Source organism: Coenobita brevimanus, chromosome 61, assembly GCF_032717465.1.
Source record: "Coenobita brevimanus isolate Jiangsu-jjx chromosome 61, ASM3271746v2, whole genome shotgun sequence".
NCBI classification, from domain to species: Eukaryota; Metazoa; Arthropoda; class Malacostraca; order Decapoda; family Coenobitidae; genus Coenobita; species Coenobita brevimanus.
In genome coordinates this window covers 35,754,814-35,865,168 of record NC_137014.1, presented here as the reverse complement: position 1 = coordinate 35,865,168, position 110,355 = coordinate 35,754,814, and the positions used below count along the sequence as shown (strand labels likewise).

The window sequence follows — 110,355 nt, the reverse complement described above, 5'->3', positions numbered from 1 at the left end:
GTTATTCCTTTTCTTTCTCCCATTTTCCATGTCATTTTTATTAGCCTTTCCACTTCAGGTAATTTACACTGAGTGACAAATGGTTTCCTAACTCAGGAAACAATTTGTAATGCTGGGTGGTAACCAGATAACAGATGAGCCTTCTCTAGCCCCTGTTAACTGAGTGAAGAGACGCAAATGCAGTTTCCCTCCAGGAACCAAACCACACACTTCTCCACGTTCGTTCGTTCGTAGATTTCCTGCACCTATAGTGCAGGCCGGGCCATACTTGACTTCTCCACGTGTCGCTGTGGTAAGGTGGTGTCTGCAGCAAGGGAGCATTGATACTTTATACATGATAACTATATGGTTGATTGCATGCCTACGGTTGGTGAGTCTGCTCGACTGGGCAGACCACTCTAATTTGACAGGTGGCATCAGCCAACAATGCAAGTGAAGTAACTACCAGCTAGTCAGTCAGCTCTGCAGGCATTTAAATATGAGGTATGAAGCTGAAAGTTCCGATTTTTTTTTTTTTACCTGTCAGTTGACCAATCGCAATAAAAAAAATCCCTAATTCTATTAAGGCATAACATCGTTCTACTGTATGTCGTGCACCTCCAGTATAAGCTGTAGAAAAAAAAAAAAAGTTTATGGCGGGAATGGTGCTACCTTATCCTTCCAGATATGTTGGATTGTTGGTTACGTATGCTGATGAAATGGCTTTGTGTTTAAACCGTCTATTTATGGCGTAAGAATCACTGAAAGATGTACAGCCATGAGCAATAGTTAGCCTACATTCCCCTGTCAATATTGTCCTGCTTTTTCTCATTCTTTCCTCAACGTCAGAGAAGTCATCTTCAACCCTAAGTACTGTATACAGCCATGAGCAAAAGATCACCTAACTTCGTTGCGGCTGTGACGTCTGAGGGTGTTATATGAATCGTTTTGTTATGATAACAACATGAAGCCCCGTGCTTCACATTGTTAACACATAACGATTCATGTTAACACCTTCAGACGTCACAGCCGCAACGAAGTTCGGCGAGCTTTTGCTCAGAGCTGTATCTATATAGCTTCCTCAAAACTTTTTCTTTGGCTTCGGAGTCTGTCCAAAGTGACTAACATGCAGTTACATTCGTACTGGAGGTCCTTCCTACGTTAAGTAAAGGTCTAGTAGTCTATCTATCTATCTGTCTATCTATCTACCTATCTGTCTACGTAATCGTTGCCTAGGGATTCATGAGGCGTGGGTACGTCGTGGACAGTTCAAAAATAACTACTTTTTCCAATGACATTTTAAAACTTTATTCTTGCTGCCGCAACTTTGGACAGTTTTATTCAGTTTTAATATAGGAGTTAATTAGTAATGTATGAATATTTTAATGAATAAGTATTGGCGATCTACTGACTAGAGAGATGAGAAGTTTTGGCGGGAATCGGGACAGTCAGTGGGACAGTCACACACAAGCACTCCTAAGGGGCACGCCTTGTTCGCCCTTTTTATAGCACAGTTATAGACATCAGTATGGACAAGAACATCAGTGGCGACAGAAAAGTGTGTACTTCTAGGTAATTAACATGGCGTATTTTGTATTGCAATCTTGTTTCTATCAGATGTTTTTATTTAGTTTTGGAGATACTTCGAATTGAACGTAGCAAGGATTTTATATAGATAGATATAGATATATAAATGGGATTGGCCAAGCCCATTTACGGGGTGACTAAAGAACTTTTCAAGGGAGGGGTGGTACTTATTCTTCCAGAAATTTGGGGTGGCCTAGTACTTGGATGGGTGACCGCCTGGGAACACCAGATGCTGTTGGCATCCCTACGTCAAGTGGGGTTGGTGGAGGATTAGTGCCCCTCCCTGTAAAACAATTAACTCTAAGCCCTTGGCCACCCTGTCTGGGATACACGGCGTCTGGCAATGAATGAATGAATGAATTTCTGGGATGGCCATGGCACAACCCCTCTGGTTACCCCACTGCTGGTCAGGTTAGATTATAGCCTTCCTTTACCCCTCTACTAATACGAGATTCGCATATCATGACTGGATAAGAAAGGCAGGAAGGTTAATTAAAATAATTAACAGGCGCGCCCAAAGACCTTAACTGGGAGGATAGTGAACTTCCACAAACACCATACTAAAATAAAAATAATAATAATACAATAAAATAAAAGTGGATGTGTGGTGCCAGAGGTATGATAATGTCCCACTTTGACAAAGCAATATATAATACTCGTACTTCACAGTTAAAACTGGAAATAACATCGTTTTTTAATATCACCTGTAGCTGAATATGCGTACTGTACGTCCCTCATGTGTTACCAAACGGTAGCCAGGCACATAAGCTCCATGATAGTTGTTGCTCACCGAGGTTCTGTACTGTCTGCTTTAATTAGGCGTAAAATTACCATGTCTCTGACTTTAATGTTGAACTGTAACAAGAAATTAATATCAGAGTATGGGGCTAGTCATGATGAAGTTCAGCGAAAAGGAAGAGGTGCTTTTCACGGGTTAGCTATTTTGCATTATACATCTCTTCCATGTTATTTATATCGTTTATACCAAGAGCGTATAGGAGGATATTGCTGCGTAGTGTGCAGAATTAATCGCTCTAGGAAGGGTGTAACTAACTCTCCAAAGCCCCATACAAGACGACCCGGAGGTATAATGAATTTGGAGGGGTGGGAGCAAGTTGGACTGGATGCAGAAGGATGAGAGGAAGATGAAATGGTGAAAGGAAGAGGGAAAAGTGAGAGGAAGGTAGAAGGGATGAGGCGGAAGTGGCAGGAACAAGAGCCGGGAGGGAGTAGAAGATGGGAAGGGTGAAAAGGAGGTGCGAGGGATAACAGGGAAGTTGAAATACGCGGAAGGGATGAGGTGGAGATAGAAGGGAGACAAGACGGGTAAGAGGGAAATGGGAAAATGAGATGGAGGTGGGAGAGGTGAAAGGGAGTGTGAGACAAGAGGTAAGAAGGGTATGAAGAAAATGGGAGATGAAATGAAGGATGGGAGGGTGAGGGTGAAGCTTGATTAATTTTATATACTAAATTTATACTAGTTAACCTTCCCCCCCCCTCTCTCTCAGATTTGTAACCCCTGAAGTTCACAGACTGACAATTGAAGAGCCCGATATTACTGCAGATCTGTCGGACATCGATGACCTGGATGAACTGGACGACGAATCACTTGCAGAGAGTCAGGTGCGTTGCTGTCTAATTACTGTGCAAGTGCGTTGCTATTTACTGTGCAGGTGTGTTGCTATTTAATTACTGTGCAGGTGCGTTGCTATTTTCGTAAGTAGCGCTGCACTAGAAACTCTGTCTATCTATCTATCTATTGCCAGACGCCATGACCCCGTAAGGGGTGGCCATTTGTCTTTGAGTTATTTGTTTTCCGGGGAGGGGCACTAACCCTCCACCAACACACTTGTTGACACGTAGGGAGCACTTATGGTTTGGTTATATGGTTACCTCCCAGCGTTGTAAATGGTTTCTTGGCTTACAGGAAACCATTTGGCTTGTCACTCAAGTAAAGCAACCTGTAAAGGAAAGAAAAACAATATGAAGTGACAGGAAAGATAGGAGAAATAGGAAAAGAGAAGGGCAGGCACAGAAAAAGATTGATAAAGGCTAAGGAAGAAGTAGGCAGCACTACCACTACTAGAAACTCACTTTGGCATTATAATTATGTCTGCTGGTGTGGAGGTGGGTATGGGAAATGAATGATTCTAATTGTTCATTAAATTATAAATTAACTTCATTTTACCACATGTTTCTCTCTTAAAATATTTAGTAAATCCCACGTCAACGGCTGTTATTACTGTACTGTTTTCACTCTGACTTGGCTTAAAATTGCCATCTCCATCTTGAATGCCGAGGTATAAGTTTAGATTAACACTAGAATATGATGCTAGCTATGAAGATGTGCTATAGATAGGTTATATGCTGTAGTGTTGTCTTTGTCTACCATTGACCTAAGTGAAATCAACTGCAAAAGGACGAAAATATGGGCCAGTTTAGAGTAGTCTAATGATTTTTAAAACATTGATTGGTGCATCGTTTTTAATCTTGCATTCCATACAAAGGCACACCATTATCATTTCTTTACCTTCTCCCACAGGACAGTACAGACACAAGTGATCACTCATCTGAAAAACGTGAAGGGAGGACAAGAAAAGGTCAGTGGCTGCAATGAATGTCATTGTTATTATTATTATTTTTTTATGATGGTAGTGATGCTGAAGAGGGACGCCTTCATGTAGTGGCACCGATATGACTAGGTGGTGGAACTACCTGGCTCTCCATACGTTTCTCAGATCCCTCTCTAACTCTAACCCCCAGAAGGAGGATGGTGGACTGCAAGAGAGGAGCAACTTCAGCCTGCTGTCCACTGGGTTCACATTCAAATGAACTTGGGACTACAACAACAGCAACAACAATTACCTGTACTACTGCTACAACTACTACGATGATGGTATAAAAAGTGCAAGGGTAGATGGGTATGCAAGTGGTTTAGTTTCAGTGTTTGAGTGTGACAAGGATGTGTTGTGTCCTCACTGGTTGGGGTCATAAGATGTTAAAACTTATAATTCCCCCCCCACCCCCACTTCCGCCCATTTTCCTTGCTCCCTGGGCCCAACCTCACCCCGTCTTTGGGTGGGAAAACGAGGCGGGATGATGACGATGACGATTAAAATTACTGGCACAACAAACTAACTTTGTCCTTGGTTTTTAATTCCATCTACGTCACATTTCAAATCTTATATTACATAATTACTCTCAGGAATGATGCGACTGCTGCGAAAGAAGGTTGGTGAAAGCCACCTTGTCCAGGGAGTTGTGCTACGAAGGGTGGCCCTGCGGAAGACGAAAGGAAAGGCGTACTTCAGTCTGAATGAGTACATCAAGGACATGGAAAAACCTGATCGCAGTTCTTCAGATTAACCACGGAGCATGATCGAGAAATTATATACAGTGTGACTCATTTAGAACACTTCCGTTCCGCCGGGGTATATCTCGTGTGTTGTCGGTCAGTGTTATCAGTACCTACCCTGCATCATTTATTCATGTCCTACTCCCACTGCCACATCAACGCCCATACCATCAGACTGAGCCATCCCCACAACACATACTATCATGTGTTTCTACTGAGGTGCAACGAACGGACCACCCTGCTCGTCCAAAACTTCCCAAGCACAAATCTTGCCAAAGAAAAATTACTAGTATGATTGAGCAATATTATGCATTTCTATAAGCTCCTTCCAACAATAAATCTTGCCTAAGGAAATTATTTTATTATCAGTGTCGCTTATGTACATCTAACCATTAATAGACTTATGGAACAACTAAGCTTTCCCCCCTCAGTATGCTTCTCATTTTATTTCTTCCTCTCTGTCTCTTTTTGCATTCATTTTTTTTTACCCCGTCCTCATTCCATGCTTTTTCACTGTATTCTCTCGATATCTTCTTGTCTCCTCTCCCTCCCCCTCCCTCACACACATACACACACTAGGAACTTTGTGCAATATTTAGTTTTGTAGGAAATAAAAGTTCTAAGAAATTTTCCCGTGTCTCTGCACCCACTCACCAACCTAAACGTTAAGTAAAATTAAAGGAATAACGCCTTCAGGGGAAAGTACTGTGCTTGTCCACAGAAAGGCTCTGCGATCTCCTGTGGAGACCTTCGTACTCGGTGCGTTTTGTAGATTTATATTCATCTGTCAGTCTAACTGTCTGTCTATACCTCCCTGGGGTAGGGGGATCCCTTGGGTAGAGGGGAAGTTGAATACTACCCCCCTATTCCCTGTGTATCGCAAGAGGCGACTTATGGACGATGGGCCTGGGAATCCTACTGCCTAGTGGAACAATAAACATTTCATCTCAATAAAGTTATATAATCCATAGACAGTTGACATTGTTGACGTCCATCAAAAAGCTTCTGAGCATTCATTGATTGATACTGATTTGTAATATGTACGTGGGCTTCTTGTTAATGTTAATTGAAAAACAGTATTCTCATAAAGATTATCAGAAGTAAAAAAATTTCCAGGTCCCTAAATGAAGACTGACTATTTGTAACAGACGAGTTATCATATACAGAGCTCACATAATAGAGATGATGAATATTTTTTTTCTTCTAGAAGGAACATATAGTGCTCAACTATGTCAATAAATAACCATCTGCTAATATCTTCTTATGGATATAGTAATAATTCTTGTGAAAATGATGACTTTAGATATTTTTAAAGGATTATTATAACAGCAGGATATAAGGGCATGGGCGGATATAAATGTTTTCATGTCTGTCCTCTTTGTTTTCGAACGTAATATTTGCTACTGTGGGCATTTAAGATGATAAATCGCCGCAGTGTTTTATATTTGGCATGTAATTGGCACAAGAGTAATGTTTTCGAAGTATAATTCGAGAAAATGAAGCTGATCGTCCACCACGTCATAAGAGAAGGTCGGCTTTTCTCCTGAAAATTTATTTCTATTGGTTTTACTTTAAAATTTATTGCCTTAATATACTCACATGCAGGCCAGCTTATATACTTTAGCATCGTGCTGTAAGTAGATACCAGAGCTATTAATTTTTACATTTTTTTTTCGTAGCATGTAATTCCCTGCAGTTTGCTAGTTATGTTTTTTGTTTGTATCAGATTTATAAGTCAGCGTTTCCCTAACAATTTTTGTTTTTCCCATAACGTGGTGTCCATATAAAGAAGATTAGTCATTGTTTTGTGTGGCTAGTTGTTGTAAGATGGGTCATGTGACAACAACCATTTCAACTGACCTACCTTAATTTCCTGGGAACAATAGAAATCTTTGAAACACTAACCCACTATTATAATATTCACCTGCATTGGACTGCGGTTTTTAGGAGGTATTTCGTGAAGGAAATATGAAATTATGCCCCAGATTGCAGGAGATTGATGCCATTAGGCCTATACTGTATATAAAGTTGCTGTAAAATTGGGTGTCATTGTATAGAAATGGGGTAAATTTATAGAACATTGGATTTGTGGATTTCCCAAATTCTAACAGCTTATGTGTAAGTAACTGTACATTTCTGTTGCAGGTTAATATATAAGCTAGCATAATCTAACCTGTCTGGATATTGAGGCAAAAAGAACATCCCCCATGTAGGATGTGAATGATAATTAGCACAAACATTCTAAGGAAAGTGACGTCAGGTTAAGGGAAGTTTATAGAAAATATATATTTTTTATTTTTGGACAGTTATCATTCTCACTTTTTTGTTTGAGTGTATTTTATGATATTGTCAGATTTCATGGGGGATGTTCTCTATCAAATTTCCTTTGGAAATGCTTCTTTATGGTTGCATTTTAATCATGTGCTGCAAGTTTTTTTCCTTCAGCCTGCAGCCTTTGCCCTATAATGTCTCAAAAGGTATGAGGTCTGATGGTGGTTCCTTTGTCGTGCCTGAAACCTCTCGATCTTTTGCAAAAGTATACCTTAAATGAGCTGATCACAGAACTGCTATTGCCATCATTTAATTTTTTTTTTTTTTAAGCCATCTGCTGTGGTTGCATGATCTGAACCAGCCCGAACCCCATGGCTGACTGAGTGCACTGTTTCAAAATCTCTCTGATGATTGTGCTCACATTCCTCATGAAATGATTCAATTTTTTTTTTGTAACAGCACAACCAAACTGTTTTTTTTTCTCATCGTCACAATGTTTTGCCGAGTAAGGAGGTGGCTTAGGCTGGTGCACTTTGTGCTGACATCAGGAGGAAAGCACCAGTGGTACTGCAGTGTAATCACAACTTCTTGGCCAAGGCAAAAAACCAAAAGTGCAGATTTGTTGCTAGCAGCCATGAAGGAGTTGGTTGATGAAGCCAAACCTTCTCCCTGAGGTAAATGGCTTTTAGGAATTGGTTTAGTAGCAGTCCTAGATGGTTAATATAATTGGGGAGGGGGTCTTAGGGGGAATAGATCCCCCCTCCGGCAATAGTTTTTTTTTTTCCATTGATTTTGACACTCATAAATTTTGCAAGTTCTTCTGTTTGCCATGCTTCCTCCACCAAAATCCCACTTTCCCATGGTTCTTCATTATTGACAGAAGGGGGAGAACTTAAAAACAAGGCATTTGCAACAGAAATTAATCGCATTGTTTATAAAGGCTCCAGTGTGCTTCCATGCATTGACCTTGGTCACCTAATGCCTGCTCTTCACACTGCTCAGTCTCTTGCAGCCTCCCTATTCAGTCCTTTATCCCTGAGGTTGCACTGTGTGACCTCGTCCCAGATCTTTGTCAGTCTGCCTTTCGCAACCCTACTTCCGACGTTCACATTTCTCGCATTCCTCACCCAGTTGTAAGACCATAGGTACCGAAATTGCACTAGCATGAAAGCACCTAGATGTAGCCTGTAGTATAGTGTAGTAATGGGTGACTGGGTAGGACACTAGAGGGTGTACCATGCCCATTTGGCCTTGAACCTTTTATTCAGCTTAGAAGAGGCTTTCTGGCCTCAGAGTCAGAGTGGCCTGGTATTACTGTACTTGTATGTTGTGAAAATTTGTATCTATGCATTTAATGTTAATGTTCTCAGTTCCTATACCCAGGTACTGTACAGTCTTTTTGTTTTCAGCTAAAATGTGAGGCCCTTAATGAAGAATAACCTAATTCCCATAGAATGTCTTCAAACTGTGATAGTGGTGAGTTACACAAAAAAATGTTACCTGATTGGATATAATTAACCTGACATTAGATTTGTATTACTGTTCTAGCATTGTTTAATCATTACTGATCCATATATCTAGAGCCATATTTCTGTGTATGATACCCTTACCTTTCCTTTAGTGTTAGGGTAATTGGAGTTGTTTCATTATATTAGAAGTGTCATGGAGTACAAGATGTTTAAATCAGTTACCACAGTAAGTAAATAGATATTGATTTATTGCTTCAGATTCTCACAGCACTGAAAGAGAGGAGTTGCTGTCAGGCCTTTTAGCAGCTGTACAAGGATGCCAGGTAATCATTTTCCCAATTCTGTATGCTGTTTGTAGATAGATGAAGTTTGTCCTGTACCGTACCATTGGAATATTATTAGTAGATTAGTTGACTCAATATAGACTTTGAACAGTAACCTACTTATTACAGCTGTGGTATTAGAATTACAGCATGCAGAAAAAATACACCATTTAGTTACTGGAAAAAAAAAAAAACATAATCCTTTGAAACCATAGGGCAGTTGTATGCAGGCTTACTCAAAAGGCTAAATGGGAAAGACAGGTGTTCACAATAATATACTCTTGAATACACAATACTACAACCAAGAAGAGATTAAGTCTTGAAGAGAATGGATGATATTTCAGTTCAGTCAGCTGACAACTTGTAGAACAGTACTTATATTGAATTGTCAGCTATGTGACTGAAAAGCCTCCAGTAAATTCTTGGGGGGTCAGACCCATGTAAGAATGTCACTCTGATTGAGGTACTCATACCACTAGTTCACTAGGTACCAGAGTTAATTGTTTCATCTGTATATCGGGTGGAACATCCCCACATATCTGTGTTATGACTGTAGACATGGCTGTTTGAATGAATCAGGTAAGATTTGGTGGGCGGGCTGAACTGGCGACTGAATCTGATGAGCGAGTGGCGGGATTATGCGACCGCCTGGAGGCTACCCTCTCACATGGGCTCAAGCCACGCTCTCCCGGACGGGGGTTAGCGGCTATCAAGTGAGTTGGTCCTTATAGCATATTCCAAGCTTTGCGTGTGTACTTCCAGTAAAACAGCTGCTGAGCTTTTCACTTACTATTATCAAATAAGTATATGCCATAATGAAGTAATATTGGTTATCCATTTTTTTTATGTCTTATGGTTATTGCTCCAGTTTATAGTACAGTATTTAACTTACTGTTGAATTATTGTGAAATATGACTGTTTTGTTTTCAGGCAGATGACTGGCCGTGTAACCTCTGGGCTGAGTCTCAGTCTCAGTCTCCCGGGTGCAGATGCTGAGACTCCTGGTAAGAGTTTTTTGTGTAAAAGCAGCCACCTTTATTTATATATTTTTTTAATGCAGTACATATGGTATTACCCAGTAATCCTTAAGGGATTAGAGAGAAAGTATATTACCCATATATTCCCTGCATATGACTTTGCAGGCTTGCAGTATTGCCAGGCATCTCAAATGATGATCTTTAAATTTATCTCTGTTGTTCAGTTTGCTAAGGAACAAGTTTTGTTGGCTGGAGCTTGAAAAAGTTCATCACAATGAGTTGTAATGTAGGGAAAGAAGTGCCCTTTTGTGATGAATTTTGATGTGGTGACCCATTTTAGAAGGTTTGTTTTCACCTGACAGATGGGACCACTCTCACAGTTTGAATACTAAGTTATTGTTGTTTAAAATTTGATGACTCTTAGTAATGAGGTAAGAATGAATTTCCTTGGTTACTGGATGAATCATCCCTTGTGTATGGCTACTATATATCTTTCTATTGCCAGACGCCACAGTCCTGTAAGGGGCGGCCATTTGACTTCGAGTTATTTGTTTTACGGGGAGGGGCACTAACCTTCCACCAACCCACTTGTTGACACGTAGGGAGCTCGTATGGTTTGGTTATATGGTTACCACCCAGCGTTGTAAATGGTTTCTTGGCTTACAGGAAACCATTTGGCATGTCATTCAGTGTAAAGCCACCTGAAAAAGAAAGAAAAGCAATAGGAAGTGACAGGAAAGATGGGAGAAAGAGGAAGAGAGGAGGACAGGCACAGAAAAAGAATGATAAAGGCTAAAGAAGAAGTAGGCAGCACTACATCAAGTGAGTGGATGATGGTTGCCACCACCTACCACCTACTGACTGAAAAGGATTAGGGATCTTTTTCAGGTTTGTCAGACCTTCAGACCTCTTGTATTTTGGAAGTAGATTTCTGTTTCATGTGTTGCCAATCAAATTGAAGAGTCTTGATTTAGATCTCCTATTTCCATGCAGATGTGGGAAACTTATGATGATGGGTATGGTGTCATATTGCCTTTTTTTTTTCTTTTTTAGCATTTGGAACATGTGAGAAGTAGGGGAGAGATTATAGTGAGAAAAGAAAGAAAATACATATCAAGAAGGTTATAAAAGAGTAGGAAAGCAAGGAGAAAATATGAGAAGATGAGGAAACAACTAGAGACCACATAAAGTTGTAAGAATTTTGGTACAGTAGTTGAAGGCATAGGAAGGTTTAGGATTAGAATGTTTTTGTAACTACTTAAAATGGATGAATTTACTAATGGTAGGATAAAGAACAGATTTTGTATAGTTCTGGCAAAAGCACAACATTTTTTGTGATTGAGGGATTGATTGGTGGTGGTAGCTACCTTTGAAAATCCATGCCTTTGTTATTAACAGCAATAGAGAAAGTTTGATTAAACCAATATGTTTCCCCATGAGTCTGATGCTAAGAAGATCGGATGTATGCTGCCATTTGTACTCAGTGTGTAGGTCTGAGTATTATTATTGTAGCATGACATTATTTTGACTCTTTAACATTGTTACATTATTCTGTTTTATCTGCAACAGTTTTTCCGTCAGCATACCCATTCAGAATTGAAAATTTTGTTCTCATTTTCAGTGTTGTGGTGGTATGTACGAGAGCTGCTAACGAGACATGAGTATGAAAGGTTTCTCGTACTACGTTGTGTCTCTACTGACCTGGGTCGAGGGCGTGCCTGGCTACGTTCCCTCCTCAATGAACATGCACTCGAACGATACATGCATGTTAGTAAAGTACCACCATTCCTTCTTTCATTTTTTTTTTTTTTTTTTTAAGCACTTTGTATATTGACTAGATAGTCCATTCCCAGAAGCACAGCAATATTTCTCTGTGCTGCACACCATCAGGTCACTACTAGCATTAATACTCACTGATTACTGAGTACTGTACATGCTAGGGCTATCTCATTCAGGACTGGTGTAGTGGTAGCAGTTACATCGGGTGTTCGTAGGACATGTCGGTGGGCCATGCAGAAAATTAGTCTGTTATAATAATATTCACTTTATCAAACTACCCTTCCCTAGCCTGGGGTTGGATTCACCCTTTTGAACCTGTACTGTTTTGTTGGTTCATTGTTCATTGACTTAGTTTTATATTGTATTTGTCATTCTTAATTATGCCTGCAGTATCTCCATTTTGTTTTCCTCGTATTCTTTAACCCCTTAACCGCAGGGCGTCACTTTCGTGACGCTTGGGAGCAAGGGATCATACCGCGGGGCGTCGCTTTTGTGATTCTGTGTTATTTTGAATTCACCCGGGCTTCCAAGTGGGGGCTTGTATCATCTATCAGTACTGCCAATGTCCAACACTAGTCAGCACTCCTAATCTCATCTGTACTCCCATCCATTGTTGACAATTTAGCCATTTCTCCCCGTTCTTGACTCCCCTCCCTACCCCCCCTCCATTACCCTATCCTCTCGCCTGCCCGGCCGTGCTGCGCTAAGTAAATCTTCCCTGGAATTTTTCACTGATTTCATCCATTGAAATAAGCCCTATGTCCTATTCTTATACCAAATAATATATACAAGAAAGAAATAAGGTAAGTGAGAGTGCCATTCACCTGGAATTGGCTAATTATCACCTGACAACACCTCACATGCACTCGTTCGCTAATTTTCGCTGTTTTTTCCCCTTGAAATATGCCGTATAATCTATTTTCGTAATAAATATACACATAAGGAGGGAAGGGAGAAGCCTAAGTGATATTTACATTCACCTGGAACTACCTAATTTATAATGTATTGTCTAGATTTCCTGCCAGTCATTTCAGTGCTAGACATAGCTGTTTCAAGAGCTAACATTGGTAGCTCTGAATATCCCCTAAGTAGGCCTCCACCCCGGCCCTCCGTTATCAGTTTACTCTCATCTTCCGAAGTGAGGGTATGTATGTTTCTTCTTGCTGACTTCAAGGATTTTTTCACCCCCATGCAAAGGGCCCTGTGACCTTTACCCCCTACTAAACCTCGTGTGGAAAGAGGTAAAGGGCTGACAATTGATAAAAGAGTGACTACGATCTTTCTATTGAGTAAAACAGTGCAAGTGGAATTGTAAATAATGTGTAAATAATGTGTAAACAGCAAGTGAAAGTAATGAATGTAAATATACGTGAACAATGGAAAATAGTTTTATAAGTTACTTCAAGTGACAGTGCATAACGCAGTGTAAATAAAATAGAAATGTAAATAACGTAAATAAAATAGAGAACGTAAATAGAAATGTAAATGAGTAGTATTATAAGAATACGAGTATATACCCTAGGAGTAATGAAAGTGAAAGTTGCACTCTAGCATGTCTGAATGCTATGAGTTATGAGAGTGAAGATGAAAGTGACATTCACTCTCAGTGCTAGTATACAGGACGAGAAAGTGAATGCTACGTAGTTTACTGAAAGAAATTGAATCCCTACAGTGACAATAAACTAATACTACTGGAGGAAACTTATGGATAAAGACTGTAGATATATATAAGTGTTATATAGTAATAGAAATATAAAGTGTGAGGGGTTTTATGAATAATAAATAACAGAGTACCAAGAGCGAACTAGTGCCAGTGTGACGATCAGACGCGCTCGTAATTTCCATTGCTTTCACAGTGTTTTTTTTTTTTAGTATGGATCCCAAACTACTTGAAAATTGTAGAATAGTGTTTATAGTGTTTGTATCTGGCTGTGGTAATCATATTACGGGTTGTCGGGAAGTGTAAAGTGGAGACTTCATTACCCTACTTCAGAGGTCTCCACAAGTCCTACAGTAACCGACGAAGGCTCAACAATCATTCCAGGAGAAAGCTGAAGGTATGTGCCATAAGCATATGTAATTTTATTATTCTAGGACTAATAACTGATTTTTGGCAAATATTTTTTGAGAGTCTGTCGGAGCCCAAATAACCCCACGGGACACGCAAGTCATTGGTAAACAAGCCCGCGGTGTAGGGGTTAATCCCTGTGAAAGAAAAACTGGAACAAAGGAGAGACATCCAGCTTCTTGGGAGAAGATTGTTGAACAAATTTAGTGCTGGACTGGCAAGGAAAGAAAAAAGTAGTAGTTAGAGAACAAGAGAGATCTGTAAGGACTTAGTAGCTTTAAGGCATCTGTAGGGGAGTTGCTGAAAAAGAGAAATGCATCAGTGAAATTGAACAAACTCAAGAAACAGCTACAGTTTTCTTTTTTTTTTTTTTTTTTTTTTTTTTTTTCAATAAGAAAGTAGACCTCAGTTGTTTCCATCTTTATTTGTGTGTTAATGCAGTGAAGTTTACTTATTTTTTTGCCTGTGTTTACCAGATTTTTTTTCTTTTGTTTAGTCAGACACTAGTACTGTAATTTAGTTTGTATCAGCTATCAGCAGAATGTAGTGTTTAAAAAGTTGAAAATTTTTATATAGTGGTGTTAAGATTTTCCATACTGAAATACATACATAAGTGTGAAATATGATTATATTTGTTGTGTGTTCCATACGATGTATACTGTATTTGTAATATTTGCTTTGTTGTGATACAGATAATAGGATGTGAAGAAGGGCTTCTGCAACAATACTATGAGCCCTGGGCACTTTTGAGAGACCAGGAACGGGCAGCCATGTTACCAAACCTTGCTGCAGGTAAATTATGATTGCCATGTTATTTCTGTGTTGTTGCTGCTTTGATGCCTTTATTTTTGTGCATTTCTCACCATCCACTCACACAATGTAGTGCTGCTCATGGGTGAGTGCTCTTTCCTCTCTTTCTTCCATTGTTCTTCTTCTGTCTGTTTCCTTCATTCTTTCCTCTTCCTTCTGCCTGTGGGTGACTACACTAAGTGACAAGCCAAATGGTTTCCTGTACATCAGGAAACCATTTACTATGCTGGGTGGTAACCATATACCCAGATTATGGTGCCTGGTGGTTTAGTGGGCTGTTACGGCACTCCAATCAGATTGAGCCTGTACAGGTTTCTATCCAACGGGTGGTTGGGGTTTACTGCACATGTAATGCCATTCAGGGATGAGTGAGGCTGGTCACTCTCATCTTAAATGTCAAGACCAACTTGTCTACCCCCGGGCTCCTACGCTCCTCGTGGGGCAACACAGGATTAGATGATGTATGTATGTATGTAATACGTCTTGACAAATATGCTCCGGTGAAACTAACAAATGTATTTGAGGATAATAGTTCACAAACATTACAGGCCCATATTATATAATTAGGGTCACAGTTCACCCTCACTTCCTCCACCAGATCATATACTGTATCTCCCTGCCTTCTCTCTTCTCCCCTCCTGCCAGGTGTAAGTTTTGATTACATTTCTGCTGTACAGTACTGCCCTAGCAGTAATTATAAAATTATCATATACTGTAGTACTATCACCTCATTGCTAATGGCTACAAGTTGATTAATTTAAGACTTTGTAACTGTACAGTCTTTGTAGCACAGGTATACAGTCTTAATTTTGCTTTTGCATATGCTTGCAAGTTGAAGCTGTGTATGAGTCTCTGTTTTGTGCTGTCTTTTGTTTATTCTTAAGCACCACAGTCCTTTCCCAACATGTTCACTATAGAATGAAATATTTTAGCATTGAACTGGCTTATCAACATATAAGTCTTATCACAGTGATAGTATTGTCTGATCTGTACACACTGGATAAGTAACAGCCCACTTCAAGTGGTATCTTCACTTTGTGCATTATAGGACTGGACTCCATACTTTTTGCCATCAACATTGACAACCCTGAGCTGAATGGTCCTTGTGAAGGTGAAGGTTGTAGTACGAGGATCCCTGCTGCCCCGCCCCCTGTGCCAGAGCCAGAAGCACACATTGCCACACCAGCAGCTGATGTCACACCCCCTGGTCAGTAATAGTATCATATGCTAGAGGATACGTGTTTGACATTAAGTAGCTGTTGTGCTTGTGGTTGGGCATTTTCGCTGGTGTTGTTGTTGTGGCTCTACTCTCATTTGAATGTGGACCTAGTGGACTGAAGGCTGAAGTTGCCCTTCTGCAGGCTACCATTCTCCTTTGGGGATATGGGGACATTATTAGCAAGCAGTGGAACTGTCTAGTTGTATTGGTGCCACTGCTTGAAGTCATTCCTCTCCAGCATTCTTGTAGACAGTTAGGCATGTGAGATGGAGTCAGGATTATGAGAGCTTGAATGATTTGTCAGTCAGTGCTTGGCCCATTTCATTGGGTATGCTTTTTATAGTTCTCCTGTATTCCTACTTTCACTTCCCTTGTTTTCTGCATCCTATGCCACCCCATCTTAAGGTGGTAAGAAGTCAGGATGATAATGAAGAGCTGAGAGGAAGAATGGGACTTGAATACATTAGTTAACACTAATTGAGATGGTTTGGCCATGTGGACAGGATGGAGGATAACAGCTGGGTGTGAAGGATGAGAGGTGTGAATGTTGAGGGTAGGGTTGCAAGGAGCAGACTGTAAAAGATCTGGGGTGAGGTCATAGATTGTTACCTCAGGGATAAGGGACTGAAAAGAGAGGCTCCAAAGATTGAGCAGCATGGAGAGCTGCCATTAGGTTACCAAGGTTGGCACATGCAAGCTTGTTGGGGACATTATAAGTGAAATGAAATGAAAATGCGATTATTATGATGGTGATAGGAAAAAGGAGGTAAAAAAAATGATTGTATTGAAGAGATTATGAAGATAAAACATATTTGTGAATCCTGCAGTCTCTAAGGTAAAGCTTTTTTTTTTTTTTTTTTTTTTTTTTTTTTTTAAAGGCTTGCATGAAGGTTTATGAAGGCATGAATGAGGAGTAAGTGGCCAAATGGCCAATTTCACTGGGCAATTTCTTGATAGGTTCTTATTTTTGTGTTTTTCTTGTTTGTTGGTTCCACACACACCATTCACAGAGTAGTGGGAATTTGCATGATGATGATGATAATGGTCATTGCTTGATCCTAATTCTCTTTCATACAGCTGACCAGGCTGGCAGCAGTAAGAAACGTGAAGTTCGGAAGAAGAGGCGTAAAATCCCATCTCAATTGATCTCTTTCGACGACGACTACTCTCGGCCTGAGGAAGGTCAGCCAGACCCCTCCACCAGCTCTCCTCTCTACCACAGTGCCCCAACTACTTGTCTCAGCTCTCCCTCCCCTGCCACCCCAGCAACTGCCACTCCTTATGCCGATCGTCTTGAAAAGCTGGTCCACTTGCGAGAACTACAGCAAGCTAAAGAGGCACTTCGGAACTCCTGTCAAGCAGACAACTTTGAGAATAGTGGCAGTGCTAAGGAAACTCAGGTTACAAAGCCAGGCAGCTTTAGGAAAAACTTTTTTAAAGCTCAGGAGATGGGAAATTCTGGGGAAAAAATGAAGACAGAGGAATATGTAAGTCCCATTGATGATAACAGTGATGATTTAGATGGGAATCATGAATTTGATAAAAAATTTTATGATGATGAATCACTTGATGAACCAAGCTACCAACAGCTTTTTGAGAAAATTCTTCCCAGTGAACATGTAGTTGGAGCAATAGTAACTAAAGCCCACAACAGCCCACTGACCTCACCCACAACAACAGGCTCTCAGTCTATACCCCAGACTAAGCAGCAGAGACCAAACAGCCTGTATGATCAAGAAACTGGTTCATACAAGTCCAATCAGTCAAATCTTTCAGCAGACAGTATCCCATCAAGGTAAGCATTTGAACTTTAAGAAAACCAGTTATCAAGCAAGGTAATGCTGATGAAGGTTGACGTTATACAGTTGGTTTATATGAATAAAAACTGACTTAGGTGAGGCTGAGAATATTTCCACATAGCTGTTCTAGAATTACTCTTTGCATATGAGTTGTAGCAGTTGTGGTAATTTAACTTAGCATTTTAGATACTGTACTGTATAGTGATTGAATTTTTGGATACAAGGATGAACAAGGTGATTTTAGGAGTGGTACCGAAGTAAGTGTACATAGTTTTGGAACTAGTTTGCTGCATGTTGAGTTTTTGAGATGCGAAGCCATTGTAAGTTTTCAGTAAAGAACAGAACTGTTACAGGAGGAGGAGGAGTTGATAGGTAATAGAGGAATAGGTTGATAGCTGCAGAACACATCATTAGGTGAGAAAAGGAGGTTAGGATTATTTTATATAGCAACATGTAGAGCTTTAATCCTTCCTTGGCATCATTCTTTTTCAGTAGTGAAGGTGAAAGTGGTGCAGTGTTCACACCTCTTGGTGGGGGAGGTGGAGTGAGTCTTATTCCTATTAACTCCAGAGGCTTGGCAGGAGCAGGAGCAGTGGAGGCAGGCTCAGGAGTCTCGGATGATGATACATCAGTCAATAGCTACACACAGGTATGATGTACCATGTCAGAACTAGACCTAGTACAGTATTCTGTACAAAAAAAGCCTTTGTTCATTGTTATATTGCTTTCTGTTTTTTTTACTCTGTCTATATGTCTGTCTGTTTGTCTATCCATCTATGTATCTATCTGCTACTTACCTGCTACCTGTCTTTCTATCTGTCTGTCTGCTATCCATCTATATAGTACCTATATCTGTCCATCTATCTATCTCAGTAAAATATGAGTTGAGACCCTCCCAGCCAGAGAGGGACAAGAACCATCCATCAACAAACACATGCTTTTGTCTACAAACATGGCTCTGCTCCCATGCTTGTGAATTGTGGCTTGCCCTGGGTGGACCTGATTCACTCCTTCCAAACTCTGAGCCAGCAAAGGGCAGGAGTCATAATTTAGAAGCGTGGGAGTGGAGCTGTGCTTTGAGACAAAAATCTGCATATCACGATGGATGGTGCATGTCCCTCTCTGGTTGGGAGGGTGTAATGTGCTCGGAGTTGCATAATTTTTGCAGTGTTTGGTATTCATGTTTAATTTAATTTCAGATCAGTAGAGCTGCATATCTGATTTTATTGAATGAATTGGTCCATATACAAATAATGATACTGTTAATCACCTTATTATGTGCTTCACTAATTTTCATTGTTGGTTCTGAGATGAACAGTTGTGCACCTATTCTTTTGATTTTTAGGATGTGGATGAAACAGGCGGTGGACGAGAGGGAGGCAGTACCACCAGCCCCACCTCTCTCACATCTACCATCCCCAGCTCTTCCTCAGGAGAGACTACACTCACCATGGGTAAGAAAGGGATGAAAAGAGGGAGTTTGAGTGTAATGTTAGAAGAGTAAGATTATGTGTATGGAAGACAAAAGTGAACCAGTATAGTAATGGGATGAAGAAAGAGGCAGAGGAATGATGTGAGAGAGCTTGTGGGAACAAAGGAAGCTGGAAGGAACACAAGAGACAAAGGAAAAGCGTTGATACAAGAGTTAGATGGTGGAAGAGGCAGACTATGTAGATAAAAAAAGAGACTGCTGTACAGGAAAGCTGTCAAGTGAACTTGAGGAGTTGCAGTGCATTGGATAACTTTTACATATTGAGACAGATGGGAATGTACTGTATGGCTTTGTAGCAGGGGGCAAGCAAACTGTTGTCTTTTTCATATACTGTGGCTTTATATATAGCCACCAACATCTATACATATCACAAGAGAGATGGTGGGTAAGTAACTGCCTAAGTGGCAGGACACATTAGGGCTGAAGAAAACAAACCATTTATTGGGGTTTTGTAGGTGGTTTGTTTGACGTTGGGAATGGGGTTCCTAGTCTGTGTTTAGAGTTAGATGGATTAAAAATAAAGTCAAGGATAGAATGTGTTTTTTAAGGGAGGTTAATAGTATGCATACAGGTGGTGGGAGGATTCTGGTGGCTTCAGTGGTGTTTGAATGAATGTCTGGTTTAGTACACTGGGAATGCTTTTGATAATTTTCCCACATTTGTGTCCTCTCATTCCTTGTTTTCTGGAACCTACCTCACCCCATCCATTGATTTAAAAAAAAATTGATAATACAGAAGTGAAAAACTTTACTGCTACCTTGCTCGTAACCCTCCTGTTTTCGCATCAGATGAGCTAAGGAGTGCTGTGCTGGAATTAAGCCGAGCACGAGACCAGGCAGAAGCGCGGAAAGCAGAGGTTTCAGCAGCACTGGCACGGGAGATGGAAACCTCATCAAGCCTGCGAGCAGAGACGGCTCATCTTCGCTCCTCACACTCTGAAGCGCTAGAGAAGATGGCACAGCGTAACACCACACTGACCAGGTTGGGGATGGGTTGGAAGTGAGACTATGATAAACTTGTTGTTGGACTGGATAAAAAGGAACGGAAATGTGGTTAGGACCATTGAGGAGTACTGTTAGTCCTCCTCTGATGTGGATTTCTTAACTGTTGTTGCTTTTATACAGGCAGTTTTATGTGTCACTTTCTTTCCCCATTCCCACCTTCCAGCATAGCAAATATGCATATATGGCCTTTATATGACATGCATCTACTGTATCGATCTATCTATCTGTCAGTCATTCTTTCTTCCTGTTACCAGATGCCTTAACCCCTTTGTGGGCTGCAGACCTCATGTGAGGCACAGTGAAGGTATGTATGGACCATGCTGCAAGCCTCATACGAGATACAATTTACATTGTATAAAATGACTTGGGGAGGTAAACTACTTAAAAACAATCAGCCTGGCAGGGGTTATCTTGTAATGGGTGGCCACAAACAAATTTCCTCCATGTCACCCTGTCCTCTGCCACTAGTCTGCCCTCTCTCCACCTTACGTTCCACTCTGTCATATATCTTTCCACTCCATCCCTCCATTTTATCCATGGTCTCCCCCTCCTTTCCCCCATTTTCACAGTCACTCTTTTAGTCAGTCCCATTCTCCATCGTCTCCATTGCCATACCATCCGATAGTATTTCTCTTAACCCCTAAAGGCCGATGCCACACGATCGTAGTTTTGTGTAATTTGACACGCCAGCCTATCCCACACGATCGATAAAGACACACAAAAAACTGGGGGAGGGTAACTCCGCCCCTTTTGTGACGTATATGGGATCAGACCAATGAGAGCTAGAGTGTGTGGGGTGGGTTTTTTTTTTTTTTTTTTTTTTTTTTTTTTTTTTTACGTGTCCGACTCCGGGCAAAGGCTCAGGGCCTATTTCTTGGAGGCAGTCACCTATCCCAAGGCCCAGTAGTCCTCCTACACCTCCACATGTCACCACTTCGGTGCTAACACCCACCGTCCATACTGAATACATGCTAGGGCTGTCTCATACAGGACTGGTGTACTGGTATTAGCGGGGGTACTTTTACGACATGTCGGCGGGTCATCTGGTAGATCAGGAAAGTCTGCTTTTTAGGAAATTCAAATCCTTAAACTGTCCCCTGCCCCAGCCAGGATTCGATCCTGGGTCCATTAGGACTGCAGGCCGCCTCCTAAGGTGGGGGAGAAGGAACCCCCGCCACCACCACTGTCACTTTACCTCCCTCAGCCCCTTTGCATCATCTCCACAATATCCCCTCCCAACCAACTATACCCCAACATACCCCCAAACAACGGTGTGTGCATAACAACCCTTCTCCCCCCTCCTTCCTCCCTCCTTCCTTCTCCTCTATCCCTCCATCATCTTCCCCCCTCCAGCCGCACACACTCCACCTCCACTTTTCGCCTGGCTTGTTTTGTTGCTATGGGCTTAACCAGACTGACAGTTCATGCCTAGGGAACACTTCACATTGACATTAGTTATGTATATATAATTATTTACCGTGAATAATGCATTTTCTGTACATTTTCTATTTTCGGCCATGGAGGATTGGTAACTTTTTTCCATCTTTGACGGGCGATTGTGCGATAACTATTTGGTCAGTCTGGCTGAAACATACATTTTCAGATGTGTAAATTCAGTCTCTTGAAAAGTGGAAGAAAAATTTTTACCTTGGTGAAAGTAAAAAAATCGACCCTGTTTCGCGGCTGGAGGGGCAGACCTGCGGAGCAAATTGTGTACTTTAGGGGTTAACACTTTCAGTCACTTCTGCATCAACACAAAGCTTCTTGAATTCTTCATTTGTCTGTGTCTCTCTCAAATTCTGGCATACATGTATGAAAATTGAAGTCTTCAGTAAATCTCCTAGTCTTATAATACAGAACAAATGTGGTCATTTTGGAAGGAGCAAGGGATGAATGTATTGATATAGGTGACAATATAGAGAAAATTTGTTTCTTATTTTTCATATGTCCAGTTCTTAATTTTAAAAAATAAGTTAGAGTCAGAGGTGAAGGCAGTTGTACTTTTTTTTTTTTTTTTATGAGAGTTTGACCCATTTCAATGGGTATGCAGGCTTCCTTTCATGCTTTGTATTCCTTTATTTTTTAAAATCTATTTATCGTGTGAATTATGTTACTTCCGCCCATAGAGATTTATGGTATATCACTAGAATATAGGATCAAACTGTACTGTAGGGTGAAAAGTAACATATATTTTTTCTCTGCATGTATTTACACATTATTTTTTGTTGTTGTTACCTATTTGTATTTGGATCATTAGTCACGTTTGCTGCCATAATTCACAAAATGTTTTCAGTTTATTATATTGCTTTATGATATTTCAAGAATAATCTAATCTATTTTAAAAATGACACTATGTTTCCTCGTAAGGAATCTCCATATTAGGGTTGGTCATGTACAGCTGATGTTTTCTGTGGACTGGAAGCTAAACCAAGTCCCAAAATCAGCTAATTACTTTCCAACAACTGCTGGAAGCTGTTGAAAAAAAGGAATTTGATCAGCGTAATAAAATTTTAACAGCAGGAGAGTTCCAACTTGGCCTTTTACCCAGTGAACTGACACTTAGAACAGTCACTGAGTGACTACTTGTGGCAGAATGATTCCTACCTAAGAGTGATGATTGTGTGGCTAATTACCAAGCTTGTACCCACATTTCACTCACACAATAATACTGTACTTCCTGGGGTCAGTGGTAGCCATCCAACTACTACCAGAAAGAAGAATAGTTTTGTATTATATATAGTTGAATACTTATTGATCAGTAAGCACAGATTCTCACATAGCTTTCCCAAATTACAGTTAAGCTGATACAAATAACAGTGCCTTGAAGTCAGATTCTTTTCAGGAGCTGGATACATGTGTATCAGATAAAGTAGCTCTTTGCTTTCATCTCCTTTAGATGTCAAATGATGAGAGCTTCTGCTATTTACCAGGTTAGTTAAATGTAATATAATTTTTATGATTCAATTCAGTCTCATCTTAAATGTTCAGTCTCATCTTAAATGTCAGGACCAACTTGCCTTGCCCTGGGCTTCTGTGCCCCTAATGGGGCAGTGTAGGATTGGATGATGGATGGATGGATGGTAATTTTTAACAATTGTATTAACATGTATGTTTTGTTGTCCCAATATTTAGGGGGTATGGTGTGTTGTAAAGAATTTCAACCTTTTGCAGAGAGAATGAGTTATTGCGCCACCAACTGAAGAAGTATGTTGGTGCAGTACAAATGCTGAAGCGGGAAAACAGCCTGGTGGAGGGTGCATCACCTGCCACTGCAGGTGCCACTGGCACCATTCCCACTCTTCCTACCACAAAGCCAGAATACAGAGACTACCATCATGAGGCAGCTGCATACCAATCCAAACTCATACAGGTGCACATCATTGTGTTCATCTTCATTTTGTCTCCTTCACCTGATCCTTCTTGCATCATTACAAGTTTTCATCATCATCATCCATCATTGTCATCATCCAGACCTCTCTAGGTTGGGGTGAGACAGGGTCCCTGAAGCAAGGGAAAAACCTTAAAATGAAAAACTAATCATAAGTTTCCCAATGGAATGAGCCATACTATTCAAGCCCCTGGAATCCTGACTCCTCCTCACAGGCATAAACATCCACACTTGCATGCTTCATACTACTCATCAACTGAAGTCAGTCTGACGAGTGTCACTTCCTTGGGAAATTACCACACTTTTTCTGTTATTCATCAGTTGTAATCAGTCTGATGACTGTTACATCCTTGGGAAATTACCACACGTTTTCTCCAGGTAATCATTCATTCCATTTTTACAGTCTTCCATTCATATTGCCAGACCTAAGGAATGTTAATTTTCCTTTTAGAGCTACAGTAGAAATGGTGAGATCTACTGTAGGCTCTTAGGTACCATGGTTATCTAGATCTTAGTTATCTGGATTGTCCTTTGTCTACATAAGTTTTGGTTGTCAGAACTCTCTTGTATAAGTTTTTGCATTATCATTATTATCATCATCACTGTGAGCCGTATGCATTTTTTTTATACATAAATATAAATGAAGAGATTTCCAGCAGTACTGTATTTATCCATTAGGTTAGTAAAAATTCATAGAATTTCATAATAATTTCCTCAGTATGCATTTGCATCATCCTGACCATTCTCCCACCAAAAGAACTGATGAGGTTGGGATCCAGAAACAGGGGAAGAGAAATAATGAGCATGCCCATTAAAATGGGCCACATAGTCATTCATTCTTCATCCAACCCTGTAGAATCTTGGCTCCACATCACAAATCTAACCATCTCAAAACTTTTTTCCTCTAAAGATATGTAGAAAGATAGATAGATAGAAAGATGAATAGATAGATTGGTAGATAAATACATAGATGCCATTTGGAGAGTGTCACGAATCAATTCGCGACATTTCCCTTTTGTGAGAAGCCGCGAACTATTAGTGGAAAACTCACTATTTTTCGTTCAGTTAACCGCTCATTAGGACGGAAGCTTTGTCAAATCAGTTTTTCATTGTCATACGTGATCGTCTCTGTGTGAGACAGCGCTTCCGATGAGCGATTGTTTTGGGCGCGTTTCGCTCACTCGACCGTTAGAAAATACGGCTTAGTGCTCCGCCTTTCTTTCCCATGTATTTGAATTCAGCCCAGTTGTTGCTGCGACGGAGAGAGGTCCTGTGCGAGCAGTGTGAGGTCAGCTAGTACCCAAACTCCACAGTTCTTCAGTACTTCCATTCTAGTTCAACTTGGGTGATACGCAGCATTCATCGACTATAGTATTTCCTTCTTGTATTTCCCTAGTTATAAGAGTTAATTAAGGTGTTTTCCCTAGGTGTAAGTATTTAGCTTCTGTGTGAGTGAGCGAGTGCGTCTCATTTAATTTGATTTGAATTGTAACGTTAAATTTATTTTTTGTAATTAATAAATTTAACTTCTTTTCCTTGAGCTTAATGTAGAGTAAAAATCTTGTTTCATTTCTCCATTATTAAGCTTATTTTCCATACAGCTCCTAGCTTGCATAAACGTTGCTTTCATAACTGGTACTTAGACCAGTCTTGTGGTATTAACTTAAAATCCGTTGTGCCAGATAGGAGTTAATGCATCAGCAAGAACCTGATGTTATTATTATTAGTATTAGTTATTTATTGTCAGGGGTGATGTAACTTTCTCCAGAGGCTAACAGTACAGTAATTCAGCAATTGGGAGTAATTAGTCTCTGCTGTGTACTGTTGAGAAAGTTTGTAAATTCTCGTTCTGAGAGAATCGTGCGAAGCAGGCCAGCGTAAAGTAATCGTTGTTTGATTTAGTAAGACAATCATTGTCCCTGCTCTTCAGTATTATTGAATATTATTATCAAATTAAATAATATTTAACCATTTATTTCAAAAACACAGTGTTAATATAAAAACCCCGTGACAATTGGCGACCTCATTCCAGGATATTAACTCCTAGCTCTAAAGCTATTCACGAGATAGTGCTCACTCATTCATATTTAGGTATTTATCATTAAAGTTTATAGGCACAAGCTTACTGGTGTTTACCGTTAATTTAGCAAGTGAGTTTTTGCTTTATAAATCAATAGAGTACTTAACTCTAGTTTATTTTTGGTAACGCCAGACGATTTTATTCGCTCCTGGGAAGTCGGCGTACCCATTGTGTTTATTATTGAGTCTTCCCAGTCATTTACATTTTTGATTTATTATTTGCCAGTTAACTAGATAAGACTGGTCACCACTAGCTTGTGTCTGTACTCTTTACTTTTGTTTATTAGTATTCGTCGCTAAGCAGTCAGTACTCAATTTCGGTTTGCTTAATAAATTAGCGAAATGGCTACTACTGTATTTTTACAGGAAGCCAAAGAAATGGGTCTTTCGGACCCAACCGAAATTAAAGAGTATATACTCTCACGGCATAATCAGGAGCAGCAGCGCGAGAATGATGCCCGTGAAGAGCGTAAGATTCAGCGCGAATACGAGCGAGAACAGCGCGAACACGAGCGAGAACAGCGCGAATACGAGCGTGAACAACGAGACAAAGAACGAGAACATGAACTTGAAGTGCTGAAGCTCAAGCGAGATTCCTTGGCTTCAGACACGTCTGGTGCAGTTGGTCCAAGCTCCACGAGCGTTCTTCCTGCACATGTCCTGGCGACCCCACGCATCAAGCTTCCTTCATACAAGGAAAGCGAGCGAATCGAGCCGTACATAGCTCGTTTTGAGGACATGGCAGACATGTATCAACTGGATGAGGCAGCTAAGCGGATCCAATTTCTTAGTTTATTTGAGGGCCCTGCCCTCGATATTCTCCACAGAATTCGTGGAGACAATCTCACATATGAGATGATGAAAGCTGCACTCATTAAGGCGTATGGTCTCACAGTAGACGACGCCAAAGTTCAGTTCATGCGAGCTCGTCTCCAAGACAAGGAGACAGCTGTTCAGTTCCTTGATCGTCTCACAGCTTACTTAAATGAGTGGATGGAGAAAGATGAAACTCCTTCCACGCGTGAGGGGATAATTGACCTTATGCTGCGTACACAGCTAGAGAGGTCGTGGCCTGCTGAGCTCATAGCACAGCTTAAGATCTGCCAGGTGAAAGATGCCAGCCAAATGGCAGAGAAGGCTGATGCATTCTTTACTGCATACGGGTATCAAGCTCGTAAGCAAAACACCTGGAGCAGAAAAGATACTGCCAAGTCTGGGAAGCCGTCTCAGACTGAATCCCAGCACCAAGGCCATTCTCAGAGTAATGGCCAAGGTCCAAAACCGCAGTGGAAGGACCAGGGGCAAAACACTCAGAAACCTGAGTGGAAGAGGTACAACAAGTACCCTAACCAGCAGCAGTATCAGCCACGCAACCGACCGTTGGGACAAACTTTTCCACCACCAGCTCAAAAGAGGCAGGAAGCGAATGCAGCCTTCATTCCTCAGCAGCAACATGGTGGTCACGTCCCTACCAGTGTGGGTACTTCCCCACAGTTCACTAGTCCCACAGTGACAGTGAACCCCCCTCCACAGATGGCCAATGTTCCATCTTCCCAATATAACCCTCAAGGCACAATGTTTGCCACATCAATTCAGCAGCCTCATGAGTGGCTAGCTGCTTCCTCCACAGGCCCTCCCACAGGTGACAGTACCTTCCTTGTTCAGCCAGGGTTTGTGGGAGACATTCCTGTGAAGGTCCTGAGAGACAATGGTTCCTCAGGTTGCTCTGTCAAGCAGAGTTTAGTTCGGCCTGAGCAGTATACAGGTCGACAGATCCATGCAAACCTTATTGATGGATCAGTGAGATTGTTCCCTGAGGCATGTATCCAGGTGGCATCTCCATTTTATACTGGTATGACACTTGCAGTTGTCATGCCAGAGCCTCTATTTGACTTGATAGTAGGCAATATTCAAGGAGCCAAGGATTGTTGCTCCGATGATGGCGCCACTCAGACTTCGGCTGCTGCGGTAACACGAGCCATGGCTGAGGCTCCAGACTGTGTCACCCCAGTGATCATTGAATCGCCGCAAGATCTGATGTGCAGTCAACTTGTTGTACAAGAACAACATTCTGACCCGACACTTGCTGCCGTGCGGAATAAACAAAAGGGTCGAGTGATTAAGTATTCACGGGGAGGTCGAGCCAAGTTCCTTTGCAAACAAGGACGGCTCTACCGTGAGTCACGAACACCCGAGGGCGAGGTTCGACTGCAGTTTGTCGTTCCCGCCAAGTACCGCCCAGCAGTGTTACAATGGGGTCATTGTCCAGCCTCAGGAGGTCACCTGGGCAAAAGGAAGACCCAGGGCCGTATCCGAGCTGACTTTTTCTGGCCAGGGATGGGACGAGACATAGATAGTTTTGTCCGTTCCTGCAGTGTGTGCCAAAGTATCACCACTGATCAGGGACATGTCCTTCCTGTGCCGTTCATAACCACACCTGTAATCTCTGAGTCAGTTGAGAGACAGGGTAGTGGTGAAGTGGGTGCAGACCTGACGTCTCGCCCATTGGCCCCACAGGACACATTATGTCCAGGGCCTGTACATACATATTATGTACCGTAGGTTAAGGGGGAAGTTGAGAGGCGACTTGAGGCTATGGAAGACCCAAGTTTGCATAAGGATTCTCAGCTTCCCGGTACTAATAGAAGTACTGTAGGTTAAGAGGGAAGTCCGAGAGAGAACTCCGCAGAGGCGACTTGAGGCTATGGAAGACCCAAGTTTGCATAAGGATTCTCAGCTTCCCGGTACTAATATAAGTATTGTATTGTAGGTTAAGGGGGAAGTTCGAGAGAGAACTCCGCAATGGCGACTTGAGGCTATGGAAGACCCAAGTTTGCACAAGGATTCTCAGCTTCCCAATACTAATATAAGTATTGTAGGTTAAGGGGGAAGTTCGAGAGAGAACTCCGCAATGGCGACTTGAGGCTATGGAAGACCCAAGTTTGCACAAGGATTCTCAGCTTCCCAATACTAATATAAGTATTGTAGGTTAAGGGGGAAGTTCGAGAGAGAACTCCGCAGAGGCGACTTGAGGCTATGGAAGACCCAAGTTTGCACAAGGATTCTCAGCTTTCCGGTACTAATATAAGTATTGTATTGTAGGTTAAGGGGGAAGTGAGAACTCTGCAGAGGCGACTTGAGGCTATGGAAGACCCAAGTTTGCACAAGGATTCTCAGCTTTCCGGTACTAATATAAGTATTGTATTGTAGGTTAAGGGGGAAGTGAGAACTCTGCAGAGGCGACTTGAGGCTATGGAAGACCCAAGTTTGCACAAGGATTCTCAGCTTTCCGGTACTAATATAAGTATTGTATTGTAGGTTAAGGGGGAAGTGAGAACTCTGCAGAGGCGACTTGAGGCTATGGAAGACCCAAGTTTGCACAAGGATTCTCAGCTTTCCGGTACTAATATAAGTATTGTATTGTAGGTTAAGGGGGAAGTGAGAACTCCGCAGAGGCGACTTGAGGCTATGGAAGACCCAAGTTTGCACAAGGATTCTCAGCTTCCCGGTACTAATATAAGTATTGTATTGTAGGTAAAGGGGGAAGTGAGAACTCTGCAGAGGCGACTTGAGGCTATGGAAGACCCAAGTTTGCACAAGGATTCTCAGCTCTCCGATATTAATATAAGAACTGTAGGTTAAGGCACAGGTTGAGGACCCGTGTGCAGTTCGAGGCTATGGAAGACCCGAGTTTGCACAAGGATTCTCAACTTGCCGACCATAATCGTGTGATATAATTAATGGCGACTTCGAGCGTACTTTTCGTAGCATGTACTGATTGCTAGGCAGAGAGAGTAATTGTAACGTAATAAGAATTTTGTCTGACACTTTTGATGCTCCACCTTAATTGGTTTTGCAGGTTCAGCAATGGGCGTAGCAGTTTTGCTGTGCGGGCCAGCTGATCGTCTGCCGCACGCTGCCGCCTCTTCTCCTCTGCCTTCGTCGTCGCCGTATTATTTACTGTGTCATTTTACACGTAGGTACAGTTACACTACAACTGTCACCCCTACACCGTGTATTACATACACCACGCTACACAACAATTAGTTGTCAGTGTAAATGTAGCGAATTTTCGCTCAGTTTGACCTGAGTACAGGATTTTCACCGTCGTCACGGAGTTTTTCCCTCAAGCTTGCTTCTATTAACGTAAATACGAGGTTTTTTCACTCACTGTCGACTGCGATTTTCTCCTGTAGCAGGATAGCACACACACCACAGTGTGAATCTTGTGTGACTGAGTTAGGATTTATATGTATGTATATTGAAATCTTTCTTCTGAAGGAAGAAAGATTTAATTTTCATGGGGCGTAATGTCACGAATCAATTCGCGACATTTCCCTTTTGTGAGAAGCCGCGAACTATTAGTGGAAAACTCACTATTTTTCGTTCAGTTAACCGCTCATTAGGACGGAAGCTTTGTCAAATCAGTTTTTCATTGTCATACGTGATCGTCTCTGTGTGAGACAGCGCTTCCGATGAGCGATTGTTTTGGGCGCGTTTCGCTCACTCGACCGTTAGAAAATACGGCTTAGTGCTCCGCCTTTCTTTCCCATGTATTTGAATTCAGTCCAGTTGTTGCTGCGACGGAGAGAGGTCCTGTGCGAGCAGTGTGAGGTCAGCTAGTACCCAAACTCCACAGTTCTTCAGTACTTCCATTCTAGTTCAACTTGGGTGATACGCAGCATTCGTCGACTATAGTATTTCCTTCTTGTATTTCCCTAGTTATAAGAGTTAATTAAGGTGTTTTCCCTAGGTGTAAGTATTTAGCTTCTGTGTGAGTGAGCGAGTGCGTCTCATTTAATTTGATTTGAATTGTAACGTTAAATTTATTTTTTGTAATTAATAAATTTAACAGTTCTTTTCCTTGAGCTTAATGTAGAGTAAAAATCTTGTTTCATTTCTCCATTATTAAGCTTATTTTCCATACAGCTCCTAGCTTGCATAAACGTTGCTTTCATAACTGGTACTTAGACCAGTCTTGTGGTATTAACTTAAAATCCGTTGTGCCAGATAGGAGTTAATGCATCAGCAAGAACCTGATGTTATTATTATTAGTATTAGTTATTTATTGTCAGGGGTGATGTAACTTTCTCCAGAGGCTAACAGTACAGTAATTCAGCAATTGGGAGTAATTAGTCTCTGCTGTGTACTGTTGAGAAAGTTTGTAAATTCTCGTTCTGAGAGAATCGTGCGAAGCAGGCCAGCGTAAAGTAATCGTTGTTTGATTTAGTAAGACAATCATTGTCCCTGCTCTTCAATATTATTGAATATTATTATCAAATTAAATAATATTTAACCATTTATTTCAAAAACACAGTGTTAATATAAAAACCCCGTGACAGAGAGATAAGTAGGCATATTGCTGAAAGAACCAGTATTTTTTGTCCTTTTGGTGTGTCTCCATAAGTTGGTCAGGGATGTGGGTAAGGTCCAGTACATTATGCTTAGATTCATGTAACATTGAAACATATCACATATCACATAGGTCAGTGAAGTAGTTAACAGAGCATTTGTGTATATTGATACCTCAGGAAATGAATTTGTGTGAGAAGTAGGTGTGGAATAGAATTTGTTCAGTGTGTCACATCATGAGTACAAAATGTCACAGGAATATGATGTAATAATAAGCAAGTTAGTGTGTTTTGATCAGAAGATACACAATTGATAAAATTTTTTATTTCAGGTTGCTGAGATGCATGGGGAACTAATGGAATTCAATGAAAGACTGCATCGTCTTCTTCGTTTGAGAGAGGCACAGGTCAGAAACAAGCATGGTACAATTCTAAGTTATAAATATACTGCATGTGATTGTGTCTGTATACTGCCCCCAGAATAACTAGATTTCATATGTATGCAGCTGTAACATTCTGTAATCTACCAGTTGGATGATTTATACCTACATATGGAAAAGTTTATTCAGAAGATGACAATGGTTTTGGCCAGACTTTGGCCCTCTTCAGTTACTTGTTTTCTCTTGTAATCCAGGTGAAGCAACTACGAGAACAGTTGGTAGAGCTGAGAGGTCCCTTGCCAGAGGGTGAGGAAGGGGAGGGAGAGGGTGAGGAGGGCCTTGTGGAGGGAGGTGGAGGTGAAGGGAGAGTCAGTCCTTCCTCACCCTCCCCTTCCCCACCCTCCCCTCGAACGCTCATCAACATATGGATTCCAACTGCCTTTCTCACAGGCTCCTCCTCTGACACCCATCATGTTTATCAGGTGAGTTAAGGACTTTAAGAAATCTGGAAGTTTTTTGCTCATCACATCATTGACATATAAGTTGTGCTTGTATAAATTGTCCTTACCAAAGTCTCAGTATATTACATTGGTATTTACCAGTGCTTAAGGTTGTTTTTTTGTTATTGACTGGTGCTACCCTGCTCTAGCAGATAACAGCAAACACGTACTGGAGAGAGAGAGAGAGAGAAAGGCTTTCCATATGGATATATGCTATGTACAGTATGTACAGTATTATGTACTGAAGAGGAAAAAGGAGGAGGTAAACAATGATCTACGAAGAAAAATAAATGGAAATTTCTATGAAAATTGGAAGTTATCCTGGAAAGAGGTGCGGAAATGTAGAAGTGGCAGTGGAAGAAATGTGAAAGTGTGAAGGATGTAAATGGTAGATTATTAACCCATGGTGATGAAGTAAGGACCAGATGGAAAGAATATTTTGAAAGCCTGATGAATGGGAATAGAGAGAGCAGAGCCACTGTAAATATGATTGGTTTTGGGGGTGTGCAGAGAAGGTATGCAGTGCCAGGAAATGTGACACTCACACAGGTGAAGAATGCTGTGAAGCAGCTGAAAAATGGGCAAGCAGCTGGGGTTGGTGAGGTGTATGCTGAGATGGTTAAGTGTAGTGGAGAGAGGGGAATGAAGTGCTTGTTGGAGATTCGTAAGAAGGCCTGGAAGAGTGAAGCTGTGCCAGCAGAGTGAAAAAAATGCTGTGATTGTACCCATGTACAAAAATTAAGGTGAGTGAGGTGAATGCAAGAATTATCGTGGCATAAGTTTATTGAGTGTTGTAGGGAAGGTATATGGAAGAATTATTATAGAGAAAGTAAGAGAGATATCAGATGTCCCAGTGAGTGATGACCAGGGTGGCTGTAGGAGTGTCAGAGGATGTTATTGTCTCAGTGGAATCTGAAGTTTAAGTTGCCTATCCCTAATGATAAGACATTTGACCCTGTATATCCAACCCCTGCCCAGATATATGTACGCATTGGGGATGAGGAGTGGAATGTGTACCGGCGTTATGCCCAGTTTCATGCCCTCCACCGTGCCCTGTCACGAGCCCATCCGCCCATCAGAGCCTTCATCTTCCCACAGAAAAAGACTTTTGGATACAAGGTGGGTGGTTGAGGAGATATAATGGTGTACAAGTTAAGGCCAGTGGAAAGAGATTCAGACGGATTAATACCCTCACCATTGACCTACTGGAAGGATCTGGCATGCAGTTGTGTTGCATTTGGAAATCCAGTCGTGTACTGGGATGGTTATTACGTGGGCACACCAGGGATGTGTCAGAATACCAGCCAATGCCATTCTTGTATGTCTTTACCTAACCTTACCCAAGTCTTCATAAAATATTATTTACCCACATTTTACTGACTTCTTTTCACTGAGGAACTCCAAAACTGTTGAATGTCATTGATGTTAATATATGCACTAATGCTGGTTGGTATACTTGTGGCACACAGTCACCACCCTGAAGTTTTGTCTAGGCAGATGATTTAGTCATAGCCAGACAGGTGCATCAGGTTTCATATTGTTATCAGTATCATCCATCCATCCATCCATCCATCATCCAAGTCAGTATTGACCAGTAAGGAGTGTTAGGGGCCTGGGACTAGGCAGCTTAGTCCAGAGATTAAGGCAAAAGGAACCAGTATCTCAGCCTCAGTGTGATTTTCAGTTCTGTTATAAGCATGGGGTGAAAGGGGAGCCTACTCCCTTGACAGGAATGCTTAACTAATTAGGCACTGAACCTTTAGAGATCCGTAAATTGCCAGTACAGTATGTGTTTTTAACAAGTGTCGGTCATAGAGCATACAGTATTAGAATCACTGACCAAGCATTTGACTAATACTTACTATCACTAGTATACTATCCCGTAGTTCCTATCCTATGAATGTGTGGGAAGTAGGATGGGGATGATAATGTTACAGAAGTCAGTCATGCATTGAATGTGTTGTACAGTCAAACTTCTGCATCCTCTCTGTTTGCAGGATGAGAGTGTGGTGGAAGAACGTCGAGTGCGACTGCAGACTTACGTACGGCGTGTGGTGAACCTGTTGGCTAGCTCACATCCCTCCCTCACCACCTCACCTGACAAGCCCTCATTCACTGCCTTGCTACCCTTCTTCTCGTGAGTCTCTTTGCAGATACCATATATTGCTGTAGATTTGCATGATCTTTGTCCATGTATCTTTAAGTGTCATGTTTTCCTGTACTTTGATGAAGGAATGAATGTGAATATTATGTGGTGTGGATGTGAAAGTACTGTAGGTGTGTTTTGTGTGTGTGATGTGGTAGTTTTGTATGGTATTAGATTTTATGAAACTGAATGTAATTGACTTAAATGGAACTTCTCTGACTTAACTGGACCCAAATGACATTACATTGGCTTGATTAATCATGAATGAGTTTGAAGAACTGAATTTAACATGATTAAGCCTGAGCTCACTTGATTAGATCTGTGTGTTGATGTGATGTGAATGATCCTAAATAGACTTTACCTGATTTTTCTTACTAAACCTGGAGTGCTCTGAATAGAACTCAAGTGAATTTATCTGGACTGGAATCTGTGTAACCTAAATGGACCAGTTTCCCATGATCTGTCAGCTTTAGCCTGACTCCACCTGAATTGAACTGAGATGAATCCCTATACACAGTGTGACTATTCGGTGTATTTGATGATAATTAGGACAGGCAGGAATACAATGAGCCATTCCATTTGTTGTTCTGTTGGTTTCATGCTATGATGCAAGGACAGTAGGCTGTTAAAGATTGAGCTTTTTGGAAATATCTTCTTAATTTATGTTTTACTCTGTCTACTGTGGCCTAAAATTGTCATCTGTGTACAGTACATTGCAGTATGTGCTGTAACATGACTTGAGCACTGTGATATGATGCTAGTTGTGAAGAAGTGCATTGGAGATACTGTAGTGCCATTGCATTTTCTTATTCTGCCACTGAACCACATGAAATAAGTGTAAAAAGGCAAAAATCTTCATCAAGTTAGTGTGGGACTGTAAATTAAAGGAAATTACTAAATTAACCTCAAGAGATAACAAGCTTTAATAGACATTTTTTTTTTCTCCTTTACTAAGAACTAAGCAGCTACATCCAAAGAGTGACTTAAAAAGAGGATTTGCTGCTTGACCTTACTTATTTCCTCCATCCTCCAGTGGCATGCTGTCACTACAGGATGGCAATACAGGTAGTAGCATTGGCAGGAGTGACATTTCCAGCACCAGGAGCACTGTGGGATGGTGCAGTCTCCTGTCTTGCTTTTTGTAACCACAAGTTGAGATAGATGAACTATAGCCTTACTTATTTCTTCCTTCTGTCAGTGACATGCCAACACTGCAGGATGGCAGTAGCAGCAGTGGAAGTGGCGGTTCTGGCACCAGGAGCAAGACGGGCCGGCGGAGTGTCTTGTCTCGCTTTTCCACTCCACCCATCGACCCAAACACTGCCATGCCAGAAACACCACAGTACAATGGCTTATAGGTATCATCGTAGTGATCATTTATCCTTCATTGTAGCCGTATTTCCAGTCATGGTCAGCTGCTCTTGTGCATCTCCACCACTAATATCATTTTATTATGTCCTCCTGCATACCCAGTTCTCTTATAATTATCTTGCTTCACATCATCTGAATCTGTCTCCATAGAGCTGTAGCTTCCTTCACTGGCTCCCTGTGTGCCATCATAGCTGGTTTTACTTCATTCATTCTCACTACATGTCCATACCATTGCAGTCTCACCTCTTTCACCCTCTCTTACACACATCACTCCTGTTCTTCCTTACCATTTTAAGTTTTTAGTCCTTCTGTAATTGAAGTGTCAGTAATCCTCATTAGCATTCTCATTTCCCTTATCCAGTATGTTATCTTTTTCAGCTATTATTCTGCCATATATACTGTACAGTATACTGAACTTCCAGAATTCATTCCATTTCGTCACATAAAACCCCGCGTGAATATTTATTCTTGATGCCAAAGTAATCTCTATATTCTCTTCATCTCTAACATCTTCAGATTATTTCCACACTACAAATTTCTTTTATTTATAAAGAAAAAAAAATTATTTGTTGAGAATGGGGTACAGTGCTTTTGTTTTTCCAAGAACAAGAGCTTCATGTGCCTTGCTCTTTCCCACAGTAAATGATACCCAATATTGTACCGGTGCAGTAATTTATTTAGTTTACTTGTACACAGACTATCTGTGAATAATATTGAATCTATCATGAGAATTTAGAAATAACTCTTTGCAGTAACCTACCCATAATACTGTTACAGTGGAACAGATGATTAAGCATGTATCAGCAGAACAATGTCAAATCTCTTCCAGATCAGAACAGAACCATTTCACAGTAGCCAGAATAGAATATGTAAGATGTCATGGTAGTGACAGGAACATGTACTGTGCACTTCCTGGAGCTCTGAGATATCATCTGTATCTTTTTGTCATTGCATACTCATACATGTGCTGTAACTTAGTATTTCCTGGCAAATGCCTCATTGTGAATGATAAACTCAGTAGCAGGTAGTAACCTCTATGCATTCTCACTGTTCATTGCAACAAATGAGTGTTGCAAAACATTTAATTTGTATGCTTGTATCATCATCTTTGTAAATGCTTTCTGTGTGCTGAGCAGCTTGACAGTATAAGATCTGTATTATTTTTAGACTGAGCCCTCAACATACATACTGGTATATCTACTTTCAGGAATTATATGTATAGGATTTTTTTTTTTTTTTTTTTTTTTTTAAGTAGCATGTATGCAGGCACTATATGGTATATATACAGTATATTCATATAGTTGCTGTCATATACCAAGCTTGTATGTATCATCTCTGGAGTGTATTAGAGAGGTTTTTGTGTACTGAAACCCATCTCCCTCTCCTCAAGAGAGAGGCAGGGAAACATGTAAGTATATTCTCACACAAAAATTGTGGTGTGAAGTGGATTAGGGAATGTTCCGGGTTTGAGATCATTCACCAAGGTGTGAATGTCAATAATTTGGGGGATAAATTCAAGCTGCCCCTCCTTCCTCGTTGTCTTCAAAATTATTAGAAATTACTGTCTTGAAAATGTTTTTTTTTTTTTTTTTTTTTAAACACTATAATAAAGTTTGAGGCTTCTCAGCCCAGACCCTTCATCTGCTGCTGTTTTGTCCATGCTGTCAATTCAGAATAGTAGCATAGCCAGAGGGGTGGCTGAGGTGAGACTGGCCTTCGCTGTAATATGTCTGGACACCTCTAATTCCCAGGGGAGTTACACCAGACCCTTCTAAAGAGTGCTTTGTCTGCCACTTCATAATTAGGCTTGGCCACGTCATTGAAAAAATCCCAGCTACACCCCTAGTTCCCATACATCAGCCTAAGGATATGCCTTGTTTTTATTTATGTATTTATTTATATATTTATATTTTGTGTTTGTTTCTGGGCATAGACTTGACAGCCTGTTCTCTAAGGCCCAGCAGTCCTCCTATGTGTCACACACCTTCACATGTCACTGCTATGGCACTAAAGCCCACTCGTGATATTGAATACTGTACATGCTAGGGCATTCTTTTTCAGGGCTGATATGTTGGTATTAGTTGAAGTATTTTTATGCCATGTTGATGAGTCTTGTGGAAAATCAGTCATCAGTGTAACCAAATTCAAATCATCAGATGTTTCTTTCCAGCCTGGGATCAAACTTGCTTCCATTCAGGCAACAGATCACTTCTGACCATTTGACTTCTGTTGCCTCATGGAACAGGCGAAGAGTATTCCAACAGATGCAGAACGGGAATTAGGTAGGATTATTGTTATTACTACTTTTATTATTATTATTTCAATAGTATTACCGTATATTGTAAACTTGTTCCTTCAAACTAGATTTAGATCTGAACAACGCATTAATTTATATGTTAACCACTTATTATTCCAACTCATTTTATGCCTTGATAGCAATCTTGCCATGTGTTTTGTAACATTAGGGTGTTTGAATGTGCATTTATTTGGATGAATGTGTGACTAAATTTGTGTTCCTGTTAACATTTATTGGTTATATTTGCCTGTGTATGTTTGTATGTATTTATGGGTGTACGTGCAGTCTCATTGAACCAAATATAGTTGTCAAGAGTATCCCATATGTATGGAAAAATGGGGTGAAACTAATAATATGAAAAAATACAGTATCATAAACCGCTTAGGTAAGGGTAACTAAGAGGAGAAGGATTTTCATATTTTATAGCAAGAATAATGGAAAGAATGGAAGGACTGAGAAGAAAAGTACAGTACGTTATTTTGTAACAAATAAGAACAAGAATTTGCTTTAATCACAGATACAAGGGTTAATGAGAAGGAAAAGAAGTGGACACCCAACTTAAGGTATGGTAGCAAGGGACGGAGCTTGGCTTAATCACCATACGAATAACAGCCTTATATTTGATTTAGTCCACAGCCCTATGAGAAACGGAAACAGACCGGGTGAGGTTCATGAACAAACTTACAATGATTACCCTATTGTAACTTAGGCACTGGATTGGGATGCCTTCATGTGGTAGCACTGATATAACCAGGTGGCTTTGTTGCTGGGTTGTATTAACACCTCATCTTCACCCCTCTCACCCAAAAGGAGGAGTGTGGACTACTTGAGAAGGGCAACTTCAGCTTGTAATCCACTGGGTTCTTGTCCACATGAGCCAGAAACTAAGATTTGTTTATACAGGATGATGATGAGTTATGAGAGGATTTTTCACTCATGTTTCCCTGTCCTTCCTACAAAAACGCATTTTAGTTAGGACAGGGAAATGGTGGTAAATTTGTATGTTTATGAATCTCAGTCCACCTTCTGCTCCAGGGTGTGGTAATCTTTGCTATTATATAGTAATTCCTTTGTTATCACACATAATTGGTACTGTGCCTAGTGTGTGATAATGAAAATTCACAATAACAAAAGCAGAGAATCTATGGAATTTATCCTGGTTGGTAATGGGCACCCCAAGTGTAAATACACACATACTTTTATAGTAAGTATCAGAAACACACATAGGCACAGTTAAGTTAATAGAAAATGATGAAAAGGGCACAGTAAGGAAGAAATATATACCATAGATAGACCTGAGATGGGCTTGAGGTAAGGGGTTCTGAGGCAAGGGGGTGGAGAGTTAGTGATCTCCATCACATGGGATTAACTTTTCTAGTAGGGATCCATCTTTTAATCCCTCAAAGCCATTAGAAACAACAGATTTAGCCCCATCATTGTCACAGAAACTGGCTCAGGTGCATGATAATTAATTTTTTTTTTAGCCAAAAAATACATGATAACTGCAGGAGTGCAGATTTTCATCTAGCAGTGATAAAGAAAACCTAAGTGTGCGATAATCAAGGAATCACTGTACTGTTTTTACTCTAACTTGGCCTAGCTCCTTGTTTTTAGCAGCTTATTTCCCATAGCTCAGTGACAGGAAAAGACTATGCCATGGCTCTGCATCTTTCCCATAGCACTGTTTCGTTACTAGCACCATATTATAGCGTTCTCTCGTTACATATCAGAATTAAAGAAGGAGGGATGGCAATTTGAGGCCAAGCTAGAGCAAAATATATATATATATATATATAGTCATATATTTTGACATTCATTTTCACTGTTAAATAAGCTACAGAAGAGCCCCAGTGGTCTAGTGGATTAAGATGATTGTGATCCAGGTAGATGTGGCCCATATGGGTTTACTTTGAAGGGGGTTAATGTTGCTTGGATAATGCCACTCGGGAAAGAGCAACTGGTCACTTGCTTTCAGTGTCAGGACTAAGTAAGCTGACCTCAGACCCTTGTATTCCTGATGGGGCAATAAACGACTGGATGACAGACAGACAGGTAGATAAAGAAAGATTGCCTGCTAAAGATACATTGTTACATGTTAAGCTGATTTGCCAGTTCAGACAAGTTCATATCATCCACTGTAAGGAAAAATTTGTGATGTTTTGGAAGGCACTGATTTGTAATGAGGACCTCTTGTATTATGCAAGAGATATTTAGAACATGATCCACAGGCCAGGGCATCTCCTTTGTTTCATGATGGGCCAAGTCTGTTTTTACGCCAGATATGTTTTCCCAGGCTCATTTCTTGGGTGGAGCAGTGGAAATGTTAATCATGCAAGGAATTGTGTGTGTTACAGGTTCAACGCAGGAATTTTATTACATCCCCTATATACAGAAAATTTTAAGTGTAATTGTTATGTGTTATATCTTTCTTTCATTGACAATAATTTGTGTAAAAGTACCTACTTAGGCTTTGATTTATATATAAATGCTGGTATATATATATATATGTATATATTTGTGCAGGTATAAAGTATATATCGAATATTGTAAAGAAAAGTATATGTATATGTTCCGGAGAGTCATATTTACGAAATACTCATATATTTTATATTTAGTAAGAGCTTTTATATGATAATCAGTATTTCCTATTATTGTAAGACAAACTAATTTTATAATGGAACTATAAACTGTTAATGAGTGACAAGAATGGAGTGAGACTCTGAACCACAAAATGTATCGATGTTGCACTGGATGGCTGTCTCTGCTTCACAGAGTTATCTTTTGTCCATTCCCCCTGAAAGACAGTGCTACATATTTAGCATATTCTTTGTATTAGCCAGTGAAACTGCTCATGATGCAAATGGTTTTATACGTTTCAGTTTTTATTGTATTTAAATACAGTAGTATTGGCTGTAAAATAATTGTCACACTGTAATTCTGTATATGCAGTACATACATATATATATTATTGTATAGGTTTAATAATGACTATTGTTTATAAAATCATAGTATGTTTAAAGTTTCCTTTTCAAATGTGGATTACAGAACAGTGAACACCATCCTCCCCTCGATGTAGGCTTGAACTGACACATTTTAAAACTGCTGTGTACCACTTCTTGTAATCCTAAGTTCATCTGGATGTGAACCCAGTGGGCTGCAGGAGACGGGCCACTTCTGCCAGGTAATCCTAGTCATCGTTTGTTCAGGTTATGTTGAAGAAATGAGTGTGTTGAGAAAGTGATATGCATGATGTGAGTATGTATTGTGGTGTGTAGTGTATAGTGAATTGTTCAAGAGCTATATTTTGTGTTAGCACTGAAGCAGGGAAAGGTGATGGCCTTATCATAGTCTGATGTACTTTTTTCTGCTGAGAAGCAGTGGACGGTGACTGAATAAGAACGTAAGAAAGGAGGATAACTACAGTAAGCCGGATGGCAGCAAGACCACTAAAATTAGACTAGGATAACAAATAACTTAGAGTAGAGGAGCAGTGAGGTTTAGAAATTTGGTGACTGCTAGTTGTTTTTCCAGCATGTTAGTCCTGCTAGGGACATAGGGGTTGCTCCTTTGGCTTATGTTACCTGGGCTGCAGTAACCTAGTCTCTGGCATGCCTGAGCCAAAAAAGGGTAACTAAACCTGAATGTCACTTTTACCATGAGACTGCATACTTTACATAACTTAGGGTCCAACTCTTCCAGGTCAGTCAGTCTTTCCTTGCTTTGATGGCAGTGTGACTCTAACGGCTAAAGAGCAACGTTAGGATTTTGCACCATTCTTATAGTGTGCAATAAACTGGTTGTCAGACTTAAAAACCAGTTTTACACTTTCGACATAAAAGGGGACATAGTGAAGAATTTGTGGACCCTACCTAATAGCATGTAAATATCCTACAGACCAAGGCTGACACATGCAAGGATATTGGAGCCTTGATAAACAATACAAAATTATACAAATAATCATAACCCATGAATGATTCTTTGAAGTATGACCAAGATACCAAAGCATACTGTACTAGAATGCATAATTCATCAGGGCAACAACCAGGAGAGCATCCAGGTCATATCCTTTATATTCCTCCTTTGATCTGTGATTGCCCTAGGGTAATATAAGATGGTGACCACAAACTTTGTGTTATGCTGAGTGTTTTTAGGCCGACTCCTCGTACTAAAAACACTAGCTACTGAGCGGGGTCCTCTTTCCGGACCGGAAGTAATGCACTAACAAAGGAACAGGACATAAAAACTAGGCAGTCCACCTTTAACACATCTATTACCTTAATTCTAACACCTTGACAATATTACATAGAATGTTATTACGGGCAGAGGATACAGATATACAAAGTTACGTTAGTACAACACGGGATGTTCACACATTCTATAATTATGCTTTACAATAGGTTAAGAGTCCATAAGTGAATGAGACTAAATTGCATTAAAGTCCAAAAGGTCTTAGTGTGCTGGGGCAATCGAGATGTCTGGGCTTGATGGGCCGGGGAGGGATTATTACTATAAAAGAACAAGGGGAGTAGAGCATTATAATTCACTGGTTGGGCTCGGCGCGGCAACTCTCGCCCACGCGTACACTGACAAGGGGGGGGGACTACTCTAGACTGGACTTGGGAATAGCACTAGTTGTACGAGCCCAGAACTTATAGTCTTTTCCAGGGGAAGGTATTTACAGACACTTTTTGGTGTAATCCCGCTGGTTCACTCTGTCACTGGATCACTATCTCTGTCTCACTACAGGAAAGGAAAAGTCACTATTCTTGCCCGAGTTTCTGGGGCGATATCACTTTGTCACTATAAGGTGTAGGTCCTCGCTCTGGTCACGGTGCAGGGAGACCCTCTTGCCTGGGGTCTCGACCTGTTGTAGGCCCTCCTCTGGTCACGGTGCAGGGAGACCCTCTTGCCTGGGGTCTCGACCTGTTGTAGGCCCTCCTCTGGTCACGGTGCAGGGAGACCCTCTTGCCTGGGGTCTCGACCTGTTGTAGGCCCTCTGGTCACGGTGAAGGGAGGCCTGTCTATGTTGGCCCTAGGGACTGGGGCCAAACAGGTGTAGCAGACGGGCCTGACGTCGTAGGGTCTGCGGCAGGGGGAGGTCGGCGTCGACGGGTTGCTGGGCTCGCCTGGGGGTCCGAGGGCTGCGGAGGTCTGCTGGGGGACGCGCCGTCAGGTGTGGGCTGCGGCCTCGTCTCCTGCTGGTACCTGGGGAAGACAAGAATTTCCCGGGGGGTGGGAGGTAGGTCCCGACTGGGACCGGGCCTCTGTTCAGGTGACACTTTTGGGACAACTCTCCCGGGTGGTGTCCAGCTACTCCTGCAGGAGTTAGCTGACTTTAGAGGACACACGGAGGCCGTGGTCTCTCTTGCACTTATGGAGGGTAGCACAGAGGCAACTCTCTCTCTTGTCTTCACAACTGCCGTGGCACCAGGTTGATCGGTCCTGGGACCCACTTGTGGCTTTGTGTGAGGGTCTCTTACCCTTGGAGTGGCTAGGGGTGTGAGCCCCGTACAATCCACTATTGGGCCTCCTGCCATATTTGTTATAGAGGGTTCTCCTCCCTCGTCAAAGGACCTCCTGTCCTGGTTGTGGCAGAGGGCATTATGCCCTCGTGGCTCACGGTGGCAGAGGATACAAGCCCCTCGTGGCTCACCAGGGTTGTTGCGGCAGAGGATGGTACTTCCCCGTGGCTCGCAGTGGCAGTAGGTGTAAACACCTTGTGGCTCACCTAGGGACCTCCTGTCCCGTTGGGGTGAAGCTGTGGTCGTCACCACAAAACTACGAGGGACTGATGTTGTATCAGTCCCACCCCACTGCTGTCGATGGTCAACCCGCCGTTGAAGTTGTTGCGGATCTTGGCTCACCTGGCGTTGGGGCAGTTGCGGGAAGAAGGAGCACAGGTCAGTGGTGGTTGGATGACCCTCTTGTCCTGGGTCATTAACCTGTCCGTTATCTCCTCCTCGGGTGGTGGGGTGGTGGTGGCCCGGTGGTGGTGTGGGGGGTGGCGGGGCGGAAGGTCTGGCCGCGGGCATTTTACTTTGGATAGGAAAAAAGAAAATAATGGAGAATGAAAATAGGATGGGAATGGAGGATTAGGAATAAGGGAGAAAATTTTGAAGCTAGAGGAGGGGAAGGGAGAAGAGAATATGAGAGATGATGTGAAAGGAAAGTGTGAGGAGAGGAAGATGAGAAAGAGGAAAAGTAAAGATGGCATGGAAGATAAGGGAAAGTAAGGAAAAACTAACGAGGGAATAAGAGAAAGAGAAAACGAGGATGGAAAAGGAGAGGAAAAATATGGAATAAAGGTAGTGTGAGAGAGAGTAGCAAAGGACAAATAAATGATGGAGAGAAAGAGAATTATTGGAGAGGAAACAAAATGGTTGAAAAAAATCGTAATGAGACAAAACAGTTAGGAGAAGGGTGCGTAAAAAGAAGCAAAAATGTATGGAGAGTGAAATGAGAGGTAGGGGATGATAAAATGAAAGGGAGTTAAGGTGAGGCAAGAGAAGCTTAGGAGGGAAAAAAGAAAGGAAGAGTGAAGGAGGGGAAGATGAGAAGGTAAAAGAAGGAATGAGGTAAGAGGGAAACGAGGGAAATAGACGTGAGGAGAGTTAGGAGTAAGGGAAAATTATTAGACAGCAGAGAGCGAGAGCGTAGTTGTAATTTCTCCAGAGATTAAGGAAAGGTAGTGCTTCTTGGGAGAGGAAAATGGAAGGAAGGCAGAAAAAATAAGTGTAGAGTGAAGGAAAAAAGGAGGGAGCAAAATAAAAAATGAAAACTAGCAGGAGGGAATGAAGGAAGAATGAAAGCAAAATAAGAACTGATGGAAAAAAAGAACACCGGGAAAAATGTGAATGAAAGTGAAAAGAGCAGTACGAGGGATTGAAGGAATGGTTACAGCATCGAGACAAGACGGAATAAACAATTGGAAGTGAAAAGTCGAAGAATGGCAGAATAATGGTAGGTAAACGAACTGAACGAAGAGAGTAATGGAACAGTGAGGCAGTGGGAAAGAGTGAAATTGGGAAAGCAGTAGTAGCAGCCTCAATGGACAAGCTTCAGTCCATCTTGCAAATTTTTGGAGGTGGAGGGGAAGGGGTTAAGTGTCGTACGTGCATCTTGGTCTTCCGCTTGGGTACATCGGCGCCACGGCGGAAAGGCGTCCTTCTTGAAAACCCCAGAAAGGAATTGAAGTAGGGATTAGAGAAACAGAAAAATAAGAAAGCAGAGTACTAATAGCAATAATTGTAACTCCAGATTCATCTGAATGTGAACTTACTGCAGGCTGGTTATCCTCCTCCAGTCCACTATCCTCCTTTCAGGGAATAGGGAGGGAGCCGTGGGGCGTTTGAAGAACAAGCAGCAGAGCTGCTCAAGTATGTCAGTGTCACCGCGATAAGGCGCCCCCCGCCAGCACTCTACGTAAGTGATTGAAACAAGAAAGCATGGGAAAAGAATGATGAAGAGGAGATGGAGATGGAAAAACAGGAGGAACAGCGATAGGTGATGGAGGAAGAAAGGAGGGGAAGAAGAAAAGGTGAGGAATGTTAATAGAAAGTTTCATTCCCGATCCAGTTTGTTAGCAGATTATGTTCAAGTTTGTTTCTTTCTAGCCACTTATTTAATCGATCAAGATTTTCCTTAATATTAAAATATTCATCCACCTATATGCAGATGTCAAAATATTAACATCATCCATTAAGATATTTGTTCTTGTAGATTATCTCCATCAGAGCAAATTTCATAACCGATTCATCCACATTCGCATCCACTCACACAATGCCGTAGCTCATCGAAACACTGAATTCCTCAATCCAGGCTTCCATACATTGAAGTGTACACCCAACTGAAAGTCCTTATATTCAAATAACATTAGTTCTCGAAGTATTCAATGATTAAATCCACGTACATTTCATTGTACTGCCTCTGAGACAATAGAGAAGTTTGAGACAGTATCAGTGTAGTGCTTCAGGTGATTCGTGTGAGAGCGAGACGCGCTCGTGGGAGGCAGGGGACAGAGGTGGAGGGGGAAGGTGGGGGACAGAGGGAGAGGACGCGTCAGTGTCTGTTGGTCTGTGATACAATGCGTGGTCGTTAGAAGCCGGGCGAATCTTTGGCATCTTTTTATTGTAAGTATTGATCAAAGTTACGTTTCTATGACCCATATTATTCATACTGAGAGCATGGAGGTGTGAGAAAGCCTCGAGTTTGCAGCGATAGTCTCTGAGGAATGTAGTGATATGGAACACGTGTGGCCTTTCTGTAAAGTTGTTGACTACCCTTAGCAATGTCGGGTACAGGCAAATAACATCTGATAATTACAAGTTTTCCATCAATTAAAAAAAAAAAAATTGCTCACACCTTCGAACTCAAGTATTAAAGACAATTATTTCGGCTTCTTTCCCCCCCTCCCTCCACTCTCTCCCTTCCCTCCCCCTCCATCCATATTCCATCCCCTCCCCCCTCCACCCCGTCCATACTTCCATCCCCCCTCCATCATTCTTCTGTCTCTCTTTCCCTTTTCCCTCCCTCCTCTCCTTCCCCCTCCTCTACCCCCTTCCCTCCCCTCCCCATCCTTCCACCCTCCACCCCGTCCATCCCCCCCTCCGCTTTCCATCCTCTCCTCCATTTTCCCCTCCATCCTCCCCACCATTCTCCCCTCCATCCTCCCCTCCCTCCTCCATCCTTCCCTCCATTCACCCTTTACCCCGTCAATCCTCCTCTTCCCCCTCCATCTTCCCTCCATTCAGTTTATCCTCTCCTCCCATCCCTCCATCCTGTCCATCCTCCCCTCCCATCCCTCCATCCTGTCCATCCTCTCCTCCCTCTTCCATCCCGTTCATCCTCTCCTCTCATTCCTCCATCCCGTCCATCCTTCCCTCCCACCCCTCCATCCCCCTTCCCACCCCTCCGTCCCCCTTCCCACGCCTCCATCTCATACATCCTCCCCTCCCCCTCCACCCTGTCCATCCTCCTCTCCCCCTTCATCCCGTCCATTCTCCTCTCCCCCTCCATCCCGTGCATCCATTCCTCCCCCTCCATCCTCCCCTCCCCTCTCCATCCTTCTCTCCCCTCCCCTCTCCATCCTTCTCTCCCCTCCCCTCTCCATCCTTCTCTCCCCTCCCCTCTCCATCCTTCTCTCCCCTCCCCTCTCCATCCTTCTCTCCCCTCCCCTCTCCATCCTTCTCTCCCCTCCCCATCCTTCTCTCCCCTCCCCATCCTTCTCTCCCCTCCTCTCTCCATCCTTCCCTCCCCTCTCCTCTCCATCCTCCCCTCCCCTCTCCATCCCCCTTTTCCCTTCATCCCGTCCATCCTCCCCTCCCCTCTCCATTCCCCTTTTCCCTTCATCCCGTCCATCCTCCCCTCCCCTCTCCATCCTTTCCTCCCCTATTCATCCCGTCCATCCTCCCCTCCCCTCTCCATCCTTTCCTCCCCTATCCATCCCTCTTTTCCTTTCATCCCGTCCATCCTCCCTTCCTCCCTCCATCCCGTCAATCTTCCCGTCCACCCTCCCTCCATCGTCCCCTCCCCCATCCCCCCTCCATTCCTAGGGGGCGCGGTAGCACAGTGGTAGCGCGCTGGACTTGTGATCGGGGGATTGCAAGTTCGAGCCTCGCCCGGGCTGCCGTGCCGGGAGGGGTAGCTCCATCCTGTAACCCTAGCGGGGCTATATAGTCCAATACAGGGCTTAGCTCGGGGGAACTCCATTTTTTTCCCCACCTCCATTCCGTCCATCCTCCCCTCCCCCTCCCTCCCTCCCCCGTCCATCCCCCCTCCATTCCGTCCATCCTCCCCTCCCCCCTCCCTCCCTCCCCCTTCTATCCACCCTCCACTCCGTCCATCCTCTCCTCCCCCCTCCATCCCGTCCATCCTCCCCTCAATCCCTTCTCCATCCCGTCCCCCCTTCCATCCCTCCTCCATCCTGTCCATCCCTCCTCCATCCCCTTCATCCACTCCTCCCACCTCCATCCTCCCTCCATCCCTTCCGTCTCCATCCCGTCCATCCCCCCTCCATCCCGTCCATCCTTCCTTCCCCTTCATCCTCCTTTCCCCCTCCCCCTCCATCCTCCTTTCCCCCTCCCCCTCCATCCTCCTTTCCCCCCTCCCCCTCCATCCTCCTTTCCCCCCTCCATCCTCCCTTTCCCCCCTCCATCCTCCCTTTCCCCTCCATCTCTCCTCCATCCCGGCCATCCTCCATCCCCCACTCCATCTCGTCTGTCCTTCCCCTCCCACCTCCATCCTGTTCATCATCCCTTCCTCCTTCCATCCCCCTTCCATCCCCCCTCCATCCCGTCAATCCCTTCCATCCCCCCTCCATCCCGTCAATCCCTTCCATCCCCCCTCCATCCCGTCAATCCCTTCCATCCCCCCTCCATCCCGTCAATCCCTTCCATCCTCCTCTCCCCCCTTCCACCTCCATCCCCGTCCACCCTCTATCCCCCCTCCCCTTTCCATCCCCCCTCCCCCCTCCATCTCGTCCATCCCCCCCCTTTCTCTCAAACTTTTCGTAATATTTAATGGTGAAATATTTTGATAATTTTCTTTTTTCTTTTTTTATTATTTTTTTTTAGTACCAAGGAGAAAATTTAGTCCAGTAATACGCAGTACATAACCCCCCCGACCCAATATATAACCCCCGCTGACCCAATACATAACCCCCGCTGACCCAATACATAACCCCCGCTGACCCAATACATAACCCCCGCTGACCCAATACATAACACCCCCTGACCCAATACATAACACCCCCTGACCCAATACATAACACCCCCTGACCCAATACATAACACCCCCTGACCCAATACATAACACCCTGACCCAATATATAACCCCCCCTGACCCAATATATAACCCCCCCTGACCCAATATATAACCCCCCCTGACCCATTACATAATCCCCCCTGACCCAATACATAACCCCCCCTGACCCAATACATAACCCACCCTGACCCAATACATAACCCACCCTGACCCATCACATAACCCACCCTGACCAATACATAACCCACCCTGACCCAATACATAACCCACCCTGACCCATTACATAACCCACCCTGACCCATTACATAACCCCACCCTGACCCAATACATAACTTACCCTGACCCATTACATAACTCCACCCTGAGCCAATACATAAACTCACCCTGACCCAATACATAACCCCCCTGACCCAATACATAACCTCCCTGACCCAGTACATAACCCCCCCTACACAACCCCCCTGACCCAGTACATAACCCCCCCTGACCCAAGACATGACCCCACCCTGACCTTACTACGGCTTCTTTCATTGCACTTCTTCGTGACTATCATCGCATTCTAGGGTTAAGTCTTTCGTTTTAGGCCAAGTTAATGTGGAGAGAGAGAGAGAGAGAGAGAGAGAGAGAGAGAGAGAGAGAGAGAGAGAGAGAGAGAGTGAGTCTTTTAATCAAGCCTCTTCATCTTCACATTATCGGCGTCTGACAACTGATCAACTCGACGACTAACTTTTTTTGTTATTTGTAAAGATGGACGAGATTGAGTAGGAGAGTGTATGAACTGGATGATTGGAAGAGAGAGAGAGAGAGAGAGAGAGGGAGGGAGATACGTAAGGTGAAGGGAGGAGGGAAAACTGAGGGAGGAAAACAGACGGTTAAGTTGTAGTAGGGAGGGAGAAAGATGCCAAGGGTGAGGGAGACAGGGAGAGAAAGGGGAGGACGGAGGAAGAAGATGGAATTCAAGATTTAAAAAAAAAAAACGGGAGGGACGCGGAATGCAAAGGACGGAAGGGAGGGAATGTTATAGACTGTGACAGGACAGGGAGATGAAGGGACGGAGGGAGGACAACGTGAGGAGGGAGAGGAGGAGAGGGAGGTGGGAGAGAAGGGCTGGAATCGGAGGAGGAGGAAGGGAGGGAGGGAGGGAGAGCAGGAAAAGATGTCGATAGGTAAGGAGGGAGGGAGTTGCCATATCTGTCGACGTTTTCTACAGGTTTTAATTTTCGAGTTCTGTAAATTTCACTTTTATATTCATTGGTTGAATTTCAGAACATTATGCAATCCATTCACCGATGCGTATACACAGTCAGGTTTAACACTGAATCTCTTAGCGTAACCATCAACGGCAGCGTTTCTTAACCATTTTCGACCTCAGCACCCCCAGTAATAAGGTCTCAGTCCAGCACCCCTTTACATCTGGTTACTGGGACTACAGTTGCTACACTACTGTACTGCATGGTTAAAGTACAGTGAAGTACAGCCTAATAGTTTATTTTATACATTCCCCCCAAAAAAAAAATCTGATGCCAATACTAAGCAAAACCAACAAGAAAAAAAAAAAAAACAATAATGCAGCATACTCCAGCACCCACTAAAATTGATTTCAGCACCCCTGGGGGTGCCAGCACCGCAGGTTAAGAAACGCTAATCTATGGAACTGTTGGCTTGTCGCTGTTCGAGGCAGGTGTCCATTCGCCCTTTGTGAGTTGGTAAGAGGAGGTAACTGTGGTAAGGGGGATAATTGTGGTAAGAGGCGGTAACTGTGGTAAGAGGAGGTAACTGTGGTAAGAGGAGGTAACTGTGGTAAGGGGAGTAATTGTGGTAAGGGGGGTAATTGTGGTAAGAGGCGGTAACTGTGGTAAGAGGAGGTAATTGTGGTACGGTAAGAGGAGGTAACAGTGGTAAGAGGAGGTAACTGTGGTAAGGGGAGGTAATTGTGGTAAGAGGCGGTAACTGTGGTAAGAGGAGGTAACTGTGGCAAGAGGCGGTAACTTGTGGTAAGAGGAGGTAATTGTGGTAAGAGGAGGTAACTGTGGTAAGAGGCGGTAACTTGTGGTAAGAGGAGGTAACTGTGGTAAGAGGAGGTAACTGTGGTAACGCGGAAGGTGCAGTGGCCTTGTATCCCAGAAACGTGGGTGTCAGATAAACATTGGTGCGGGAACATGGCGTCTCCCCCCCCCATATCTTTACCTTGCCTACCTCTATCTCATTTCAGTCATCAAACATTATCAAGGTATATTATCCATTGACTCACTTTCTCTAAATCCAGGTGTTTAACTATACAGGTGTCCATCTAAATATCCATATATTCAGGTTTGCTCATACATGCGTTCATTGTTAAACATACATCGCTCCCAGTCATCTACATGTCACTTTCATACCTCCTACACACACACACACACACACACACACACGCCATATAGTAACAAGTGCTTCGTTTGAGAGAGGAGTATGCGTGTTGAACTGGGGGAGGGGAGAGAGGGGGGCTTGCGGTGGAGGTGGATTCGGAAGGGAGAGTGGGGTAGGGGGGACGCCGTGGTTGGGGGGGTAGGGGGTGGAGGGAGTGCGGTGCTCAGTGTTTGTTAGTGGCGTGATGTTTGGTCCTTGTTAGACGCTGTGTTTGTGTTTTTGTTGGCGATGATTTGTAGGGTAAGGACAACAAATTGAGATTATTTTGGTTACGTCTCTCTCTTTCTCTCTCTCTCTCTAAATACTAATGATCAGTGTATATAAGCGATTCACCAGACGGCACCATCGCAAATAAATCCATTCATACGTAATATTGTATTACTACGTGTTATGCTGAGTGTTTTTAGGCCGACTCCTCGTACTAAAGACACTAGCTACTGAACGGGGTCCTTTTTCCGGACCGGAAGTAATGCACTAACAAGGGAACAGGACATAAAAACTAGGCAGTCCACCTTTAACACATCTATTACCTTAATTACAACACCTTAACAATATCACATAGGATGGTATTATAAACAGAGGATACAGACATACAGAGTTACGTTAATGTAATATGGGATATTCACACACTCTTTAATTATGCTTTATAATAGGTTAAGAGTCCGTAAGTGGATGGGATTCACTTGTATCAAAGTCCAAAAGGTCTTAGCGTGTCGGGGCAATGGAGATGTCTGGGCTTGATGAGCCGAGGAGGGATTATTACTATAAGTTAGCAAGGGAGGTAGAGCACTAGAGTTCACTGTTTAGGCTCGGCGCGGCAACTCTCGCCCGCGCGTACACTGACAAGGGGGGGGGGACTACTCTAGATTGGACTTTGCGATAGCACTGTTCGGATGAACCCAGAACTTATAGTCTTTGTTAGGGGAAGGTATTTACGGACACTTTTTGGTGTAATCCCGCTGGTTCACTCTGTCACTGGATCACTACAGGGAAGGGGAAGTCACTATTCTTGCCCGAGTTTCTGGGGCGATATCCCCCTCCTCCTCCCTTCCCCCCTCCTCCTCCCTTTCCCCCTCCTCCTCCCTTTCCCCCTCCTCCTCCCTTTCCCCCTCCTCCTCCCTTTCCCCTTTTCTTGCTCCCTTTCTACATTCCTTCACCCTCCTTTCTTCTGTACTTCCTCATCACCATTCCCTTCTCTTCCCTCTTGCGCTCCTAACTCTTTTACCCCTCTCCCCATTCTCTTCTCTTTTCTCCCTCCCTCTCCCTCTCTTCTCATTTCATTCTCCTCTTCCTCTTCACTTTCCTCACCCTCCTCTTCCTCTTCCCCACTAACTTTTCTCTCCCTTTTCTGTCCATAACCCTCTCTCGTCTCACGCCCCTCCTGTCCCTTACATTCTTCAGAACATTTTTATCCACTTTTCCCCATCTTCCCACTCCTTCCCCTCTCTCCTGCTCCCCTTCTCCCTCTCACTCCTCTTCCCATCCTCTCCCACTCCTCCCCTCCTTCTCCCTTCCAGTCCTCGTCCTCTCCTCCCTCTTACTCCTCCTCCTTCCTCTCACTTCTCCTTCCCTTTTTTCTCTCACTCCTCCTTCCTTTCTTCCTCTCACTTCTCCTTCCTTTCTTCCTGTCACTCCTCATCCTCTCCTTTATCTCACTCCTTCTCACCCCTCCTCTCCTCTCTTCCCTACCAGTCCTCGTCCTTTCCTCCCCTCGTACTCACCTCGTCTCCGGATCAAGTCAATTTATGGCCCTGTATATAGAACGTCCTTCCCCTCTGGTGCTGACTCAAGAACTCAGAATTTCCAATACAACCCGCGTAATCTGGCAGTGAACAACAACGAATCCCGAGACGAGGACGGTACCTATAGCCACTGATGAACTCCCTCCGTGTCTGCAGTGCGTGGGGATTTTTGTCGAACCCGTTTACATTGCCCTGTGTGTAATATATTCATCTCCGTGTGCCTTGTTTGTGTAGAAGGTATCCCAAGAATTTATTACAGGATTTTAGTGTATTCTGGTGGACGGGAGAACACTGGGTTAACCCACGCGCCAAGAAATAACCCAGTTGTCCCACTGCTGCTCTAAACATAGCCCGAGAACACGCTCCGCAAATCCTAACAACTTTGTTGGAATATAGGTAAGGTTAATTACCAGATGTCGGTAAATAGGTTTAAATATGCCTGCCAATACATTTATTTGCATTTTAGATCAATATTTATCCAAAATAAGTCTGTCGATGCGAGTTGGCGACCGGCGGCGAAACACTTCGGCTAACTATTCCAGGTTTCGTTTTGAGCCATGATTTGTTTTTATTAATAATTAAACATTTTTTACCAAATTTCAGATAATTAGATGTGTATCAACGTATGTGGTGGAAATATATATATATATATATATATATATATATATATATATATATATATACTTTCCAAAAGTGCCGATTCGGTAATTCGTCGCACCCCTGCTGTACATCTCGTCTGACAACTATCAGTTATCAAAAAGGTCAACTACACTTACGGTAGGGGCAAAAAATATATAACGTACTGCAACTTGTCGATTCACATAACAGATAATCCTGCCGATTAGCATATGAAGACTAACAACGAGTCAGCAAAATGAAACTTTACTTATAGGTTCAGACCGAGTTAAAATCGGGGTGGTGTTCATATACTGTAGGAGATACATCCTATGAGTTGTAATATGGTAATGGTGACGAACACCTGCGCCACTTAATTAGCCAGGAAGTTTGTATTTAACTGCAGTAACTTTGTTAGGTGTTATTTACAGTGTAATGTGTGATGACTGCCTAATTTGGCCATATTTTACACCAACCGATACAATAACTGTCATAACTGTAATCTTTCTTCCAGACTATGACATCCTTTAGTTTTATAGCTGACATTTACTTTTCCTAACCTAATTTTGTACAACAGTACAGTGTCTTACTTCCCTCCAGTTTTACTGTAGGCTATACTTATATTGTGGCATCCAAACTCCCCATTTGTGTGTGGCCTTTCTAATATGAAAACTGTCTGATGGTAGCAAGAATAAAATATATATCACCACTTCACAATGGGTTTCTCCTAACTTAAGCCAATAAAATTATCTGCTGGTATGAAGACATTGTAAAAGATGCCACTGACTAGATGGATTAACCTTTCCAACCCAAGGCTAGTGTAAAAGATGTTACCATATTGTACTGAGATTCACCCTTGTCTCCTGCAGATGTTTTATATTTCATGATTCTGCCTGACATACTGATACTGCTTAGGGGAGCACCCTGAAACAAACTACACCTCAGCCATCGGATCCCAGACCTACAGTACAGTGGTGGACAAACAAGACCAACGTGGGATGGAGGATTTTATGAGTGCACACACCTGCCTATAGCCAGACACCTTAATCCCCTAAAGGGTGGGGTACATTTTTGAGAAGGGCCAGAAAATGGACCTTGGGAAATTTGGGGGCATTTCATCAGCTAAATAACAATGGTTCTTACAGAAAAATTTGTGCGGCAATTTTCACTGGTACTGTACATTAACTGCAAAATGAAGGTCTATTGTAATTTTAAACATTTGTACATTTAGCTCTATTCCCCACAGGGTACTTTGTCGATAATTATTATTCTATCCAGCTAATAAATTTGCTGCATTTTCTGGAAGGATAAGGGCACCAAATAATATTAGCAGCTGATGCCAATTCCTTTTAAATTACTCTACTGCTATACTGTGCCTGTATTGGTATTTTGTAATACATTACCGGATACCCCCCCTTTTTTTATTCCAGAACTGCTGCTATAGTGGAGGTGAATTGTGTTCCAGTACCACCTAATGCAGTATGCTCAACAGAATATTCTGTCGTAGTGCCAGCAGGAAGGCCTTCACACTCCCTCCTATCAAGTTCCGCCATGCCACCCAAAGTCAGTTAACAGAGAAAGGGAATGAGAGGGAACACATACCAATTTCTTCTCCTGTGAAGCCAATTCAGGAAAGTAGCAAAAATGTCATAATGGATGAACTAATGGACAAGCAAACACCAAGAACGAGCAGATACAAAGGCAACAGTCTCAAGAACACCACTGATAATAAGGAAAATTACAGCAGCAGATACACTCAAGGAAGGGCTTATCAACGAAAATTGTACAGGTACAAGCCCACTGGGGAACTCATTTATGGTATCTACCCTGTGCAACTGGCTCTTGATGCCCAACGACGAACATTTCACCACTTGATGTACAAGAAAGGCTGTGAGAGGAGAAATGAAAAGATCCAAGAAATAATAAATGTTGCAATTAGTCGGGGGATCAAAGCAAGCAGCCTCACATCTACCGAGTTCAAAAAAGTGTTAATGGGAGACCAGGTTCACCAAGGAATATGTTGTGATGTAAGCCCTCTCCCCTTCCAAATATTACAAACAGATGAATTTTCTGTGGCGAAAAGAGACACTGATTCATCCAAAGTGATAAGAAATGAGTGTGATAAAGAAACAAATGATACAGCAAACACCACAGAATATAGAAAAATAAGCAAAGAAGACATATTGATAGCTGATCAGACTTCTTTAGGTAATGGTGAACAAATTAAATGCCAAAAATTAAACATTCATCAAGAAGGAAGAACTAAACAAAGTTTAGAGAATGAAAAGGAAATGGTATATAATGGAAACCGTTTCTTAAGTAAGCAGTTTGATTACAGACAAAGAACCATAAAAGGAAAATTATTAGTGGCAGAAGACTTCAGCAAAGTAACAGAAAGTACGAGAGAAGGTAAAATCCACCAGTTATGGATCTACCTTGATCAGATCAAAGACCCTATGAACTTTGGAGCTGTACTGAGATCAGCATACTTTTTTGGTGTTGATAAAGTCTTGACCTCAGACAGAAACAGGTAAATTATAATATATGCTTGATTTTTTTTTATTTTTTTCTCCACGCTACAGATAGATAGCACTGTACCTAACAAGGAGTGGGAGAAGTTGAGGAAATGGTGTTGTGATTAATGTCCATCTACAAAGCAAAGCAAACTTTCTCAGCATTTATTAAAATTACAAATGGAATGCCTTACACTAGCTGCAGAAACCTGTAAGCCCCCATACACACTTTGGTGTAAAATTCCATTCTCATATTAGGTACTGTACTGTCCTCCAGTGGATTTTTCTACACTGTTATTCCCTCCCTACACTCATGCTTTACCTCTCTCCTGTTCATCCCTTTTTGGTAAGTTTGTCTTCCTTTGAACATGACTGTTGTAAATAACTATGGTACTAATACAGTATCTGCATTATTTAAGGAACCAGTACATGTACTTGCCAATAATTCAGTGAGGGTAAGTCATGAATGTACTGGGAAAAAGAAAAAATAGACTGGACTATGAATAAAAGTACAGGCAGGATACACACTTTAATATATGCCAGGTTACTTTATTATTATCATTCACCATAACAGGTACCTGGTTAATCAGAGGTCTACGTGACTAAGATGATAATCAGCACTTCATCATTAGTGTACAGCCTCTGTATTATATTTAGCCTAGTACTGTACATAACAAAGTTAACACCAATTAGGTGTTGCTTATATGTTGATACACTGTATTGTCCGGTATGGTATTACCTGTATATTTTTTCTTTGCTGATGAACTATAGGGTTTCTGTTATGACTGTACAGTATTATGTTGTTGGCATAATACAGGTTACAGTGTACATTTTTAGTGATTCCTTCATATTTTACAAACAGCTGTACTCTGAATGGTGTAGTGAGCAAGGCCAGTGCAGGTGTGGCTGAGGTGCTGCCTGTCTACGCCCTGCCTTACCCTCCCACACCTTATTTAACTCGATTGACTGCGGCTGGCTGGGTCCTGGCAGCCACTGCACACCAGGATACAAGTCAGAGTCTCACTCCAGTGCAGCAGTTCATCCCAAAGGCTAACACTCTTCTAGTAATTGGTTAGTGTTATGTTCATGTTCCTTGGTTCTAATGTAATGAAGTACTTTTTATATTTACTGTTGTACTGTATTCCTTTGGCACCACTAGTATAATTTGGTAGTAATAGTACCAGTATTGTATCCTTTGGCACCACTAGTATAATTTGGTAGTTACTGTACCAATATTCAGTAGTTTAGGTTTGGGTCCATGTTTCTCTTTTCAGCTGAGTTACTTTTGGTGAATCATCTGATTCTTCATGGTATTGTTATACGTAGCTACGTAGCTCAGATGACATCTTCTTTACTACCATGTTATTATTAGGAACAACCATCTTCAACACTGGCCATATATTACAGAACACATTTATCTTATCAGTGAAATCATGGAAAAGCCAAAATTCTTACACCCTGTTATGGTGACACAACAAACCATTCTTGAGGTCACGTAGCAGTGAAGCTCATTCAGTTTACAGTTTACAGATTTTTATGTCCCATGTAATTTCAGTGTTCAGGTTGTACTGTAATTATGATAAGACACAAATGTATCATACAGTACCGTACACTCTAATATGGCACCCAGCCTTTTGTGGATGGTTTGATTGTGAACTTTTTTCTTGTTAATCTGGAAGTTGGTTCTCCTCTGGCTGGGGATGAACATTTAAGTGGATGTCATAGTATTTGCTTACATGTGTTATCAGTGGAACACCATGTTAAGGCTTAAAGGCTTCCTCACTGATTTTATAGATTCTCAGTCAAAAATGCTTCCACTTCAGTAGAACATAATTCCATGTATACCTCTTTAGTACTACTTTCAAAAAAAGCCTTCTTTGTCTAAAGCCATGCATGAAGCATGGTTGAGGTGATCTGGGTGAAGCATTTCTCCAGTTACAGAAAGTAACTGTATACACAATGTGTCTGGCATAGCACATCTGCCTGCCCATGAAAGGGAGATTTGTACTAAGATGGCTTCTACTGTACTGTTTATGGTACATTATTAAGCTTGTTACAGTATAATGGGATCTTCTTGTAGTTCACAGATCCTGATGCATGCAGAGTAATTTTATGACAGTAAATGCTGTCTCCTTCTTTCTGCAGGTAATGAAGGTAGTGGTGTGCATGAAGACATAATTAAGCTCTCCAGTGTTGTGCTTACAGTTCCACCAACCTACCCACTTCATCCAGCTGCTAACTGTCTCAATGTCTCAGCTGCCACTGCTGTTCTTCTTCACACCCTTACTATCAACCTTCGTCACCACAAGCAGGTGAACTGATTGTTATCTGTCATACTGTTTACTCGTGATACTTATTAGAGTCTAGGATGAAATTGGGGATTTAAGTTCCTCTATGCTTACTGCTTTCATCAGACTGCAATGGAAATTTGACATAAACCCATGTGACTTGTCACTTCTGATATTAGTTGGGTCCCTGATTCGTTACTCCATTTATATGATGATGACCAGGCACAAGAGGCCAAGGCAACTGTATGTGGTGGCAAAGTCACTAGGACATTTGCTGTAAGATGGGGCAACTGGATATAATTTCTTCCTCTTCTTGGTCATTATTATAGAGATCGGCAGGAATTTTGAAAAAGTGAAAAAATGTTTTTAAAGGACTCATTCAGGGCTACCTTTTGGAACCAGACATACTTATGGATAAAAAAACAACTTGCTTAGAAATACAACAAGGTGGATGCCCATTTACCGTAAGCAGTGGGGCAACTGGGCACCCAGACCTTTTTATTACTGTATGCAATTGCTCATTATTGTTGACTGCTACTAAATAACGTAAATTTAGGCCGGTATTACTATTTTAAGATTTAAGTACCTAAATTAGACAATTCTAACACTTGGTGCCTAAAATGTATGGTACCACAAAAGATTCCAGTCATCACAGAACACTATCTACCTATCTATAGCCTGAAGCCCTAATTCCGCAAAGGGTGGCCGCTTATAAAACGCCTCCAAGTCACTCTGTCACCCACCATTTGACTTCCCTCCCCCAAACTCACTCCCCCTCCCTCATATACCTCTCAACAGAACACATTAACAAAAAGAAAAGGAAATTCTTTGACTGCTAAGGGATCTTGTGTAATCAGTATGTGTTAGGAGCGTAATGCTGTATGGCAGTGAGACCTGGGCAGTAAAGGAAGAGGATATTCGCAGGCTCAAACATACAGAAATGACAGTGATTAGGTGGATATGCAGTGCATCCATGAGTGCAAGTCCTCGGGGGCAAAGTTTACAATGGAAGAGTTGGGAGGTAGGATGGGACTGGGGTGTATTGGTGTTGTGATGAAGAGAGGTAGATTGAGGTGGTTTACGCATGTGAAGAGGATAGGGGACGATAATTGGGTGCACAAGGTGAGTAGCATTAATATGAGGGGTGGGGTTGTGAGGGGCAGACCAAAAAAGACCTGGGATGAGGTCATTAAGTGTGACCTCAGGGTTCAGGAACTGAACAGGGAGGCTGCCAGAGATTGGGCAGCATGGAGAGCCTGCATTAGGTGACCAAGGCCAACACATGCAAGCATGCTGGAGCCTCCAAAAACGAAACGAAACGTAACAAGGGGATCATTACAGTTGACTGCTATTAAAAAACATAAACTTATTCAGGCATTACATGTTAAACATGGCAGTACTGTACATAAAGAAGGCCTTAAATATGTATAATCCTGCATACCAGGAGTACATCAGTTTCTTCTGTAGGCTGATGCTGTAGAAACTTTTAATACTGAAAATTAAACAAACTTAGAAACATTTCTAGTTGATATGTATGATTTCTAGACTAGGTTATGTTGGTTTTTCAAGGTTTGGACAACATTATAGTAAGCAGGAAAAACAGGTGTATTCTCTCTGCTCAAGATCTTGTAGATCTGCACCATCTCTGCGGTTATGTGGGCAAACGAGCAAACAGTCTTTTAGATTCAGAGTCTGGTGCATCCCTCAGATGTTGTAATATAGCAATAGATAACAAGGAGTTTTTGAGACATATTTAGAAACAAAATAATGATAATTAGTGAATATGCCTGGTTGCCCCTACCAAACGTGCCTAGTTACCCCCCATGAGTTAACCGTGCCATTACCCGGTAATCCTGTAGGAACATGTTACAAGTTCCCATCCAACCTTTGATAATGTCAAGTAAATGAGCCTAAGTAGAGTTCTCTAGCTAACTTCTAACTCAGGTTACTCACCCTTTGTGTTTTCAGTGTTGGGGATCCGGTGAATTCTCGAAAACGTCACTTGTATGCTTGCAAGGGTCAGTGGACTACTTTTTCCTATTTCTAACTGTTGATTTTGAGCCAAGTTATTGCTGGGGGACTTAACTATACAATTAGCACCAGAAAAGATAAGAAATTTAAATATTTATAATGCAGTCAGTACTGGTACTGTACTTCCTCATACAGCCTCCTCTTTACGTCTGTTCTAAGTGAACGGCATCTAAACACTTTTTTCATTCCTCCCAGCACCTTTCCTACTTCATTCATTCTAAACTGCACCTCTACATCTATTCTTCCATCCACAGCAACATGTGACCCTATATACTTTAACCCGTTAACTTTTCTATACAGCCTGGGCTGTTCCGAGTGTGGCTACTCAATACAGCTCTGGTTGCGCAGGTGAATTTCAAATATAGTGCCATGGTGACCAAGGCCAACCCATGCAAGCATGTTTGAGCCTTCAAAACCGAAAAAGAAAAAGAAAACAAAAACCATACATTCCAATAGGGAATCAGACACTTCGATGTTCATCCATGGCTTTACCAAGGTAAATATTGAGCTAATATTTCGTTACTATATACTTTGGCATGTGTTCTCTTAATTCCTAAGACAAAATTTGGCCTTTGGGAACTTTCATTTTTACCCCTATGTCTGTGCGCCACAGACACCTCCAAACAAACCGCCATGAGCAGTTAACGGGTTAAACACTACCTCATCATCTGCAAACTGCAGCTGACTCAGATTCCATCCTCTACCATCAGCATCCACCAGATACAAACCTCTACCTAACACTCTCACATTCACCTTCCTTACAATACCATCCATATAAATATTAAACAACCAAGGCCACATAACACATCCCTGCTGCAGCCCCACTTTCACAGAAAACCAATCACTCACAGTATTTCCCACTCTTACACACGCTCTATAATTTACATAAAAGCTTTTCACTCCTTTTAACAATCTTCCACCTAATCCATACAATCTCAAAGGAGTCCACAAATCCTCCTCATTAATTCTATCATACACTTTCTCTAAATCCATGAATGCCCAAAATACGTCCTTACCTTTGGCGAAATACTTTTCACACACCTGTCTCAGCAAACACCTGATCCTTGCAACCCCTCCCTCTCGTAAAACCACACTGCTCATCACCAATCACTCCCTCTGTACCCTCTCTGACTCACTTAATCAACACTTTACCTACAACACTCATACTTTTATACTCCCAAAACTATAGTCATACTTATCACCCTTACCTTTATACAACGGAACCACACACGCACTTGCCCAGTCAGTCAGCACCATACCACTCACAGAACACACATTCAGCAATCTTACTAACCACTCATTAATGGTCAATCTGCCACCTTTCAAACATTCCACAGCACACCCATCCATACCTGTGGCTTTCCTTGCTTTCATTTATTGTGATAACTTTTTGTGTGTGAAATGCTGAAACTTGCTCCAGCTTGTCCCCTACTACGGGAGCAACACCGCGCCGACGGTCTATATACGCGGTGGGGAAGGGACGGCCTAGTACACCCTTCAGTTGTTCCTCGTACGTTGGGCAAGTCCACGGCTACAGCCAGAGTACGTACCAGGGTAAGGCGACCCAAGGCTCCGGCCTCAGGACATACTAGAGAGGACACGAGTGACGTGATTCCTTCTCCAGCCTCTTTCCCTTGTGGAAGCCCTTCGTCACCACCCGGGAATATAGCCCCGGAGGAGACGCTAGAGTGGTGGTAAGGCCCAACATCGGACTTACCGGTACTGCCTACGCCCGGGATTTCCTTGTTCCTGCCCGAGCCTCGAAGGAGACGCTGCCGCAGCCCAGTCCTGATGGCACCTCTCCCCCTTGGTGCCCGGAGTCCCAGGACACCCAGGCCAGACTCTCCAGCTCCTGACGAAGGCGATCCGGGCTCCCTCACTCCACGGAGCCAAAGACGACAGGCCCAACTACTCCGGCTGTTTGGTCCCAGTCCCGAGGGCCACCTATCAGGTCGAGGCCCCCAGACCAGAGGGCCTCCCAGCACCACACCGACGCGGCCCTAGCACGAGGGCCGCCTATCAGGTCGAGGCCCCCAGACGGGAGAGCCTCCCTGCACCCCACCTACGAGTGTGACCCAGAGTGAACGTTACCTAGGAGATATAGGAAAACAGTGACTTCCCCCCCCCTGTGTCAAGAACAAGTCAGGAAAAAGAACAGGGCACAGTGACTAAGTGAAGAACAGTGTAGTTGATAGTAGCCCACAAGAACTCAGTGTTGGCAGGGAAGAGAATGAACTTTATTGTAATTATCCCAGTCCCCCCATATAAGAGAACTTTCTGTGAACACCTGAGGTGAGGGTGCGCGGGCCCGTCAAAAGCCTGAGTGTGAGTGTCGCCTTGACAAGGTGACGATGTCGAGTGTCGCTATCCGCACCCTACCTCATTTATAGTAATATTTCCCATACAGACTCCCAATCTTGTTTATTCCCTATGCGAACCATTCTGTTTATATCCTGCCTAAAAGTGACACATAAACAATACTATAGATAATTCACGATCTCCCTGTATGAACATTGTAGTGTGTGCTAAGTGTATCTCTGTTTTGTGGTGCTGAATATTAACTCTGTGTCTCTGTTCCCCTGTATCTCAAATATCACTCTACGTGTATTGTTACAGTTAGAATTAAGGTAATAGATGTGTTAAGGTATACTGCCTGGTTTTTATGTCCTGTTCCTTTGTTGGTGCTTTACTTCCGGTCTAGAAAGAGGACCCCGCTTCAGTAGCTAGTGTTTTTACGACGAGAAGTCGCTTAAAAAACACCAGCATAACACTGGTGGCAGTGACTTGAAAACTATGTATGGCAAGAATGCTACCCTTGGTGGAAAGTGTGGTGTTACTGAGGGCACTGAAGGCAAGACTGAAGGGGTTGAGTTTTTTTTTTTTAATTTTAGGTTAAGTAGCCCTTGACCCCAAACATATCCCCATTAAGTCCATGTTATATCGCCCTCAGTATATGATAAATCATCGTGCGATGAGTTTTCACTTGATGTAACCCCACCACAAACTGAAGCATGACTGTACAGTATACAGTTAAACTGACACAGAATGACAAGTATGGTATGAGGATGGATATTTTGTATTGTTTAAGATATATACTGCTTAACACACACTGTTACTTCTTCTATAATGTGCAAAAAGAATATTTAACATCATTAATGATTTGTTAAGTGCTGTTCACTGACAATTTAGGAAATATGACTGAATTAAAACTCTGATGTATTAACTTCTGGTAACACGATCATTATAAACCACTACTATGACATCCACCTCTACTTACAGCAGCAACTAAGCTTACCAGAACATGACAATTAGACCGATGACAGTCCACCTCGATATTTGGTAAAACATCTGGTAACTTTGGCAGGAATGGCCACTCTGTCAATGGTTAAAAAAAAAATTATCCATTATGAGCAAATATACAGTGTCAGTGATAAGATTTTAATGAGGGAGGATTGCAATAATACTGGTACAATGAGTCTCGTGAGTGACAGTCCTACACACAAAATTCACCAGTCTAACCACTGCAAGTATTTCTTTTTAGTGATAAAAGCAATTTTCAAGCATTACTTTCATCAACATAGCTCAGCATACATGGGAGCCAAATTAAACTTGTACTCCTTAAAGAAAAAATTCTTATGCAAAACTAACATGATACAGCTGGCCTAACATTGCTTCAGTCTTAATACCTGTACATAATAGCTACCTTCAGACAAGTGTACCTGCCGCTGAAACTTACCAAGTATAGAAAACTTTATACTCATTTATAACAGTAACAATACACAGAGTGGTTCAGATGTACTGCCTCACAAGAAATACTGTATACACGTTTATTTTATTTTCCATCCTTAAATTTTTTATATGGCCTAGTTCTGCTACAGATATATCTCTTCTTTACAAATTCCTTATCAGTGTCTGTTGCAAATGTATTGAAACCAATGACAGTTATAAGTTTTATGGGTTCTTCCATGTGGCAGGCTCATGGATTACAGCAAAAAGAGGCCAGTAACATGAACTACCACTTGCTTGTAACTTCCATGTTTATTGTTTGTATGGGATGCCATTGAAAAACAACTATGACACAAGAAAACTACCCTAGATATGGCAACACATAATGGGGATCATGACACTCACTGATATATTATAATCTAAAATCTGCATGTCTTTTTCTCTATGAGGAGGGACATCTAAACCACCTTGTACAATAAATATATGTAAACAGAGTACTTAAAAAAAATAACTAATTTTGACAGTAATTAAAACCATTACCATATTGTTGCTGTTATGGCCCCAGGCTCATCTGGACACCATCCTGGTGGAATGCAAGGCGGAGCTGTCCTTCTGCTGTCTACATCACAGACACTAGATTATTCGTTCTCTCCACCTGTGTTCACAAATTCTCCTGCCCTCTGGGTTACATTTGCCAGTATCTTCTCTAGCAGCTGCCTTTCATCACTCTCTCTTTTCCACTACCTTGATTCTCATCCACTGCTAATGGGTCTCCCATCATCTCCATTGCTTCCTCTTCAAGTTTGATTTCTAGTTTTGGATTAAGGGGAATGTATGATGGCTCTTTCTCTTCTTCACCTTCGTGTATTTCCTCCTCTTCTCCTGCATTACAGTCTTCCTCCTGACATGCCTCAAGCTCAGTGATGCAGTGGTCTTCCGGTTCCTCCTTCACTACCACATCTGTTTCATCTGGCCATGCTACAGTCTGCTCATATAATTCTTCAAATTTAACAAGGAGTTTGGGAACTCGTTCTGTCTGTCTTGTAGGAGCTGTTCTGACCTGTTCTTGGGCACCTTCTCTGGCCTGACCTCTACCCCTACCTCTACCTCTAGATCCTCCACTTCTCCCTCTGTCCCGACCTCTTCCACGCCCCCTCTTCCCCTTTTTCCGTCTCACTGCAGCTGCTCCTTCTCCAATTACATGCTTCTTTTTATGCCTCCAAAAGTTTGCTCCATCCCGGAATGCCTCACCACACTCTTCACACTTGTAAGGACATTCCCCAGTGTGAATCCTCCTATGAGTGGAGAGATGAGTCTTTTGGGTGAATCTTGATTGACATATATCACACTGGAATGGCTGCTCCCCTGAATGCTTCCTGAGGTGCATAGTGAGATAGCTTTTGAGAATGAAGGAAGAATCACAATGGTCACACTTATAAGGTCGCTCGCCTGTGTGCTTCCTTCGGTGGGTGATGAGGTTGGAGCTGTACAAAAATGATGCACCACACTCTTGACACACAAAGGGTCGTTCTCCTGTGTGTTTCCTCATGTGCACTGTCAGGCTGGAATTGTGTGTGAATATCATCTCACAATGAGTACATTTGTATACCTGTTCTGCTGTATGCACTATGGCCTCATTTGTAACCATACTGCCACCTGCATGCTTTGTTTTGTGAGCCAGAAGGTAATCTTTTCTGGCAAATGATGCATTACACTCATCACAAGTATATGGTTTGATACCCAAGTGAGACCGCTTGTGAATGTTTAAGTGTGGCTTCTGTGTAAAAGTAGCCCCACAATGGTTGCAAGAATATGGTCTTTCTCCAGTGTGAGTCCTGGTATGTATGAGAAGACTATTCTTGTGTCGAAATGCAGAATCACATACACCACACTTGAAGGGCTTGTCTTCAGAATGGGTACGCAAGTGGCCATTCAGATTAGATTTCTGGGCAAATGCTACACCACACTGCTCACATTTGAAAGGTCTCTCTCCACTGTGGGTACGCTTGTGGAACTTGAGTCCAGTGCGAGTCTTGAACGTCAAGCTGCAGGAGTCACACGTATAAGGTCGTTCACCAGTATGATTACGCATGTGGACAACTAGATGCATCTTACGTGTGAATGTTGAATTACAAACATCACAGACATAAGGATTCTTGCCGGTGTGAGTCATTCGGTGACGGTAATAGTCAGATTTACGGGGAAACTTCATCTGACAAAACTCACACCCTGTCACCTCTATACCATTTTCCATAAATATTCTTGGCTTTGCCCGGTCATTTTCATTGTGCTTCTTTACATGTCGCTCAAGCTTACTGGTGTCTCTGAACTGAACACCACAATCATCACACTTAAATACTTCACCTAAATGTACTTGCTTGTGTCTCAAAAATGTAGACTTGTAGGCAAAAGTCATTTCACATTCATCACAACTGTATGGCCTTTCTCCTGTGTGTATCCTTGTGTGGCGGGATAGGCGATCACTGGCTGCAAATGTCGCATCACATTCAGTGCACTTGAAGGGTCTCTCACCTGTGTGTCGTCTTCTGTGGCGTTCAAGGTTTTCACTCCTGACGAATCCCCTCTGACAGAACTCACACTCATATGGCCGAAGTCCGCTGTGCATCATTTTGTGGGACTGGTATGAGGAGCAATGAGAGAACTTCTTGCCACATTCATTGCAGGTATATGGCTTCTCCCCTGTGTGGATTCTCTGGTGAACTTTGAGGTTGCCCTTTGTGGTGAATGAAGAATCGCAGTCCTGGCACCGAAATGGTTTGGCAGGAATATCAGACCCACTGAGGACTTCATGAGCCACATCTGACAGCTCTGTTTCTGTGGATGTGGATGATGCCTCACAATCATCCTCCTTATCACCACCAAGTCCTTCATCAATATCTGCATTCTCATTTTCTTGAAATTCATTCCCAAATGTTACTTCCTCACCATTATGGTTATTATCTGGATTTTCCTGGGAAACGGTGTTCAGAGCATGGAAAGTTTTTTCTTTATTTTGATCTGTATCATTCAGGCCATCTTCTTGGATGGCCCTTTGTTCCATATGCTGGTCGACTGGAGTGGACAGTAAGCCCAAATCAGTATGCGTGTTGACACTGCTAATCACTGGGTATTCCATAGTCTCATGCATTTCTGTACTTTGGCTTCCGGAATTCAGAGTAAGTGAATTATCATTTGTAGACTGCTGTGGACCAGTATCACATTGGTTGTTACTTGAATATGATCGAGTGCTGAGGTCTTCCCCACATACTGCTGGTTTATTTGTTCCCATATGAGCTGTATCATAATGACTTTGATTCACTGCTGATTTTGCAATATTAGTTTCTTGCTGATAAGATGAATTTCTCACAGGTGATGAGCCATATGACAATCTTGTGATTTCACTCAATGGAAGTCTTGGGTCACCCGAGGGAAGCTGCAACTCCTCTTGTGATACACTGGCACTGTGGGTACCACAAGACTGCATGTCTCCTGGATACCTATAGTTCTGCACATCTCTACTTGTATCCAGTCCTCCTTCACTAGAGACATGTCTGCTGTTTTCCTGGGATCTAGAATCATTTAAAGGTGGTCGAGGATCTCCTGCAAGTTGCCTGATATCCTCATATACCCTGGCATCAATGGGTTGTGTGCACAGGTCTGTGGGCTGCAGTGAATAATCAGACAAGTGACGGAAATCAGAGGCAGGGCGTGGTTGAGCAGTGATGGCACGGACATGGTTAACAAGGTATTGCTGCTCAGAAGAAACTTGGCAGTAATGTCGAATATCACTCTTTGAGTCACTTCGCATATCTTCTGCCCCAGGCTGAGCACTCAAAGAATGTCTGTCAGTGCCATGGGGATGTCTGTCCATGCCAAGAGAATGCCTACCAGCATTGTGGGAGTGCCTCTCAGTACTGCCCTCCACCCTAGCATCTGCAGATGGGCTACTACTTTGTACTCCATAATCTGGAAAACTGTTCTTTGAAGTTAACAGCCCTTGTGTTCCAATCAGGTTGTTGGCTGAAAGTGGAGGGAGAGCATGAGTGGCAGAGGGGATGCCAGTAGGTGTGGTGCTGGGATGGGGATAAGAATAGTTGTAAGGGTACTGTCCATAGTGGTAGTTGTACGGGTATATGGGCCCTCTGTTCTCTGCTATGCTGGAATCAAAGAAGAGTGAGTGCAGCATCTCTTGTGGAGTCTGGTCCATGGCAGGCAGCAAGGAAGGTGGATGTATCAAAATGTGAAAGTTCTCATGTTTATCTCAACACTTACACATATTTTCAGTAGACTTAAGAATTTGGCTGATCCTCATTTCCTGTGCCTAAGTATTTTCTTTTCCCTGACAGGTCATCTGCAAAAGAAATCATAGTTAATACAAAAAATACTGGTTTCAGTGGATGGACTTCATTAACAATAATTCATTCACTCATTCATTACCTAGCTAATCCTGTGTTTCCCCATGAGGAGCGTAAAAATGGTACAAACAGTAAGTATTATAAACGACTGGTTTTAATGGATAGACTGCATTAAAAATAAAAGAAATAAACACATATACAGTAAGTACTACCAGAGGCTTTGGAACCTATGATGTACACACATACTAAATTTCTAATTTTATGAAACAATTTAGCCAGAGTTTATTAAATGAAAATAATGGTAAAAGAACTGGAAACTGAGCTTTACTAAAATTAAAATATATTTGGTAAGCATCACTAGTGCTGTGAGCTGTTGTATTTAAACCATAAAAACACCATATTTCAATTAACATGTACATCCGTTTTGAAATAACTGGTTTTCCAATGAGTAATGGATACCTCACTTATGAAATTATCAAATCCCCAGCCACAGTACAAGGAGACTGCACTAGAGGAAGAGGGGAAAATCAAGGATGAAAATGGAGAAATGAAGATATAGGCCTACAGTATATGAGGGAGGGGGTGTGTGAGCTGAAGGGAGGGCAGCCAGTTGCAGAGGACAGAGTGACACAGAGGCAATTTGTTTATGGCCATCCCTTACAGGATTAAGGCATCTGGGAATTTATAGATAAACAGACAGGTAAACACCGGATATACTTATGTCCAGATGATGGGTTAGTGGCTGTATACTGTACTTATTACAAGGGCAAAGCCAAGTAAATCATATGTCACCCAAATAAAGGAGACAAGACTGCTGTATGACAAGACTGATTCAAGACACTTTACCACAGCTCTGTTAATGGTATGGTTCCAGATGATGGTGTGTATTAAGAGTCATGTGGGTACTGATGATGCTGGGAATAACGATGGTACTGTAGCTACAATATTGTGACCGAGGTGATGATAATAGAGGATGGAGCTGAAAGGGTGCTAGTAATGGTGAGCCTGGTGAGAGAAGAGGGGGGGGATGTGCATGTGCATACACATGTGTGAACATGCCTGTTACTGGATGTGTGGGTGAATTATGTACTGTAATTTGTATCAGCTTCACACTACCAATAGCAAAGCAAGAGAGGGCAACTGTAAATATGGATTGCTGTTGGTGGTTGTTATCTGACCTGACTTGCATCCATTTTTTTTTTTTTTTTTTCAGATTGAAAATATATATATATATATATATATATATATATATATATATATATATATATAATAATCTTATGCCAGTCCCATGCAAGGGGTTTTTCTGTCCCTCCCACCTACCCCATACATAAAAATAAATAAATAAATTTCAGGCATTGAATACACACATAATCCTATATTTTACATTGTTTACTGATTAGCTCTTACTTCCCTTTTCTCTTCAGGGCTCAGCCCACTCTTGACAAGTTTTAAAACTGGCAATGAGATCCAATAAACTGAAAATGAAGTCAGCAGCTACCATCACTCTGCAAAAAGGCAAAATGAAACACTATCTATCTATATGCCTGACGCCCTAATCCCGCAAAGGGTGGCCACAGACAAAACGCCTCCAAGTCACTTTGTCACCCACCATTTGACTGTCCTCTGATCTTATGAGAAATTTGACACTGATCTGATGAGAAATTTTCATTGTACCGTATGAGATCTTGTTTGGACAAGCCTTGCTAATTTGGGCATCAAATATTATATTTCCAGTCTGTGCTATAGCATGAATGACTACAAACTGTCATACAAATGTCATTCACAATACAGGAAATAATCAGTTGGTATAATCCATTTTATGGGCAAATCTAAATTACTATTTCATACATTTTCAATCCAGCCATTACTTGTGTTGCGAAAGATATCGTGTTACGAAAGATATCGTGTTACACAAAAGAACCACTGCTCTATACAAACGATTATGTCTGAATGGACAAACAACACAGTATATCTGCTAGCTTAGATGGTGGCACAGCAATATTATCAAGAAAATATCCGTATAAGATATTGATTCTCCGATAGAGGAAGCGGGGAATAGTAAAATGGCCGGAGACAAAACCAAACAGTACTAAAATGCTTTATAATTACATCACAGCAGCATAGCAGCTAATAACACTCTATTCAGCAAGCGCTAAAAGCTACCTCGACTTTATTTCCAACTAAAATATTAACTTTACACGATGCAATCAGCCTGAAAATGACTAATAAATCATCAATCCTACCAGCGTACTCCTACTATGTTGTTTTTTCGTCTAGGATGATTCGGACTCGGTTTTAATTTTGGGGGTCAAAGATGATCGATTTGAGCGTTCTTACTGCATTTTGTAGTAAAATATGTATATATATATATATATATATATATATATATATATATATAGGTAATTCTTTTGCCATACGGGCGCGACGATTCCATCTATAACCAACTCACAATCTCAAGGTCAGTAATTTTGATGTGCAACTTTTTTTTTTTTTTAATGCAAGAAGGAACCAAAGGCCAATGGCCTGCAAACTGCTCCCTCTAAGGGGAAAAAAAAGCAGAGAGCCAAATTCAAGATCTATTCATTTCGAGATGCCTGGACACCCGCGTTTCTGGAGACTGTAGGCATTAGGAAAAACAGACAGGGAGACAGTTCCAGAGTTGACCTGTAACATACATGAAGGACTAGGAGTTTCGGTTAACTCCTGCATTTGATAGCAGTTAGCTGGACAGAAAAGGGATGAGAGTTTGTTGCGAGAGGGTGCTAAGTGCCCGCCGTAGTGGTGGGAGGATGCAAGCAGACCAGACAGTTCAGACTAAAGGCGCGTTTTTGTGAGGCCCAGGCTTGAGCCCGGCTCGAGCCAGACTTAAGCCAAACGTCCACTCCCGTTTTTGCGGTGCCCAGGCTCAAGCCGGACTCGAGCCGCGCTTGAGCCAGACTCAAGCCAAGTCGATCCACCCCTGGAGCTGGCATGAGGTAGCTCGAGCCCGGGAGTGTGACGTCATATGTAAACAAAGATGGCGTCTTCCATTGTGTTATATGTACTGTTCTCACTTTTTTTTTTCAATATGCCACGAGTATGTTGCTTGCACCGATTGATTTTGATATACAGATATGCTAGAATTTACAGTTGATGCACGTGAGAGAAGAACATGTGTAGCTAGAGTGAATTGGACAGCTCGTTTGTGGTGCAGATCAGATCAGATGGTGTTCACTCAGTATTGCTTTTGAATTAGCACAGGGCTGTTCGTTGTCTTTTTTTTTTTTATGTTTTAAAATACGTTTTCTAGTGTTCCATACTTCACAGAGGTATTTCTTGTAGTGGTAGAATTTTTTATCTGCATCATTTGCATATGTTAAAAACAGTATGTTCTCTAAATTGCCTTCTTCTACCTCATATTTACTTCTTATATCTTTTAATGCATTACAATTTTTAAAGAAATGTTCAAGAGTTTCTTCTTGTTTTGCTACATAATTCACAATACGTATTTCCACCAATATACCTTGCTGTCCAGTTTAATTTTAGTGTTCAAGCAACATCTGTGCAGCAGCATAGAACCCTGTGTGTTTTCATAAAGTTTTTCTTCCTTAACGTCTAATTTTTTATCTTTATAAAATATAATTGAGGATTTGTTTGTCAGTTCTTCTCTCCAACATTTTCTTTTTTTTCGTATTCATTTACCTTCTTTATTTCATCCATGCATCTTTTTTTTTCTTATGCTGATTTCCTTCATATATTCCTGAATATTTTTAATCCATGCATCTTTTTTTTTTTTTCCATACAGTTCTAAGAACACTTTTAATGCTAATGAATTATTTTCTTGCAGAAGAAAGCATATAATGAGTGGATGAGGAACAGGGGCGTCGAAGAAGCTGAGAGGAGGACGAGAGAGTTATATGTAGAGAGGAGGAGAGAGGTGAAAAGTGTAATGCTGTGTTTTTAAGGCGACTTCTCGTCGTAAAAACACGAGCACTGGGACGGGGTCCTTTGGCTAGACCGGATGTAATGCACTAACAAAGGAACGGGGCATAAAAAGAGACAGTACACCGAATTACATCTATTGCTTAAATTCTATCCCTTACAGTGCTACATACACAATATTTGATACACAATAACACAGAGATACAATAATACACTTATAACTGGATCCAATCTACTTTTACACAGGGCACAGGGCAGTCAGGGATATGTGTTACTGTTATTGAGAAGAGATATCACTTCACTGCGATGGTCAATCGAGAACATTTGTCGTGTCACTGGTAGATAATAATAAACGGGGGAGTTTCACTTATATTCACTGTGATAGGGAGTCTGTGAGGGAGATGTTACTATAATAGAGGTAGGGTGCGTATGGCGACATCCGACACTGTCACCTAGTCGCAGGGGAGCACTTCACTAACCTTTCGGCTCACTCACACACCTACCTTCAATTCCACAGAAAACTCCCCGCTTCCTTTCTGAGAGGGGGAACTGAACTGTTTAATGTTTAAGCACGACTTACTACGATATCACTGTTTAATATAACTTTTATTAGACACTGCCACTGTGCATTGGATCACTGTCACTGTATTAGGGGTCACTGTCACTGTCACTGTTCTACCCGTGTATCTTGGGTAGTTGGGTCACTGGTACTTACTGTCAGGGAGGCTCCCTTGTTTAGGGCCTCGACCTGAGGGATGGCTCCTTCCTAGGGCCGCGCTGGTGGGGTGCAGGGAGACCCTGTAGTCTGGGGGCCTCGACCTGATCGGGGGCCCTCGGGACTAGGACCGAACAGGCGGAGGATTCGGGCCTGCTTCCTCTGCTGCCGGGGCGTGAGAGAGCCTAGGTCGCCGTTGTCGGGGACCGTGGTGGAAGGCCTGGGCGTCCGGGGGCTGCAGGTGCTCAGGGGGAGAGGCGCCGTCAGGGCTGGGCTGCGGCAGCGACTCCTGTAGGGCTCCAACAGTGCTAAGGAGCGTCCGGGTGTGGGCGGTAACTCCGCAATCGGGCCTTGCCACCACTCTAACGCCTCCGCTTGGCCAAGAAGCCTGGATGGCGACGAAGGGCTCCCCGGAGGGAAAGAGGCTTGAGGGAGACTCACGCTCTTCGTGGTTCCCTGAGTGTGTTCATTGGGCTGAGGTGGGGCTCCACTTCCCCTAGTATGGACTTTGGCTGGTGCCGTGAACTTGTCCGGCGTGCGAGGGACACCAGTAGGGTGATCGGGGTCGCCCTTTCGCCGAGGCAAGAGGCCGTTAACGTGGTGTTCCTCCCGCAGTAGGGAACAAGCCGGAGTGAGGGGCCCAAGGGCCGCACTCTCCCCAATACGGACAGATCCTACCGTCAGGGAATTCTCCACCCTGGTACGTGCCCCAGCCGTAGCTGAGTGTCTGCCCGTACGGGAAACGACTAACGGAGAAACGGGATCACCCGTCTGCTCCGGCGAGAGGCCGGCCCCGAGTCGCCGCTTCCGTAATTGGGTAGCGCTACACGTACGATAGCAGGGTCTCTCTACCCTGGACCGTATTCTGGCCGTAGCCAAAGTACAACTGGAGAGGGATGCACACAGGCAACTCTCTCTCCTCAGCGTGTTAAGGCCGGAGCCTGGGGTCACCTTCCCCTTTACACACTTTGTCAGGCCGTAGCCTGTGTCTATTTCTCTTTTAAGGCCGTAGCCTTGGGCCTCTTCCTGCCCTTGGGCCTCTTCCTGCCCTAGAGGGTGTAGCAAGACTGTCAAGACGGTGTTACTTGGGACTGACCTCTTTTCAGTCCCACCCCTGGTCTGACGGTCACTACCCCGCACGCACAGTAGTTCAGGTTGTCTGAACGCCTGGGGTTGGGGCACTTGCGGGGAATAGGGGCTCAGGGTCGGGATGCCCCGATGACCCTCTTGCCCGAGGTCACTAACCTCACCGGTGTGTCCTCCTGGGGTGGTGGTGGGGTGGCGGCTCGGCGGTGGTGTGGGGGGTGGTGAGGTGGGAGGTCCTGTGGCGGTCTCGGCGGGCATTTTACCACCCTCCGCGTCGTTGAAGTCACGGCCCCGTGACTGGAGGTGGTAGGTAGTGGAGGTGGCTGTCTGGTAGGCTGGGGTCAGGTGTTGGGTGAAGCTGACCCAGTACGTGGTGAATTGATTGGGCTCCTGGTGGGGGCAGAGCGTGAAGCGGAGGGAGGACGGCTGGTTGGTCCGGCGTAGGAGGCGTAGCAGGTGGTGGGTGCCTCTGATTCTGGTTGGTGGGTGGTTGTGAGGTTGCCATCAGACCCTGGTTATCTTCATCTCGGGGAATGGTGCCTGGTAGGGAGATGAGATTTGAATGCTGGGGAGTGATGGGAGGGTGATGCTTTTATTTGGGCTAATGTGGTGGGAGGAGCGTTGTACTTTGGGTAATTGGGAGTTAGGAAAGTTCCAACGTGCTTGGTGGAGGGGTAGGGTTATGGGGGAGGTATTGGGGGTGGGTGGTGATGGTGGATTCTGGGATAAGTGGGTGTTGGGTGGGGTTGTCGGGGTGTATCTCGTGGGTGGGCGTGAGAGTCGTCCCGATCTGGTGGTGGTCGTGGTTATGGTGGGTGTGGGTGGTGAGGCTGGTTGATTGCGTGGTGGCGGTGAGGGTGTACGGTGGTGAGGTGGGTGGATGGTTGGTGGTGCGGTGTGACATGTATAATGGGAGTGGTCCTGGGGGAGGTCGGTGGTGGGTGTGGGGTTGGGGTGATTCTCGGGGGAGGTGGGCGGTTGTGGTGGCGAGGGCGGCTTGGGTTGGGTGGATTGGGGGTGGTGGGTGGATGGGTGTTTGGTGGGTGAGTGTCTGGTTGCGAAGTAGGGGTGGTGGGAGGTGGTTGCGGTGATGGTGTGCTTGGTGGAGAGCTGGTAGGCGGAGAGTGTGAGGAGGGGGGGGAAAAGGAGTAGTAGTAGGAGTTTGGGAGGTGAAGTTGAGGAAGGTCAGGGTGGCCAGGTGTGCGGGCCTGGGTGGAGGTAGGCTTAGTGCGGGGGTGGGCGGTGTCGGGTGGGTTGAAGGGACGCACGTGGCGGTTTCTGTATGTGCGGTGTTGCCCTTGTTGATCCACGGTGACTTGATAAGGATTAGGCACCCGCACAATTTTGTAAGGTCCATTGAATCGGGGGGCGGTCTTTGGTGGGGTAGGGAGATTTGCAACCACCACAGATTGGCCAGGTGTGTATGGGTTGGAGTGGGTTGTGTCAGGTGCTAGGTCCTGCTTTGAGTGTAGGTGGTGGAGGCGGCGTTTGAGGTGGTGGAGAGGGTCGGTGCTGGAGGGTGAAGTGGGCGGTTGTAGGTGGTGACGGAGGGGTAGGAGTAGGGGTGGTTCTCCGAACACTCTCTCGTGCGGGGTTATTCCATCTTCCCTTGGGCACGTGTTTAACCCCCATTGCACGATCTTAACATGTGCAGGCCAGTCTTCATTTCCTGTTTGCGTAATGCGCGTGCGGACTTGGTTCATCAGGGAGCGGTGGCTTCTTTCGCATACGCTGTTGCCTTGGGGCCAGTAGGGAGATGAGTGGGAGATGCTGTATCCAAAGATGTTGGCAAGTTCTTCCCATATTTTCCCCGTAAATTCAGGGGCATTGTCCAAGTGGATGGCCTGGGGAATCCCGAAATAAGGGAAAACATGTCGGGTGAGGGCGTTGGCGATTGACGGTGCAGTGTGGTCCTTGGCTGGGCAGGCGATGATAAATTTAGAGTACACATCCACGAAGGTAATTATGTACTTATAGCCGGATTTTGGTGTGAGGGGGCCGACGACGTCAAGGGAGAGAAGTTGCCACGGTTTTTGTGCTGTGACTTTTCCTGTAGGGCCTGGTGTTCGGGTGATATCTTTGCCAAGAGCGCATGCTCGGCATGATTGTATGATTTTCTTTGCGATGGTGGATGGGTTGGGAGTCCAGTACATATCGTTAAATATCTGTAGCAGCTTCTTAGTTCCTAGGTGGATGCCGTTGTGGGCATGGAGGTGGAGCATGGTGTCGTGGGCCATGGCTGGGCTGAGGACAATGTGTCCGTTTGGGTCAAAAAGATGTTCGCCATGCAGGTGGAGTTTGTTAAATGTGGTCTGTGGAATCCAAGTGGGGCGTTGTTTGTCAAACCACATTTTAACCAGGTCGGGTTCTTCTTTGATGGTGTTGATTGGGAGACGGGATAGGTCATCAGCGTTGGTGTGTAGCTTGCCTGGTCGGTATGCAATTTCGAAGTCGTATTCTTCGAGGGTTTCCCGCCAGCGTATCAGTTGGGCGTTATTTGTATTTGACTGTCGTAGCCATTGTAGGGATTGATGATTGGTGATGACTACTACATGGGTGCCCGAGATGTAGGATTTGAAGTACTCTAGGGACCAGATGATCCCTAGGCACTCACGTTTTGTGGCCGCGTAGTTCCGCTCTGCCGTGTTAAGGGTGCGACTGGCACAGGCGATGATGTGTTCCTTGCCATTTTGTACCTGCGCAAGGACAGCTCCTATGGCGATGAGGGACACATCGGTATAGAGGCGGAAGGGAAGATTGTAGTCTGGGAACGCGACTACTGGCGAGGTGGTTAGTTTTGCTTTGAGGGTGGTGAAGGCTGTTTGTCTTGTATCTGTCCATAAAAAGGGTTCGCCCTTTTTTGTTAGTTCGTGGAGGGGTTTTGCGATGTCGGCGAATCCTTTGACGAATCGCCTGTAATATGATGTCAACCCCAGAAATGCTCTGACTTCATGCACGTCGCGGGGGAGTGGGATGTCTGCGATGGCTCAAAGTTTCTCTGGGTCTGGTGAGATGCCCTCTGCATTAATTAGATGCCCTAAGAAGGAAACTGATCTCTCTGCTAACACACATTTCGTAGGTTTCAGTTTAAGTCCTGCTTGGCGTATGCGGTGAGACACTTGCTTGAGGCGGTGAAGGTGGTCGGCCCATGTACGACTAAAAACAATGACGTCGTCGAGATATGCTAAGCAAGTCTCCCAAGTTAGACCGCTGAGGACTGACTCCATTAAACAAGAGAATGTGGCAGGAGCGTTGCAGAGTCCGAAAGGGAGGACATTGAACTTGTAATGTTTGCCGTTGGATGTGGAGAAGGCAGTTTTGTGTTTGTCGTCGGGATGCACAGGGACTTGCCAGTACCCCGACTGTAGATCCAAGGTGGAGAACCATGTTGAGCCATGTAAGGAGTCTAGGGAGTCGTCGATACGTGGCAGGGGAGTGGCGTCTTTGACTGTGACATCATTTACTAGGCGGTAATCAACGCAAAAGCGCATTGTCCCGTCTTTTTTTCTTACGAGTACCACCGGAGAGGACCATGGGCTAGTAGAGTTGGAGATCACGCCGGCATCTAGCATGTCCTGGACCTGCCGGTCTTCTTCCTCTCGTTGATTAGGATTTTTCCGTCGTGATGGTTGGCGAATTGGAGGTCCTGTTGTGTGTATCTCATGGCTGAGATAGGTGGTATGGCCAAGGTCGGTCGGGCCTGAGGAGAATAGATCTTGAAAATCCAGGAGGAGTTGTCGGAGGCTGTTGGTTTGGGCTGGGGATAGGTGTGATGGTAGGGTGGGTAGGGTGGGCGGGTCTGGGGGCGGTGTTTGGCATGGTTCAGCTTCTCCAGTGTCGCCGATGATGAGTCCTCTTGGTAAGGTTAGTGGTGTGGTAGCGAGGTTGGCGACACGGATTTCTTGGGCATGTGGGGGAAGGAAGGTAGGGCTTACTAGACAGGAGGAGAGTGGTCCGGTGGGGATGGATGGTGAGAAGAGGACGGAGGTATGGGAAGGTTTGTTAAGTTTTACCCAAGCTTCATGATGTGGTGGAATGGTGATAGAGGAGGCGACAGTGGCTGGAAAAGATGGGGAGGGATGTAGATGATGAGTGGTGGGTGGTGGGGATGGGAGTCTAGTGGTGTGAGGGGCTGGGTAGGGTGTAGGTGTGTCTGTGGTATGGGACAGGTGAGTGTCTGATGGTAGTGTGTGGGGGTGTGAGTTTTTGGTGAACTTCCGTTGTTTTTTTTGTTTTTTTTCTTCCTTAGTCCTCACTGCTGGTTGGTTGTGGTGGGCTGGATTGAAGTGGAGGCGGCGTTGGTGGCAGTCAATGGTGGCATGTAATTTCTGTAGGAGGTCCAGCCCTAAATATCCATCGTATTGACTGCATGTTGAGTCGAATATGATGAATGGGTGGCTAGTGGATATTTGCTGATGGGTGTGGGTTTGAAGTGCCCGAGTTTCCCCACGGATAGGCAGGGGGCCGTACCCTGCGTCGACGAGGTTGGCTGAGATGGGGAAGAGGGGGCCGAATGCACCCATGTGGCGGGAGTAGAAGTGGGAGTAGAGGCACGATCTGGCTGCTCCCGTATCCACTAGTAGACGTGCCTTGACCCCGTTTAGCCAGATTTTGTCGTAAACAGGGGGTCTGTAGTTGTGTGAGGTGGCCCCCGCCACCATGGGGAGGTGCGGGGGCGGGCCTAAAAATCCATTTGCTGTGGAGTGGTGTCCTCTTGGTCGTCATCGTCTGTTCCCGAGAGGGTGTGCGTCGGTGTGTCGTCTTCCTGGGCGGCGGTGTCTAAGGAGGGTACTTTCTTGCGCCCTTGTTGAAAACCTCTGCGCCTGCTAGCTTTGAGCTGTTCCCTAATGTCGTGTAGAGGGCAGGTGCGGCTGCAAGCCGTGAATTCCCAGGGGTTAATGGTGATGAGGTTTCCTTGTTCCCTCGGGTTTGAGCGCTTCTTTTGGGGGTAAGCTCTAGGGACTGTGGGCAGCTCAGTAGCTGGCTGATGTGGCGGCAGTTTAGGTTTAGAAGGGGGTTGTTGCCTTGTAGGAAAACGTGTCACCGCGTGGAGTGGCTGTGGTGTGGGGCGGACGGCGAGCAGACGTCGGACGAGTTGTAGGTCATTTTCCATGTCCCCTGAGGGGTTGTAGATTGAGAAATGCTCCCTGACTATGCTGGGGAGGATTCTCAACAGTGCGTTGAATGTATGGATATCCCGGGCATTAGGTGGTGCTTCGGGATAGGCGGCGCTGACGAGGCGCCTAGCCCGGGTGAATGTGTCATCCAGGTTTCCGTCGTAGGTGAGGGCGTCGAGTTGAGAAAGAGCGACAACTCGGCCTATGGATGGCGTGAAAGCCTGTCTCACTATTTGTGAGAATTGGTCCCATGACAGTTCTGGGACGACTTTTGGTGCGACACTAGTGATTATTTTACCCAAGTTAGGTAGAGTGACAGCGATTTTTTCTCTGTCAGAGTCAAACCCTATGTCTAGGAGGGGTTTGACCATGTCCAAATATACGTCTATGTCACACTGGTCCGGGTTGAACCTCGGCAATTGGATGTGCTGTTTAGCTGCCATTGTAAGTTCCCTTTCGCGTTCCTCCGTGCGTTACTCGGATCTAGGACCACCGCTTGCCACCAGTGTAATGCTGTGTTTTTAAGGCGACTTCTCGTCGTAAAAACACGAGCACTGGGACGGGGTCCTTTGGCTAGACCGGATGAAATGCACTAACAAAGGAACAGGGCATAAAAAGAGGCAGTACACCGAATCACATCTATTGCTTAAATTCTATCCCTTACAGTGCTACATACACAATATTTGATACACAATAACACAGAGATACAATAATACACTTATAACTGGATCCAATCTACTTTTACACAGGGCACAGGGCAGTCAGGGATATGTGTTACTGTTATTGAGAAGAGATATCACTTCACTGCGATGGTCAATCGAGAACATTTGTCGTGTCACTGGTAGATAATAATAAACGGGGGAGTTTCACTTATATTCACTGTGATAGGGAGTCTGTGAGGGAGATGTTACTATAATAGAGGTAGGGTGCGTATGGCGACATCCGACACTGTCACCTAGTCGCAGGGGAGCACTTCACTAACCTTTCGGCTCACTCACACACCTACCTTCAATTCCACAGAAAACTCCCCGCTTCCTTTCTGAGAGGGGGAACTGAACTGTTTAATGTTTAAGCACGACTTACTACGATATCACTGTTTAATATAACTTTTATTAGATACTGCCACTGTGCATTGGATCACTGTCACTGTATTAGGGGTCACTGTCACTGTCACTGTTCTACCCGTGTTTCTTGGGTAGTTGGGTCACTGGTACTTACTGTCAGGGAGGCTCCCTTGTTTAGGGCCTCGACCTGAGGGGCGGCTCCTTCCTAGGGCCGCGCTGGTGGGGTGCAGGGAGGCCCTGTAGTCTGGGGGCCTCGACCTGATCGGGGGCCCTCGGGACTAGGACCGAACAGGCGGAGGATTCGGGCCTGCTTCCTCTGCTGCCGGGGCGTGAGAGAGCCTAGGTCGCCGTTGTCAGGGACCGTGGTGGAAGGCCTGGGCGTCCGGGGGCTGCAGGTGCTCAGGGGTAGAGGCGCCGTCAGGGCTGGGCTGCGGCAGCGACTCCTGTAGGGCTCCAACAGTGCTAAGGAGCGTCCGGGTGTGGGCGGTAACTCCGCAATCGGGCCTTGCCACCACTCTAACGCCTCCGCTTGGCCAAGAAGCTTGGATGGCGACGAAGGGCTCCCCGGAGGGAAAGAGGCTTGAGGGAGACTCACGCTCTTCGTGGTTCCCTGAGTGTGTCCATTGGGCTGAGATGGGGCTCCACTTCCCCTAGTATGGACTTTGGCTGGTGCCGTGAACTTGTCCGGCGTGCGAGGGACACCAGTAGGGTGATCGGGGTCGCCCTTTCGCCGAGGCAAGAGGCCGTTAACGTGGTGTTCCTCCCGCAGTAGGGAACAAGCCGGAGTGAGGGGCCCAAGGGCCGCACTCTCCCCAATACGGACAGATCCTACCGTCAGGGAATTCTCCACCCTGGTACGTGCCCCAGCCGTAGCTGAGTGTCTGCCCGTACGGGAAACGACTAACGGAGAAACGGGATTACCCATCTGCTCCGGCGAGAGGCCGGCCCCGAGTCGCTGCTTCCGTAATTGGGTAGCGCTACACGTACGGTAGCAGGGTCTCTCTACCCTGGACCGTATTCTGGCCGTAGCCAAAGTACAACTGGAGAGGGATGCACACAGGCAACTCTCTCTCCTCAGCGTGTTAAGGCCGGAGCCTGGGGTCACCTTCCCCTTTACACACTTTGTCAGGCCGTAGCCTGTGTCTATTTCTCTTTTAAGGCCGTAGCCTTGGGCCTCTTCCTGCCCTTGGGCCTCTTCCTCCCCTAGAGGGTGTAGCAAGACCGTCAAGACGGTGTTACTTGGGACTGACCTCTTTTCAGTCCCACCCCTGGTCTGACAGTCACTACCCCGCCCGCACAGTAATTCAGGTTGTCTGAACGCCTGGGGTTGGGGCACTTGCGGGGAATAGGGGCTCAGGGTCGGGATGCCCCGATGACCCTCTTGCCTGAGGTCACTAACCTCACCGGTGTGTCCTCCTGGGGTGGTGGTGGGGTGGCGGCTCGGCGGTGGTGTGGGGAGTGGTGAGGTGGGAGGTCCTGTGGCGGTCTCGGCGGGCATTTTAAAAAGATTAGTAAAAGAGAATGAGAGTGGATGAGGAATTTGGAAGGAATTTGAGTGCAAAGTGGAGGGAATGTAAGAAAATGTTCTGGAAAGAAGTAAAGAGAGCTACACAGGGTGCCAACAAAGTTAGTTGGGGTGTGAAAGATAAAAATTAAAATGCCCGCGACCGGACCTTCCGCCCCGCCACCCCCCACACCACCACCAGGCCACCACCCGAGGAGGAGATAACGGTCAGGTTAGTGACCCGGGACAAGAGGGTCATCCGACCACCTCTGACCTGGGCCCCTTCTCCCCGCAACTACCTCAACACCAGGTGAGCCCAGACCCGCAACAAGTTATACGGCGGGTTAACCCTCGACAGCAGTGGGGTGGGACTGATACGTCAGTCCCTCGTAGTCTTGTGGTGACGACCACAACTTCACCCCAACGGGACAGGAGGTCCCTAGGTGAGCCACGGGGTGTTTACACCTACTGCCACCGCGAGCCACGGGGAAGTACCTTCCTCTGCCGCAGTAACCCAGGTGAGCCACGAGGGGCTTGTATCCTCTGCCACAGTGAGCCACGAGGGCGTAATACCCTCTGCCACAATCAGGACAGGAGGTCCTTTGACGAGGGAAGAGAGCCCTCTATAACAAATAGGGCAGGAGGCCCAATAGTGGATTGTACGGGGCTCATGCCCCTAGCCACTCTAAGGGTAAGAGACCCTCACACATCGTCACAAGTGGGTCCCAGGACCGATCAACCTGGTGCCACGGCAATTGTAAAGACAAGAGAGAGAGTCACCTCTGTGCTACCCTCCATAAGTGCAAGAGAGACCACGGCCTCCGTGTGTCCTCTAGAGCCAGCTAACTCCTGCAGGAGTAGCCGGACACCACCCGGGGGAGTTACCCCTAAAGTGTCACCTGAACAGAGGCCTGGTCCCAGTCGGGACCTACCTCCTACCCCCGGGAAATTCTTGTCTTCCCCAGGTACCAGCGGGAGACGAGGCCGCAGCCCACACCTGACGGCGCGTCCCCCAGTAGACCCCCGCAGTCCTCGGACCCCTAGGCGAGCCCGGCAACCCGTCGACGCCGACCTCCCCCTGCCGCAGACCCTACGATGTCAGGCCCGTCTGCTACACCTGTTTGGCCCCAGTCCCTAGGGCCAACACAGACAGGCCTCCCTTCACAGTGACCAGAGGAGGGCCTACAACAGGTCGAGACCCCAGGCAAGAGGGTCTCCCTGCACCGTGACCAGAGGAGGACCTACAACAGGTCGAGACCCCAGGCAAGAGGGTCTCCCTGCACCGTGACCAGAGTGAGGACCTACACCTTACAGTGACAAAGTGATATCGCCCCAGAAACTCGGGCAAGAGTAGTGACTTTCCCTTTCCTGTAGTGATCCAGCGACAGAGTGAACCAGCGGGATTACACCAAAAAGTGTCTGTAAATACCTTCCCCTAACAAAGACTATAAGTTCTGGGTTCATCCGAGCAGTGCTGTCCCAAAGTCCAATCTAGAGTAGTCTCCCCCCTTGTCAGTGTACGCGCGGGCGAGAGTTGCCGCGCCGAGCCTAAACAGTGAACTCTATTGCTCTACCTCCCTTGTTAATTTATAGTAATAATCACTCCTCGGCTCATCAAGCCCAGACATCTCTATTGCCCCGACACGCTAAGACCTTTTGGACTTTGATACAAGTGAATCCCATCCACTTACGGACTCTTAACCTATTATAAAGCATAATTAAGGAGTGTGTGAACATCCCATATTACACTAACGTAGCTCTGTATATCTGTATCCTCTGTTTATAATACTATCCTATGTGATATTGTTAAGGTGTTGTAATTAAGGTAATAGATGTGTTAAAGGTGGACTGCCTAGTTGTTATGTCCTTTTCCCTTGTTAGTGCATTACTTCCGGTCCGGAAAAAGGACCCCGTTCAGTAGCTAGTGTCTTTAGTACGAGGAGTCGGCCTAAAAACACTCAGCATAACAAAAATGGTAGTGTTATGCTGTGTTTTTAAGGCGACTTCTCGTAGTAAAAACACTAGCTACTGAAGCGGGGTCCTCTTTCTAGACCGGAAGCAAAGCACTAACAAAGGAACAGGACATAAAAACCATGCAGGATACCTTAACACATCTATTACCTTAATCCTACTTGTAACAATACACATAGAATGATATTTAAGATACAGGGACACAGAGATACAGAGTTAACACTTGGCTCCACAGAGCAGTCATATACACTACAATGTTCACACAGGGAGATCGTGAATTATCTATAATATGGTTTACACGTCACTTGGAGGCAGGATATAAATAGGATTGTTCACCTTAGGGATAAACAAGGTTGGGAGCCCAGTTTGGGAATATTACTATAAAAGAGGTAGGGTGCGGACAGCGACACTCGACTCTGTCACCTTGTCACGGATACACGTACACTTAGCTTTTGACTAGCCCGCGCCGTTACCTCAGATGTTCACGGAAAACTCTCTGACTCTCTTATTGGGGAGGGACTAGGATAATTCACAAAGTTCACTTTCTGCCCTTGTAATGCTGTGTTTTTAAGGCGACTTCTCGTCGTAAAAACACTAGCTATTGAAGCGGGGTCCTCTTTCTAGACCGGAAGTAAAGCACTAACAAAGGAACAGGACATAAAAACCAGGCAGTATACCTTAACACATCTATTACCTAGATCCTACTCGTAACAATACACATAGAATGATATTCAAGATACAGGGACACAGAGATACAGAGTTAACACTTGGCTCTACAGAGTAATCATACACACTACAATAATCACACAGGGAGATTGTGAGTTTCCTTGAACAGGGTTTATATGTCACTTGGAGGCAGTATATAAATGGGATTGTTCAGTTTAGGAATACACAAGGTTGGGGGTCTGGTTTGGGAATATTACTATAAAAGAGGTAGGGTGCGGATAGCGACACTCGACTCTTGTCACCTTGCCACGGAGACACGTACACTTAGCTTTTGACTCGCCCGCGCCCTTACCTCGATGTTCACAGAAAACTCTCTGGTTCTTTTATATGGGGAGGGACTACGATAATTCACAAAGTTCACTTTCTGCCCTGTTAGCGTTTAGTTCTGATGGGCCACTGTTTACCATGGTTTCTGGTGGAGTCACTGTCACTGTTTTCTCTGTTTCCTGGGTATAGTCACTGTAAGTTGCACTTGAAAGTAGAGTACAGGGAGACTCTCCCGTCTGGGGGCCTCAACCTGAGAGGCGGCCCTCGTACTAGGGTCGCGCCGGTGGGGTGCAGGGAGGCCCTTTGGTCTGGGGGCCTCGACCTGATAGGTGGCCCTCAGGACTGGGGCCAAACAGCCGGAGTAGTCTGGCCCGCTTCTTCCGACTTCGGGGAGTGAGGGAGTCCGAATCACCTTCGTCGGGGGTTGGAGAGTCTAGCCTGGGCGTCCTGGGACTGCGGGCACCAAGAGGGAGAGGCGCCATCAGGACTGGACTGCGGCAGCGTCTCCTACGGGGCTCGGGCAGGAACAAGGAACTCCCGGATGTGGGCGGTAAGCCCGATATCGGGCCTTGCCACCACTCTAGCGTCTCCTCCTGGGCTATATTCCCGGATGGTGATGAAGGGCTTCACAAAGGGAAAGAGGCTGGAGGAGGACTCACGTTGCCCGTGGCCTCTTGGGTGTGTCTGGAGGCCGGAGCCGGTGGTCTCTTTCCCCTGTCACACACTCTGGCGGTAGCCGTGAACTTGCCCGGCATACAGGCGACACCTATAGGGTGATCGGGGTCGCCCTTTCGCCGCGGCTTGGGACCGCTGGTGTGGTGTTGCTCCCGTAGTAGGAGACAAGCCGGAGTGAGGGGCACAGAGGCCACACTCTCTCCAATACGGATTGAGTCTACCTTCAGGGAATTCTCTACCCTGGTACGTGCCCCGGCCGGAGCCGAGTGTCTACCCGTACGAAAAACAACTGCCAGGCGAACGGGGTCGCCCGCACGCTGCGGCTTGGGACCGTCCACGGGGTGTTGCTTCCGTAATAGGGAAGTGCTACACGTACGGTAGCAGGGGCTCTTTATCCTGATCCGTATTCTGGTCATAGCCGGGAGCCGATCGGCCCCAACAGGAACATCTGCCGGGCAAACGGGGTCGCCCTCACGCTGCGGCTTGGGACCATCCACGGGATGTTGCTCCTAAAGGGGAGAACAGCAAGAGAGTGATGCACTGGGGCAACTCTCTCTCCCTAGTGTGTTAAGGCCGGGGCCTGGGGTTGCTTTCCCCTTCACACACTCTATTAGGCCGTAGCCTGGGGTCGCCTTCCCCTTTTTACTTTTTATTAGGTCGTAGCCTTGGGCCTCTTGCCCTTGGGCCTCCTGCCCTAGAGGGTGTAACAAAGCCGTCAATACGGTGTTACCTGGGACTGAATTTGTTTTAGTCCCACCCCTATTCTGTCGATCACTGCTCCGCCCGCACAGTACGAGTAGTTCACTTCCCCTGATCACCTGGGGTTGGGGCACTTGCGGGGAATAGGGACCTAGGACCGTGATGCCCTGATGACCCTCTTGACTGAGGTCACTAATCCCACCATTGTGTCCTCCTGGGGTGGTGGTGCGGTGGCGGCCCGGTGGGGGGTGGTGAGGTGGGAGGTCTGGCGGCGGGCACGGCGGGCATTTTACCACTCTCCGCGTTGTAGAAGTCACGACCCCGTGACTGGAGGTGGTAGGTGGTGGAGGTGGATGTCTGGTGGGCCGGGGTGAGGTGTTGAAGGAGGCTGACCCAGTGGGTGGTGAAGGTGTTAGGCTCCTGATGGGGGTTGAGAGTGAGCCAGAGGGAGGATGGATGGTCGGTCCGGCGTAGGAGTCGGAGAAGGTGGTGGGTCCCTCGGATTCTGACAGGTGGGCGGTCGTGGTGGCGCCATAGCACTCTCTCAATTTTTGTTTCTGGTTGTAAGGTGTTGGTGGCGGGCGTAGCGGGCAGTGATTGAGAGTGGCGGGTTGGAGGAGGTGGAGTGGTTGGTGAAGGATCAGAATCGGAGGAAGGTGGTGGTGGGTCAGGCAAGGGTGACGTGGGGGAAGGGGTTTGTGGGTATGGTGAGGTTGATGGTGGGGTGGGGGAAGTGAGCGAGGAAAGAGAGGCAGGTGAGGGTGGGGAGGAGGATGGTGTGATAGGGAAGGCGAATGAGTTGGCTGTGTAGGTGGGAAAAATGAGTGGCGGGGATGTGATGGTGGTGGGTGGTGCGGGGTGGTAGGTGGGAGGGAGTAGACAGGAGGAGGCAGTTTTGGGAAGTAAGTTTGGGAAAGATGAGGTAAGGGTTCTAGGAGGCCTGTGAAGGGGGAGGCAGGCTTTGTGTTGGGGAGAAATAGGAAGGGGGGAGGCGGTAGTAGTGGAGAAAGTGGTGTGTGAGGTGGGAGGGTTAGGAATAGGGGTAGGAATAGGGGAGGGCAAAATAGAAGAGATGGTGAGAGGAAAGGAAATGGAAAGATGACGTTTTCCCCTGTCGTAGACTGGGAGAGATGTGAGGTGGCCCTCGTCATTACGGTGAGATGTGGGGGCAGTGGGGGGGGCCTTCTGTGCCTCCCTCGTTTCACTTTCCTTCTTTGAGGCTTGGGACAATCGGCGTATGGTGGGGAGGCTTGTGGGCGCTCTTGTTTTGTTTTGCTGCCCTGGGCAGCTTTTAGCTGCTCACGAATGTCGTGGATTGGGCACTCAGGGCAGCAAGGAGTAAATTCCCATGGATTTACAGGGATGAGATCCGTGGGGAATTGGTTGATGTTGCCGATGCGTTTGGGGGAGGAGTGGACGGCTAGAAGGCGCCTTATTAAGTTGATTTGTTTATCCAGGTCTCCCGTCGGTTCATGTATTATGAAGTGGTTTTTTATGAAGTCGGGGAGGATCCTGAGGAGTTTGTGGAATATGAGTTGTTCCCGGGTTTTTGCGTCTGTGCCCGGGTACGCAGCGGTGACGAGCCGCCTAGCCTGGATGAAGGTGTCATCGAGGATTCCGTCATATGTGAGGGCGTCTAGTTCCGACAAGGCTACAACTGTGCCCAGAGATGGTGTCGCCGCCTGTTTCACAATTTGTTTGAATTGATCCCATTTTAGTCTCGGGACGATTTTGGGAGTGACAGTGGCGATTATTTTCCCCAGGTTAGGTAGTGTGACTGCAATCTTTTCTCTGTCTGAGTCGAACCCTATGTCTAGGAGGGGTTTGACCATATCTAAATATACTTCTATGTCGCATTGGTCCGGGTTGAATCTCGGTAATTGGATGTGCGGTTTGGCTGCCATTGTGCAAGTTTCCTTTCTTCGTTCCTCCGTGCTTTTACTCGGATCCAGAACCACCACTTGCCACCAGTGTAATGCTGTGTTTTTAAGGCGACTTCTCGTCGTAAAAACACTAGCTATTGAAGCGGGGTCCTCTTTCTAGACCGGAAGTAAAGCACTAACAAAGGAACAGGACATAAAAACCAGGCAGTATGCCTTAACACATCTATTACCTAGATCCTACTCGTAACAATACACATAGAATGATATTCAAGATACAGGGACACAGAGATACAGAGTTAACACTTGGCTCTACAGAGTAATCATACACACTACAATAATCACACAGGGAGATTGTGAGTTTCCTTGAACAGGGTTTATATGTCACTTGGAGGCAGTATATAAATGGGATTGTTCACTTTAGGAATACACAAGGTTGGGGGTCTGGTTTGGGAATATTACTATAAAAGAGGTAGGGTGCGGATAGCGACACTCGACTCTGTCACCTTGCCACTGAGACACGTACACTTAGCTTTTGACTCGCCCGCGCCCTTACCTCGATGTTCACAGAAAACTCTCTGGTTCTTTTATATGGGGAGGGACTAGGATAATTCACAAAGTTCACTTTCTGCCCTGTTAGCGTTTAGTTCTGATGGGCCACTGTTTACTATGGTTTCTGGTGGAGTCACTGTCACTGTTTTCTCTGTTTCCTGGGTATAGTCACTGTAAGTTGCACTTGAAAGTAGAGTACAGGGAGACTCTCCCGTCTGGGGGCCTCAACCTGAGAGGCGGCCCTCGTACTAGGGCCGCGCCGGTGGGGTGCAGGGAGGCCCTTTGGTCTGGGGGCCTCGACCTGATAGGTGGCCCTCAGGACTGGGGCCAAACAGCCGGAGTAGTCTGGCCCGCTTCTTCCGACTCCGGGGAGTGAGGGAGCCCGAATCACCTTCGTCGGGGGTTGGAGAGTCTAGCCTGGGCGTCCTGGGACTGCGGGCACCAAGAGGGGGAGGCGCCGTCAGGACTGGACTGCGGCAGCGTCTCCTACGGGGCTCGGGCAGGAACAAGGAACTCCCGGGTGTGGGCGGTAAGCCCGATATCGGGCCTTGCCACCACTCTAGCGTCTCCTCCTGGGCTATATTCCCGGATGGTGACGAAGGGCTCCCCGAAGGGAAAGAGGCTGGAGGAGGACTCACGTTGCTCGTGGCCTCTCGGGTGTGTCTGGAGGCCGGAGCCGGGAGTCTCTTTCCCCTGTCACACATTCTGGCGGTAGCCGTGAACTTGCCCAGCGTACGGGGGACACCTATAGGGTGATCGAGGTCGCCCTTTTGCCGCGGCTTGGGACCGCCGGCGTGGTGTTGCTCCCGTAGTAGGAGACAAGCCGGAGTGAGGGGCACAGAGGCCACACTCTCTCCAATACGGATTGAGTCTACCTTCAGGGAATTCTCTACCCTGGTACGTGCCCCGGCCGGAGCCGAGTGTCTATCCGTACGAAAAACAACTGCTGGGCGAACGGGGTCGCCCGCACGCTGCAGCTTGGGACCGTCCACGGGGTGTTGCTTCCGTAATAGGGAAGTGCTACACGTACAGTAGCAGGGGCTCTTTACCCTGATCCATATTCTGGCCGTAGCTGGGAGCCGATCGGCCCCAACAGGAACATCTGCTGGGCAAACGGGGTCGCCCTCACGCTGCGGCTTGGGACCATCCACGGGATGTTGCTCCTGAAGGGGAGAACAGCAAGAGAGTGATGCACTGGGGCAACTCTATCTCCCTAGTGTGTTAAGGCCGGGGCCTGGGGTTGCTTTCCCCTTCACACACTCTATTAGGCCGTAGCCTGGGGTCGCCTTCCCCTTTTTACTTTTTATTAGGCTGTAGCCTTGGGCCTCTTGCCCTTGGGCCTCCTGCCCTAGAGGGTGTAACAAAGCCGTCAATACGGTGTTACCTGGGACTGAATTTGTTTTAGTCCCACCCCTATTCTGTCGATCACTGCTCCGCCCGCACAGTAGTTCACTTCCCCTGATCACCTGGGGTTGGGGCACTTGCGGGGAATAGGGACCTAAGACCGTGATGCCCTGATGACCCTCTTGACTGAGGTCACTAATCCCACCGTTGTGTCCTCCTGGGGTGGTGGTGCGGTGGTGGCCCGGTGGTGGGGTGGGGGGTGGTGAGGTGGGAGGTCTGGCGACGGGCACGGCGGGCATTTTAGCCCTGTTAACACTGAGTTCTGATGGGCCACTATTGACTACGGTTTCTTACGGAGTCACTGTCACTGTTTTCCCTGTTTCCTGGGTAATAGTCACTCTCACTTGGAGGTATGGTGCAGGGAGGCTCTCCCGTCTGGGGGCCTCGACCTGGGAGGCGGCCCTCGTACTGGGGCCACGCCGGTGGGGTGCAGGGAGGCCCTTTGGTCTGGGGGCCTCGACCTGATAGGTGGCCCTCGGGACTGGGGCCAAACAGCCGGAGTAGTCGGGCCTTCCTTTTCCGACTCCGGGAAGTGAGGGAGCCCGAGTCGCCTTCGTCGAGGGTTGGAGAGTCTGGCCGGGGCATCCTGGGGCTGCAGGCACCAAGGGGGAGAGGTGCCGTCAGGACTGGGCTGCGGCAGCGTCTCCTACGGGGCTCCGACAGGAACAAGGAACTCCCGGGTGTAGGCGGTAAGCCCAATATCGGGCCTTGCCACCACTAGCGTCTCCTCTGGGACTATATTCCTGGGGGGTGACGAAGGGCTCCCCGAAGGGAAAGAGGCGAGAGGAGGACTCACGTTGCCCGTGCCCTCGCGAGTGTGTCTGGAGGCCAGAGCCTGGGGTCGCCTTCCCCTGTCACACACTCTGGCTGTAGCCGTGTACTTGCCCGGCATACGGGGGACACCTGTTGGATGAACGGGGCCGTCCTTGCGCCGCGGCTGAGGGCCGCCGGCGGGGTATAGTTCCCGTAGTACGAGACAAGTCGGAGCGAGGGGCACAGAAGCCACACTCCCTCCAATACGGATTGAGTCTACCTTCAGGGGCTTCTCTACCCTGGTACGTGCCCCGGCTGGAGCCGAATGTCTACCCGTACGGAGAACAACTGCCGGGCGAACGGGGTTGCCCTCATGCCACGGCTTAGTGCCGACGACGGGGTGTTGCTTCCGTAATTGGGAAGTGCTACACATACGGTAGCAGGGGCTCTTTACCCTGATCTGTACTCTGGCTGCAGCCGGTAGCTGATCTACCCTAGCAGGAACATCTGCCGGGCAAACGAGGTCGCCCTCACGCCACAGCTTAGTGCCGGCGACGGGATGTTGCTCCTGAAGGGGAGAACAGCAAGAGAGAGATGCGCTGGGGCAACTCTCTCCTTCTGGTGTGTTCAGGCCGGAGCCTGGGGTCGCTTTCCCCTTCACACTCTGTATCAGGCCGTAGCCTTGGGCCTCTTGCCCTTGGGTCTCCTGCCCTAGAGGGTGTAACAAAGCCGTCAATACGGTGCTACATGGGACTGATTCTGCTTCAGTCCCACCCCTCTTCTGTCGATCACTGCTCCGCCCGCAATGTAGTTTACTTCCCCTGATCACCTGGGGTTGGGGCAATTGCGGGGAATAAGGACCTAGGACCGTAATGTCCTGATGACTCTTGACTGAGGTAACTAAACTCACCGGTGTGTCCTCCTGGGGTGGTGGTGCGGTGGCGGCCCGGTGGTGGTGTGGGGGGTGGTGAGGTGGGAGGTCCGGCGGCGAGCACGGCGGGCATTTTAGGTAGATTACTACTGGAGAAGGGAGAAGAAGTGAATAGATGGAGAGAACACTTTAATGAACAGGTGGAGTCCCTCCACGGAACACTGGTCTGTACTGCTCCTGTACAAAATAAAGGAGAAGGTAAAGGTTTCCTTGGTGACTCGCATATTTCTGAAGAAATCAAGATCTTCTTTCTGATCCAGGTGATCACTGAAGCCTTTCTGCTTTCCATGTGATTCTCTGCACCAACCCAAAGGAACATAATGTAATTATAAAGTATGGTTTTGCTAATATTCTTAATACATATATATATATATATTTTTTTTGAGGGGGTGGGGGGACACATTGACCTAACAGCAAAGTAGCTCACTGAAGGGAACACCTGAATGGAAATGAGGCTCAATTTTTAGTTTCACACAACCACTGATCTTTGCATCAAATCTGAGTGTTTCCAATGGTTTTTGGTGTGATTCATTTGATTTTGCCCTTCAAATCTATTGCCAATCAATGGTTTCAAAGGAATGAATATTTTTGCAATCACCTTAGAATCCACTATTTCTTTTTAGAAATAAAGGTCAAAATGAACAGAATCACACCCAAAACCATAGGAAACAGTCAGGTTTGATGAAAAAATATGTACTGTGGGCCTACTACTTACCCTAACCCAACCCAACCTAATGTAACCTAACCTAACCCAACCCAACTCAACCTAATGCACGTATAATTCATTTGTGACCAAAGTGCATATAAATGAAAAATGGTCTATATTGGCCCAGAACTTATTTGGTAAACTTATGTTTCTAAGAATCTCTGGCTGTGCGAATCTAAAAATTGTCCGAATTGAGCACTACCAGATCTATCTATCTATCTATTGCCAGACGCCTCAATCCCGTTTGGGGTGGCCACAAACAAATCGCCTCCAAGTCGCCCTGTCCCCCGCCATTTCACTGCCCTGCTCCCAACTCACACCCCCCTCTCTCATATACCTCTCCACCCCATCCCTCCATCTCATCCTCGGCCTCCCCCTCCCTCTTCCCCCCCTCCACCTCACTCACATACACTCTCTTCGTCAGTCTTTCACCCTCCATCCTCTCCACATGGCCAAACCACCTCAGTGTGTTCCTCATAACGCTTCCTATCACATCCACATCCACACCACAACGCTCCTTTATATCCTCATTCGTCAGCCTGTCTCTCCACGTGACTCCACAGGCTCCTCTTAAATAACTCATTTCCACTGCTCTCACTCTTGACTTGTGTCCTTCCAACAATGTCCAAGCTTCACTTCCGTACGTTAGAGTTGGTATCACAATACTGTCATGTAGTAACTTTTTCACTTGCATGCTCACTTCCCTGTTCCTTATCACTCCTTTCAAGGAACCAGCAACCTTTCTTCCCTGCTGTGCCCTTTCAAGCACTTCACCCTCCAAACCTCCATCCTTACTCATCACACTACCCAAATACTTAAACGTACTCACATTTTCCAATTCCTCACCATCCAACCTCGCTGTACATTCACTAACTTCACCTCTCTCAAGGACCATCACTTTACTCTTCCCTACATTCACCTTTAGGTTCCGTTTCTTACACACTCTCTCAAACTCATCCACCAAGCCTTGCAGCTCCCCTTCGTCTTCACTCAACAACACAGTATCATCTGCAAACAACAGTACAGGGAGTTTCCAAACACTATCCTCTCTCACCAGGGCCACTCCAACATCCACTACCCTACCTTGTACCTCTTTTATTACCCCATCCATGTACAGATTGAACAACCATGGAGACATGACACATCCCTGTTTCAAACCAACTTTCAAAGAGAAAAATTCACTACCAGATACCCAATAATAACAAGGCAATGTGACCCTAGGGCAGAAATTCCCCACACATTCAATACGTTGTTATCACAAATGAGTATCATCTTGATAATTCCTTTCCCCTGAAAGTATGCACTGATAAAGAGTTCATAATGCAGGTACAGTTCATGCAACATACAGAGAGTGCTGCCTGTTTCATGCACACCTGAATGAACCAGACATGCACTCATACAGCTTGTTGGCCAACTTAATACTTAAATGGCCAATCATCTGCACCCAAAGAAAAAAATAGATATAAATCTCGCAGGCACAACATCTGCATGATGAAGTTAGCTCATCTTCTACCAAACTGAATAAGGCATGCCAAACTCTTGTCTGGATGATCCTACATTCAAATTTTATCCAACCAACATATAGTCAGCTGCCTAGGCTCATCATCGTTTTTACCAAAATATTTGACAAACTCATTACCTGCTGCCAAGAAAACTATTGGCCTATGAAGCCTCTTCTCAGCTACCTAGTCACAAACAGACACTTATCAAAAACTGCCTTAAACTCATACTCCTGACATGATCTGACCAGTAATACAACCATATTTTTTTTTTTTTCAGTGTTGTTACATAGCCTATGATTTCATCATCCTTTGTGTAATTTTAACGCTCAGTATGCTGCATGTTTGATCACGAGCGTGTTCTGCCTCAGTTCCCCCCTTCTACCGTTATAGTAGAGTAAGTCGTTCTCTCTGTTGCTTAGAGCGGGATTATCAGCTCTTTGTCCCCATGGCTTCATTTGCGCGTCCTGCTTACAAGTTGTATCAGGCTCTGCTGGCCCCTATATAATGAGCTCAGTCTCTGCATCATTGCCACTTAGATCTGCTCCTCATTTTGTTCACATCTCTGTCCTCCCCTGTACAGATATTATTATTGTGAGTGCTCAAGAAGTCTCCAACCATCTAGCAGCTGTGTGTAATTTGAGTATAACTGTTGTTGCATTTTTTCTTGTACTGTATAGCATAAGTTTAATTTGTAGGCCTAGTGAAGTTTTTGTAATTCATGTAGGGATCTTTATGTCCATCAGTTTTAATATTATTTTGTATCTGTAATAATTTATCTGGCATTCACTGAGTATTATCTGGTATCTCATTTTATCAGGGCTGACTTAGATAAATTTATTCTTGCTAATTTCGTGTTAATAGAGGCTATTGCAGTTAACCATATATTTAACCTGTTTATTTGCCATTACATTATCCTTATGAGTTCTGAATGTTTTGTTGTTAGTTTGTGCATTAAACTTTAACTTGTAATTTTACCTAACTCTTTTGTTTTGAACCTGGAACTTTACGGGACAGTAGTGATTTTTAGCATTCTCACTTAAAGTGTACGTTATCTTTCTCTGTTCCGTAACATAAATTTGGCGACCTCTCATCAGGATATTCAGGATATTATCATAAGGATATTGTTTGATATTTTGTGACTGTGATATATTCATGATGGCTACTATTTCTACACTTGATGAAGCCAAAGATTTTTTGTCAAATGTGCAAACAGTGTGTGATATAGAAAACAGAACAAAGAATGAACTTAAGATTGTTGCTCAACAATTGGGATTTGTTGTTCGCTCTCATCAGTCTAAAGATCAGATTGTTGCCATGATTAATGAAAGCTTGTTTAATGTAACTCCTCCAAATGAGCAAACGCAGATTGAATTAGCTAAGTTACAGCTAGCCCTGCAGGAGGCTCGAGTGAAGGAAGCTGAATTTCAAGCACGTGCTAAGGAGGCTGATGTTAAGGAGGCAAATGCTCGTATTGAAGAGGCACAGGTACAGGCTCAGGCACAAATTGAACTTGCCAGGATTCAGGCAGACCATGAGTATCGCATGAAACAAGGTGGAACTGGATCATCTTGCTCTGATGATTTTGATGTGGCTAAAAATGTTAAACTTGTCCCTCCTTTTAATGAATCTGATTTAACAAAGTATTTTCAGTTGTTTGAGAGGGTAGCTACAGGTTTTAATTGGCCTAAGGAGTATTGGCCAGTACTCCTTCAAACTGTTCTCACCGGTAAAGCTCAAGTAACTTATGCATCTTTGCCTCAGGATCAATGTGATAATTATGATGTAGTTAAGAGCTTGATTCTTAAGGCCTATGAGCTTGTTCCTGAAGCTTATAGAGTAAAATTTAGGACAACTTATAAGCAAGATAAGCAATCCCATGTTGAGTATGCAAAAATCAAAGAAGATCTGTTAGAGCAGTGGTTAAATTCTAAGAATGTGGATTCTGATTTTGGTAAATTTAAGCAGATGATTTTGCTGGAGGATTTCAAAAGGTGTATTAGTAAAGATGTAAGCCTATATCTTGATGAGAAAAGAATAGATAATTTGTCTGATGCTGCAGTTTTAGCTGATGAGTATGTTCTCACTCACAAGAGATATTCTAGAGAAAAAGGGAAAGCTGAGAGTAAGTACGTTGCCTCTACTCAAAGTACAGGTAACAGGAAAGAGAATAAGGATGATGTTTCTCAGGAAGTAAATACCAGCTTCACCTCTAGATTTCAGAAAAGTAAATGTACTTATTGTAGTAAGCTTGGTCATACTACGGAGAGATGTTTCAGGAGACAGCGTGATGTGAACAAAAAGGAGTCTTTAAATATTCAGTCAATTGGTCTAGTGTCCACTCTTGAGAGTTCCCAGAATTCTTTAACTGAGTTAACTGAACCTGCTTTGAGGGGTAACTTAAATTCTCATGATGGAGCTCCTCTTTTGAGCAGTAACGTGGGTGACACTCTCAAGAGTTCATGTGCTAATTTCCTGTCTGATGGTTTTGTCAGTCCTCTGGACAGTAATGACAGGAAATCAGTTCAAATATATCGTGATACAGGTGCTTGCCAATCCCTTATGCTGAACAGTGTTCTAGGCTCTAATGTTAATTCCTCTGATGAAACTGTAATCTTACAAGGTGTAGGGAATAATTACTTCTCTGTCCCTCTGTGCAGAGTGAATTTAGAGTCTGGTTTTGTTAATGGTTCCGTTATGGTTGGGTTGGTTGAGACACTCCCAATGTCATGTGTAACTTTCTTACTTGGAAATGATATTGGTGGAAGTCAAGTGTGTCCAGCTCCTCAGCTATCTGGTGAGCCAGTGGCTGCGTCCCAGGATTGTGATGTCCCTGATGTGTTCCCTGCATGTGCTGTCACTAGGGCTAAGGCTAAAGTTACTGGTGATTTAGAGGATAATGATGATGATGATGCTATCCTAGCTGACACTTTTCTTGCTAATTTGGACCACTCACCAGATGAGGCAGTACCCCGTAGTGTTGATAATTTGTCTCGTCAAGAGTTGGTTGAGTTGCAGGTTGCTGACCCTGAGTTGAAAGGTCTAGCTAACTCTGCTTGCAGTGAGGAAGAGTCAGCTGGTGCTTCTACTTGTTATTATGTAAAGTCAGGAGTACTTATGAGGAAGTGGAGACCCCCAACAGCATCAGCCGACTGTGAATGGGAGGTTGTACATCAAGTTGTCATCCCTCGTGTTTGTAGGCAGGATATCATTAGAGTGGCTCATGATTCCAGTTTGGCAGGACACCTTGGAGTGAGGAAGACTGTGGCACGCATTTTGAAACACTTCTACTGGCCAGGTATCTTCAGGGATGTTTCCTGGTATTGTAAGTCTTGTCACACCTGTCAAGTTGTGGGGAAGTGTAATCAGACCGAAAAGGTTGCACCTCTAGTTCCCATTCCTCCTTTTGAGGCGCCTTTCACCCGTGTGTTGGTGGATATTGTGGGCCCTTTTCCTAAGACTTCTTCAGGATTTTCTTATGTGTTGACCCTGACTGATATGGCTACTCGTTATCCTGAAGCCATTCCACTTAGAAATATCTCAGCAAAGAACGTGGTTAAGGAAATGCTAGGGTTCTTCACAAAGTTTGGTCTGCCCAAGGAGGTACAGTCAGACCGGGGAAGTAATTTCATGTCAAATGTTTTCAAGCAGTCTCTGAAAGAGTTGGGCATCACCCAGATCACGTCTTCAGCTTACCATCCCCAGACCCAAGGAGCGTTGGAGAGATATCATCAAACACTCAAATCGATGCTCAAGAAATACTGTTTGGAACATCAGAAAGACTGGGATAAAGGTCTTCCATTCGTTGTTTTTGCCGCAAGAGAATCTCCGAATGAATCACTGGGCTTCTCACCTTTTGAACTACTGTTTGGCCATGAAGTAAGAGGACCCCTTAAGCTACTCAAGGAATGCTGGCTGTCGGAGGAAGATGACGTCAACCTGCTGGAGTATGTGATGAAGTTCAAAGAACGGCTGTCCACTGCTTTACAGCTGGCGAGAGAGAGTTTGGGAGCTGCTCAGGAGAAGATGAAGACTTGGTATGACAAGAAGTCCAGGTTGCGCCACTTTCAGCCAGGAGATCAGGTTTTGATTCTGCTACCAGTTCATGGGCAACCTCTTCAAGCCAAGTTTAGTGGCCCTTATTTCGTGGAGAAGAAACTCAGTGATGTCAACTATGTCATCGCCACACCAGATCGTAGAAAGAACAAGCAACTTTGTCACACCAACATGCTAAAGTTATATCACAGGCGGGACGAAAATAATCCAGTCTGCACTGTAGCTGTTCCACCCGAGTCTGCAAGTGAAGCTCTCCCATGCAGTATGAGCCTGAGTGATAGTTTGGGGAAGAATCCTGATATCATGAATGATCTCCAGACTAAGCTTTCTCATCTACCACCCAAGGAAAGGCAGGAGTTTTCGGCATTACTGCAGGAGTACCCGCAAGTGTTCCGTGCCACTCCAGGAAGAACCACTGTGTTGATGCATGATGTCGATGTTGGAGACGCAAAGCCAATTAAATTGCCTCCTTACCGTGTGAACCCAGTGAAAGTTCCTCTCATCCAGAAGGAGCTTGGCTACCTGTTGGACCACAAGATGATTGAGCCCTGTCAGAGCGAGTGGAGTTCTCCTGTCACTCTGGTCCCTAAGCCAGGTGGGTCACAGAGGCTTTGCATCGACTACAGACGTGTTAATCAGATAACCAAAACAGACACTTACCCTCTCCCTCGTGTGGAAGATTGCATAGACAAGATCGGAAAGGCTAGGTACATAAGTAAGTTTGATTTGTTAAAGGGATACTGGCAAGTACCTATGACTGAACGTGCTAGGGAGATCTCATGTTTTGTAACATTAGGAAAGGCTTTTGCATGTTCAGTAATGCCGTATGGTATGAAGAATGCACCAGCCACATTTCAGAAGCTCATGAATGTTGTAACAGAGGGTTTGGCAGGGTGTGTTGTTTATATTGATGATGTATTAATCTTCAGTGACAACTGGAAAGATCACCTATGCCATGTCAGTAAATTTCTTGACCGTTTAGTTCATGCTAATCTTGTAGCTAATTTATCAAAGTGTGAGTTTGGTCAAGCTAAAGTTCAGTACCTTGGGTATGTAATTGGTGATGGACATGTTGCACCACCAGGAGCTAAGGTTCAGGTTATAAGTGATCTTCCCAGACCTAAAAGTAGGAAAGAGCTACAAAGATTTTTGGGAATGGTAGGTTATTACAGGAGATTTGTTCTTAACTTTTCTATTCTTGTATCACCACTTACAGACCTACTGAAAAAGGGAGTTAAATTTGTCTGGACCGATAACTGTGAATCCTCTTTCAACAAACTTAAAGCTATTCTATTAAGTCAGCCAGTGCTCGCTACTCCAAATTTTGCTAAGCCTTTTAAGATGGCTGTTGATGCAAGTGATACAGGAGCTGGGGCTGTTTTGCTGCAAGAGGATGATCAGGGTATTGAACACCCTGTATCTTACTACAGTAAGAAGTTCACTCCACCTCAAAAGAACTACTCCACTATTGAGAAAGAGCTTTTGGCCTTGATTTTGGGTTTACAGCATTTTTCATTTTATTTGTGTTCTGGTTTTGACCCCATAGTCATTTATACCGATCATAACCCACTGAAATTCCTTAGTAAGTTTAAAGATAAAAATCAGAGATTGACAAGATGGAGTCTACTTCTTCAGGAGTATTCATTAGACATACAACATGTCAAGGGGAAAGAAAATGTTATTGCAGATTGCTTATCTAGACTTTAGACAGATTGTTTTAGAGTAATAAGAAATTTCCTTTGTAAATTTCTTTTTCTTTGTGGGGAGGTGTTACATAGCCTATGATTTCATCATCCTTTGTGTAATTTTAACGCTCAGTATGCTGCATGTTTGATCACGAGCGTGTTCTGCCTCAGTTCCCCCTTCTACCGTTATAGTAGAGTAAGTCGTTCTCTCTGTTGCTTAGAGCGGGATTATCAGCTCTTTGTCCCCATGGCTTCATTTGCGCGTCCTGCTTACAAGTTGTATCAGGCTCTGCTGGCCCCTATATAATGAGCTCCGTCTCTGCATCATTGCCACTTAGATCTGCTCCTCATTTTGTTCACATCTCTGTCCTCCCCTGTACAGATATTATTATTGTGAGTGCTCAAGAAGTCTCCAACCATCTAGCAGCTGTGTGTAATTTGAGTATAACTGTTGTTGCATTTTTTCTTGTACTGTATAGCATAAGTTTAATTTGTAGGCCTAGTGAAGTTTTTGTAATTCATGTAGGGATCTTTATGTCCATCAGTTTTAATATTATTTTGTATCTGTAATAATTTATCTGGCATTCACTGAGTATTATCTGGTATCTCATTTTATCAGGGCTGACTTAGATAAATTTATTCTTGCTAATTTCGTGTTAATAGAGGCTATTGCAGTTAACCATATATTTAACCTGTTTATTTGCCATTACATTATCCTTATGAGTTCTGAATGTTTTGTTGTTAGTTTGTGCATTAAACTTTAACTTGTAATTTTACCTAACTCTTTTGTTTTGAACCTGGAACTTTACGGGACAGTAGTGATTTTTAGCATTCCCACTTAAAGTGTACGTTATCTTTCTCTGTTCCGTAACAATGTGTAGATGGGAAGTGGGAGGTACAAATGTGGAGATACTTGTGTTGGGGTATGTTCACCTTATACAATCAGCTTCAGACAATTGTGGAAGTTTGATTTTCCTTAATAGTAAAACAATGGCTGTAAATGTACTGGCGCTGCCAAGCCTAATAAGTACGTAAAATGAGTCGAATAAGTACGTAAAATGAGTCGACTGGTGACTGCGCAATATTCCTGCCAGTGTGTGCCAAATTATACTGACTGCACACTCACCTTGTTTGCACATGCATGAATGATAGTCTATGGCGGCCTTGAGAAGTGGATGTGGAGTGGTTGCCTTGAGTCAGTTAGACGAAATTCAAAATATAGCCATTAGATTAATATATAATCCTGCCATTACGCAGGACCTTCCTCCATTATCAGTACGTACAGATGTTGCTTCTTTAGCATTATTTTACCGATATTTTTACCATAAGTGCTCTGACGAACTTGCTTCAAATGAGCCTCCCTTTCACATTTTCTCCCGAAATACTCAGGCAGCTGGGAGGGCCCATGAACTTATACTCTCTGCCCCGCAATGCTGAACCTCTGCTTATCAAAATTCATTTATCCCCAGAACTATACTACTCTCTGGAGTTCACTTCCTGGGAGTTGCTTCCCACAAACAATTAATCTATTTTTACTGAAATCTATCTATCTATTGCCAGACGCCTCAATCCCGTTTGGGGTGGCCACAAACAAATCGCCTCCAAGTCGCCCTGTCCCCCGCTATTTCACTGCCCTGCTCCCAACTCAGTCCCCCTCTCTCATATACCTCTCCACCCCATCCCTCCATCCCATCCTCGGCCTCCCCCTCCCTCTTCCCCCCTCCACCTCACTCACATACACTCTCTTCGTCAGTCTTTCACCCTCCATCCTCTCCACATGGCCAAACCACCTCAGTGTGTTCCTCATAACGCTTCCTATCACATCCACATCCACACCACAACGCTCCTTTATATCCTCATTCGTCAGCCTGTCTCTCCATGTGACTCCACAGGCTCCTCTTAAATAACTCATTTCCACTGCTCTCACTCTTGACTTGTGTCCTTCCAACAACGTCCAAGCTTCACTTCCATACGTTAGAGTTGGTATCACAATACTGTCATGTAGTAACTTTTTCACTTGCATGCTCACTTCCCTGTTTCTTATCACTGCTTTCAAAGAACCAGCAACCTTTCTTCCCTGCTGTAGGCTACACTTTCAAGCACTTCACCCTCCAAACCTCCATCCTTACTCATCATACTACCCAAGTACTTAAACGTACTCACATTTTCCAATTCCTCACCATCCAACCTTGCTGTACATTCACTGACTTCACCTTTCTCAAAGACCATCACTTTACTCTTCCCTACATTCACCTTTAGATTCCGTTTCTTACACACTCTCTCAAACTCATCCACCAAGCCTTGCAGCTCCCCTTCGTCTTCACTCAACAATACAGTATCATCTGCAAACAACAGTACAGGGAGTTTCCAAACACTATCCTCTCTCACCAGGGCCTATAGGCACATGGACTTTTTTTTTTATTTCTTTTGTTTTTCCTTCCTCCACTGATTATCTATCTATCTATCTATCTATCTATCTATCTATATATATATATATATATATACTGTATATATAAATAAAGTAATTACCTGATTTGGGTACCTTGATTGTGGCCATCCCTTCCAAGATTAAGGTGTGTGTGAATTGACTGACAGGAAAATAGATAGGGTACTGCCAATATAGATAGCTAGACAAATGGGGTACCTGTTATAGCTTCCAATCCACTGAACGTATGAGCCATTCTACAGCCAACTTCAATTTGAGGATTTGTTTATGAGGTAGCATGGGATAATTACTGACTGGATTTGACAATATTGCACCGATGACACATCTTAAGACTGTACTAAAGCAAGTGATAAGATAGAAACAGGTAAAACTGTGGGTGTGTAAGGTGTAGCAGACGAAATGTTGAAAGCATCTGGGGGTAAAGCAGTGATATTGTGAATAATGGAAGGTCTTAGTCTGATATATCAGACCAATCGTGCACTTTCTGTGAAAAGCATGATTTTGGCACATAGTTGTTCTATATCATGAAAGGAAAAAAATTTTCCACAGGGCCAAAAACTATCTCTATAGGGGGGACACAGCACATATTTGAACTTTGAGTGAGTTTCGGCACCAATGCTCACAAACAAATTATAACTCTATGGAGCTAAACTGATTTATAGTTTTTTTTCAAGTTTGCTTTTCTGGTGGTTTTGGTTGTTTTGAATAGCAGGTGCAGTTAATACCATTATATATGCATATTATACATGTGATAGGGTTAAACTGACATTTTTCGTTTTTAATTTTCAGATCTGTTTATCTGGTGATGGTGCAGCATGCATACAAGGTGGTGATGGTTTAGTAGAGTAGATGTAGAATTAACACCATGTCATGTGCATATTTATATTTGATGAATAATGGCCGATTTGTTGTCTTATGTCAAGACTGAGTTTCTGCTGATGAGCCATGCCGCATGCAGATGTTAACAAGGTGGTAATGGTTTGCTAGAGCAGATGTAAAGTTCACACCATGGCAACCTGCTTTGAAGAAAAAAGTGACTGGACACTCTGTGCCATTTGGATAAAAGAAATGAATCATCAACCAGACCACTGACTTCCCAAAAGCCTGGAAAAAGTAGTGAATTTCAGTATACAGTACTTTGCAGAAACTCTAAGTCAGTTTACAAAAATAGGGGACATACCAGAACACCAGGAAACCATATACTACACTGAATGGTAACCTTATAACCAAATTTTGGTGCCTGCTGGTTTAGTGGGTAATTACAGCGCTCCAATCGGATTGAGCCGGTGAAGGTTTATATCCAAGGGATGGTTGAGGTTTACTGCTCATGTAATGCCACTCAGGGATGAGTGAGGCTGGTCACTCTCATCTTAAATGTCAGGAACAACTTGCCTAGCCCCGGGCTCCTATGCTCCTCATGGGGAAACGTAGGATTGGATGATAAATGAACAAATGAACCAGATATATTCTCTGGAAATCTAAGTTAAATGAAGATAATACAGGAATTGCAAGGACACATATAGCTCACAATGCTGTATGGCAATAGTCATGCAGAAGAAACTTTTCCACAGATAGAGTTAACTGTGCCATACAGAAAAGGAAGTCAGAATCTGAAACGAATGTCCCTCACAAATATACCAGATCCAGGTAAGATGCTTCATGTTACAGTCAGAAGGCAAATAAGGAAATCTCAAATCTTTGTTTCACATGTGATGAGCCTGCCAACACTAAAGAGGGCTTACATGATGTGACAACACTTGAGGTGCATCACAAGGTGAAAGAATGCACTCACACACTGAAAGAAGAATCACTTCTGGCAATGATACCAGCTGGAGATTTGATAGCAACAGGGGCTAAGTATCACAGGTCATGCCTCACCAAGTTGTCAAAACGACCTGTGAAAGTTCAAAAAGATGAAGATGTGAAAGTTCAAAAAGGTGACAGTGACAGAGATAAGTCTAGAGCAGTGTTGTCCAAACTTTTTTGCTTATTGTATCCCTTTTAACCTTCTACCATTAAGTATCCCCATGAATGATCATCATCATCATCATCATCATCATCATCATCATCATCATCTAATCCTGTGTTGCCCCATGAGAGACATAGGAGGCCAAGGCTAGGCAAGTTGGTCCTGGCATTTAAGATGAGAGTGACGAGCCTCACTCATCCCTGGGCGGCATTACATGAGCAATAAACCCCAACCATCCCTTACATATAAACCAACACCAGCTCAATCCGATTGGAGCGCCTTAATTACCCACTAAACCACTAGGCTCAATATTTGGAAGGACATTCTTTTTATCTAAACGCTGTGTCTCCCTTTTTTTTTTTTATAAGGGCTAAGGTGTTGCCCCTAGGTAGAGGATTCTGATTTTGGAGCGTGTAGCACTTTATGACCGGATGCCTTTCCTGATGTCTACCAGTGACCCTTGGGTGGAGTCGAACCTCTGACCCTTCAGTCAGAGTGCTCTAACCCACTGACCCACGGCTGCTACCCAGTGCTATCTATCTATCTGTCTATAGCCCGACGCCCTAATCCCGCAAAGGGTGGCCGCAGACAAAACGCCTCCAAGTCGCTCTGTCACCCACCATTTGATTACCCTCCCCCCAACTCACCCCCCCTCCCTCATATACCTCTCAACTCCATCCCTCCACCTCATCCTCGGTCTACCTTTCCCTGTTCCTCCCACCACCTCACCTACGTACACACTCTTAGTCAGTCTTTCATTCTCCATTCTCTTCACATGTCCAGACCACCTCAGTGTATTTCTCCTAATCTTCTCAACCACATCCACATCCACCCCACAGCGTTCCTTCACTTCTTCATTCGTCAACCTGTCCCTCCACGTCACTCCACATGCTCTTCTCAAGTAACTCATTTCCACTGCTCTCACTCTTGACTTGTTCCCCTCTTGCAAGGTCCATGCCTCGCTTCCATACGTCAGGGTAGGGATCACAATACTATCATGCAGTGACATTTTCGTAGTAGGATAGATAGGTGGAGGGGAAGGAGCAATAGGAGGGATGAGATGGAGGGGGAGAAGGAAGATGTAGGGAGAGTGGGAGAAATGACTGATAGAGGGTTGAGAGGGAGATAATACATGGAGAGGGCGAGAAAGAATGGATAGAGGGATGAGAGATGAAGGTGGAGATAAGAGATTATGGGACCTTAGAGAGGGAGATGAGAAAGTGGGAGAGAAGAGAATGGGAGATAGAGGGGGAAAGATGAGACAGGTATGAAAGGGGTAGAGGAGATTGAGGGCGATGGGGAGAGAATGGCTGGAGGGTTGATGGAGATGAAGAGAGAGAGAGGAGGTGAAGGGATGCGTGAGATGGAGAGAAGAAACATGGAAGGTTAGATGGAGTATTTGAGGATGATATGAAGGAAAGGGCAGCTTGATGGTGCAGAAGGACGGGGGAGACCAAAAATGAGATAGAGGTATACGAGTTGGAGGAAGGGTAGCCAGACGAGGGACAGGTTGACATGGAGGATATTGCTTTGTGTCCACCGCTTTCGGGATTAAGGCTGCAGACAGTTCGATAGATGCTTAGGTATCAGATATTTTATTTGTTTACCATATTAACAGAATATAGAACAAGTCTCGGTAATCCGTTTTCTCTGGTCCATAAGGTGAATTTACGCGTTTTCTATGGATTATACGAGGTTAATAATGAAGGTAAATTGCTAATTGGCTCATTTCTTTCTTCCAGAATGTTTTATATATTTTTCTCTATTATTTTTATCATTAATATTATCAATCAGACGGTGGATTTGTGTCGCTATAAAAAATTTTTTCAGAAGGTCCCGGACTCCCGGATGTTCTGCTCGGGGCAGGGATGTTCTACGTACGATAATTATCGTATTTGTACTATAATTTGGGGTGCTTGTACGATGTACGATATCACATTCAAAATATACGATAATTTTTGTCTATCCCAGCTTCCCTAGATATTTTTTTATATATTCCCGCCAAAGGTTCATTGTGCCCACACCCCAGTAACCCACGCTTCCCCTAAGTCACTCATGAAATTCCTTTCCCCTCCCAGTCCCATGGGAGGTCAGGGCCAAGCCCGGCCGACCCCATAAATGTCAAGGACTTAGAAGTTCAAACTTTACTTGGTGCTTGGTAGTGCCACTACCAAGTTTTCAGCAAAGTAAATTTAACAAAAACAAGAATAAGGAATAGACTGGCAAGAACAGTAAATGCGAGCCTCCTACCATCAAAGAATCAGGCATGTCTTGCTCAGCATTTAAACCAACAAATGAAATGCAAACAGAATGAACAATCAGACTTTGTATTCAGAGGAGTGTGAAGAAAGTGAAGCAGGCCTATGTATCCCATCGGACTCGGAATGAAAATGCAATAAATGAAAATGTTGACGCTAATATTTTTAAGAACAATCATTTTTTCTGCATAACTAAGTTCAATAAGTAATTTCATTGTACCATAAAATACCTATGAATTAAAAATGAACAATTTATTCATTGTTTTAACTGAAAATTTACCTGTACGATAATTCTAGGTTAAGATACGATAATTTTCATGCTACGGTACGATATATTGGGTCGCTGGGCAGAACATCCCTGGCTCGGGGGAGGCTGGCAGCCATCTTGTTAGCGGTCATGGTGGACGGGATGCTGGAGACTATGCTGGTTTTTGTCAGACTTGTTATCATCGGATGGCAAGACGTCCAAAAACGGGTCAGAAAGCCTTCAAAGATTCCCAGGAGCAAGAGGAAAGACGATGAGATCAAGTGGAACTGGAAATAATGGGTATAGTCCACTCAAGGTAAGCGTCTGTTCCGTCACTGCAGGCCCTTACCTGAAGCGAAAGTTTAAGGTGAATAATATTTGTGAAGATGAAATGCAGGCTCTTATGATATTCTTGAGTGTGAATTGTTTAGTTTTGGCAGTGAATTTTGTGGCAATGTGGTTTAAATGTAGCTTAATTTAGGGTAATTGTTGGGGGCCCCTGGCTTACCTGGTGTGAACCCCGTGGATTGCAGGCTTACCTTTTTGCAGGTAATCTCCCTGCTTTTGAGAGATCTATTATTACTGTTAATATTATTATTTGTATTATTGTTATTTTTTATTGTAATTATCATCAGTCAGGTGCTGGTTTTATGTCGCTGTAAAAAATTTCAGGCCCCAGATGTTTCCCTGGCGGTGGGGGGACGGGAGCCATTTTGAAACGGTGACGTTCCAGCTATTTTTGCCAAATTTGTGGGTCAGTGGATATCAAGACGTTAAAAAACAGGTCAAAAAGCGTTCCCTCACACCCAGGAGCAAGATGGAGAACGGTGACATCGAAATAATGGGTTTACTATAGTCAACCTTGAGGTTTGGGCTCTGATGATTCTTCGTTTGGGCTCTGATGACTCTTCGTCCAGGCCTTGATGATTCCTTGTCCGGGCAGGTCCTACAGCCAGGCTCGCCGATTCCTCCGACGTACTGCAGTGTTGACTGCTATGGCAGGTAAATATAAAGATGATAATTTGAATTGTGAGCAGGTGGAGATTGTCAGACGTGAAAGGATTGAACTTGCTGGTGAATCTCTTGAGTGTGTGGAAGAGTTTTGTTATTTGGGAGACGTTGTGTGCTGGAGGTGGAGCTGGAGCTAGCTCTGTGGCTAGGGTGAGAAGTGGTTGGAAGAAGTTCAGGGAGCTTTTGCCTCTCCTGACATTGAGTGGGCTCTCCCTACGTGCTAAGGGGTCTTTGTATGCAGCATGTGTTAGGAGTGTAATGCTGTATGGTAGTGAGACCTGGGCAGTGAAGGAGGAAGATATTCGCCGGCTCAGACGTGCAGAAATGACAATGATTAGGTGGATGTGCAGTGCGTCCCTGCGTCCACGGCCTGGAGGGGCTGGGTTTACGATGGAAGAGTTGAGAGGTAGGATGGGGCTGGAGTGTATTGGTGTTGTGATGAGGAGAGGTAGATTGAGGTGGTTTGGACATGTGGAGAGGATGGGGCATGATAATTGGGTGAGGAAGATGAGAAGTGTTAATATTGGGGATGGGGTTATGAGGGGCAGACCGAGAAAGACGTGACGAGGTCATTAAGTGTGACCTTAGGGTTAAGGGACTGAACAGGGAGGCTGCAGTGGATCGTGCAGCGTGGAGAGCCGCCATTAGGTGACCAAGGCCGACACATGCAAGCATGTTGGAGCCTTTAACCCTTTAACCGCGGGTATTGTTTTGGTCTGACTGTCCTCTCCTGCGGGGGTTTCAGCCAAATGTAAACAAACCTTTAAACCTTAATAACTCTGCACAGAATAAAGCTAGAGAAAAAAATAAGGTACCATTAGAAAGTACTAACCTTCAGCTTTCCATTGATGTAGGTTTCATGACTTTGTTGACTTTCACAGGATGGGCAGAGCCTTTAGAAGTGAGGGGTTTAAAATCACTATTTTACGCCCCACACACCAGTACCAAATGCCAACCACTCTCTGATAATGGTAATATAAACATATATGAACACTGCACATACGATAAACACCCACTCTGTGTTCAATGAGGTAGGTAAAAGGCACTTCACTGCGGCTGCACCTCACTTCACTGCGGCGTCACCCGCTCACTGACGTTTCGGGCTATCTTTTCATTATTTCTAACTTCTAATATTATTTTACATATAATCTGGGCAATATACATTATATTTACACTGCAGTTATTACTATATTGCGTCACTGTCGCATCACAGAATTACACAAGTGCCGCAGATTCTCTTATTACAATATCACTTACTATACTGGCCAATATTTACATTTTTTTCTAGGCAAAATATCCCTTATTACTACATTATCCATTATACAATTATTGGTAAAGCACGTCACTGTCGCATCACTGTATATCACTGTCACTTTCAGTAACTCTGCACAGAATAAATCTAGAGCGAAAAATAAGGTACCATTAGAAAGTACTAACCTTCGGCTTTGCAATGATGTAGGTTTCATGATTTCGTTGACTATCACTGGATGGGCAGTGCCATTAGAAGTGAGTGATCTAAAATCACTATTTTTCGCTCACACACCATTACCTTCGCTCATACACCATTACCAAATGCCAACCTCATTCTGATAATAATACTATAAACATAATGAACACTGCACATACAATAAACACCCACTCTGTGTTCACTGAGGCAGGTAAAAGGCACTGTCATTACCCGCACTTCATTGCCACGTCAGCAGTGTTGTAATCACTATTTTTCGCTCACACACCATTACCAAATGCCAAAATGCCAACCTCATTCTGATAATAATACTATAAACATATATGAACGCTGCACATACAATAAACACCCACTCTGTGTTCACTGAGGCAGGTAAAAGGCACTGTAATTGCCTGCACTTCACTTCCACATCAGCAGTGTTGTCACTCACACAGCTGGACAGATACTGATGCGTGTTTGGTCCGGGGTGGGGTGGGGGGCCCAGGGGGTGGGAGGTGGGGCCCCAGGGGGGGGAGGTGGGGGTCGGCTGGAGTGAAAGAACTTAATAGCTACTCTCCCTTGAAACAATTGGCGCACGGAAAAAACGCGGGGTATTCAAAATATTCACAAACATTCGAGAATGACACCCGCGGTTTGGTCCAGTTTTTGCAATGTCATTCTGGAATGACACCCGCGGTTAAAGGGTTAAAAACGAAACGAAACGAACGAAAACCTCCATTATCTGTAGGGGTTAGGTTGTCCACTCGGGGAATTTTTTTTAATCGAGGGCATCATATCTGCATAAAAACTCCCAGTGTATGAGTTTTTTTTTTTTAAATCAGGCGCATCATATCTGCATAAAAACTCCTCATGAGCATTTTTTAAAAAATCAAGCGCATCACATCAGCTTATTAACTTCATGTGAGTATTTTGTTTAATCGAGCGCTTCATATCGCCATAAAAACTCCTTCATATGAGTATTTGTTTTTTAATTGAGCACTTCATGGCAGCATAAAAGCTCTAGTGTATGAGTATTTTTAATAGAGGGCATCATATCAACATAAAAGCTATCTGTGAGTATTTTTTTTAAATCGAGCACTTCATATCAGCATAAAAACTCCTGTATATGAGTACAGGTATTTCTTTTAATCGAGCACTATATATCAGCATAAAAACTGCGTATGAGTACTGTATTTTTTTTTTTTTTTTTCCTATTGAGTGCCTTGTATGAGCAGGAAGACTAGTACTAATGGGTACTTTTTCATATCAAGCACCACATTTGCACAGGAAAACTCTGAACATATGTATACTGTATTTCTTTGTACTGGGGACTTTGTGTGAGTGGAATAGCTTATGTATGGGTATTTTTTTCATACTGGGTATGTCATGTGAACAGGAACATAATTAGAAATTGGTATTTTTTCACATCGAACATCTTGCATGCACAGGAAAGCTTTTGCATGTGGATATTTGTTTGTATTGAGCACTTTGTATAAGTGGGAAAGCACCTATGTATGGGCATTTTTTCATATTGAGCACCTCATATTAGCAGAAAGACTTTTACATATGGGTATTTTTTCATATTAAGACCTTGTATAAATAGAAAGACTTTTACGTATGGGTAGTTTTTCATATCAAGCACCTCGTATAAGCAGAACAACTCTTACGTATGGGTATTATTTCACATCG

General features: G+C 44.4%; 3 protein-coding genes across 3 annotated transcripts; 2 read left to right on the top strand and 1 right to left on the bottom strand.

Moving 5' to 3' along the window:
* The first annotated feature begins 6,411 nt into the window (after positions 1 to 6,411).
* Positions 6,412 to 37,635, top strand: LOC145403639 (sorting nexin-29). Its single transcript, XM_080275319.1, has 19 exons — positions 6,412 to 6,451; positions 8,602 to 8,668; positions 8,920 to 8,984; positions 9,564 to 9,697; positions 9,915 to 9,988; positions 11,583 to 11,728; positions 14,501 to 14,600; positions 15,667 to 15,825; positions 16,915 to 17,632; positions 18,129 to 18,285; positions 18,982 to 19,090; positions 19,917 to 20,109; positions 23,304 to 23,502; positions 31,283 to 31,357; positions 31,585 to 31,812; positions 32,809 to 32,949; positions 33,828 to 33,967; positions 35,175 to 35,334; positions 37,518 to 37,635. The coding sequence occupies exons 2-18, from the start codon at positions 8,647 to 8,649 to the stop codon at positions 35,332 to 35,334; spliced, it is 2,820 nt and encodes a 939-aa protein (XP_080131445.1). The 5' UTR covers positions 6,412 to 6,451; positions 8,602 to 8,646; the 3' UTR covers positions 37,518 to 37,635.
* Positions 37,636 to 54,648: 17,013 nt separating this feature from the next.
* On the top strand, positions 54,649 to 64,362 carry LOC145403748 (rRNA methyltransferase 1, mitochondrial-like). The gene is made up of 7 exons (XM_080275426.1): positions 54,649 to 55,285; positions 55,535 to 55,697; positions 56,543 to 56,751; positions 57,826 to 57,992; positions 60,300 to 60,347; positions 63,974 to 64,024; positions 64,291 to 64,362. Exons 1-7 carry the CDS (start codon positions 54,649 to 54,651, stop codon positions 64,360 to 64,362), a joined length of 1,347 nt encoding a protein of 448 aa, XP_080131552.1.
* A 69-nt stretch (positions 64,363 to 64,431) lies between these two features.
* LOC145403747 (uncharacterized) lies at positions 64,432 to 67,932 on the bottom strand. The gene is made up of 2 exons (XM_080275425.1): positions 64,866 to 67,932; positions 64,432 to 64,799 (listed from the first exon to the last, which is right to left on the bottom strand). The coding sequence occupies exons 1-2, from the start codon at positions 67,930 to 67,932 to the stop codon at positions 64,432 to 64,434; spliced, it is 3,435 nt and encodes a 1,144-aa protein (XP_080131551.1).
* Positions 67,933 to 110,355: the final 42,423 nt, after the last annotated feature.

Excerpts from the sequence above, each read along its gene's own strand:
- LOC145403639 (XM_080275319.1), top strand. The coding sequence starts at position 8,647 with ATGTCTTCAAACTGTGATAGTG. Across the intron at positions 11,729-14,500 it reads CACTCGAACGATACATGCAT|ATAATAGGATGTGAAGAAGG; the intron begins GTTAGTAAAGTA and ends GTTGTGATACAG. Across the intron at positions 32,950-33,827 it reads AAAAGACTTTTGGATACAAG|GATGAGAGTGTGGTGGAAGA; the intron begins GTGGGTGGTTGA and ends CTCTGTTTGCAG.
- LOC145403748 (XM_080275426.1), top strand. The coding sequence starts at position 54,649 with ATGCTCAACAGAATATTCTGTCGTAGTGCCAGCAGGAAGGCCTTCACA. Across the intron at positions 55,286-55,534 it reads CAAAGTGATAAGAAATGAGT|TGGCAGAAGACTTCAGCAAA; the intron begins GTGATAAAGAAA and ends GAAAATTATTAG. Across the intron at positions 55,698-56,542 it reads TTGACCTCAGACAGAAACAG|CTGTACTCTGAATGGTGTAG; the intron begins GTAAATTATAAT and ends TTTTACAAACAG.
- LOC145403747 (XM_080275425.1), bottom strand. The coding sequence starts at position 67,932 with ATGGACCAGACTCCACAAGAGATGCTGCACTCACTCTTCTTTGATTCC. Across the intron at positions 64,800-64,865 it reads GAAGAGGGGGCGTGGAAGAG|GTGCCCAAGAACAGGTCAGA; the intron begins GTCGGGACAGAG and ends AGGCCAGAGAAG.